Source organism: Eleginops maclovinus, chromosome 13 (assembly GCF_036324505.1).
Source record: "Eleginops maclovinus isolate JMC-PN-2008 ecotype Puerto Natales chromosome 13, JC_Emac_rtc_rv5, whole genome shotgun sequence".
Classification (NCBI taxonomy): domain Eukaryota; kingdom Metazoa; phylum Chordata; class Actinopteri; order Perciformes; family Eleginopidae; genus Eleginops; species Eleginops maclovinus.
The window spans coordinates 12,477,534-12,621,712 of record NC_086361.1 but is presented as its reverse complement, the minus strand read 5'-3'; the positions used below and the strand labels follow the sequence as shown (position 1 = coordinate 12,621,712).

The window sequence follows — 144,179 nt, the reverse complement described above, 5'->3', positions numbered from 1 at the left end:
GGTCAGGCTGTTTTTCCAGGCAGAATGCTCTAAGTTTGTTGAAAAGGTATTAATTGGCCTCATTCCAAAACATTGTCAGATTTTCAACTGTGAATAGAAAAGTAGAAGAATGGTCTTGTTCTTACCCACATGAATATCTTTGGCACAGGATTTCACTTAAACCTGAAATATGTTCCAGAAAGTCTGCCATCGGCATAAGCATAAACTATACAGAGAACATCCTACCACAGATAATCAACATGAGAGTATTTAATAACTCAAACTGTATCTGAATCAGACCTCCATTGTCTCAAATGTGCCTAAAAAATCTTTGCCTGTCAAGGGGTTGTTGCACCACTTTGGTAAAGTACGAAATCACTTAACAAATATTGGATGAATTGCAATGAAATTTGGTACAGACAATCAGGTCCGTCTCAGGATAAATTCCAGCTGTGTAGGTGAACCATTCATTTGTCATCTAGAGGCTTACCTGGTTGAAATAACCCTACACTTAGTGTTTGGTGAGAATGTGTAAGAGTCGCAAGAGTTAGTTCTGTTGAATCACACAAAAAAACTTCTATCATTAAAAACATTGAAAACACTCCATGTTCCTTCAGAAAATATGTAATATCTCTTTGGTCTCTATTCTTCATTTCCTTAGTTGAATATTTCATGCGATAATAAGAAATACGAGTGTGTGTGTGAAGTATTGGAACAATTTGGGAAATAAAATACCAATGATGAAACCCATAAATGTTTTTCATTTGTGTATATTGTCCTCCATAGTAAGATAAAATGTGTGTGGAAAAAAAAAGAATTCTAAATGAGTCCCAATATTCTTGCAGGTATGTCTATGGTTGGTAACAGTCAGGTTTTAAATGTGCAGCCATGGCCCCCCGCTAACTGTCCTCAAAAGCACTTTGGAGTTATCAGTTTCATATTTAAATGTTCATACAGGGTTTCTAAAACGAGCTCGTGTTAGACGGCTAATGCATCAGAAACAGGGAATTTCAGACCTCATTGTCTCTACTGTTTCAAAAAGGCCATTTCACCGGGCTTCTCATGCCCACTGAGCTGTTCAGATATCACAAATCCCTGAAATAATTAATATTCTGATTTAAGTCTTTTTAATTGCTCCAACAGCTCAATTCCTTCTGTTCACAACCCCAAGCCACAGCCAAAACATCAGGGTGTGGTTTCGGGGGCCTTCTGTAGTAATTTATTTCTGGCTTTTAACACTTTCCACATGATCGCATGTGTAATTACCTTGAAACCAGACTGAACATTTCACAAGCATCCTACAAAGGAAAACAGGGATAGAAAGAGCACACTGGGCTGCAGGTCTGACACTTACTAAAGGTAAGCCACGGATATACTATGCGTGTTTTAAGAGTGTGCATGTGTGTGTGACCACATGTGTTAAGGGACTGATTTCTCCGAACTGACCATTAAAAATGTACATTTGGGTCTGGTAGCGTCTAACAGGTAAATCTTGGTGACATATCGGAAAGAGAAGACCAGAGAGAGATAGTGTGTATGTCCTTGTGTGTTATTGCTCCCTGAGATACTTGATATTTAATGAGGGCAGGGAAAAGTGGAAAGAAAAAAAGGCCATCTGGGCCCTGAGTGGTTGTTTTCTCTGTGCATTTTCGAGGTTTGTGTGTAAAATGTATAAGTGGACTGTGAGTTTGTGCTTCAGGGTATATATCTTTAATTATCTCCTATAGTCATGGGGGCTTCGGTATCTAAATACTCAATCCCAGTGTGGGATAAGTGATTTTGGATTGTTACTGCTTTAATATAGGCTGCAATGTCAAAGGACTATACTACAACAAAAAAAGCAGGACACAATTGGTACGCCACAAAAGTATCTTATTGCAGCACCTGCAGCTTGTAGAAAACTAGGCTGACCCTTGCCAGGAGGAACCTTTCACCTTACATTCAATGTTTCCAATGTACTGTCTTGTTACAAAACATAGACCAGGTATCATCAAAGTTAGAACACGCTCCAGAACCGGTCAGTAGGTCTATTCTTTTTGGAAGCAATCTTTTTCATAACAAAGTGTTCCTTTCTTTAGACACTCACGCGTTGCTTATCTAGTTTATACCACAAAAACTGTACTCACAGTAGCCAACCAAAACTGTATTTTACTATGCATTCACTGTTTGCTAAGGAGAACAACAGCCCAAGAGAAATGACAGCATAGAGAATTAAACATCTGACCCTGCAACTTTCTGTCTACAGGCCGCTTCTGAGACAGTTTGTCATGGTCCAACAAAGATAACTCTACAAACCTTGACCATGTTTGGTTTGACTTACATCTGCTAGCTTTCTCCACTATGAACATTTTCAGACACTAAGTACTGCTCACGGCTCACCAATAAGAACCTTAACAACTCAACTCTATTCAAGCCAAGATTCAAACTACTGGCAGAGCTGTCGCAGGCCAAGGAAAGGAATACGATTGCTGAATTACATGATGGGGACGGATCATGATGTTGTAGCAACACGATGTGTCCCCATTATGTTACACCAACAATTAATAAGCTACACACCACCCTGTTCTGCTCATGAGTCTGCTCTTTACATCTCAATACGATGTGTGGATTCCTTTCCTGTGTGTGACATCTTTGACTGGTCAATAAACAGGTTCAGCATGTTCTTTGTAAGAAAGAAACATGGGTCCCAACACATTAACTCCATGACAGCTAGGGGACTGCCTCTGCTGCAGCTTTTGTCTGCCTTTACTCATTCAGGCCATCCTTGCACAAAAATCACCTGTGCATTTTATGTTGTTTAGGAAATATTTCCCTAGAGAAATGTCTTAAAACAACATGTCCCTATATGTGAATTTTAATAAAAGTTGAAATGGTATTGCATATATGACAAATACCCTTTACATCATCCATACACAAATGCGAGTGTACTGACCTATATAGCTCTCCACCGGTGTGCTGTAAATCCACCGAGTTGGAATCTTTGAAGTCAACTGTGCTCGGCTCACCCTGCATCCAGCTGTCATTCGGGATCTCTCACACACACACACACACACACACACACACACACACACACACACACACACACACACACACACACACACACACACACACACACACACACACACACACACACACACACACACACACACACACACACACACACACACACACACACACACACACACACACACACACACACACACACACACACACACACACACACACACACACACACACACACACACACACACACACACACACACACACACACACACACACACACACACACACACACACACACACACACACACACACACACACACACACACACACACACACACACACACACACACACACACTCCGGTAGTAGAAACTAAAAGAGAAACTTGAATGTCTCTGTGAGAGGAGACTAATAGTACCGGCAGAAGATTGAGTATTCATCCATTCTACTGTATATGCTTTTTGTATGAAAAACAAACACTCACACACTAAGGCATCTCCTTCTACTGTGTTTGTTTTACTGTTGCACACAGTACATGTCCAAGTGTCAAAAACCTGTAGATTAGTGAAACTGCGTAGCCTAAGAAGTAGGAAGGACCTTGGATCGTGTCATCATGTTTGTGAAACACACACACTATTAAATATATATAAACATAGAGATCCAAAGATATCATTTGGCAAGATAATCTGTTTACAAAATATTAAACAGAAATCAATGTGAAAAATCTGTCTACAAAGAAAGCTTAAGTTTAAGAGGTCAAACTTGCTAATTATGCTTGAGAATGCATTATGCAGTACAGTGTATGTCTTATCAAATGAAACAAAACCATAATTCCTTGCACATAATTCTCAGTTTTAACAAGGTCATAAGGGGTACAGAAGAAAAATGTTTCCTAGATCAAAAGATATACAATTATTCAAAGATAAAAGAGACTGAATAAAATAATATGTGTTTCTTAGGATCAGCTAACTTCAGTCGTTATAGAAATGAACGCTAAAATTCATTCAAATACCTTGCTATAATTTCAACTTGGTTTGCCCAAACATAATTTTAAAACCATTTCAAGAGACAACATAAAATTTGAGTAACTAAGGAATATTAAACATTAAGCAATTCTAATCTAAATTGAAAACTACAAAGAAAAAAAAGACTCCACTTTTCAGGGCTTTTCAGCCTATTGATCATACTTTCTGGCACTAGAAGAGCTACAAACGCAGATTACTGACCCACTGGACCTATTCTCAATCACGTAGAATGGGAACAGTTGTTTTGAATTCTGTACAGAATAAAGCAAGCAAAATCTGAGTTATAATAGAAATCATATTGGTATACAATATTGATCAAAACATAGTCCCACATCAAACTGCATCTCAAACAGGGGTTGAAATAGGCAGGGTGAAAAGACTGCAGCCGTTCTGGGCTCTTGTTATTCCCACTACTAGCATTTCAATTCAGCCTGAAAGACCTTAAGGACCCTGTTTTCGAGCAAACGATATTGTTTGGTCAGCACCACTAACCCTGGTGTGGTGCTTGTATGACAGTATACAGGTGACCCTTGGTTGGGTCACAAATATCTCGGCAAGGCTCCGGGACTGTCACCTCCTATTTGTTACCCAGAATTAGATGGCCATCACAAACGACCACCTAGTGCTCTTGCTGTACAAGTTCAACCCTGCTTGTAGGCCCTGGAATGTTGAATTACCTTCTCGATTGGATGATTTTTCTTCTGTGCTTAATCTAGAGCCCTAGGCCCGTTGATACAGCTTGGGCGATAGTGGGAAACTCTGTCACTTGTATATCTAGAATAATTTAGAATCTCTCCTTCATGGCCAATTGTCACTTCTTGTTTAATTAACTTTTTTCAATCACCCAATCAGACCTTGACCTTGTATTTTGTCCATCTGAGAATGTGTGAAATCAGACTGCATGATTGCAGGGACATCCGTCAGTGTAATACTTCTTGCTAGGTCATGGTGAGATGAGAGATGTTGTGGCTACAGAGATTGGTGACCTCAACACGTAAAAACTAACTTTTACCACTTATACCCATTCATTTGAATATAATTACCACAATCATTTGATTGGTGAAGTATGACATGCCAATTAACCTGGTTGACAAATAGCATACTAGTTGACCATTTGAGGTAGAGAGCAGGTAGAAAAAGAATTTCAAAGTCAAATAATTGTTTCCCCAAAGAAACCTGGATAACATTTGCCACTACAGTTAAGATATTTACTATGTTCATAGCTTCCTCTACCACCGGTCTCAGGAAATAAATGTTTTCCTGCGTCACTATGTTGTATAGCCGTGCAATTAGTTTGAGTGTCAACAACCTAAATGTTAGCTAAAAGGCAATACGCCATAGCAGGGGTTGACGCTACCAATTAAGAAAGCATGACAAAAATACATTATTTAGAATTAGATCCTTTATGTTGAATAGTTTTTAAAAAAGGAGTTAAGATTGCCCTTCCAGCATTATCTGGTAACTATTAACATTGGGTTGCTAATGGTCAACTCTACTTTAGTATTGTGAGGAGAGAAATCCTACATAAAAACAAACGGTATGATACCAGCAGCAAGCCTAGTATGGGAGCAGTGTCAGTGCCATCTACAGAAGCATAGGGGCAGGAAGCAATTTCTCCTTCAAAGTGGTTTATTTTAAGCAAATTAGGAGGAAACCTAAAGGAATGTAGATTGTATGACATGAATGCGTCTTTGAACTCGACCACATATTCCTTTTCACAGTAATCAGATGTGAGAAAAACAGGTTTCCTTTTTTCAACTTAGGTTTTATATCAGACAACTGCTTGTTAAATTGCCAGTTTCATTGGCATGTCTAATGTTGCACGGTAATGTTGTCTGTGCAAAGCAAATACTTCAATACATTTTGGCAAAGTGGTATATAATATCCATTTTTGTATTTTTATATATTTAAATGGAAGGGCATAGGTGCGCTCTTGTTGACATGTATTGATGCACCTTTTACCTGGACATGTAAAACCCAATGCTACAGCTGACACTAAAAGTCCTGACTCCACAGGCAACGTCCAGAGGTCAGTGTGTTTGACGGCTAAACATGACTGACATGTTTCCAAAGCAAGATATCAAGTGATTTTCTATTCAATGTGTAAAATGTTTCCCCCCCCCCCATTTATGGCAACCCCAATTGATGGAAATGTGGTAAAGCCTGATAAGAACAGTTTTAATCCAGTGTGAAAACATGTCTGCCCACCTATCTTTGGCTATTCATGCATTTTACCTTTGTTACTGCACTTGTTTATAAATCATCAGTTTCCTAGCTTGACAAAATACTCTTGCTACAACATAGCATTGTAATTGAAAAGGACATTCTAAAAGGATATGGCAGCCAGCCTGTCTAAATATGTGTGGAGTAGAGTGCATCATCACATCTTCCATGGGTCACCAGTCAAATCACAGAACAACAGAGATTGACATAGATCGTCTCACTTCCATGCCAAAGGGCAATTTGGAGTTCACTTAACTTGTTTTTGAATATTTCCACAACAACGCTGGAGATCACGTTAACTGTACATAGAGAGGACTGGGGATCAACCAGTTCTTGTTGAAAGGCAACGATGCTACACACCGAAACATGTTGCCCTGTATGGCGAATTTGATATCCAGCTGTTTAAAAAAAAAAATTGCACATGTCAAAAGTTATTTTCTTCAGTTGTACATTTTTTCACACCTGACAAGAAGACAGGTATGGGTGTCACTTCTGTCACCTATAAATAGATGTATTGGTATTAGGATGGCAACGTTACACGTCAGTCAATCTCAACTTGTCATGCCTTGCCATATCTAATCCTTCAAAATAAAATGTATGGTATGTGATCCAGAAACATCATGGGACTACGAATAAAATAAAATGTACATTGTAATGCTTGCTCTATCGTTAAAAAATATTGTTGCATTTTACTACAGCAGCCCAGATTAGCGGGTTGGTGGGGTAATCCGGGTATTTACAGGATCGTAAAAACAAAAATGACTTGGATTAGTGCACCTGTGGTATGCATTATAATCCTGGGGTCCATTTCTTTCTTTTGTTCCCCCAACTTTAAAATGGTGTGTTCATGTATTATTTAATGGGTGTTACAATTCCATTCATGACAAGCAAAAGCTACCCTAAAACTTGGCTTATAATAAACTAAATACACACTCAAAACAGAAGGGAAGGGAGAACTGCTTCCTTAACAGAAAAAAAAGAAAAAAGCTTTAATGTGGCTGAGAGGATTACTTCATCAGAGTGTGTGTGTGTGTGTGTGTGTGTGTGTGTGTGTGTGTGTGTGTGTGTGTGTGTGTGTGTGTGTGTGTGTGTGTGTGTGTGTGTGTGTGTGAAACATTCATTATGTAACAACCGGAGGTAGAAGCATAATCAGGACCTCTGATGCCATGCTATAAATCTTAGGCAGAAAGACAAGAATACAAATGTATATGCGTGCACACGACTGCACACACAGACAAATTACAGTAGCTGCTGGCTCTTGCCATGAAAATCTAATGTATTTAAGACATCGGCCAAAGCAATGGAAATGAATTTTTAGATGTGTGATGCAAGTGAAATAAGGACTTAATTAAATATTCCACTCAAATTTACTCAAATAACCCACAAAATGTGTGAGCCATTGAAACTAATGATTTATATTACAAAACACAGTATCAATATCAACTAGTCAATGAACAGCAATATTACAAGCTACAGTGGGTATAAGCACAGACACAACCTAGTTACTTCCCCATCAACCGTGAGGGTTTCACCAGAATATACAATTATATTCATTCAAACTTTCCACTTAAAGCTAAATTAAAACCATATACCAATATGCTTTATCATTAACCTCAGTATAAAATATGGTTAAACATACCCAGATGTACCTGCACCTAGTTACTCTGATCTACTTTGATTTAAATTTTAACTACAGTCCCTTTGACTGTATGTTTTTGTCTGTTATACAAAATACTTTATTCTACTTTGTGGTTTGTGAATGATGCTGTCAGTCCATCAGTTATCATATCTATTCACATTCCAAAGCTATTCCTTCTCTTTTATCATTTCCATTTTTTTTCCGAGGCGGCTGACAGCAGCAACATGTGTAGAGCCAACCCAGTCTCACACAAACACCTGAAATAACTATGATGACACACGGACAGAAGCATCAAAAGGTGTTTGGATGGGTCTGCATGGTAAATCAGCTAGGCTCGTGTAGCCAGTCTTCTTTCCCCTTAATTTCCAAAGAGGTCTGCTGTCAGTCGTTTATTTTCCCTTAGCTTACTTTTGTTTCAAAAAACATTTGAGCTTTTTTTTTTTCTTTTTAAATGCACATTTGTCTTATCGGAAGTGAATTATTTAAACAATGATGTAAAGATTACTCAACCCAAACATAAACTACCTCTAAAGGTCTCTTATACTATCATGCTAAATGTGTGTCCACTCCTGTGCTGTGACAACAGTGCTTTATCTTTGTTGCTTTATTAAAATGTCTTCTGTGAAATTTCTAAATCTTTATTTTTCAGAGTAAAAAGCCAGTTTCCAGGGAGAATAAGCCCTCGATTTTGGGTTAATGTGTGTGTGCGGTTTTTTGTTAATGTATGTGCGGATGTTAATGCGCAAACTCAGCAGAAAGGAACAAAAGAAAAGGAAAATGAAAATGAAAGGTAGGGATTGGCTTAAGGCAATGTATATAGCCAGTGATCTCCAGCAGCAGCACTCTGTGCACGTGTGTGTATGCAGAGTGTTTTCAGCACCCTGCAGGGTCTAAATGTCCTTGCAAGAACAAAACAAAGAGGGAAAAAAATCTTGTGTTTATAATTGCTTTCCCATCATAAGTCCAACATACAGTGGGGCAAAAAAGTATTTAGTCAGCCACCAATTGTGCAAGTTCTCCCATTTAAAAAGATGAGAGATGCCTGTAATTTTCATCATAGGTACACTTCAACTATGAGAGACAAAATGGGGGAAACAATCCAGGAAATCACATTGTAGGATTTTTAATGAATTAATTGGTAAATTCCTCGGTAAAATAAGTATTTGGTCACCTACAAACAAGCAAGATTTCTGGCTCTCACAGACCTGTAACTTCTTCTTTAAGAGGCTCCTCTGTCCTCCACTCGTTACCTGTATTAATGGCACCTTTTTGAACTCGTTATCAGTATAAAAGACACCTGTCCACAACCTCAAACAGTCATACTCCAAACTCCACTATGGCCAAGACCAAAGAGCTGTCAAAGGAGACCAGAGACAAAATTGTAGACCTGCACCAGGCTGGGAAAACTGAATCTGCAATAGGTAAGCAGCTTGGTGTGAAGAAATCAACTGTGGGAGCAATTATTAGAAAATGGAAGACATACAAGACCACTGCTAATCTCCCTCGATCTGGGGCTCCACGCAAGATCTCACCCCGTGGGGTCAAAATGATCACAAGAACGGTGAGCAAAAATCCAAGAACCACACGGGGGGACCTAGTACATGTCCAGGCCCGTCTGAAGTTTGCTAGAGGGCATTTGGATGATCCAGAAGAGGATTGGGAGAATGTCATATGGTCAGATGAAACCAAAATAGAACTTTTTGGTAAAAACTCAACTCGTCGTGTTTGGAGGAGAAAGAATGCAGAGTTGCATCCAAAGAACACCATACCTACTGTGAAGCATGGGGATGGAAACATCATGCTTTGGGGCTGTTTTTCTGCAAAGGGACCAGGACGACTGATCCGTGTAAAGGAAAGAATGAATGGGGCCATGTATCGTGAGATTTTGAGTGAAAACCTCCTTCCATCAGCAAGGGCACTGAAGATGAAGCGTGGCTGGGTCTTTCAGCATGACAATGATCCCAAACACACCGCCAGGGCAACGAAGGAGTGGCTTCGTAAGAAGCATTTCAAGGTCCTGGAGTGGCCTAGCCAGTCTCCAGATCTCAACCCCATAGAAAATCTTTGGAGGGAGTTGAAAGTCCGTGTTGCCCAGCGACAGCCCCAAAACATCACTGCTTTAGAGGAGATCTGCATGGAGGAATGGGCCAAAATACCAGCAACAGTGTGTGAAAACCTTGTGAAGACTTACAGAAAACGTTTGACCTCTGTCATTGCCAACAAAGGGTAAATAACAAAGTATTGAGATGAACTTTTGTTATTGACCAAATACTTATTTTCCACAATCATTTGAAAATAAATTCATTAAAAATCCTACAATGTGATTTCCTGGATTTCTTTTTCTCATTCTGTCTCTCACAGTTGAGGTATACCTATGATAAAAATTACAGGCCTCTCTCATCTTTTTAAATGGGAGAACTTGCACAATTGGTGGCTGACTAAATACTTTTTTGCCCCACTGTATGAATACATATCAGTGGGAAACAGCCAAATTGCTGTTTGCATGGCTTGTCAAGTACAAAGCATTTTCTGTCCTGATGTTTTCTTTAGAAATGTAAACAGCTTTAACTGTAAAATGTTCATCTGGCATGAACAACAATGAGCACATGTTTTACATTTACTGGGTTACAACAGCACCTTATTTCAATAAAGTTTTTTCTATATATTATCTGTAGGTAGAACTTGCTGACTTATTATCCTTTCATCTATGCATCCTCTACTCCGAAGATGCTAGCATGTTGACTCTGCAAGCACTAGAATAATCTGGAATAGAAATACTGAGATGTGCATCACTGTAAGCTTTTATTTTCATCACACACTTTTGTACCTACAAAAACAGACAACTTTGGAGGACTTATGAAATGCTTTGTATGCTCGTCATCTATTGTGTAGAAGAAACACCACTGAGGAAGAAAGACTTCTTTAGTTTAAAAAAAGAAGCCAGACGTTGTCCTTTCATCACTGCATTTCTGTCCAGATGCTGCTGCTTTACCTTTAAAAAATTGCAATTGGCATCAAGTCAGTGAAAAGAACTCGAGTCAATTTGTGTTGGACTGAAAGTCCCAAGCAAAATAACTAAGTACCACTGATGTGTTACAACTGGTGTGCATTAAGAGTAAGCTGTACTTGGCAGGAAACTCAAAAGGGTTCAAAAATCATATTGCAAGAAATGATTATACTGCACACCGACTGCTTACTTATCTTTATTATTTCTCTTTAAACTGTTTTCTCTCACTTTCGGTGTTGAAATCACTATTCTTGAACACCGCAAGTGAGAAATAACAGTGACTTTATACTACAAAAGTAATTGAAATGCATTGAGAAACTCCATCTCAGTTTGAAGAATGTTACACTAGTGCACTTTTACAAAAAAAAAAGGTGTCCAGCGAGCTTTAAAATTAAAGTCATGAAGGGCATTTTGTGTATGTCATTCAGATTTCACCAGCGCTTGTCAAAACGTCAACCATCTCATACGAGGTTTGTGCGAGATTCAGGTGAGATACTGAATGCCTCAGTGACAAACCCCGGCAGACAGCAGAGCGATTATTCCAAACACGCCTTGCCTGTAATCAATGGCAGAAGGTCATGCGCACACCACAAACACACACATTCTCGACAGAGTGACACACACCACACAATCCCCCGTACACATGTAGACCAACTGCCTGGCACAATCTGTCACAGACATTTACATTATAATGCAAACCAGATACCAAACATACACACACAGCCCTGGATCAATACATTAGGTCATAACCCCAGTGATGAACCATATGGAACATCAATAGGCTCATCAATCACACAATCACAAAAACTGGCAGGGTCACCCGGGGTGTGTGTGTGTGTGTGACGAAGTGAGTCTACTCTTGATGTATAGCATGTCAGCTCATATTTAAAGGTTATGAATACATTTCCTAGATCAACAGAATGTTCGGTTTGTTCCCGCTGAAACTAAGTGTGATTTTGCTAGCCGTGTGTGTGTATAGGAGTGTGTGTTTTGTACTCTGATCTATAGTCATTGATTACAGGAATGCAGTGTGTGTGTGTGTGTGTGTGTGTGTGTGTGTGTGTGTGAGACAATGTGTCTCCCTGTGTCCCTGTGTGAGGAGCCTATTCTGCTAATATTTAAAGGTTATGAATACGTGTCATTTATTGACTGTGTGTCTACGTTAGGGTTCTTGTATGCATCACGGGCTACTTGCAGAGTGTGTGGGTGTATGTGTGTGGGTGTGTGTGTGTGTATACACTTAAGAGTCAATATGGACAACCTGCCCACTAAACATCTGAGAGCTGTAAACTAGTACTTTATACATAAAGATTATAATTAACTCTTTGGCACTCCATTATCATTTTGCCCCCGTCGCCTGAAGTGAATGACCTTTCCATTAAAGGGACATTGGCCCTAATCAAAGTTACTCAGCTCTGCAATTACAAATGAAGATGACTGGTAGCATTTCATTGTGATAGGTAATTGTGCTTATGAGAGGTCATTGGTGAAGAAAATGAGGAACTGTTGAAGAGCAAAATGTCAGCTTATTAAAAAAATACTCTTAATTTCCAGTGGGAAGCAAACGTGGTGATGAATCATCTCCATGCCAGGCAACTACATTTCTGACTTTCTTCTAGATCTACAGTACATTCACCACTTTTTAAAGCATTCTTAACTAGGATGCTTCACGGCAGCAGTGCTTAAGTTGGAGAGTTTATTTTTGAGCCACACAAGATAACTTGCACGTCTTAAGACACATTGGCAGTTAATGAAGAACAGTACCTTAATACACTGCTTTAAGACTTCTTGCCTCCTCTTGTGTGTTCTACTTTGCCTGTCTTCTAGCCTTTCTGACCTGTACTATCTGCTGTCTTGTGAATCTAAATATCCTTTCAAATACAAGAAACCAAAAAACCCGGCTTCCCTACTCCAATTCCTCCAATTAACATCACCTTCCTTATTTGCAGCCAACTGCGCTTTCGAACAACTAATCTATAACAACGGGCAATGTAAGAGGGGGTTCGATCTATAATCCTTGTTCTTGCCCAACTTTAGCTGCCTAAAATAAAGAAAGCTAGTTTATTGTGGGGAGATTTTTATACAGCAGTGATGCTAAGCGTTTAGCAGCGGCATGTGCTCTAGCAACAATGCTTTCTCCCGGACAGCTTAGGGCCCATTGAATCTCTAATGACAGCATTGTGCTTTAATGAGTGTAAGCTCCAGAGCAACACTCAGGGTAGTAATAGTGTCTTACCAAACAAGCTCCTGATAACCTTTCAAAATGTGAGTTCTTTCCTTGCTTGATTTTTTCCCTGTTACCATCAATCTTGCTTTATATGGGTCTCTTAAGAAGTCCCATTTTAGATACAGGCAGGGTCACTCACACACAACTTCATGACTACACTGGTGCAAAACAAAAAAGTCTAAACACAGTTCAGAGCCACATAAGCACACGCACAGCTTGGAGGCAATGTCCCTGTCTGAAGACGACTATCTGTTGTTTCTCACACCAGAATTATGTCTTTCACATGGTATCACTTTCTATGTTTCAGTCCGTCCGTGCTTGTTTCTGTTCTCAATCCTTTTTTTATATCACAGACACATCTGACAGAAGCTCAACCATATCACACGCGCCCTTGATGTGACAGACAAACACTCATCGATATCTCCTCCAAGCAAACAATCACACGCACTTAGTGATCATCCATTTCCCATCGAGCCCCTTGGCCGAGCTACAGTGTGCGTTGCCATGGTAACTAAATACTCTTCAAATGATGAGTTGGCTGATAACACCTCTTCTCGGGTGAAACGATTCATTGAATGTTTGTGTCCTGATTATGAGCACAGGTACATTGAAGGGATGTGTGCACGCTACCCCTCGTCTATGCTCCTCACAGAAATAATGCCCCCACCCCCGGTGCCCCCTCTGTCAAAGCACTCAAACTAGCTGAGGACACCACATTGGCATTGATGCGAGATGGGTCGGCCGGCTGTCATCGTCGAGTGCAGACAAACAAATTGGAGCTTAATGTGCAGAAAACAATAGAGATGCAGGTCTCACACTCTCACAGACACCCGCCTACTCATCCCCTCCTGGATATAACAGGCAGCAGGTGGCTCAGTTATTAGAGACACATCACTCAAACAGGGGCCGTGTTGTTCGGCCCCGTGCTCTGACCTGAATGTAGGTGAGGGGCACAGGGACCTTATGCTGATCAATAAAGCGTCACATTATTATAAAATAATAGGCACAGCAGTGAGCAGGGGAGGGTTGTTAAAGTTCCCAAGCATCATTATCTCCAACACACTGAGCATTCTGCCCACCATCCACCAACCGAAAAGCACAACTGAGGTGTTTTTTGTCCTGCTGAAGCTGAAAAAGCTTACTAATCCAGGTGCACAGAACTGTTTTAACAAGCATCAGCACAACGTCAGTCACTGTCTGGTTTGCTCCCGCCTTCTACTACCCCTCAGAAATATCTGCAGTGTCATCTTTGCCCGCTGTTTGCCTCGCTCTATCATAGACCAGAAAAGTGCCAGAAGAGTGTAGTAGAGATTCCCATGACCTTTCCTCACCCAGACGAAGACCTGCTTAAGAAAGCACTCTTTGAGAGAAGGTATTTGTTCTCAACTACTGCTACTAGAGAAGCTTATTCCTAAGAACAGACCAGCTACTTAAAAGCTGCCTTAAGACTGTGCACCATCTCAGCTTTTGCAATCTGTCTCTGAAACCACTCCATCAGCTGATTTTGTCATTCTCTTAGTGGTTGCAACAGAAATTGCAAAACAAGCATATTTTTTACCCGGTTGTTTTTTTTCTCACCAGGACATCAGAGCGTGGTTTCTCTCATTTAGGACTCCTGGATAAACAGTTTCTAGTAGCAAATGGTAGCATGGGTCGCTTCACTGATTATTGATTCTCTGTCTGCAGTATCCACACAACACAGATCATTTTAATCCGTTGTGGGACAAAAGACATGTGTTCCTTGTGTGTGGAGACGACACATTCGAGCACTTTGGGTTCAAAAAGCAAAGCTATTGTACAGCGCTAACAGTCTGGACTCATTCCTGTCATCCCCGGTTATCAGTCAGTGATGCCTCCAAGGTCACAGCCATTAATAAAGACTCCACTGCTTGCGTTTCAGGTTTTAATACTAGAGTAAAACACCTATAAACACCAACAACATTTCTCCGTGTTGAAATTCAACAGACACTGTAATGAAATGACATATGCCATATGTGTAGAGATTGAGATTTAAAAAAAATGGGTGGTGTCTTTATTTTCAGAGATGTATATAAGAACCATGTCCTTTCAGTTACTATTTATCCAAGTAATTGATTAATTCAGCTTCTGCACTTAAGGAAATGAATTCCTAGTTATTTCTTTTTATGTAGTGTTATTTCAAACCACAGTCCACTGCATATCACAGGGATGTACTATGCAAATGCAAAATTCATATTATCATCATGAAATGTGACCCTCTTATTGGTTTGCCACCCGTAATGACAACTTTTGATGCTTGAATACATGTTCCTTCACACTAACTTGTATTTTCTTTTACGTGTAATGACGTGTTTTTACATCATGGTCCCTTCACCGACACATACAACACGACCATTGTGGTTTCATCAAATCATTAGCAATGCCGAGAGACCATTTTAAACCATACCATAAACTTATTACTGATAACATACTGTGATTTTAGGTCGGTGCTTTGTCACCTTTGCTGCTTGTCACAGCTTCATAATAAAATAACAACTTTTTAAACACGTCATAAATGCAGTTTTAAGTCACGCAGTCATAAAGCCTTTGGGTTTATAGACTTATGAGGCCCTTTGCTGTGAAAAAGGAAATTCTTCCTTCTCAAGTTTTGATGTTTAATGACTCAACACCAAGTCACCCCATTAAAGATTCATTGCTGCAGTTTATGTCAAAGAAACATGCTTGTCATTGTGTATTTGGTGCCTGTGTGTTTGTGATTTGCAGCCGCTGTGTGAGCAATTATTTAAACAGCTGGTTTTTACGCTCGGGCTAAATTGTCCTCCGAGACACACGCACATATAGACACTAAAACTAAAATATATTCAATTATCCTATTTATTCCATGTCCATTTGGTTGAAAGTGTCACAGGGTAACAAAGAAAAACACAGCAGTGAGGGTTTGAGAGAGCTCACAATAATTAAACACCTTAGCAGACTTTTGCAACTACGACCACAAACAACAACTAAAATCAAGTGTGTGTGTGTGAGTATGATAAAAGCCCTCTCATGGAAAAGAAGGGATAAGAGCCCACACAGCTTCCTGGGCTGTTTGTTTTGTGCTGTGGTTACAGGGAGAAAATTGCAGCGCATTCTGCAAATAATAATGACGATGAAAGTTATTCAGTGGAACAGACCAGCAGGGACTGACTCGGTGTGTCGAGATGAGGTAGGAAATGAGTATCATTCCGGCAGCAAAGAACATTTGCAGAGAGGGAGAGAAGGGGGAAGCACAACAGAGATGGGGTGAGGTGGTATATAGAGCTAAATTGTACAGTACCCACCTTTCTACCTATCCCTCAGTGGTCTTGCTCTTAAATGTTGATTAGTCTGATCTTTGTCTTTCTTCAATCTACCTCTTCTCACTCTCGCTCACTGGTTGTCTCTATTTGTCTCTTTAAAGCACACCCACATTCACACACAATGCACTCACACATCCAGAAAACACTGCTCACAGCCTTAAAGATGCACTGACACACAATGTACACCACACATTACCAGAGACACAAAAGGTGTGTGCATCCCACGCTCGTGCACACGCCCGGACACAAGCATACAGGTACTCACAGTTTGAGTGAGCTGCAGGTGGAACTAATTGTCTCAGCGCGAGTACAAGTCTCCCCTCGTTCACCCTAGTTTTTCCCCCTCTCCTCCCCTCAGCTCCTCTTTTCCTCTCCTCCTCTTCGCGCTTCACCACTCCTGAATTCCTCCCGTCATCTTTTTCTCTCCTCTCTACCGTCTAATTTTCTTCTCCCCTTTATTCTTTCATCCTTTCTGTCAGTTCATCGACAACATAGCCTGACCTGGCTGAGGACACACACAAACACTTTGGATTAGAGTGGCACAGGATAGACTACAACCTCAATGTCCTTCATACTTAATAAGAGATTATGCTGGAATGGTGCTGGGACAGGCCACGACGCAGCAAGAGCTGAAATAATAGTCAGTTAAACAGTTTTCAACATCCTGTGCAACAGATTGTCGCTGCAGAGGTTTCCAATAACAGTAACAAAGTCATCATGGAACTTTTAAAACTAATTTGGTGAATTGGATGGTCAATGTTGTTTCCTCCAGTGCATTCAACAACATTAAAATCAACAAAAAACGTACAGTGTAGAGCAGCGGTGTCCAAACTACGGCCTGAGGGCCAAATGCGGCCCGCAGGCCGTTTTGAATCGGCCCTCTGCAAATTCTAAAAGTATAATGGAATATGGCCCACAAATTAAACTTTTGCTGGTCTTATATTGTACTTCTCAAATATATGTTCAAATGCATTAATGAGCGCAATTTTCAAATAATTTCAGTCATTTAAAAACGAAAACATTTTCTAACAAATCGTAGTAGCAATCTGAGGCTTCTGTTTTAAAGAATGAGCTGCTAACAAAATAAATGAAACCCTAAAGAGAGACTGAGATGTAGGCTGTTTTTTTCCGCGTTTTCAAGTATCGCGCATTATTCACCTACATTTCATTAGCTAACTTACTACTTAACTTATTAGGCAATATTCACCTCTACAAGTGACCCAGCTCTCCGTATTTGTTTCTGTATGTGGCCCTCAGTGAAAAAAGTTTGGACACCCCTGGTGTAGAGTCTGTTTTGTCCTCTGAAATCACACTAGATGTGAATGAAGCACCACAAGTGTATTAAAAAAGATCCCTCAAAACAAGGTTTCAAATGGTCTGAATATCTTAAAATTGCCATTCATTTTTCCTTATATATAATAACTGATTTATTTTTGTTATAAAAAGCACGTTAACGTTGAGAAAAAAATAATAAGAAAAATAATTTGGCAGACCAAATGTTTATAGACTATAAATGATGATTGATTACAGTAAATTAAAGATTAGAACTGGTACTTTCTACCACTCTAGGTAGACGACACTTTAGGTAGACGACACACCTAGATGCTTTACCAGGTCTTCTCTCACTTTGATGAGCAAAGTAGTGATGTGAGGATAATGTGCTTTGATTTTTCTAAGAGCATTTAAGAAGCCCCCTTAATTATTTTGTGTTTATCACATCTACCAACCACTTTAGAGCATCCACCAATTCACTCACACACTTCTATACTGCCATGCAAGGTTATCAATGTGGATCAATGCTCATCGTTCGCATCAAAAGAAGCCAGCAAAGGTTTTTTCCAGCTTTGGACATGAGATCACGATGTCTCCTGGGCATCTTCCTTCGGAGGTTTTCCGAGCATGTCAAACTAGTAGGAGATCACCAGGAAGACCCTGAACATGCTGGAGAGATTATACAGTAAATGTCTCCGAAGATCCCACAGGGGTTGGAAATTGTTGCAGGGGAGAGACATTACTGAAATACTGCTGCCACCACGAACCAGCCTCGGATAAGCAGCTGAATATTGATGGTGTTATAAAAAGGTCCTTGACCAAGAGTAATGTTGTTCAGAGTGTTGGAAAGTGTTGGAAATGGAATAAATGCAGAGTATTATAGTTTTTCTGAACTCCATTTAAAATAGTATACAGACAAACTTAATTTGCTGCCTTGATGGTTTCATTTAAAGGCGAGCACTTTGTACTATGTATTAATAAAGTCAGCCAAACTGTCACTGCCTCATTGATGTTACACTTGGTTTTATTTGGCCTTCAGCGGTTAAAGTGGTGAAGTCATATTATAGGCCAATTCTCCCAATACCTTAGTCATAAAATCTCAATCATTTATGTTGTATTTTTCTTTCACTCCTCATTATACAGCTGGCAGAAAGAGGCTCAAAGTGATTGCAAACCTATATTTAAATTGATTTTCCATTGAGTTCTCTCAAAAGGTTAACAGCTCATTTTGATGTCGTAAATGTCTGGTGGTCTGTTTTTGGTTGAAATGAAACATGAAGTGCAGTTAAAAATTAAAATTTAAAAAAATCAGCAGGAAACAAGAATAGGATACAAGGAAAAACAAACGCTGTGAAAACGTTTTACACAGAAAAGCGTCCTGTTATTTTTGGGTAAGATTCGAGATATTGCAGGGTTAACTTGCATGCTTTTACAAATTATTTACACAATAATGTTCCTCATAAATGGTCAGCAATAGTATGGAATTATTAACTATGTGAAAAAAGAAACAAAATAGAACATCTATTACAATCCGGCAAGTTGAGAACACACAAGCAGCAAGTTAAAGTATTTTCTTGAGCGAGTTTAGAAAAACACTACACACGGTTTACTGTCAAGTGAAAAGTAGATCTACATGTCTTCTATAACATTTTTCAATACTGCATGACTTCCTGCAATAACACAAACAGACTCGCTGCTCAAGGTAATGTCATTTAAGGTTTTTTTTTCCTTTACTTAAATTACTTTAATGTAATTTCTACAAACTGGACATTATTTTTCATAGACAGGACATTTTACTGGCTAAATTGCCAGGAAACTAACATATACAAATGGAAAAGAAAACATATGAACATAATAGGTAATAGAAAAAGGAGAAATGAGTTAAGTGCAGGCGCAAAAAAAGGGTCTGTACGGCAGGGAAAAAAGCCGTTGACTGATGGGTTTGCAGTGAGTGACAAAGTATTAGAAAATGAGAGAAGAGAGACGGTGAGAGAAAGACCTCCACCTTTCTATCTCCGTTGTCATCTTGTCTTCACCATTCATTTCCCGTTTTCCTCTGACTCTTCCCTCATCCGTCATTCACTTTATCTCCACCTTGCTCCTTGCTAATGCTCTCCCCCTTAACTCCACAAGGATCATTATCATTTCCTGCTTTCTCTTGCTGCTTCATTTATTCACTCTGTAACTCCCTCCGATGCATTTGCTCCCCATTTCTCTTACCCTGCCTCTTTCTCCCCATCTCTCTCTGTCTCATTCACTCATTCTCTCTTTCCCCCTTCCCCTTTAAGTTCACTCCCATCATCAGTTCTCTCACTCACTTTAAAACGTTAAAAAATGCCTTTAGTGCTGGAGAGATAATATGGTCAGTACTTTTTTTTTTTTCGAAGTGGGGGCTTTCATTTTCTTCAAAATTTGCGTCTCGCTTCATAATTTATGTTCTTCCTTTGTCTTCCTCTGTCTCACTTCTTCATTTTCTGGATTTTCCTGTTTTTTCATACTGGGTTTTCTATTCTTCTCTTTTTTTAGCGCACTCACTCAAGTACCCCATTTAAATTGCTCATTCATTCTACAATAGCTGCCTCTCCAGTGTACCTCTCCTTACAAAACCTCTTCCACTGTCTCAGTGTGTTTAATCCACACTGCTTTTATCTTAAATTAATTATTGAAATATTTCATCACACAGTGCGTATTCTCTGAATCATAATTCAATTATTCAATCTTCCTCTTCCAGGGTTTTTGATTAAAGTGTTCTCTCTCCTGGTATAAGTGTTGTATAATCTAAAATCACATAACACAAATGTAATTTCCTTTTATCATGACTGACCCCAATGTCTGTATCATGTAAATTATTGTCAAATAAAATCCTAAATGTTATTGATACCTACATGGGCTACCTTTATCACGGTTGTAGTACTGTACACACCTTGTTGGAAAGTCTTCATGTAAAAATATCAAACATAACAGCAAGTTACTACTGAATAAGGACACACAATGGTTATTGGGCATATCGCCCATGGATCAAAACACATTCATTTGCAGAAATAAACTAGCTGTACAAGCCTGCAATTACCACAGAGATCTTCAAGATTGTACCTTTACCTGTTAACTAATTTACTTCAGATCACAAAGGCTGAGACAACCTCTTTACATGACACCAAATAAGCTCATATTTGGCAAGATAACCAAAGAAAAAAGAACAAAAACAGTTTAAGGATATTTTTGGAGCAAAACCACGATTAATAGCTGTCAATATAATCATTTATAGTGATAAAAAGTACACCAGCCGATTGTGTACAAATTGAACTAAACACTAAACTTGCCTTAATAATAACATAAAAAAGGGACATCTCGTTTGTTAGTTTTAGCCAATAATTCAAGAATAGTGACGGTAATCACGGATGTACAAATCCAAGGAGTGGGAGGGCATTTATATTTGATGCTAATCAGTTGAAGCAGAAGAGTAATAGAAACTACTTCAAGGCACAAACAACATTAGCACCTCCCTGAAGTTACCATGGAAATACGGGATCATGGCACTGTGTTAAGATATCTGAGGAATCAAACTGCAAAAAAAACAAAACTGTAGACCTGTACCTGATCCAGATAAGCTCTTAACAACATAAACTGGAATATACTACAAAGCAGCGAGTGGGAGTTGTTGGCAAACAACCAACAGTGTATGAACACACCTGAAATATCACCTAGCATCAATTGTTTTGAACATAACGCCGTTCATTTGCGCTTTCATTTTAGCAATGCCAGCAGCCTTTCACAAACACAAGCCCAAACACTACAGAGAAATATAGGCAACATTAGTGCTGTCAACGTTTCAAACATTTTGGGAAGCTCACTTGTTTCTGCTGAGGTTGCCCAGCCGTGTATTAGTATGAGGTTGTTTAGTATCTCCTGTAATCCAGCGCTGCTGATGACACTTCCAAACTCTGGAAAATGTTCCTTTGAGAGTTGGTGACTAAAAGGCCAAGAAATCATGCGGCGTCTTCCTGCTGTAGTCCTTGCAGTGTTACACACCACTCATCGAGACAGACGCCATTCTCCAAACGTCAACATGCGTTAGCTAAAGACTACACCGTGTCAGCGACTCATCAAAGGTACAGCTGGTGACGACACAGCTGCCATCCACTTGGGGCATTTAATGTCTGTGATGTCTACATCAAGAAGCGGTTTCGAAAAACGAGCTTCAACTCCAAAACGAGGTTGGCAAACAGGAAGTACAAAAATAAAGATTTAAAGAAAGAGTCGTTAATTAAACAAGTCAAAAGTTGGAGATACTAGTGACAGTTATTAAATTAGTTAAGGGTTTGGTATTCTCTGTATCTACACTGACTTATAAGATCTACACCTGCCTGCTGCCATGTGTGTTGGTGCTCAATTAAGCAGTGTTAAAGGCTTTACATGCTGTAATGTGAGACAGGACGTGACAGCAAAAGTTACTATTTTACTCCATAAAAGTGGAACACTTGGTTGCTTGTTTCTATAAAGGAATAAGTGATGCAATGTGACATGCAAACATCATAAATTATCACTTCACTAGGTAAAGAAAAACCACTTCATTAAATAGCCACCACAGATGACAGGATGTATGAAATGTTGCTTTACGTTAAGTATTAATTACACCAATTCAGGCCTGACAGGCAACTTTAATTATGTTGTAGAAGATATAATAACCCAACATCTAAAAACACACTTTCAATTAAAGAAACAAATAGAGGCTGTTGTGAGGAGGCGTGTGGTACTAGTGTCACACAGACATAAATATATACAACGGTTGTTTCAATACTTTATTCAGAATTTACAAATTAAATGACTGCTTATGAATACAAGCGGGCACTTTTAATTTGTATATGTCCCTCCAGTTATTTTTCTGTGCTTATGCCTCAAGTGTAAACTGTTGCTATCCTTCCTGCATGTAAACATAACGAGAGAAAAAGAAAAAGACAAAAGAGAAAGTGACAAAAAACGTTTCTTTACTACAAGTTACTTCTGCCTGTCAGAAACGTATGTGCATATGCCTATAATTAAATCCTAAAAAAAGAAATACATAAACACAAATTTGACATTTCACAGCAAGGTCTCTCATCCCTCAGGTCATTGCTGGGGAATATGAAAGGGTGACAGAGAGATGGAAAGAGGAGACACAGTATGGTGGAGAAGGGAGGGATGTCAAGAAGCAGCTGAGAGTTTGACCTGGAGGTATTCTGAATAATGGATGGATGAAGTGGAGGATGGAGAGGAGAGGGGAGATGGCAGCCCCTATCACCCTCATTCTCCTCTTCTGTCTTTCTTTGTCCACACTCTTTGTATATACTCTCTTATTTATTTTTCTAAATTCATATCCTCCTCCTTCGATGACACTACATAAAGCAGTTGTGTACTCACAGTTGGATCATTTGCATGCATTTTAATTATTATAATGCACTGAATACACTCTGATTATTGATTCAATTACAGGGGTAAGGTCAACATCCTGGAAAGTAGATACAAAAATAACACATTTCCCCCCACAATTCCATTAATTAGGAAGTGGAATCCCTTCAGCTTTCTCAAACAGACAGAGGTTAGGAGTACACTTTGACCTATATGTTGTATTTAAGCAAATCACTAGAGTACACTGCAGTGAAGTGATGAGCAGTATGCCAGTGATCAAATGAATAAATGAGTTAGTTGCTGGATTAATTGTGCTACTTTGACCCATATAAACACTATAATCCCACATATTGCCTGAAGCTGATAACTCCTTGTAACGGAAGTATACTGTAGCTAAATATACGCAATGAGTGGAACACATGAATAAGCCTGAACTCCTGGATTGCCAGGATTACAAGCAGGCACCACTGGGAGAGCAAATGTCAGGGCAACAGTTCTCTAGCAGGAAAAGATAGAGACGTAAGCGGTTCTTGTAAGGAAGCCACTTGCAATATGTTTAAAACCTTTTTCTGTTTTGTGCATCTTCTTGTGACTGAGTCAATCAAGGGAAGTCAAAAGGATTATGCTGCCATTGGGAGTGGAAATATATATCTCACACAGAAAAAAAGAGATGTCCAAGGATTTAAGCTGTCTGAGCTTCTCTGAGCATATCACGGCCAGTGTTGGTCCAATAGCAACTGATTTTGGCTCATATTATCGGTAGTAGGAACCACTATCTATACATACTGGGGATACTGGGTACTTTTTAAACCAAATGATAGAGTAATAAGACTTCAAAGAGCAGGTACAGTCTGTTGATCAAGTGTGCTGGTTTTTAGATTTCAGTCTCTAACACTGTGGGCTATTCTTGAATGCATCTTTTGGAAGCCAAAATGTCCAGTATATGCAGGTCTCCCCTTGAGCAAAGCTGTGGTTGAGTAAATCAAAGATCGGGCTACACTTAAAGGGTGTGGGCATTTGGCCAGATAAGGGTTATGGTTTCCAACATGAGAGTGAAGATGTCAGCTGTTTTGGAAATATTACTTAAACTCCATTTAAACCAAGATTCGGAAAACTCAAGCAGGATTTTACGCAAGCGTCTGATGGCCTGGAGCCGGCTGACCCCTTCACAGCCTTATTTATAAGCACCATCACCTCTGTAAGTTTTTTCAAGTAATATTGCCTCAGGAGGAATATATTAATGTGCAGGGATCATTAGTTATCAATAAGAGATTCAGTATCCTAGAGGACCTTGGTATTTCCACACTTGAATATACATACAGTATAAAAAGTCCTTGCACTATTAGTGGTTTTTAATGTGAAATGTCAGTAGCCTAAAGCTGAGTTAAGACATATACATAATATTAGTATCATCATTCTTTTCTGTCAGTGCAATTAGACATTAGATGAGGACGAATATAATATTAAATCACCCAATAAGTCAGTCATTACTGTTTTTAGGGGGGGTTCTGACAGCGCTGTAAAATAAATGAATGCTAGGCTGTTGCACTTTGAGGAGAGTTAGTTTCTTATTTATTTATTTTTTGTAAACAACTTTTTTGCAACAAACTACTAGGTACTAAATTAAACAGTCCATCACATTTTCGTCATTAATGTGAAACCAGGCTGAGCCTTAGGTTTTATCTTTGCAGTTTAAGCTAAAACTCACTGGTGGTGGTGGCGAAGTCCATAGGGTCTTGGCATGGGAAGTGGAAGGTCACCAGTTCAGGTCCCCGAAAGACTACCCTAGACTAGGTGTCCCTGAGCAAGGTACCGGTCCCTACACTGGTCCCAGGTACACTAGTTATATAATGCTCCTAACACCAGGATGGGTCAAATGCAGAATGTAAATGTCCCCTAGGTGGGCCGATTAAGGGTCTATTCTGTTAAAAAGACTTTAGTGTGTATAAAGATGCTTACTGGTGTTTCATCTATAATTTGCATTTGCCTCCGAAGACACTCTCATTTTTTGATTTTATAATGCTGTACTTTAGTTTTTGTGTGCTGCTAGCTCTATTTATAATATATTCATGTTTTAGGGCACCTGCATGTTACTTTCACTCATATTTATTTAACTATAATGCCTCGGAACTGATTAACTGCTTGCCTTTGCAGGGTTAAAAAGTGTTAATTGTGTTGAAGCAACATTTTAGTTTAGCTCATTTTGTTGAATGTGTAAAAAAATAAATGCGAATTAAGTTGGAAAAACTGCTCTTATTTCTTGTTTCTGTTTTAAGTGTATAGAATACTCCATGTAGACCTTTGTTATTGCAAATTTGAGTTCCAAAGTTGCACAGATTCTTCCTTGTAAAAGATGCAGTGTGACCACAGATGGGGTCTGGAAAGTATCACGATAGGCATCAGCACCATGTTCTCGCAGTTACAAGATGCCTCCTGTGTTCATGTGTTTATAGCACTACTTTGGCTAATCATTTCAATTTCGAGGATGCCAGAATGCAATGGTGGGACACATCAGTCTCCCATATTTGATCAAATTCCAATTGTTGGGGAGACATTGCACGATGAGAAGACTAATGATTGGACAGGCAGAGACTGCAGGAGACAATAAAGCAGAAAGGAACAGAAGCAAAGACGCAGCGTGAGCATACATCAGAGCGCCGAGTGCTTGAGGACAAAGATACTGGGGAGACGTTAACAGGGAGGTGTTTCTTTCAAACTGCTGAGGAAAAGATAGTTTTTCTTATAAATAAACAAACAGATGAAAAAAGCTCTCACATGCAAAATAACAACATCAAATTAACAAATAAATGATATCAACCTGAAATAATCATTTCCAATTGTCGACAATACAGTGTGCTCAGAATTGTTTGATGTTTACTTGCTGCTAAATACTGTTTCTGATGATAGATGAAGAGAAGTAACTACTATTTTAAACTGCATGTACCAAACCTGTACACACACACACACACACACACACACACACACACACACACACACACAGACAGACACACACACACACACACACACACACACACACACACACACACACACACACACACACACACACACACACACACACACACACACACACTAAGAATCCTCAAAAAAGTATACTTTATAACACAGAACCACAGTGTACAAATGTGACTGTGTGTGTATACAATAGGTATTGCCTGTGTCTTGGCAATAAGAAATAATACATCTGCAAGCAGCAGCGTAACACATACTGACATAGACAAAAATTAAATGCAACAAGGGTAGAGACAACAACTGGTAAAGACATATTTCAAAAATCTAGAAAAGGTTTTCCATTGTGAGCTGTTCTTCTCCTCCTGATGATCTCCTCCCCTCTTATGTGCTCTGGAGAGAATTAAAATGCATTTCATTAGAAAAATGGAGTGGAAGGTTATACAGCGGAGGAGTGATGGGTTGCAGATGAGAAGGAAACTGAGCAGAAGCTTATCTGAGTCTTCCACAGAAAAAGAAAAATAGTCTTCTGAAGACACACACACACACACACACACACACACACACACACACACACACACACACACACACACACACACACACACACACACACACACAGACACACACACACACACACACACACACACACACACACACACACACACACACACACACACACACACACACACACACACACACACACACTGCAAGTGCATACTATTATCAGTGTTATTGTAAGGAGATATTATTAACTGAATTATTATGAAAGAACTCTCTCGCCCTAATGTGAAGGACGGGGCAAGGAAAAGCTGTTGTTGTGACGCAATGTGTGGGTGTGTGTGTGTGTGTGTGTGTGTGTGTGTGTGTGTGTGTGTGTGTGTGTGTGTGTGTGTGTGTGTGTGTGGAATATATATATATATATACAGTATATATATGCATGAGTTTCTGCAATTTCCCACAAGTCTGCTCCTGCATTAAAACACTTTGCATTTGCATAATGTATGTGTGCAGGCCTGCAAAACCTTTTTTGTGCATATGTGTATGTTTTTCCTTCCTGGGATTTGATCACAATCCGAATAATACAGAATAAAGCAAGACTTATAGCATTGTATATTATTCCTTTTCCTCTCCGTTCTCTCATGTCACATTACATTTGAGTGCAGGGGCTGTACAATTTGCAATCAGAACTTCTTTGTTCCAGAAAGTGAGCCTTCCTTTCATGCCAATGAAGTGTTGCTGAATTTAAGGGGAAGAAGTGGAGAGGAGAGCAAAGTTTAAAAAGGAAATAAGAGGAAAGAAGTTTACACATCAAATCCCTCTGCAGTGGACCTCACTGTGAAGCTGATGATAAACAGCGGACATACTGAAGCAATGTAGAGCTCTAATTATGCTTTCAGCAGGGACTGGGATTGGTTATAGGCAGCGTTATAGGCAACCCATTTGGTGAGAAATGATTGATTTGATTAATGTCAACCACATCTATCTATCTATCTATCTATCTATCTATCTATCTATCTATCTATCTATCTATCTATCTATCTATCTATCTATCTATCTATCTATCTATCTATCTATCTATAGTGAGAGTTTAATAGCTTAAAATTAATATGGAATCAGCTCACAGACCCCACACCAGTCACTGTTGGAAACATTCAATATTCAATATGCCCGGAAGCTAAATCATATCTCTCCTTATTTTATTGTCTTTCTGCATGATTTACTCTCATAATTTCCTATACTCTTTTCCTCTGTGCACGCTTGTAGACTATCAAATTTCACAGCTTCAAACATGCGGCACTTTCATAATCTACGAATGACGTTGTGTCTGTGTCAGAATATGAAATCTAAGAAAAGCACGTCCCAATCCAAGCTACTGTGAACACAATCTTTAAGGAGAGATATATACAGGCTAGTCTTGCATGGACAGACGGTGCATACAGAAAATATACACAGGCTTGACACAGAGAGATGGGAAGTTTCTGTGTATGCAGGCATACATCTGCCATATGATGTGCTGGTTTATCACACAGTACATGTCCATGAATCTGGCAACTTGTCTTCCCATTCCTGTTCTTTGTTTTTCCATTTATTCATTCTATGTGTTTCTCTCTTTTTGTCTTTAACAGGTTCATAATTATGTGCAGCTGCATGTGTCTGCGTGTTGACCTCTCCAGTAGACACCAGGGTGCTTAGTATTCAAGACTGTCACTGACTCTCGGTGGCCAATCATCGCACACTTGTACAAATACTTGTACACACACACACACACACACACACACACACACACACACACACACACACACACACACACACACACACAAACACACACACACACACACACACACACACACACATACACACACACACATTTAAATGATGCCCCGCTGCCACATAATTTCACTGCCAGCACTAAAACAGACTTTATCAAGTCCAATCAATGTTCATATTATAACCGCAAAGATAAATTGATTATACTGAACAAAAAATAGACCAAAGATAAGAAGCCTTTGTCGTTTGAAAGATAGTGCCGCTGCGCTGATTAAGTTTGTCAAAGTTCCTGACCCAAAGGAGGTTTGTCGGAAAATTAATAATCTGAAATTTCTGTGTAGTGGAACACTGCTATGGAAATTAGATATAAGCCTCTGGTGCTATCTTAAGCCTTGAAATTAACTGGTTTCCCTATCCAAAAAGAAAGGTAAATATGCGGTTGTCTTTATCTTTATTGTTCTAAGGATTAAGCTGTAAGAAAGGGTCAAATAAATCAACCTCATCACAGAAATATTCTTGTTGTCTTTTGTATGAAGTTGACATTTTGACCTGGCACCAACTCAAAAGGGAAGATCAAAGATAGCCCAAAATACTAAATAAAAGTTCAACATTAATATTAAATTTGATCTTTCTTATCTGTAAATTGAAATTTACCTGATGATAGTCTTAAAGGAAAGGTCAGTTTAACCACTGAGGGACTGAGTGTTCACAGTAAATTCCATTGACATGCAAATGATAACACATTAAGTGTTGACCATGGAGAATGTTGACCTTAGCTTGGCGCTAGATGAATGTACACATCTTCACAGAACTCATGTGGAGTTGGGAACCAAACATGTTAAGCAAAATTTCCGCTCACTTTGAGGGTGCCCTTCTGAATCCAAGCCCTGGCCCTTTCCTGCATGCTCTCACTTCTTATGTGTTACTGTGTTATGTTTTAAAATGGAAAATCTCAGAAAAAATAGATCTGTTACTCTGGACCAGTGTACAGACAGATGGAAAAATAATAGAGCCAGAGAAGGCTAGAGAACACGTTAAATAATCTGTGATAAAAAATTTAAAATACTGATATTTGTATGCGGACAATCAGCACCCCAGTGAAGAGGAAAAATAGGTAGGCAGCAGCGGAGAACAGATGAGTATAGAACATGATGGCTGTGGAGCTCCTGGCTCCGTTCAGATAAACACAGCAGGAAGTATGTATATTCACATTTTCCTATTGCATATCTTTCCTAAAAATAAATTCCTTTGACTTGTTATGATAGATTTATGTGTGAAATAAATCCATATCTGTTCAGCACACATAGCCTACAGTTAGCTTCAGTTAGGACCCCATCTTTGATTCATACTAGCTGAGGATTTATAGAAAATGGGCGTTCTTCTTGTCCGTTTTTCACACAAAATAACATATAAATGAAAGACCAATTATACATTTTCAGTTTGTTTGTTATTACTTTTATTAATTATTATCATCGTCATCATCAACAACATTATTCTTCAAGTTTAGCTGTGTAACAAACTTTTTCTTGGCTGTCAAATATGTTGAAATATACTTTTTGCATGAAATGAAACCTAAAAACAGTAACGTACAGAAAGGTAGCAGAAAAAAATACAACATGAGAAAGTAAATAACCTAAAAAAAAAAGAAAAAAAATCTATGAAAGCAAACTGAATAGACACAATTTTACTAAAATATATTGGTTAAATGCACATAGTTGATGTGTGTGTGTGTGTGTGTCCATGCATGTGTGTGTTTGTGTGTGTGTGTGTCTGACCAATAACAAACTGGCCTTTAGCTCCCTTGTCTCCCATGGTTAATAATGTACACTCAATTCGTACCAGTGCTGGTGTGTGTGTGTGTGTGTGTGTGTGTGTGTGTGTGTGTGTGTGTGTGTGTGTGTGTGTGTGTGTGTTGTCCCTTCCTTGGCAATAAGAACATAATAAATGGAGTGCAAGCAACAGCAAAATTCCTATAACACATTCTGACATAGACAAAAATGAAAACACTTGTTTTTAACAATGTAAACGCTGATGTAAAATGCCATCAAACCTAAAACAGACACTCGTTTTTGAAATAAAACATGCCATGTGTGACCTGATGGTCCAATTCATTTCAAATGTCTTGCCTATTTTAAACCACAAATGACAGCTAAAATGTTCTCCCAATATTCCTATTAATATCTTTTTGAGTATTAGATATACAGTATCCTTACATGACTCATGAGAGACATTAATGTTAATCTGGCAAGTACATAAAAACATATTTGGATAGGAAACAGTTTCACAGAGCATATACACTATGGAAATTGTGCAAGACGTTTTTATTATCAGCTATTTTATTTTTACTTCCAACTCACTAAGTTCTGGGAAACTATTTTCTTTTCCAAAGTTAATAAACTATTGAAATATTTTGGCATTTTAATTTGTCTCCAGCCTACTAGGAAATAGTTGTGTTAAAACACAAGAAAACTAGTTCATCCAGTTTCTTTTTTTCGTCTGTGTTCTTCTGTTTCCTAGAAATCCCATGAAAATCACAACCAAAGGACTTTCAATAATTTAATAGATGAAAATGTGTGTCAATATGAGTCCCTTTGGTAAATGAATGAAACTAAATCCGAGAAATAACACACTTTGCTTCAAGCAAGTATCTGGTGATTTACTGCTGGTGACAATTTCTTTAAGGGCTACTCAAGTAGCAGGGAAATGCAACCTTAACAACATGAGCAGAAACCTTGTCAGTTTTGGGGTAACTGAGCTGATGTCGGGGCACAACACGGTATAACACATTAATTGAACTCCCCTTGACCTTTCTACCAGTTGAGAACATGTTTATAAGCACCTAATAAAAGAAAGGCTGCAGGAGAGTGGAGGAATAGGTACAGGGATGAGAAGAAAGACAGAGATGCTTGTCAAATAAAACAAAAGATGAGAAAGATGCAGTTGATGGAGCAAAAGCGACAACAGATGAGAAAATGAATGCATACATTAAACTATATCAACCACTACAAGCGTCATTTGATCCCATTCTGCCTATATGCATCAATATATACTTCAAAGGCACCCATTTATCCATCTTAGCATCTTTCAATCCTTCCTTTTGTTCTGTTTCTTTTAAGAAAACACTGCTTGATTGCTTTTGATTTATGTTTTGCTACATTTGCAAATGTAAACAGTTTCCTTTAAGAGACACCAATAGCTTAAAAAAACACATTACGCTTTTGAAGTTGTTCCATCAGTGTGATATAGAAAGTGGAGCGTTTCATCGTGAAAGTGTGCAAACTCTTGTGTGTAGCATCTTTAATGGTTAAACGGATTGCTTTGCATTGAAACTGCAGCAGAAAAAGTATTTTAATTTTAGTTTGACTGCCAGTCCTGTGTACAGTGCTCGTTTCAGGTTTTCTGAAGGCATTGGTGTCTTAAAATGTAAGAAATATAATCGTACTGCTGGTTTAACAAAGATGATTGATCTAAATAATGATCTCCTCTGTAGAATAACAACACCTATGGATGTGTTTAATCTTAACCATGATATGGACACTCGGGGGATTCTACACAATGTGGCTACCAATCCAAACAAATCCCACACACCACAGAACATCTTCGTGTCATTACGTCTCTGTACAAATGTTATCAAGGCAAATGTCTTTATCTTTCTGCAAAGATGGTTAATTAATGATTAAGAGTCAGCATAGCAACCAAATTCATTCTGTTAAAGCACATGTAGGTAGTTCTCATTGGCTGAAAAGGCAAAGAGGGAACAGGTATCTGACCTATCAGACACAAGCATTATAATGGATGACATTTAACTTGGTGCACAGGAAATAAATATAGAAGTGTGTTTGCCCAACTCCTGCCTAACATGACTTACATAGCTTTTCGACACAGACAGAGGCTTTTTAAAAAAAACTGTACAAGTTACCAGGCACTAGTGAGAATATCTTTATCCATGTCTTTTGGATAAGCATAGAAAAATATGTTATTCTCATTCTTTCTTCTCTCATGCTTTTATTGACTTTAGGCTTTTATTACTTCCAAAGGAGTCCCTTGGTGATTTTTAGTTTTGTATTCTAGCAACTAAGGCAGCAAGGCAGGGGAAGTGATTCTGGTCTTATAAAAAAGATGGCCACTGTGTTTCTCATTTCTGAAGAATAGGGGGATTCCTAATGACCTGCATGTCACTATTCTCAATGTATTAGTTTTGTGACGAACATTTGGTTTTAGACGGGTCTTTCCTTTAACTTATAAGACTGATTTAGAACCAAAATGTGGGTAATGAATGACAGAAAAGTGGAAGTAGTAAGCTGGAGTTTGAAGCAACATGGTTATGGTAATTCATTTTCAGTATTATTTAGGTATAAGGTGAAACAGTTCCCATCCATAGAAAATGCAACGTATTTTGCAGATTTTATAAGACGCTAACATGCTACATAGAGGCAACCTACCATACTCTCAGAAATATGACATAGGCTGAATAAAACACTGTAGGCAATACGCTCTGTAAACTCAATACAGAGCAGAAGTTTATACAGTTGACCCATATAATTAATCCTTATGATAACGTTTAGGGTCGATCTCCCTAATCTCCTAAGGTCTCTCTATAAAACCATACCTAACAACATATGATAGACAAACAGAAAAACAGTTACATAGTAAGACCATTTTGACCTATTAACACACAAAGAACATGATAAGAATACATATAAGACAACGTAATGTAACATGCCAAAACCATTAGACCTTTTAAAAATGATGTGTCACATGCTACGAGACAGGTGGGTTGGTGTGCAACACGTGTGACCCCTGAGGACTGAAATACGGAGCGCAAGCCTTCATTATGTTTACATCATCATTTGGGGACGGAAGCATCCTTTGATCCTTACACACAATTACACAAATGCACACATACACACAACCCCCTCTCTTGCTGTACCATTTCTGTGAGACGGCTGTTATCCATGTAACAAGTCTCCCCAAGAAGATAAACAACAAATAACTCAAAAAGAAAAAAAAGACTCAAATACACTAATTCTGATAGTACCATTTCCTGCAAAAAAGCATTATTTGCCTTTACAAAATAACATTTCATATAGGAAAGTGTAGCAAATTGCATGTTTTGTACTATAACATCATAATTATTATTATTACCATTATTAATATAAATGTTAAGCAGGTTAATAGATGGTTGTTCTATTAGGCAGGCAGCCAGGCACGTAGCTAGTATCATGGCACGGAGGAAGGTAGAAAATAATGTCACTTGGTTTGATCAAAATGGATCAAGAGAACACTTCGGTCTGGAATTACTCCAGTCTTACCAGTTCAAACTGGTTTCAAGCAGTTCAAAAAGTCAAATAAAACCAAACCAGTCTCCCAGTTAGGGCAGTTTTTTGCAGCGCTGGCAATTTTGCCAGTTGTTTTTTCTCTTTGCCAGTTTCAGAAACAAAAGGACAGGAGCTAAAAAAGCCAACTGATCCTTTTTCTTGACCAAGGTAACCAAACTGCAGCCCAGAACCAACTGGGTTAACTCCACCAGTTCAAGGAGTCCAGATAAGTTTTGGTGTGGATCCATTAGCACAGCGGTGTGACAGTCAAAAACATGCTTTGGATCAGACCAAAATACTTCTGACCAGATAACATCTGGTAGTACCTAGATAAAACGATCTGAATGATGCATCAGACTAGTTAGGACCAGCGGGGTTCAGTTCCACCCGGTGCATAACAGTCCAGTTAAAGTGTTTTGCTTCTAGCATTTTTTTTTTTTTGCTCTGCTGTGTCGTGGCTGTGCAAGTGCTGAGCTCCTCAAACTCATCCTAAATGAGACCAGTCTAACTTTCTGTTGAGCTTCCAATCCTCTTATTTGGAAAGCACATGAAGTGGCTGTTTATTAAAGGTGATTTCAGCTGCATGCCCGGACTCCGTCATTGAATACTTGCCACAGAGCTGTCAACTGGCCGTCACTCAACACAAGATTCAGGCTATTTCTCCAAACTGTCCCTGCAGCAGTTCAGCGGGATCCTACGATGATTTTGGCCATTTGACAGCCGAGTGCTTCCAGCATAAGGATGTGTTCCATTTAGTGCCCAGGAAAGGCCCATTTTGACATGAGCAAGCCTCCAGGAACGTGGAGGCAGACAGCTTATTCATTCAATAAAAAGCGTTCTTTAAAGGTGTGTTTGAGTCAAAGGCATCGGATTAATTACTCTCTGTGTTCTCATCTACGTTTTCAGATTCGGTAACAGTCATGACCTCTGTGGGTTTTGTGGTGTCATCATTACTATCCGACACCACTTCATCTCCCAACTCCTGGTTTGTTACGTCTGACTGCTGACCCTCTTCTCTTACTTCCATTTCAGCTTCCGTTTCATTGTCAGTGGCATCAGTGCCTGTCTTTTCTTTTGCTTGGTTGTCGTGACCATCTTCTATGACATCATTGCTTTCGTCTGCGCTCTCACTGTGAGCGGTTTCATCTTTTTCCTCTGGTGTCACATTTCGACACCCGTGCTCCGGCGTCACTGTGACGTTCTGATTGTGGTCCTCTTGCGTGTGACCCCTCTTTTGTGACGTTTTGTCTGTGTACCTGTGTAGGCCCCTCTGTATGTGTGTGGTGAAATCGTAGCGATCAACACACAAGTGAAGGCAAAAGCTGCATTGGTATGGTCCCTGGTCGCCGTGGCAACTCATGTGCAGTGCATACATGACCTCGTCAAGGAAGTAGATCCCGCAGTGGACGCATCGATTGGTCAGGTCATCCTGCGTGGACACTTCCACCATTACGCGATTCGATGGGGCAGTTGACCGACTTTTTGATAGAGGATCCCTTTCTTCCTTTTCTATCTCCTCCCTCTGGTTCCCGCCTTCATCCATCCTCTCCTCCTCCTCTTTCTCTGCTTTCCAATTCTCTCTTGACCTCTCAGCCAGTGGCGACTCTTGCCTTCTCCTCTCTGCACCGTTTGTTGACACGTATGAATTCCCAGCACCGGTATCTCTTTGTCTTATTGCAAGATCCAAAGGAGCGTCATTTTCTAATGATGGCGATGAGGTTTGGGAATGAAGGGGAGGAGGAGGAGGATAGTGAGGAGGAGCTGGAGGAGGGGGAAGAGGAGAGTAGGGAGAGGCACAGTAAGGCACTGTGTAGCTTTGCTGATGATGCTGTACTGGAGCCACCATTGCACCAAGGTAAAGAGAGTTGTTCCCAACGCTACCAGGACTGCTGAGATTACTGATGGTACCGGGAACCCCAGAGGCGGCTGCCATCTTATACTTGGTCCAAAATCTGAGCCAATCCGATTCAGGCGTCAGATCAGGTGAGAGGGTTAAAGGCAGGGGTAAAGAGAAAAGAGGGTACTGATACTTTTCAATGGGTGAACCAGGAGGCGAATAACTAGACGGTTTGGATGGACGCATGTACTTTTCAATTGGACTTCCTCTTTCTGATCCACCTCCTCCTTTACCTCCCTCTACTTTTGTCATTATCCCTCCCTCTGTGAGGCCTCCGTTGCCCTCAGCTACCAATGAGGAGGGGGTATGTGAAGGAAGGAGCAGAGGAGGCATTCGTCGGTGGATCTCCAATGTTTGATTGGCTAGGAAGGCTTGAGTGGATCGGGGTGAGCGCGAGCGAGGGGAAGGCTGCTGGTTTTTGATGGATGAAAAACATTTGTCTGACTCCTCCCCATTGACACGTTCCTCGCTGGTGATGCGCTGTTGTTTCGGGGCGGGGGTCTCAGATGACAGTGAATCAGGGTTGATGCGTTTCCTTGTACGGCGACGGATTATTTGTTCACCGTTGTTCTGCTTTATGATGTTCAGAGGTCTTGGTGTCTATGAGATAAAGGAAACAAAAAAGGGAAACGTGAAAAAAGGACAAGTATTAAAACACGAGTAGTATTGCATCTATTGACAATTTATATTCTTGTCTGAACATTTTCCAATGAATTATCCATTATCCAATTATCCTATCTGGCATGACTAATAATATGAAACATATAAAGCCTTTGACTTTGATTATATTACATTGTGTTTACTGAACAAAAGGATGAGCTTATGACAGATAAACTGCCTATATAAAAATAAAGTAATTTAATGAAATAAACTAACACATCAATGATAAGGAAGTAGCAATAGAGCTGAGTGAAGACTACTGCAGTTACTGTTTGTAAGAATAAATGCAAAGTAAGGTTTACAAAATGCTCAGATGTACCAATGGTATATCAACATTTTAGAACTTGGTAAATTAATTTACACTTTACTGTAGTATAATGAACTGTGACATGATAAAGAAAAGACCTCAACTTGTCCAGCAAGGCTAAGGACTGTGGTTTTTACCCTTACCACAAGGGGGAGCACTTACATCTGATGTAAATGGTGTTCCCTTAAAGCTGAACTTTTACAGACAGATCCCTCACTAACTCCAGACAGAGATCTGATTTCCAAAGAATAAAATATGGCGTGGGACATCCACAACACAATATCTGAATCACTTATTCAATTTCCTACTGTAATTAATGAAGTACTTCTAAAGATGAATGGAAGACGTTGAAACGTATTGATGTTACATTCCTTACACATGCCAAAAACAACTATAACAGTCCAAAGCATTTCCAGACAAATTAGTGAAAGATTTCCTTTCATTGGTGTAAAAATAATTGGACCAGTTTAGTGTCTATTAAAGTGTCTACACTCCAACTCAAAAGTAATGACTTGCTATCAATTAATTATGCGACAACTGACTGCCCTGATCCCTTCTCTCCTATACACATGATACATAGTTAACTTAACACAGCTTTATTCAAAACAAAGTCAAATTGAACTGGCACAACGAGAGGATTTTTTGAAACATAAATAAACCTTTAAGTTGAGTTTAGTGAAATGTTGACTGAAATGCAGGGTGACTTTATTCCACTTTCCAACTAAACATTTTGGGAATAGCAGAAAGCCTTGTTATTATATGTGCCTATATGTAACTCTTTAATGTGTCCAACTGATGTAAGACTCATATAGACGCGTATAGAAGCATCAACCAAGAAGGACAATACCTAGACGAATGAAGGTGTTCAAGTGGATGAAAAGCAAGAGCGTGGGATGGAACTTCTATTTGAAGAAAATAAAATAAAAACCTTGCTATGTCTCCACTAGTAATGCTTTAACCCAATGTGAATAAAAAGCAAGAGCGTGGGTAAGGACTTTAATATGTACCTATGTCTACGACTAAGCATGTGCGTCTCATGTGTGTATAAAAGTGAGTGTGAAGTCATCATCAGTCTTTGTAGAGCTGCTGCTGAAACTATTTAAGGAGAGATGAGTCACGTATAGCAGCATTAATCCAGGGATGTTCTGCTGCACTTGTAAGAAATGATGTGAACACATTCATCTTGACATTCAAAAGTGTTAGCTCATGCCCAAACTTGCTCCAAAAACCGTCCTTACATACAAGACTGTTTCAATTTATACACATACACATATGAGGGGCCTGCTCTCAGAAGCAAAGCTTGTAGTGGTCTTTGTTGTTATTCAAAGAGCTGTCCTATTCATATTTTTGACACCTTTTAAATATCATTGATTATTCTTTTGACTTGACACAATTATGTCAGTCAAAATCATTGACATTTTTCTTTGTGGTCCTCAGGTGATGTGTTTCTAGCTACAGAAAAAAGACAGGAGTGGAAGGGTAGAGAGAAATGAAAGGGGTGAGATTAATGAGAAGGGGGAATTAGTGATATATGGTTAACAGGACAGGATGAGGTAGAGGGAGGGGACATGAAGGAAAGAGGAAAAGAACGAGGGAGGGAGTAAATACAGCAGGAGCAATGAAGTCAAAAAGCACCCCCTTTGGTGGAAACATCCAAAGATGTGTCTTTATTCCAGAATACATACTAAAACTAAGCAGGATGTATTTACACTATATATGTCAAAGTGAAAGTGATCATTGATTCCTGGGACACAACCAATTGATACACCTTTTTTTACTTCATGAATGATTAATGATTATACAATCATTAAATGCTTTCAGTATATTTTGCATATAGAGCAGCCTAATCAATGGGTATGTACATAGTTCAGTCTCTCCTTAAATACCTCTTCTGAATGTTCTCCTAATCCCTCTATCCCCCTCCATCTCCTACTCTTTACACATCCCCTCCCCTTTCATTATCCCTGTCTTCACACTTTAACTTAATCTTCTCCTCTCTCTTTGTCTTTTTACTTTTTCCTACTCCTTGTTTGTCTTCCTTCTTTCCTCTCCTCTCCTCTCCCTCCCTCCCTAAAAGTCTACCTTTTTATGCATAACTCTTGTTCCCCCCTTTCTCACTCTGAAGTGTTTTACTAGCTGCTATCCTCTCTCATAATGTGTGTAGAGCATATAAAACTTTTATTATAGGATATAAAATACGGCTGTCGTGAAAATTGTCAAGAGAAGAGTGAGCCGGGACGTGATTGGAGCAGCATATGAGATGAACAGGTTGACCGAGGGACATCGGCAGGGGCAGGAAGGAGTAAACAGCGATAACTTGTCATCCTCTGAAGGGTCTTTAAAGCTCCATTCAATAATTTCTGTATAGTGCTTCGGGTTGTAACACGGTCAACCCACTGATGCGTTCACTAACACTGATTTATTACACTGAAACATTTTTGTTCACTTTGAAATTTTACAAGCTGAGCCTAAAAGGCCAATGTGTGAACAAAAATCTGGAGTATATATATATATATGTTGAAGCTCTGAAGGCTTGTCTCCAATGATTGTTTTTGAGCGTGAGTTGGTTTATTTAGGTGGGAAATCAGCTTTAACTCTTTAAAGACATAAGAGGTGAGAAGCTCAATATTCTCAAGTCAACTTAATTCCAGGCTGGGTCTTTATCTCATCTGTAATTCATGCAGTCTAATTAAATTTGGAATTTCCATTGACTTTCCCCGGGCTTGGATGGTAAACTTGATATATTCAATCATATTTCTCACTCCATGGAGCTGGCTCAGAGTGCCTGCTGAAATGGTCTGTAACTCCCAGCTCCGACCAAATCAAATATACTTTTTCCACAATATTACGTTTCACAGCGGGATTCACAGAATGTATGCAGGAATTTAACTGCAGTATGTACAGTTTAATTTGAGCAATGTGCTAATGGGCTAGCCAGGTGGAGTGATAATTAGTGGTCAAAACCTACCCCGTGGATGTATCAAAAGATATGGTAGAGTCTATAAAATAGTCAAAACTACTTGGGTTTTTGATCTAGTACAGTTTTTATGAGTATATGAAGGTTTCATTCACAGGGGTAAGAGTTCATTACTGCAAATTAACTTCTGTCTAATAATACACCTGAGTTTCTGACTATATTTTTGGAAATGTATCACTCCCTCTTTGTTTCTCTTCTATTGGTTTGTAAGAACATTTGAATAAAAGGGACCACAAATATATCCCACAGTTTTTAATGTACTTTATCAATCTCAAAGATCTAAAGTGTGTTTAGTATATCATTTAACCATCTGTTTGCATGCACGTGATTGTGTATGACGTACCGAATGAAGTTTTTGGTATAAACCACATGCGTTGCAGACGTAGCCTCCATTGGAGTTCTTCCTCCACAATGACGTCTTGGTAGTCAGACAGTTTGCACAGAAGACTCCACTGCCTCTGCGTCGCTACGGAAGGGAAAGGAAACAGAAAAGATTACAATGTGAAGCAAATATATATATTGATTTAGTTTCATGGATAAGGAAGCTACACAGTCACAGAAAGAAAAGAAAGAGGGGGGAAAACTGAAAACGCTGATTTGAGATCTTTTTCACCCCGCTCAAAAAGGGTTAGGACAGAAAGAGAACATCTTATTAACTATTGTGAATGTTGTTCTACGTTGCAATCATATCCTCTATTAGGACAAGTTTGATGAAAACAACTAGATAGTTCTAAGAGAATAAACTGATATAGTTGAGCTGAAACCTTGTGTGTGTTTTAAATATGTTGGTACTCAAGTCACAGATGTGGAAAGATATGTTTTCACCTTGCAACATAAAGTGTTTAAGTGTTTATCCAAACTGCCGGAGGTACTTTAGAGGTAAGTGTTTGACTTTTACTGTTTCAGCGTATACACACACACACACACACACACAGACACACACACCTCTGCAGTTCATGAAGCAGCGGTGCATAAAAAAGTAGTGTGTGCAAGAAAGGGTGGGGGCGGGTTGGGTTTAAAAGGCCAATTGTCGTGGCAACGTGCTCCATCACAGTAATGAGCCAATCACAACGTTTCTCCATCCCATTAAGTCTCTGGCCCCATTCACCACCTTTATGACCCTGAGAAGACAGCATACCTCATCTTTCTCCTCCATGAATATGTCTGTTTCTCTCTCTATTTGCCTGTCCGTCCAACCATTTTTTCCTCTGCTTTAATTTGGATTAGTGGTGTTGCTTATTCAATATTTATTTTATCCTCTCTTGTTTTTTGTTCCCTCATGTGTTCCACTGACTAGATATTATCAACAAATGGCCTGCATGTAATTCCTTTTCTTCACAGACCTTTAAATGATGTTCACTGGTCTCGCTGTTTGTGATGTACTCTCTGATTATGTCAGTATGGCTGTGCTTGTATGAATTATAGTTTGTGTTCCTGTGAGTACAGCTCACTAAAATCTACCTTCTGTGGATCTGCCATATTACTACCTTCTCTGCTCTCGCTTGGATTCACATAGTTATCCCAATTCACTCTCACTCCATCATGGACTTTGCATCCACTGGGACCTTCTCCTTTCACTGCTGGTTTCTTGTTGTCTTATGTTTATGACAGTGCTGAGAGTTTAGCATTTTTTTTTCCCAGGCTCAGAGCACCCAGTGCTAGAAGTAAAAAATATTTCAACTTTTCACAAAAGAGTGCTGCACTTCAATCAGACTTTCTGTAGTCTCAGAGCTACAGATGGAGCCACTACCAGCACTTCCACCAAGCATCTGTTTTGTGCTGCCAGTTAAAAGCCGGAGAGCCCAGTGGGCACAACACTGTTCAGTTTATTTATGCAATCTGATGTACTGCAAGCAATCCTGCACTTCACATTTTTTTGTGGGAACACGCAACATTCAGAAATACACATACATGTATACCTATGGCCTGAGCTACATACATGAAGAACATAATTTACAGTTCTGGTTAGAAAAAAGGATTTTGGCAACTATAAAAAGATGCTAATATTAATACTAGATGCTAATTTTACATCATGCTGTAGAGGAATCACTCAATTGTTAAATGTAGCAGAAAAATGTTATATTCAATATTTGGAGGACACCTTAAAGAGGACATCAAACAGCGACGAGTCAGGAACTGATTAAACATCTGCACTACACATAATTGTCAACATCAAATACCAGCAGCAATGAAAAGTGGTTTAATAGATTTTTTTGTTTCCTTGCTATCAGTTTAGCTCATAAACACACGTTAACGATAATATCCTTCCTGCTGTGTGAAAATTAAACTTTTAGATTGTTCGGATTGAACACGAAGGAACCCCACAGATGTGTTTATTTGTACTTGAAAAATGTTGTATCTCAGTCTCAATTTGTCTATAATAAAACCTGTTTCCCATATTGTTGTATGTAATAAACACCTGAGCTAATGTTAGAGTCTTTATACACATATCTGTACATGTGTTTTTGTCCATCTAACATCAGAGAGCAGAGCCGTTACATGACCGAATCCTCTGCTCTGCGTGTGTGTGTGTGTAAGCGTTTGTCGGCCTAAGTGTATATGTTGCGCACACCATACGGTCACCACATGTACAGAGACAGAGCCAGGTGATTGATTGATGTACGCTTCCTGTGTGTCTGTGTGTGTGTCTGTGTGTGTGTGTCTAGTGTTGCAAGCCAAACAGTGCATCTGTCATCAGAATTCAGTTTCCCTCCAAGTGCCCAAATCACTCACATATGGCCCCACAGCTGCCCCTCATTGCAAGGCACACACACACACACACACACACACACACACACACACACACACACACACACACACACACACACACACACACACACACACACACACACACACACACACACACACACACACACACACACACACACACACACACACACACACACACACACACACACACACACACACACACACACCTGAAAAAATGTGCTTCCACTGGCTAATGAAAGCATGCAAGATTTCCATGAGAGGCCACTATCCAGTAACAGAGTGTGTGTTGGGTGTATCTTGGCTTCATCAAGACCACAATCCAAGGATAGCCCAGTGTGTGGGTGTGTGTGTCTGTGTCGGTGTGTGTGTGTGTTTCTCTATAAGAGAGAGGTTCAAATGTCAATTACACAGGAAAGTACAGAAATAGCTCCCACCACCTTCCAAAATGCACACATGCACTCAACAAAATGTGACTCCTGATCTTTAACTTCCTCTTCAATCATCAGCTGGTTGGCTTAAGGTGTGGAAATGTGTAAGTTCACATCATGCAGACAAGCAAACACACATATGAACACCGTTTAACATGCGTTTAAAAGGGAGTACATCTCGTGGATTTGAAACTCTTGTTTTCTTGCTGTGTGTATCGCTATGTATCTACCCAATGCGTGTGTGACGGTGCATGTTTCCCTGATTGATTACTGGTACCTGGCCTCCCCCACTCACCTCAGCCTACAGAGGAGGGCTGCAGGTAATTAGAGCGCAGTGTCTTAATGAAATCTATTTATCTGCGGCCTATGATACGGTTCAATTAAAACCACCAACAACGCCCTCTGACACGCACACAAGCAAAAATGCATTCATTAGTCAGGAAATTAAAGTCTTTCGGAACTTCCTCCAAATCAAGCCAACAAATAAACTTTATACTCGATGTTCGGTTACAGAGTTAAGTATCTAAAGTAGGAATTGGACTTGAGTAACCAATTTAAACACGGCTCTCTTATCCCTTTATTGTAAGGGTTGTACAGTGGACGAATTTAATTCCTCTTAATAAAAATACACTCATGTTGAATGCTCTTATATATAAAATGAAATATTAATAATCTAAGAAATGTACATCCAAATATAATATTGTTACAATTTCATTATATTTTCAGATTTAGTTAGTCTGATCATACTCATGAAAAAGCTGCAGAAATTAAGAAAACAATCTACTCAGTGTAAGGCTGCACATAAAACAACATTTATTGGTTTAGTAACAGCACAGTCAGGTTCTAGGTTGTAATGCAAACAGCTGTAACAGAGAGCCTTTTTTTTATTGTTGCTTTATATTTTTTAATGCAAGAATGCATAAGAACCTACACGACCAGGCTGATGTTTTTTTAGGTAAAAATGCACTCTAAAAAATGAATATGTTCCTCCCCTCTGTGTCTGAAAACAACTCTAAGAATCCAACTTTAATTTAGTTTTAGACTTTTATGGGTTTGCTCTGCCAACTGCCAACTTTCCACAAAATGGGTTAAAACGATTCCTATCCTTTCATTCAAACAGAAGTTACAAGCTGTTTCTCAGTGACCTTTTCATGACTGTTCTCATAAAAAGTAGTAATAAATTATAACCTCATTCTGGAGAATCAGATTTTTATTTAACATCAAAACAGATGGTGTAACCACGCGGTGGCTGAACCCTTCAGCTGTGGCTTTGAGTCCACTCAGAGAGTCTCCTGAAGCCATACATTTACAGATGTTATACAAACTGTTTACACTGCCTGGTCTTTTAGATCTTAAGGGAAGAGCTGGCGGCAATAGATAAGCATCCACTGGTTTAGGTTCTGTAGAAAGTGCCCCAAATATAGTTTTGCTTCCATCTGTAACCAATGTGTTGTGGTATCTTTAAACTGTTAGCTTCGACTGGTGGTCTACACTACTTTACATCCATTTAAAAAACTCAAATTAAGATAATTTTGACTTATTCTAATTGGTTGTTGTCAAGGACTTCCAAATTAGTTTAATAGTATTTATTTTCCAACTCTAGTGAAAGGACAATGTTTGCTTTGAATGCACTTTCTACAAGTAGGGTCACATTTTTCTAATAATTTGAAACGAAAAATACAGATAAAAACTTTGCACACTGAGTAAAATAGACTGACACAAAGACATTTCAAATATGAGATTGCTGCTATCCTTGAATTCAAAATGTCCATTAGAGAGAAATACAAAGAGAAGAAACTGGGGTGAAATAAAAAGTGAGAAAGAGAATAGAAAAAAGAGATCGAGGCACCCTGCAGTCCAAAATATATTCAAAAAGCAGGCTTTCTAAATACATTATTTTAAAATGAAATTACATTTAATTCACTTAAAGAGTCGGCTGTAGTTTTAACGCACACACACACACACACACACACACACACACAGAGACACAGACTTACATTGATACACAAACTGACTTGCATTAAATTAGCGATTATTTAATCAAGCTAGAAGACTAGCTGGAGGAATTAACTAAATTCCATACTGCCAAATCCAATATCCTATACACTGGATCAGTCTCTGGCTCTCTCTAATGCACACACAGACCTGTGCACTGAGATAGTTTAAGAAACAGATTCCCCAAATTAATCCTGCCAACACACACTCAGACTTACCGAGAAGCATCTGGAACAAATCTAACAAAGACCCCCCCCTATAGGTGCTACCAACCATCAACTATTGTGTGTATGTGTGTTTGTGTAGGTCCGTGTACGTGTTGCGCATACGGCTACAGAAGTCCATGTGTGTGGTTTACTCCTAGACTACTGTGTGCATTTAAATTGTTTCTCCTAATAGGATAATTGGGTTCAAGTTGAATGAATTTAAGCTGAATGGACTCTGAATTTATTCTGCTAGTTTATTTCGTATTCAACAAGGACAAACAAAAAAAACCCCACTTAGGACAACAACCTTTGTGTAACACCGTTTGAGAAGCAGATGTACAAATGGCACTGAAATAGTTACACAGGCAAGCTTAAGATTGTTAAAATCAGCAGGGAAGAGAATGATTAATTACAAAAACAGGTTATTTAGAGGAAATTAAGAACTTATCCCCTGCTTATTTTAAGCAAACAGCTTTGTTGTTAAATTGCTGGAATGGATGCTTTCCAATTGTGATGTGCAATGCAGGCTGATTATCTACTAAGACAACATTATCAGTGATGCGGGGAGAAACCAGTTCAGCAGCAAACTTCCAACAAAAAAAATGTTCTATGGTTACCCCCTGAACGAGTGCAACCAAACGACTAATTATTCCTTCAGGAATCAACAGAGAATTACAAAGGATAATGAAAGCATACTGTAGCAAAACAATATCAGCTGTAGTAAAACTGTATCTACTGTATTAGTAGCTAAGAGTGCAACAAAGTCTTGAAGAAGTAAAGAGAAAATGTGTTTTCATTCAAATTAATCTTGATCCCACAAACACAAACTTATAGGTTAGCAAAAGCAATCACACCATCTGTCGTCAAACATGGCATTCAGAGTCTCAAGAATTCTCAACATAGTTAAACTCACCATAAGCAACAAGTTCTGAAGGTGATGAAAACACTAAATCATAATGTCAAATGTAATTTTGCTATCAATAAGGTTCTTTACTCCATGTAAGCAAATGAAAGAAGCTTAAAGAAACTCGACAGGGGCTGATCTGTTACTTGACAAGAAATTCCAGTCTGTGTTGTTCCTACACAGCACCTACTGCCCGATCACACTGAGCATGACCTTCAGCTCGATGTGCGCCTGCTCCCAGCTCCCCTCCACACACAGCCTGCAGCTCTCCTCTCTCCGGCCGCCCTAACACTCCCAGCACAACAGTGTAAGCGCTGCACCTTCGGCAGTATCTCCCCTCTTTGGAGGCCACTGTGACAGAACCTCAAGAAAATCTAATTTTAGGACAAAAAAAATAAACCTCAGTGATGATATGACACTGTAAGAAACACGGCTGGTTTGGGAGCAATAACTAGCGAGGCTCACTAAATAAAATCTGCCCTTAGACATTAGCTGCACAGAGTGAGCAGCAGCAGAGCAGCTGGGAGATTCTTTAAGATGCTGTATTTGTAATCTTCTGCTTAAAAAAAAAACAGGTGAGAACCTTACTGTGCATAAACGCAACACATATACAATGATGATGCAATAGTGTTTAGGGCAACACCCAGAACTGACCTTTTCTTTAAACAACTATAGTATCTTGAGTACAATACCAAATAGGTCAAACTAAATGATCATTCTTAGTAACAGCTGTCACCTCCTTGTATGAAAACCATAATACCTCATAAATCACCCAGTGAGGCAGGCCATAGAAGCCACATCACAAGAGTTAGTTTATCTTCTGCCAACATAATCAGGTGTAATGTCTGCTTCATCCCTCCTGCTTTAGGCCTCAACGTGATGGTATAAGCAGGAAGAAAGTGATGATCGCTCGTCAATGATTTGCTGTTGATAGCCGAGGAGAGAGTGATAATGATGACCATGGTAATTTGTCTCATGCTGCTGGCCTGAAACTCTGACTAGCACCATATATTTGTGGCTGTCAGTAGGTACGCCTCTTAGTCTTCACTTTTATTCAAGTTTCTTTAAACAGCTGCAAAGCCTATTTCCAACTTGGATAAAATAAAGTTGAAACGGGATAAGTTTGCTATGTGCTGGGTTGTGATAACAGCAAACAGAATATTGTAAATAAACAGATGCAACTGCTTCATAAATATATATATTACACAATAAATAGTTATAGTCTCTGCACAGCAGAGGGGCTGGATAAGGTAGAGGAAGACAGAACAACCTAGATCCTTCTTAATAAATCCACAAAACACACACACTCAGCTGTGTGAATTAGAAGGTGTGAGTTTTCAGCCTTTCATAACCGCCTTGCTAGACTGTGTGCTACCCTATGCCTGCGAGCGTGCGTGCGTGCGTGTGTGTGTGTCTGTGTGTGCAGGAGAGTGATGAAAGAGTCAGCTGAGAGTCCAAAGAAAAGCAGCAGAAAACACCGGAACAAGATGACATCACTGTGACACACACAAATGTCTGCATGGCACAAATAAAGAGTGAGGTCAATGCCTGTTTCTCCTCTCTCTCTCTTTTGCACACACACAGATGTGGGCCACACACTGTGCTCTTTTCCGGCCCTTTTTCCTCTTTCGGCCACGGTCTTTTCATTCCTTCTGTTGTCAGTTCATACAGTAGTTGCTACCTTTTGTTTCTGACAATAAAAGCCTCAGTTTTCTGTGCAGAAAAAAAGTGCTCGAATCACAACAAAAAACAGACTGAAACACATTTAAGTAAAATCCTATTTTTTTGTATTGATTTAATTTGGATAAACGATTGTGGTTGGATCGATTTCACAGTGTTCTGGAAAAAGGCAGATAAGCAGTGAACTGAGAGAGAGAAACACAGAGAGAGAAGCACATTAGCAAACGGAGAAAAAAGGAAATCGTTCCACGTTGATCTAATTTTGATAAACAGCCTCAATGCATGCAGACTTGGAATCCATGGACCTAGAGACCTCGGTTGTGTATTTACTGGTGTGTGTGTGTGTGTGTGTGTGTATGTGCAGTAATGTGTATTTATGAGTCTCTTTGTAGTGCCTATCTGAATACTGATATCTAGTTACAGGGGTTTCTGTTTATCAAGCAACTGATTCTATAAAACATACCATTTTGATAAGATAGCACAAGATACATAGTCTATTTCCTTGTAATAGAAGTCTTACTGATAAATAGCGATAGATCTCATAATACACTGAGGGGAAGGGAAACAGAGGAAGATGCCTCAGAACTCTTTGAGTTTCTTTCTAAGTACATATAATGAATTAACCAAAAAACAGAAACAGATTATGTGGGAAGGACAAAAAACTGACAGTGTTGAGAATTGCTGATATAACGCAGTGGATCCCAGGCCTGGAAGAATGGACCCCAGAAGGGAAGAAATTTCTCTCTTTGGTGCTTTTTTTCTCCTGAATAACACTGTGGTGTCACATGGACAGGCGCCTGGAAACCATTTTCTTTTATTGCAGAAAACTCTCGCAAACTCAGGTCATAACCGGTGATAAGGGCTCACGAGAAGACAGTGCTTCATTGCTTTGTTATCTATTGTGTGATATTCAACATAGAAATACAGTAATAAGTATCATTTTCCATCATACATGAAAACAACATTCTGCTTTAATGCTATAACAGATCAATTGTTTGTGTATCTATCTTTATCTAGTTCTGTGGAACACATTTTTTGATCTTAATCCTAAATCGTCCCAGAGGGGAAATGTTCATTCTGCATTTGACCCATCCTAGTGTTAGGAGGGGTGGGCTGCCACCTGTAAGGCGCCCGGGGAGCAGTGTAGGTAACGATGCCTTGCTCAGTGATACCTCGATAGCACTTGGTCTTTCAGGGGAAGTTCTCGCCACCAGCGGCCATCTAACAAATCCATGAATTTTCCCTTTACATGTAGTTAGAATTGACCACTGACCAGTAAAGAAGTGAATGTGTGTGTTTGTTTGTGGGATAAGGGTGTGTTTGTGAGTGCACACTCGCACATGATCTGGTGTTGAAACCAGGACAATGAAATCTTATTTCTCCCCACTGAGAGACAGGGAGAGAGAGAGAGTAGGGAGAGAGAGAGAGCATACATAAGAGTAAGAGGAGGAAGAGTTATTATAATGTGCATCCTTAATACCTGAAGTCTTATCCACTGGTATTAAGTGTCTTATTAACTGCCTTAGACTCTTTTTATTGTTTATCTGAGAATAGTTCAGTGGGCTGATTCCCACACAAGACAGGCCCGCGTGCGTGACCTATTCAGGTATTGAATGCTAAATGGACCTGCTAACCTTAAACACTAAACTGTGCCATTTAATTCCGGGAAACAGATGCCATTTAAAGGGGGATCCATGAGAGGTTGAAGACTGTGTCATTGTGTTTTTCTAACTAAGCAGGGATATCTATGTATTGTCTTATCTAAACCCAATCTGAACTGATGCATTTACATATCCAGCAGATAACATATCCAGATACAAGTTTCATATTATTGTAAATCGTTCAAGTGACTGCCCAACATTGAATTATACATTTAGTGCTGGAAAGGTGGCTAAATTTGAGCACTTACAATTCTGATAATCGCTATTAATTGCATGTTTAATTAAAGGTCAAAATGATTTTTTTACCTTTTGCTCTTATAACTTCTGTATTGGATGAAAGCATGTTTTGTTATAGTGGTTGTTCCACAGCGACGAGGATGGATAGCTTAAAGCAATTTTAGTCATTCATAATGGAAATCCCCCTCCCACTTGCATTACTGTAATAGCAAGATAATGACTGTGAGTTCTATGTGAATCGCGTGGATAATGGCCTGAAGACTAATGATGCAGCAGGGTTTCTTATCGGAGAAAGCTATAGTTACACTGTGTATATATATAATATATTGTAGTAATTAGAAACATTCCTCTCACTGTAACATCCTTTTTTAATAACACAGAGTATTATTTGGGGAACTTGCTGATGACGAAGTTGCTCCGCTGTGCATGCAGTGGTGATCACTGATGTTGAATGAGAATAATAATCATTGAGACCCTCTCCTTTATTTCCTCTTGGAAATTGTTCTGGGAAACAGCTGTGATTTGGTAATTAATGTAGATGAACTACTGTCCTCTAATTGGTAAGTTATAACCACCAGGGTCATTTGGGGAAAGTACTGTATGCTAAAGGTACAGACGTAATCCTGCACATATATGAATAAGAATATAAAAATCACATGCTGTCCGGACATAAACGTGCACAAACACATTTGTCTTTGTAAACACTGACAATAAACTCAATGTTTTATTATTCTCTAAATTTAAATGTTGGATTAACCGTTAACAGCTGTGTAACTAAAGGTTTGATTTTCATTTGATTCAAACAAGGTAAGTTCGTACACAACGACACACACTATGGCAATCCATCTTAAACAATGTTGCCAAACAACCTTGGACAGGAAAGATTTCCCTATTGGCGGAGAGAGAGATGAAGGAAAGGAGGGAGAAAGAATGATGTAAGGAAGTAAAAAGAAGCAAAACGCCAGAGAACGAGTGTAATTCCAAGCTGCATAATGGATGGCACTTTAGAGAATTACACCTCTAAATGACCTCATACACACACCACACTGCACACACACACACTGCCTTGCCAAATGACTTGATCTCCCCAATTAGCCCTAGTCGGGGAAGAGTAAGTAGGGAAGGGGAAGAACAGGAGGCAGGGTTGGAAAATAACTAGGGAAAAAATGGTGAATCAACTAGTGAAGAATATCATTTTTAGACAACGAACATTGCCAATAGTAAAAATAAAATTCCAAAGAGGTTCTAAAGAAGCTTTTCTTGATACCTTTTAATTTATGCCCCTACAAGCAAGAGTGAATTGTCGTCTGTACATTTAAATTCACAAATCACTTTGTCTGCCTGTCACCCGGTTCAGCCGTTAGTCCACCTATTCACCCCGCCCGGTGACCTGTCTGTCGTTTCTCTGTGTGCTATCAATTCATTTATTGACAAGTGAAGTAAACACACAATTTGTTTCGTGTTTATGAAAAAAAAAAAGAGAAAGTCAGAGGTATTGACAGAGGCGGAGAGAGAGACAGTGAGAGAGCTGACGAAATTGAGCATTTAATTCGTGACCCTGAGTCAGATGGTATACTGTGAATTCTTCCTGTTGTACAGTATGTGTGTGTGAGTTACTGTCAGAAGTCATGGTGGTGGGAAATGAGCAACACTGAGTGGGCACAGAGGTCATGGTGAACACTGAGCAGACACAGGGAAACATGTACTGCTGAAACACACACACACACACACAATGTTGGACAGTTAAAAAGGTACACAGCTTACCGCACAGGTCTTCACATAAACACACTAAATTAAAATATCATTGTAAATATCTTTGCAGACTCCCTAATGTTCCAAATAAGTCTATAAACTACCTGATGTCTTCATAAAAGCAGCTACAATAATACCACTTTGAATGCTAGGGGAAGTGGAAGTTGTGTAAAACAGAGGGAAATACCACCAGAAAATTCATAGAAAATGGTGACACTTTATGTTCCAAAGCCAAGTGAGCAGTTCAGCAACGTCGAATTGAAGCCAAAAGGACAAATGATAAGGGCAACCAGCTCATTATGGCCCACTCCTCCAAATGAAGAGGCCATATTGGACGATTTAACAATACTTCCACAGCATAATGAGAGCAGAAACCCTCCTTTTCTTTAACGAGAGTGTATAAAAATAAATCTTAGAAGTAGATGACGAATGAAAACATTACATTTCTTCAGGAGGGGTTAAGGCAATATTTTGACTTTGAGATTGATAGGGGCATGGGGAAAAAACAACTAATTCTTAAAACTGTCAGTTCAGATATCTTCCTCACCCCCGCTGTCTGTCTGCTAATGGCTTCATCTCCATACACCAACCCAGTTTTTCCACCATATCCACTCAGTAGTGGAATCAATTCACATGAAGAGCACTACTGCCAGTTATAAAGGGTGCCTGAAATTAATGCAATACATTGACCTTTAACCACCATTACCGAGGAACTGACAGTGCTGCAGCATTTCGTTATGCAAGCCTCAATCTGACTGCACCCAACCGTCAGCAACGCTTCAGAATATTACAGAGTGCTGTTGACTGTGCGCTGACATTGCCCCTGAGCAGTGTCAATGATGAGAAAAATCAGTTTGTGGAGAAGGTGCTGCTTTGTATGACCCCCCCAGGTTTCGTTGTGTGTGTGTGTGTGTGTGTGTGTGTGTGTGTGTGTGTGTGTGTGTGTGTGTGTGTGTGTGTGTGTGTGTGTGTGTGTGTGTTCATACACGAGTGAGTATATTGTGACTTAGAGATCTGTGTATGCCGCGCTCAGGGTAGGGCTATTATTATTTATGGGGAGGGAGTTGGTGACACTTGTTACTGAGACTGAGACGGTCAGACTCTGGAAATGTTCACAACATTGCTGTATGTTTTTGACACAAGATGAAAAACTATACCGCATGTCTAAGTAATTTTGCTCCCACACAAGCGGGTTATTCAAACTGGGCAGGATATTCTCAAATAAAATGCTGCCCCTAGATTACTTATTGGTGTGAATTACGCCAGCTCTTTAACGTCGGGATTAAAGCATAAATCAATAGCCAAGTCATGATTTTAAACCTGACTGTTTGAATAGGGCTTCAACTAACAATTATTTTCACTTATTATTGGTAAAGCTATGAGAGCTGAAAGACTATATTCTTTCCAAGTAATCATTTATTATATCACATGGCATCTGTACATCTTTGTGTGTGTATTTTTAAATATCTGTGCATATTTAAATGTAGAACTGACAGTAATTATTTGTCGCTTTGTGTGTGGGGATCACCAAGGATACGTTTTTCGACCAGCGCAAGGCCCATTTGACATTTTCCACCTTGACAGGCCCTTAGGGGTGAGTTAGAGCCCTAACACATCAATACCTCAAATTCTCTAGCCCCTTTTCAGTCATTCTTCCTTCATCCCTCTCTTTTTCTCTAAGTCCTTTGGCTGCAGTGGGGCACTCACACACACACACCCACAAACACAAACACAAACACACACACACACACAAACACACACACACACACACACACACACACACACACACACACACACACACACACACACACACACACACACACACACACACACACACACACTTGGGGTGTGGATGGCCATGCTCCAGCTGTCAAGAGGAACCGAACAGATCAGCTACCCTCCAAGGAGTGTGTGTGTCACCGTGTGTGCATGTGTGCAATCAATGTTTCATCTTTGTTCCATTTACTCCAGACAGCACCATGTATGATAACCCTCATGTTATCAGAGAGAGGAATGGTTGCTTAGGGAATATCAGCTGACGTCCTATTTGTAGGGGGTTTTCATATTGTACTTCACACAGCACTCCATCCACTGAGCGAACACGATAAACACAAAAAGGTGTCCTATCTCACTTCAATAACTGTCTGTCACTTTATCTGAGACCTTAATTGGGCCTCAAAAAAACGTGTCTTATCACACATGGCACAGGGCCCCTGCCAGACAGTAAGATCTATCAACAGGTTTCAAACTTGGCCTAAAATCAGACACTGCTCTGACATCTCCACAGGCAGCGTGCTAAAGCCACAGCCAGGGCCAAATCTGGAGGCCTGAGCAAAATTAAGACCAGTTGCACTCATTGTACGTCAGCAATCTGCAGATTGTGTTGATGACTTAATTGTTACTGAACCCAAAGCTCCACAGGCTTTTACATTTTCAGGTGATAATTTAACTCTTAAATGTCATCAATGAAATACATTTAGTACATGTGGCTTAATATGTGATATAAGATTACTGCAACGATAACTATACATTGTTCTATTATATAAATGTAAGTATAAAAACAAGTAAGTCTTTATAGGAAATCGGTCATAACTGTAGGGCCCAACAACTTAAAATACAAAACATTTATCACTTAAGAAACACAGTGTTCTATTATAATGTGATTCATATCTTTGCTAGTCTGTTAGTGGTAAGTATGTAAATTGATATCCAGGATTTATCTCAAGTGTCAAGAAACCCTTGGACTTTTGGAAAGAGGTAAAAAGAAAAAAGTGAGCAAAATGTATTCAATTCAGAGAACCAATAACAAAAAACCCTTGTAATAGAAACAGTGGTTGAAGCACTACAAAGAACTTTTTCATTTTCTGTGAGAAATGGAACTGGGTCACTCAAGGACAAGGAATCTCAATTTTTCTCTCCGTCTATCTCTTCTTCTCTACCACCCTGCAGAAAGCAATCTGTTTTAGAAAGAACCAAGCACGAGAGAACAAGAAGAAAACTGGGGGAAAGAAAGAGAAAAGGAGTGAACAAATTACTGCTATTGAATACGATTTTATACTAACAGCTTGAAATTACACACACACACACACACACACACACACACACACACACACACACACACACACACACACTGCCTGAGGACTGACTCAAACAGCGACAGCGACACACTCTCATAATGAGACACACACAGGCTTGTTCACCCTCTAAAGACACCTACAGCCGGCAAATACCAAGACCTTTAAAGTGATAGTTAGCACCCAGTCATCACTGAGGAAAAGCGAGAGAGGGATGGAATGAGGCAGAGGGTGATTGAGGAAGACAGTAGTAAGAGAGAGAGGGGGAGGCATTAAAGACAAAAGATAAACACTCAGAGGAAAGACACAAAGACAAAGGCAATGGGAGATGCTTGTGGTCGGAGTTCACAGCTCAGATTTTACTTTCCCATTCTCCTTTCATTACTTTATCTCCTGCTATATTATTTCTCTCATCTCTTCACAGCGAGAAAACAAATAAAAACAATAGAGACGCTACAGGTTTGAGAGGAGAAAACAGAAGGGAGTGGAGTAGAGATACTGATCATTTCCAACAGGAGCGGTGGCTCACAAATACAACAACAGACGGGGTAATATTAAAGGTAGCAACACCCCAAAATGTGTTTTCACTGCAGCTGAAATACAAAGCAGTTGGGCAGCTGGACTGTTTGACCAATGCTTGACGTATCATAAGTAAAGTTTGCTGAACAGGAAAGAACTGCATCAGGAAAAAGGCGGAAAATAAAAAGGTTTGTATCATTCACATATAGCACATGCACTATTGTAAACATGACATATTAGTTTTATGTTTTTCTAAAGGATGCCACAGCTCGTTGCTCCCTCTAGTGCAGGGATTCCCAAAGTGTGGGAATCACCAGGGGTGCGCGAGCTGCCACCAGGGGGTGCGCGAGATGAAAAATGTAATGGTGGTCTGGTGTAAAAACATTACACAGTGTTGTTTTTTAAGTGGGATTTTTCCATAGGCTACAATAAAAAAACAGGAACAATAAACATTTCCTTGGTAATCCTTTTATTTTAAATCAAAAAACTATAATTTATCAGTTTTTGATAGAAACGTAGAAGAAGACAGCCGCTGGGAAAACTAGTCTAGTGGATCAAATTTCATTTGGAGATGCACTGTCATTGATGAAGATCCCCCTACTCCCCTCGCAGTTACACAGAGTGGTGAAGGGCAATTTTCTCAGTCTGACAAAGTCCCAGAATTTCGTTGACCATAAATATGTACTGAAAAAATGTTTTAATTTTCTAGCCTTCAAAAGGTACAAATGCAAATGTATAGACCCCAGCGGATCTGGAGTTTGGGAGGCAACATCTTTTGAGGGATTCCTTTCTACCAGAGACTTTCGTATTCTGTTGTAGGTGATTGAGAGCAAACAGATTCAGATTCAGCAGATACTGAAACAAAACCACATAACATATTCTATGTATGGCATCCAAAGCATTATGGTATAGCAGTTAGCAAACGTTTATTACTTAAATGTATAGTAGGGTAATGTTTTACGAGCAGGGCATTGAATCACTCTCGCTGTGTGTATTTTGTAATACGAGCTTAGCTTTGCCTCGTTTACCTTGTGGTCTAAACACGTGACCATTATTGTGAGTGTAATGGCTAGCTTGGTTGCCATTAGGGGCTGCACTCTTATGAAAAAGAGAAAAATGAACGTCTAAGTAAACTTACTTACTGATCAACATAGAAACTGAGCAAACGTTTAAATTATATAGCATTATTTTTATTGTTAACAACAGTTTAGTGTGTCATGTATGCTTACAACTGGTAACAAGTTGCATCGGACAAGGGTTTTGATATCGGACTCACCACATAAATGAGCTGATCAATACTGTTGTTGATAGCTGTGCTTTGTAGTTGCTCAACCTAACGTTAGCTTCACAATACGACAGGACTAGCTGCTACACCGCTCTGAATCCTGGAGGTCTCAGATATTTATAAGGCGATAAACTTGAAACTATAATAAAAAATCCTAAAAAGTTTAACGAGGCGATTCTGACTTCCCTGTACAACATCTGTCATTTACGGTTGACTCAACGTCTGAGCTACGCGCTAGCTCCAGGTCTATAAACGACACGAGAACACCTCGCTTGTTTATGTACAAAATGACTCAGCACTCTGTGGGATTAGATGAACAGCAGAAAGACACAGCACAGTCCTTATTGTTTCAAAACTCAAAGATGATCCTCTGTGGTGCAGAGAGTGAGCATATAAACAATATAATGGTGAATACAACAGCTGCAGAACAAGCATATGGTTACATATAAAGTTATACATATCCTACAGAAGCTATAGTTGGCAGTCAATGAAACTTGCAATTTTGATATAAAAATGGCTAACCGTATTGGAGCACACAGTGTCTCCCCTCTCTGACAGAGCTGTTATACAAAGAACATGGGCAAGTGATTGAAAATCCCTGACAGTTATTTTAAATCTACCAACACAGATGAGCAAATAGACCCTGAGCTAAGCATCCGGCACACAGATGGAGTAAAGAGCTTGTAAATAAATAATGAATCAAATTACACTTCAGAAAACTGACTTGTTGTGTTTGATCATACAGTGTGTGTTAGTGTGTTAGCTTGGGTGTATTTGAAAGAGTGTGTGTCCATGTGTTGGCACTTTATCAGATAGGTAATAAAGCGTTCGGACAAAGACAGGAAGCAACACACACCACTAACCAACCCATCCTCACACACGCACATGCAAGCATTCACGCACACACACACAATGAGCAACAATGTTATGACAATAACTCTGAGTTTTACAGCCCACTGTGGCTGCACATCTGGATAACATCAGGATACACAGGCACAGATAAAAAAACACACACACAAGCAGGGACGCACAAGCAGAGTAAGTGAGAAGTGCAGAGATGATGTCGAAGAAGAGAGACGGCCAAAATAGAGAGCACCCGCTCCCTGAATGCCAAGAAAAAAGGCAAAAATCTTGTTCTTCTTCCCCCCTCTCGTCTTCCTCCCTTCTCTCTGTTTTATCCCTGTTTCTATCTATTTCCTCCTCGCTCTTCCTCTCTCTCCTTCCTTCTGTTCGCTCTGTCTCTACTCTAATCCTATACGACAGAGACACAGAACACAAATCTCCCTGTTGGCAGAGGAAGAACTGCATGTTTCTACTGAGAGAGCGCAAAGGAGAGAGAGAGGGGGGAAAGAGACAGAGATTGACTGTTGAACACCAGTTGAAGTGATTTATGAGGTTGGAATCTGTGCTGGAACATATGTAGACACTCCTTGTCTTTGGTTCGTTTTTTTTTGCACACACACACACACACACACACACACACACACACACACACAAACAGTTGGTGTTCAGTAGACAGCTAAACATTGTGAAGTCACACGCTACATCCTCTGTAAGCTACAGTTATTACATAGGAACTGTCCAGAATACACACACACACACACACACACACACACACACACACACACACACACACACACACACACACACACACACACACACACACACACACACACACACACACACACACACACACACACACACACACACACACACACACACACACACACACACACACACACACACACACACACACACACACACACACACTCTATACTGGCAGGCTAAGGCAGTTACATTTAGCTTTCAGCTCCTCTGGGGAGCCACATTTCTAAATAATTTGAGTTATGATCCAAAAAACTTAACTGGAAAAGCATCCAACTTGCAGTGGTCTTAAAACTCAAACAAGATAAAACAATACCACAGCTATTTTTTAATAATCACAAAAGAAAAATCTAATGACCGTATTCTTTGGAGGTTAATTGTCTCCGTGCTTTGATCACCACTGTGTTTTTGTGATGGTAAAAGGACCAAATGGACTTACACTGACCAAGTATTAATACGCATTTTTTTGTTATTAATTACGTACAGATTTCAGACTAAAATGTTCAGTGCTAGTCATGCATCACTCTTGTCTAAACAAAATATAAATGTATATATCTGAATTAAAACCTAAAGATGACTTTACATTTTTCAATCCTTAGCCCGACTCCTACTCGGGAGAAAGGTCCATAAAAAATCTCAGTACTCCCAACCTGGAATTAATGTACACCAAATATTTATGAACTGGCAAGAATGGGCAGTGACCTTTGCAGGATGCACCATAAAGCACAAGAACATCCCTAAATATTAAATTAGAAAGGCCAAACAAATGTCTTTCAGCAAGACATGCACCTGTCACCTGGACTTGAATTGATTTAATTTGATAGGGACGATCAAATTTAAAATAGTTCCAATACAGAACATAAAACCCATGGTCTGCGCTGAGATTTTATTGCTCTTGCAAATGTTCAACTCTTGTTGTTCACTTGGGCTTTTACGTGGAGAGTGTAGTTAAAATATACGGCTTTGCAGCCATCGTAAAACCACAAAATACGATAAATATGGAAATACAATAAAGTACAGTTGCATATTTTGTCTTTATTTTATCATTGAAGGTTTAATATCAGTGAATGTCAAGCTTTTGGTTGTAGAGCTGCCACAGTTATTCTATTGGCTGAAATATCTTCAACTGTTGTGATAATCTAGTAATTGTTTTAGTACTTGTTAAAATAGAAATAACACATATTTGATGGTCCAAGGGTCTCAAATGTATCTATTTTCTTTCTATCTTGGTTGTACATAAAAGCAAATGGAATATTTTTGGTGAATTAAACCAACAAATTGGAGAAGTCACCTTGGGCTGTGGAAATGTCTAATAATGTTTGTAGACAAAGCTAACAACCCATGATATGAAATGAGGGTCTTTGTCATGCATGTGGTCCATTTTCAACTAAATAAGACACAGCTCATATGAAATGGTATTAACAGAAAATATCTAGAGGCAATATTGTAAAAGTCTTTTTGTAAAACTAACAGCTGTAATTAATGGCTTTATTAAAGATGCACTGATGCAGAGAAAGATATTGGCAGGAATTAGAGGAGATAACAGGGGAAGGGGGGGATAAGAGGGAAGTAGAAAAAATAGGAAAGACAAACATCTATCTCACAAATGAATAAATACAGACTGTAATACCACAGACAAAAAGGAGAAATTGAAAGGGATCAACAAACAGGACCCATACTTTGGGTGGTGTATGCATTAGTAGATTCTGTAATCTAACTTTGTCTCGTTTCCTTCCCTTTCTCTCTCTCCCTTTCAGTCTTTCTCCCTCGTTCCCATAGTAATCATTCAAACCTGATTGCTCTGATCCCTCTATTCTATTTGTCATTAAATACAAGGCACACACCATACACACACACATTACCACGCATGGACACACATACACACCAAGAGACAGAAACAAATGCCATTTAATCAAAGAGTATAAATAAATAAAAGGTTTTTATTTCCCATACGTCCATCTGGTCGCCTGCTTCTCATCACACACACACACAACCTTCATCTGCTGGTCAATAAACCTCTCACACTCACACACACATTTTAAATGAAAGGCATGGATGACCACACACATTGGACGGTGAATCTAAATGTAGATGAGTTCAGTCTGCTAGAACGACTGGCGGCAAAAAGAAACCTTTATCAAGCAAATCTATTTGTTTTCTGTTATTTCACACACCGTCCCATCAATCGGTTTAACAAAATGTTATCGACGTGTGTTTCGTTGCTTTATTTCCAAAGCACTGTGCTATTTAGTTTAAATGTGACTACAGTTGTGATCCAGTTTCAGAGACAAACTATTTTCAAATTGCAGAGAATAAAAATAGAGCTAAACTAAAAGCAGTTTATAAATACAAGCCAGACAGAAAGTACTTCATATGTTTATTTGCCAATTCTTCTTTGATGGATTATACCTTTCAGAGAGGTATCCGTCTGTTATTTCTTTCTTTTTTAATGCTGTTAGGAACAAAATGGGATAATTTGAGGTTTAATGCTACCCAGAGCAGAGAAAGAAAAATATGTGTACATGTTGAACTCACCTGTATTTTATTCTGTCTACCAGACTCAATCCACGTTGGTGGTTAACCGAAAGCAGACATTACGTCGGGGCTGCTGTTTTTTTTCAGATATATTACACCTTCTTAAGTTAGGCGAAATAAGTCTGATTGCAGCCCATTTGGTCTGACTGGTTCCAGATACAAAAGAGCCAAAGGAACTAAAACTCAAGATCTACACACACTACAAGTCCTTTTATTGCAATCTTGTTTGCATTTTCATTTCATTAGAAGAACTGTGAAGATCGGGAAAATCATTAATCTACTGATGCGTTATAACAGAAAAGAAAGCTGAAAATCTGAAAAGATGCTGATTTTGTTATTTGGGAGGTAAACAAACACTGATAACGATAGATTGGACCTTGAGTTACTTATTTTAACATTACCACATGCCATAAGTTACTCTGTTACAAGTCCCTTACATTATTTGTCTTTTTTTTAAATAGTGAACAAGGCGAATACTTGGCCTTCCTATTAGATGCATACTTATTAGTGCTCTCTAGTGGACAACCTATGTAGCAAATAAACTATTTCCAAAGACCTTAATTTACTACACGTACCCTAGGACCCAATGTCATCCACCATTAACAAAAGGTAACAAAAAGCAGGTATCATATTCAAACAACACTGTGGATTTTAGGGATAATCCATAGCCTGAATATCAGCGTGTTTGACATTCCAAAGGTTTGATTAACACTGAAGGAAGAATTGGAGAAATTCTGTCAATCACTGTGTCTGAAACACACAATCTACACACACAGACACTCACACACTCCTCCCCCCTCCACTCCACCCCCTCTTCTCTCTCTCTCTTCTCTCTCTGAATGAATCGTTCCTTGTCTCTGAACTGATGGAGCGATAAAGTTGGTTTAAACAGCCGTAGACACACCGGCACACACTGCTGAGACAGGAACATGTGTTTTACATCAGGAGCTCCCAGCTATACAAGAGCTAATGTTACCATCTGTATGCATATGTGTGTATGTGTATGTGTATATATGTGTGTGTGTGTGTGTGTGTGTGTGTGTGTGTGTGTGTGTGTGTGTGTGTGTGTGTCAGAACAGGAGTACAACATGTCTTTGCAATCTCTTATCAGCTTTTAATCTCCCTTCAGCAGAGAAAGGGAGACAGAGAGAGAGACAGAAAAAGAGAAAGAGGGAGAGAATAGGCACTCAGCGAGAGAAAGTGATAACCACTCAGTGAGAGAGGGGGGGGGACACAAAATCCCCTATCTGTCCATCCTCCCACTATTCATTTAGTTCTGCAAAGCTTCTCTGCTTCTTTGCCTACTCTAGGGGGAGAAGGACGGAGCGAGGAGTTGTCTGCTTTGGTTTATGTGTGTGTGTCTGTGTGTGTCTATGCGAGTGTGTGATTCAACGTTTATCTTCTGAATACTTTGGGAGATGACGATTTTAATCATGGTTTCTTAGGTTACTTAGGAGCGAGAGAGCATTGTCAACATTCATCCCTCACTAAGGGTTTGCTAGGGACTGAACAGCTATTACTTAACGTTCAAAGTTTGTTTAGACCTTCCACAGTGTTGTTGCTGTCCAATTTGCAATGCTGCAGCTTCTGTGATGTTCATGTTTGTTTATGTTCGTCTATACAAGTTGTGTGTCCAAGAAAATAGAGATGTGGATGCTAGAACAACATGATATTAAGTCTTGTTTGTCAAAAATTCTCAGCAATTCACCAGGGAAAAATAAGAGTCATCTAATGGTGGCAAACTCACAGACAGTATGGGACATCAACAAAAAGACCTAAAATGTCATCCACTGGCTTATCTGTATATTCCTTTGAACACAAGGGGCTAAAAGTGTGACTAAAACTGGCAAATCATAACATTAAATGGTTTTAAAGAGATGTGCATCTCTAACAACAGTGTATCACAATTATGTTTTCTCTTGCATTCGGCCTCTAGATCACTACTTTGCTGAGACGGGATAACGCGATTTGTATCTGATTATGGAGCAGGTACAGCGTGGGTTTCAAACTTGGTATAACAGGTGTAAAATGCTGCTGGGGCTTAATACTGCTTAAACAGATTGGAAGTACTAAAGAGGGGATTTGGAAAATTCGGTAACAGATGCACATTCCTCTCGCTCAAGCCTGCAGTTCTGGGGCAGTTCAGACATTTGAGTAGATGCAAAATAGAAATGGTCATCCCAGGCTATATGCAAAATAGTTTTTACAAAAGTCAAATTAAATGTGTATAAAGCTACTGCACCTTAACCAAGGTCATCTGGCAAAGGTTTACTGCTTAAAAGCAATCCAGATGATGTCAAGTAAGCTGTTAACACTGCATGACGCTGTCTCTTAAATTCTTTGCAGTGAGTCAGTGTTGACACAAATGGTGCAACCTTCTCTTAAGATCTGAGACCTTAATAGGTCAAGAGAAACAACAGAAATCTTACTCATAAAAACGTTTTGATGTAGAATACGTAAGCTGGGAATGGCAAAGAGGAATTAGCAGTATTAGTTGTTGTCAAACTAAACCATTGCCTTCTACAAATAAGGGGACATTTAGTCTCTTAATAATCTAATAACCATCAGTCATCATTTTATTATCTATCCATACAATTACTATATGATGAAGTGCAGATAGGAACTTTTTTGTTCAGATAACAAATATGTTTTACTGGGTTTACAAAACACATATTCTAGACCAGGGGTGTCCAAACTACGGCCCGGGCGCCAAATGCCAATATTTTTCTGTATTTGGCCCTCGGTAAAAAAAGTTTGGACACCACTGTTCTAGATTTTAGAGAAACCAAGTACATGAAAAAGACAATGGACCACACACTACTACTAACAGCGAGATTGTAATCTCTAGGTGTGATGTAGCTAGGTTGATAGCAAGCTAAGATACAAAAGATAGATAAGATGCTGTTTACATTGCAACACAACCTGTAAACGCCAATGCATGACATACAATCTAAAAACATTCACAACCGTTTTCACTCTCAAATGTTGCATATGCGGATGCCACATTTCAAGTGACGCAGGATAAAAACTTTCTGGCAGTAGTTGATTGTGAAGGACTTACAGCTAGAGACGCCTAATTTCTTAAGTTAATTTCATTTAAAAGCTGCTGAAAGAAACATATGAGCAAATCTCTGTTAAACACACGATTTAAATGTTGGTATTGCTTGATTCCTTGTGGTGAAAATGAAATCTGCAAATTAAATCCACTAATTGCATAAAATTCATGTGAGTTTTTTCATTCAGAATTTCTTTAGTAAAGGACAGACCTGCTGCATTTTCTACTGAATGTTTTTCATTTAGTCAGAACAGCAACATTGAAAAAAGAAGCAAAGAGAAGCATGATGCACAACAGTGTTCAGATATGGAGGCAGATGTGAGTTACTGCTTACTGTTGCTTACTGCAGAAACACTGATTTTGAAAACTGGCCAAGTAATGTGTGTGTGTGTGTGTGTGTGTGTGTGTGTGTGTGTGTGTGTGTGTGTGTGTGTGTGTGTGTACACTTTCAGACCTTATTAGGTTGTACTTGTGGTGATGCTTAACCCCACTCAGAGCTTGGCAGCTGCTCCCCTTCCTTCCTCTCTCTCTATGTCAGACTCTGTGTATCCTCTCTCATCTCCCAGTCTTTCTCATCTCGTTTTGCTTTTTTCTCTCTAGTACTTTTGTCTCTTTGGAGATATATTTTCTCTTTCTCTGTATCTTCTGTCTCCTGCTTGCTCTGTCGGTGGTCTTGAAGTAATGTAACACTTGTTTCCTGCTTGATCTGCAAATAGGGGGCTTTAAATAATGGTGATCCTTTACATATGTTCATCTGTTTGCAAGGTGTGCGTCATACGTACATTTACACATACGTGGTTGTGTCTTACCTTTAACTGTATACACATAAAACATGTTAATACAACTAGATCAAACGCTTTACTACATGGCATTGACATTTCGGAGGTGCATTTCAAACTAACCCAAACCCACCACAATGTAAGGGCAATCGCTACACAAGGACTTGTGCTTTTATGAATGGGTTGTTTTGTTTACACCCTGCAGTGTATTTTGCTTAACTGATCAACAGTTAGTGGCTGTAATGTGCCAACACTGCGCCATCAAAGGAAGTGAAGAACACGACTGCTGGGAAGTAAAAATTGATGTTAAAAATAAACAAATGTAAATATTTAAAAGACGCCTTTTGAATGATTTAACAGGAAGGATCGCAGGAAATTACTTAGTCAGCTGGAATAGTGTTATTATTATTATTACTGAAAGAAAACTACTCATATAAGATCCAATTGCAAATTAAATCAGTAGACTTAAGACAGACTGACATTTCACTTCTATTGTTTTATCAGTCTCCTATTTATTTGACTCACTGTTTTATTTCAGCATAGTTCAAAGGTCTCTAGGTAGCATCACACTTGCAAATCCGCGACAATCAGATATGTTACTTTAAAAGAGAGACAGAGTTGTTCTTAATCAGTGAGCTGTGTTACATCAAAGGAATAACATGGATCCAGTTTCAGAGAGGATTTTCTCTCTGAAATGGGTTTATCTTGGTGACCTGAACCAAAAATGCAGGAATGAATATAGGACTGAAATTGGATTCTAAGGGACTTGGCTTAAATACCCAAAGAATGATGTTTCAGTTCGAAAGATTGATCATGGTTACAGCTTTTCTGAGGGGGAGAGATAAAACTGTGTTTTAATCATGCTTATCTGGTGTAAATGGACGAATGAGGTTATGTTTTTCTCTGATTGGAAACACATAGACTACAGATACAGCTAGATTCAATTGGCACAGTGTGTGTGTGTGTGTGTGTGTGTGTGTGTGTGTGTGTGTGTGTGTGTGTGTGTGTGTGTGTGTGTGTGTGTGTGTGTGTGTGTGTGTGATTTCAATGTTGATGCTTTTGCAGTCAAATCATAAAGAAAACTTGGGAAATGTTCAAGGACTTGTGATGACAGCAGTAGCTCAGAGTGTGACACACACACACACACACACACACACACACACACACACACACACACACACACACACACACACACACACACACACACACACCCCCATTGTCTATCTGCACCTGGTCTATTATGGAACAGGATAGATGGGACTCGGGGACCTGCATGTATGTATGTGTGCAAACTCAAACGCCAAACATCTGCAACAGTGACGCACTTCAAGTAACAGCACACACAAAATCCTGCAAGAAAGTATGAATTACGTAATTAGTAAACTGATATTTAACAGAACTGAGTTCGCTCACAACAATAAAATCTGATTTCTTTACAAACATGAGCGGTAATTAAATTGGTTTTAATTGACTATTTTTAGTAAAATCATAATTCATTATATGTTATGTTTATTTCGTTATTTCTGCTGTCTTGTATCTGTTGACATTCTTCTCACCTGTTCATCATTGCGTAACACTGACACCTCTATTTGGTCCACTTGTTTGATTTATGTGGTTTTCCTTATTGTCTGTTTCTACAGATCATTAACTAGTGACCTATCCCAGGACGAGATTTCACATTTGACAATATATAATTTGTCTCCAAAACACATCGGTCACAGATTGTAAAGAATTGTGAACAGAATGTGTTGTGAGTCCTGCTTTTAATACATGCAGTTTTATTATGTTGGAGCGAGAAACTAAGGACAGAGGATGGTATATGCTGTGCTGATTGTAAAATGTGAAATATTGGGCTTTATAAATAAATTAGACTTGACTTGAAATCCCAACTTTCGCACAAAAAATTAAATGTAACGAGGGACTTCTTATGTAAGCATTATCATTATTAAATGGCTTGAATATTACCTTAAGCAACAAAAAACAAGCTTTTGAAAATTAGCTAGCTCAGGCACACAGACATCTTGGACATGTTGTTATGGCAACACAAAATCACATCACCTAGTGCATGTCCCACCATGATGTTCAGTATGTGTCACTAATGAGTTAAAATCAAGGGTAAAGCTCCATATGGAACTTTAAATGTCCTGTAACATCTGTGTCACCATGGGTTATTATGGGTTAAACTTTAAAAACCTGCATCTTCCCCACATTTCTGTTCACACTGGTCAGAAAAGAAAACTCATCCAAATCTTATTCTGAATAACTTATTGTAATTTTGACTGGAGAAGCAGGGGTAAGGAGCATCAAAATGCAACTTGAGCAAACCACGTCTTCAAATGGCTCTTATCAACAAAAATCTGAGCAGCAAAGACAGAACAAAGACACGGCTCTCGCAGCACAACCCGACTATAATGTCTTTGGCTTTGGATCGCTCCACTGAGCTACACAGGCCCACTGAAACACAATAAATGTCGATATATAGTCTGGGAGTATACAAGTAGTTGAACGGTTGAAGCTGTGCTGAGCTGTGTCGGTTCCTGTTGTGTAGCACAGCCAGATAGAGAAGAGAAAAAAGAAGAGAAAGAGAACACAAGAGAAATGGTCTTAAGGGAAATCGGGTGTACAAGATGCATCATGCCAGTGGAGCAGAATTCATGAAAATCCACACACAGAAACACATGCACACACACCAGTGAAGAATTCCTAATGAGTGAAGAGCTCACAGGGGACAGATAGGGGGAGACAGACAGAGAGAAAGGGAGGAGTTAAGGGAGAGACAGACAGAAGTTGAGAGAGAAAACTGATGTATCCTTCATTCTTTCACCCCATATCAAGTATGCACAGCACTGTGAGAGTATTATCAGTTTGAGGGTGGGGTGTGCATTTCCACAGAGAGGAGTTAAAAGTGAAAATCTCTACTTAACATTCACCTCACACATGCCAAACACACACACAGAGACACACACACACACACACACACATATTGGGATGGCAAAGTCTGCTGCTCGTGCACGTGCCCAGAGTCATCTTACTATATTGCCAAGAGCGCCTTGGACCGCCAAGGTTGCCATGGCATTGCTCGCTCACAAACGCACACACAAACACTTTCTCACCGTCTTTCTTTCGGTCTCTTTCTCTAACACACACACACACACACACACACACACACACACACACACACACACACACACACACACACACACACACACACACACACACACACACACACACACACACACACACACACACACACACACACACACACACACACACACACACACACACACACACACACACACACACACACACACACACACACACATACACACACACTAAAGCAAGGTGTGACTAGATGTCCATAGGTGAAGTGGATTAAGTGTGAAAATGACTAGTAGAACTGGTGTGTGTGCTTATTCTGTTCATGTTTGAGTGTGTGTGTGCTTATGTGATACAAATCTGAACATTGGTACTGCACCTTTAGCTTCTTGACTCATTTTTTTTCCTTACTGCAACAAGTTGTGCTGATGTGATGATGATATCAATAAATCCTACTAAAACTTCGCCAAAATAAAGGAAAGGAGCGATGAGTGGCAGCCGACAGCAAATGAAATGCAGGTGGGAAAGCAGATTAAGGTAAATGGTTGTGGTTTGGCAAGTTATCTCCCTATAAGTAAAATAACTGGCCATTGTTTTGCCTTGCATGCTGAAACCCAATTTCACAGCTTTGTGTTAGCATTCCCTCCCCCACTTTAAAGCTACAAGATGCATCCTTCCACTGAAAGGCAAGATCAAAAGTGTTTCTCCTAAACGCATATCAGCAAAGAGAATAATAACAGAAGAAGTAAAGGTATTAAAGATGACTTTCAAATGATATGTTTAACAGATTGTTCTTCATTAGGTGTTTCTGCTAAGCAGGACATAAACTAGCCTGGATACTCTGATGGATATGAACTGGAAAAAAGTAATTTGTAGTCATTTATCAATTTGCTTGCAGTCATTTACTGGAAGCCGCTTATTTTCTCCAGCCCCTTTTCACCCGTTTGTCAAATTACATCAGCCACTATTATCAAATCAAAAGGCCTGATTGTGTGAAGGAACCTCAGATTAAAAGAAAAGATGAGGGAAGGAAGGGGGAGCCAGGAGAGCCAGGAGAAAGAGGAAAGGGGAAGGCAAGCCGCATTTTCAAATTAACTACTGGTCAGGGGTCAGATGGACATTTAATCTAACCAATCAGCTTCCTAATTACACAAGTGCTGCCAGAAAGATGTACCCATTGCATTTGTGTGTGTGTGTGTGTGTGTGTGTGTGGTTGGCAATCATTGCGTGTAGAGGTCTTGTTGTAGCAAAATGATCATCTGGCCTCAATATTAGTTCCATGTGTGAACACACATGCATATGCTTTACATGCACGCATATGCACACATATGCACGCACACACACACATATGCACACACACACATATGCACACACACACATATGCACACACACACATATGCACACACACACACACACACACACACACACACACACACACACACACACACACACACACACACACACACACACACACACACACACACACACACACACACAGCCAGTAGTGAATTGCTCCCAAATTACACAGACGGAGAGAGAGAGAGAGAGAGAAACATACAAGCACCGAGGGACTGGGTGTGCAAGCCATGGCAGAAAAACACTGAGAAATATAAAAGGAACACACAAGCGGACGCGCACACACACACAACTCCAGTAGTATGTATGGAGGTGTGTAGGTGCATGTGTAGGTATGTGTGTGTGTGTGTGTGTGTGTGTGTGTGTGTGTGTGTGTGTGTGTGTGTGTGTGTGTGTGTGATGATTGTAACAGTAATTGATGTAAACGTCTAAATTACAGCTAGGAGCTAAAATAACCACTGTGTTTTACCGTTGCCATGTCGACATGATGAAAAACACCTGGTTGGTTCACTGGCGGGAAGGATGGAACATCTGTGTCACGGCGGACCAGTTTAACCAATCAAAAGTGTGTGTGTGTAAGCGACATGTGTCTGAACCAATGAAGTACTCAGTGGGAAGAGAAGACATCTGAATAGATGGCATGTTAGGCTCAAGTCAAACTAATCATAACACATTATGAGATATAAACCACTGTAAATGCATTTCAGCTCAAGATGCTTGTATAATCACAACCAATATAAGACTAGTGCAAGAACTATCCGAATACTTTTAATGCTTTTTCCTTCTTTGGTGCCAGATTGGTGCAGTTTGTCAGAAATGGGGCAATTTACTGAGTGCCAGTAAACGTTAGGCAATCACAGGAAAGTCTCCTCTAATACTGCACGGATCCAAGAAAGGAGAATTCCTCATCTTCCACAGGAAGGTCAATGTGCTAGGTCAGCTACACAGCATAAGTCCTGGAGAAAATAACGTTTCAATGTTTTGCTCAAGGACACTTCAGGAGAGGAGCTACATCAAGCGGATTGAGCCTGAGCTGAAAAACCACACTGACAAATCCTGGGTTTTTTAAGTCAATGTAGACTACTTTTTATATGACTGATGACGGAATTTACGCTTATGGAAGTAGTGTGATTTGGTTAAAAAAAAGTAATGTTTCCCAAGCAGGTTGGGAAGGAACACTTGACTGTTTATGCTCTTTCAAACCCATGTCGGAATCAGTCAATCATACATTTCAAAGCCCCCTAAATAGGAGGATTAACATCCAAACATGAGCCAAGATATAGTCAAGCAAATACGCTATTTCTTGATTGGTGTAAGCCAAAAACGCCAAGCTGTCACCTTCCCAGTACACACATTGTCAGATGCAATATATGTGGGAAAAAGCGTGGCATGTGGGGAATAGCCAAAATGGGTCCAAATGTGGTAAAAATGGTGTAATTTGCTTTTCAAGCCAAGTGTAATGTTCCTTGCAGACAATGAGACTGCTGTGGACTGTCACATTGCGTAAAGCCACATACGGGTCATAACTGTGACACACACACGTTCCTTTTCAAGCAGACACACACGCACAGGCCTGTCCAGTAGTATTTCCACAGACCGACAGACAAACAAACACACAGGTCAAAATTACGGAAATTAGGTTGTCTGATTATGTTTCTGTTACACTAAAGCCAGTATTTTATACACTAAGCACACTGTCACACACATGCCGCCACACACACACACTAACACATTGTTTTTTTTCCTTCCAGCAAGGCTGTGTTTATTTGAGTCTGTGTCCTGATGGGAAATGTGACTGCTACACAAACAAACTGAGAGCAGCGAATATCAGTACATCTTCCCCTTTTCCGACAGACACACATACACACACCAAAAATAAAGACAACCATTTTCACCTTTTCCATAAGGGACTATGTTTAGGAGAATACCAGGCTTCAGAAGAGCATCCTCACCTAACAGCTTCAGTTATAGTGTTGTCTGCAGGTCTTTGAGTTCAGACTACTCATACTGCTGTATTTATTTTAAAGGCTGTTGAAGCAGTCAATAGCCTTCAGAGGCATTTACCTTGCCTGTAGTGTCGTCTATCTAACCCACATCTTCAACATCAGCAAATAAAGAAGTGAAGTGACCAAGGCCAAACAGGACCCTCACGACACTCATCAATAGATAGCACTCAAACTGTAGGCATTATAGAATCATCTGAAGGTCAAATAGACACATAACAAATTCACACACACACACACACACACACACACACACACACACACACACACACACACACACACACACACACACACACACACACACACACACACACACACACACACACACACACACACACACACACACACACACACACACACACACACACAGATCTAAGCATAAGCTCCATAATTTCCTGTAGCGGATATAAAGTGATGTTGAATTAAAAGCACGGAAAATACGTTCAAGCCATGCTTTAATTTCCTTACAAAACACACACACACACACACACACACACACACACACACACACACACACACACACACACACACACACACACACACACACACACACACACACACACACACACACACACACACACACACACACACACACACACACACACACACACCACACACACACACACACACACACACACACACACACACACACACACACACACACACACACACAGAACATCGCACATAATTAGGTACACGAGAAGTGGAAAAGCGCACACACAGCAGTGCAGATGCACATGTACACTGACACTCATCAATTTACAGAAAGAGGGAAGAAGGGGAAATAGAACGCAAAGTAATGAGAACTTTATGGAAATAAAGCCGCGTGTGTGATTGTGTGTGTGTTGTGTGTGTCTTTTAAACATAATTAGCTCCGTCGGGCAGAAATGTAAACGAGAAAACTTTACTGAAACTCTTCTCTGATCTGCTGAAAGCACACATTCCCGTTTATCTCTCTCAGTTTGTAACTCTATTTTCTCGGCCTGTCTCTCCACTCAAATGGAATTAAATGTCACGCATGGGACTTCTAAAACCCCCAAAAGGTTCACATTTCAGTATTGCATTATTACCACATAAGATGAACACAATTAGATTGTGTTTGTAAGGTCGCATGCTCATCTCATCCCCCTGCTCGGGTCCATTTATCTACTCTTCTTTGCTGTCCTTGAGCTGGAATTCCCTTTGAAAACGCAGTCTGGAATGTATTAGATGATCTAAGTTTTGGGTCAATTCACATATGTTTGGATATCTTCACATGCGTTCACATATGTTTGGCTCACAGGCAGACCTTTCTCAGCCCTACTTAACTCGAAAAACCACCATTACTCAAAGTCTGCCTCATTCCATTTATAAACTGAAATGTTAACCAAGCTTTTACTTTTATATCATCTCCAACCCTAAAACGCTTTCCATCCTTGCCTCATACAGCCAGTCAAAACATCAAACTTTGTTCTTCAATAAATCACTACGAATACAAAGCCTATAGCACAGCAATGTCTCATCAAGGTAACACTGTGCAGGAATTATAGATCAGGCCTTTCAAAAGAAAATATTCTCTCCTCTCTACAAAGCAAAAAGCCTCCCATACCAGAATACTAACAATTCAGATTGTATGTGCGTGTGTGTGTGTGTGTGTGTGTGTGTGTGGGTATGTGTGTGTGTGTGTGTGTGTGTGTGTGTGTGTGTGTGTGTGTGTGTGTGTGTGTGTGTGTGTGTGCGTGCGTGTGTGTGTGTGTGTGTGTGTGTGTGCCTGAAAGCTTGTGTGTGTGCAAGACGTGTGAGCCGTGCATCGACCACTGTGTATCAGGTGAGTTGTCCTTTGAGAAAAAAAGAATGAATAGAACAAAAAGGGAGAGACGGGTCGATGCCGAGGAGAAAAGAAAAAAAACAAGTGGGGATTCGGATACAAACAAGTGCAAAACCACACACACAAGCACATAAGAAAAACACACACACTCACAACCTAAGTGTTTGGATGAAATATCACTTGGGCTGTTTTGTTTCCGCTTTTGTCCCCTTTTAATCCTTCGCTCCATCCCTACTAACCCATTCCCTGCATCCCTCCATCATTGCTCTTCCTTCAGACCCCTCTCCTGCGCCCTCACTGCTTCTCACTTGCCATTTACAAAGAGTCAATTTGTATTTTGGGCGGATTTACCTTCTGTAATTCAGACTCGGCCCTGTTGCGTCAAAGACTGCATTTGAATTGGACCAAAAGTCTGTGTGTGTGCTTTGTGTGTTCGTAGGTGTGTTGATTGTGTGTACTAAGCTGTTTTGGATGATCCTTTGCATCAGTGCCCCTCCCTTACCCTTCCCAGCGATGATTCAACTTCAGCCTGTGTGCGTGTGCGTGCGTGGGGTTTTATACATGTGTTAAACGTGTCAGCTCATGCCATGGAAACTGAGAATAAATATTGTCTAGTGAGGGGAGAGAGCGAGGGGGAGAAATACAGCGGTAAAGGCAATATATAATGAGGCTATTTAAGTAATAATTCATGTTTAGCTTTCTATAATGAATTATTAAATAGTTTTTCTTTCCTCCCTGTCTCTCTTTATTCTTCTTACCTTCAAACACTCACCACCTGTCTCACTAAACACATTACATACTTAAAGGTCTGAAGCTCCACAAAAGTCAGTAGCTAGATGTCTTCACTGCATTTGAGACATACAGTCTACATGGACCCTGGCGAACATGGGTCTACCATTACACACTCAATATGCAGCCATACATTGTTGCAGCTGACATAAATTTACTTTTAATTTCAGAGGCCACTCTAGATTTTCTAGAGATAGCAAATACTGCTATCTCAATTCAGGGGAAAAGTTAACATTCCCTAGTAATTGCAAAAAACATGTTGGTTCGGCTATTTTCCTCTGTGTAAACATCATATAGTTTCAACGAAGAGTTTGGAAAGAGCTGGTACAGAAGAATAAATGCACAGTTGGATGGTGAAATATATGACTTGACTTTGTTTCCCACAGGTAGATGAGAGGATCCATGTAAATATAATGTGTATGGAGCTATAAAAAAAAGATATTGTTGATATGAACAAAAAACCCCTTTAAAGCTTGCTAATTCTCGTGGTATAACTTGTTTGCGACGGAGAACAAAATGGAAAGCTGTATGTTAGGGGTTGACTTTTAACTCCATCTTACTTTCCATATACGAGCTGTGCCGAGTAGATTCAAGCTTCTATTCGTGACAAACACAGTATTTTTTGTGGTGATTATGTCATAAAGTATGGCATTTGAAACTTTATTTGATAACCTCAATCAAATCCTCAATTCTGTTGAGTCCTACTTCAAATCTTCCTCTCACTTTTCCTCCCCTTTCTCTCTCACGCATGCACTCTCTCCCTCCGTCTCACTCTCTCTCGCTCTGACAGACACACACTGCCCCACCCATGATAATGAGTAAACCTCTTGCTGCCCCACCCAGTCCAGTCTGCCAAGTTACTGCCAACACCTAACACACACACACACACACGCACGCGACCAACCCACAACTTGTACAAAGAAGTCATACACTCCTTACACTGACATATACACACACTGCTCTTCCACTCAATACCACCACTCACCCATCGCGCACACACACACACACACACACACACACACACACACACACACACACACACACACACACACACACACACACACACACACACACACACACACACACACACACACACACACACACACACACACACACACACACACACACACACACACACACACACACACACACCAGTCTATTTTGATCTCATGTGATCATAGTCAATAAACTCTGTGGCGCTGGCAAACCACAGTCTGTTCCTACCAGTCCATGACATCACTGAAGAGAAAAGCATTGTGGGCTGTTAAGTAGGATGAGGAAACTGACTGACAGGTGGTAACCATGGGAACTGTCAGTTGGCCTCCCCGTTGCTGTAGCAACAGGCAAGTTTCTCTATGTTGTGAGTTCAAAATCTAATTTAAAAAAGTTGGATACAACTTACGGGAAAGGAAATTTAGTCATGGAATCGTACGCACATGGACAAAAGCTCAGAGATATGGACACGCGCAAGAATTTGGGGACGCTCGTACAATGATCTGCATAAGTGCTTTAAATATGAGGGAAGAATTAGAGATCTCATTGTAGCTGTTCCCTGCATGAGGTCTAATCCTCACATCGGATTCAAAGGAAACGAAGATGAAGGCCTATTAATAGAAGCACTTTGATGGCTAATGCTCTCAGCAGGTAGGATCTGGCTTTAGAGATCTAGCTACAAAGGTCCTCATTCAGGGAGTCAGAGCTCAAAGCTTAAATCAGGGTGTAAATGAGATAAAGGAGAAAGATTTGGCTGAAGGAGAGAAGAGTTGAATGTGAAACAGAGGGATGTTAAGAATGAGAGAAGTAGAGGGTGGGCGCTTTTTCTGACTTACCCGTAGAAGGGATTGGGACTCCTCTTTAGCGGCTCCTCCCTTCTCCTGTCCTCCTCCACCTCCACTCCCTCCTCCTCCTCCCCCTGTGAACTGTGGATGCATCCGGCTCTGTTTCTCCCCTCCACCCCCACCTGCAGTGGCTCCTCCTGGCCTTCCTCCTCCATACAGCCTGGCATCTCCCAAAAGTGACTTGTTATCTCCCAAAAATGACTTGGTGTCTCCCAGGTAAACCATGCTGGGCGAAGTCACGCCTCTTTTCTGCTGCGACGCTTCATGATTGGCAGAAACAAACGGCAGTGAGTGGGGGGAGGAGAAAATAGAGGGGCTCCCACCTCCTGCTCCTCTGTCAGGTCCCATTCGCTCCTTAGGCACCCAGAGTAAACCGTGGGCCTGCTCACCTCCTCTTTCTCCCAGTCCTCTCGTCTCCCCGAGCACCCAGCCTTTCTCTCGCTCTCTGTCTTTCTCCTCACCTCCCTCACTTTTTACCACCCCTCCTGCCTCGTCTCGGCCTCCTTCGGCCAATCGTCCCTCAGGTGGTGCAAGGGAGTAAAGGAGGCGAAGATCCCCCTTGCTTTCCTCTTTAATGGCTAAGGTAGAGGGAGCTGAGCAGCCATTGGCTAGGAGTGTTAACGAAGGCGTGAGTGAGGTGGGTAAGGAAGTCAATGACGAAGGAGAGGAGTCATGGCAGTGGGCCGAGTTAAAATGGTCGAGGAGGGCTGCCGAATCAGGAGCCGTGAAATCACAGCGTCGACAACGGCAACACGCGTGGACACGCCTGCAGAGAGAGAAAAAAGCTGAGTCAATGATCAACAAATAATGCAAATAAATACAACTTCAATTTGCTTAAGCATAATTTTACACTGATACAAGCAAACTTTAAAAAAGGGTGTTTTCCTAGGTTTTTCAAACGGTTAACAGGACCTCTAAAATATTGATTTTGTTATCAGGAGTTATCTTTAATCCAACAGTAAGTGAGAAGTCATCACAGTAACACTATTCACAAATGAATTAACACTGAAGTACGTGCTTTTGTTTGACCTTTCTATCGATTATAATTGCAAAAAGCATTCTAATAGCTTTTAATGGGCTGTATATGAAAGACATTCCAAAAATGTTTGCAATCGATCACGTTTGGATGAAAATCCACTCCCTAAAATGGCTAAATTGTATTTAAAGTGCATTTGTCACTGCCTGATTTCCTCCAACCACTCAGGTAGAGTTTCACAGAGTCGCGGCCAAAAAGTGACTCAGTGTTCCACTAGATCACTATGAGTTAGGACAAAACTGCGATGAATGTAAATGAAACTGAATGACAAGAAATGAATCACCAATCAACAAACCACCATCATTTCCTGTTGGCAAGGCTCTTACTGAGAAGCTATACACATGATGCACAACATCAGGGTTTTTCCTGGCTGACAAAAACATTTTGATCCTGTGCAGGCCAAGGGAATAATCAATGGACCGTCGATAACAAGAACTTGGACTCCTGTATGCGGCGGCTGTTGGTGGGCAAATTATGGCCAGCTTCTATATTATCAGGGCTTATAGAAAAAGTAAAACTTGTCTAATATAGATATACATTTGTGAGTATGTACACACACATATATACTAATAGTACAATAAAACTGTATATTTTGTGTCTTTGGGTCTAATATAACCAAATGTATTTACTGTTGAATTGATAAATGATGTTAAAAGTACACTTTGAAAAAAACAACAACAATTCCAACATGCCCTTTCTATTTGTATCATGCAGAAGTAGGAGTGCATTTGGAGCATTGTTTTGCAAATAATTCACGTGTGTATGTTTGACTCAACGTAAGATGATAATTTCTCCACCCATTTCACTCACATCTCATCCAAAGCAGCAATTTGCTCGACACTACTGTTTTGTGTTCGCTTGAGATTTCCTGAACAGTGACTTCTCATTACAGACATTCTGCTATTGGAGTGTTTTAGAACAGTGGAATATAATCATTCAAAAGATTTCATTGCAAACATCTAAGGACTATGAAATTGTAATTTTTCTGTTCCAGCCCTTCTCATGCATATGGATTCGTCACGAGAATCTGCCAAAACAGTTCTCCATGCAGGCAAACACATAAATGAAACTTTAAAAGGACCAGTGTGCAGAATTAGGGGGGAATGTATCTGAAAAAAAATAGAAAATTGTAGTTAAATTGTAATGTAGGTTCAATCAATGAAATGTATAAGTTTAAACTAAATGCAGTGCCGATTTGTGCCCTTTTCACTTATTCTGTATACATGTTTTACTCCTATTCTGTCCTTTATTCAGTGCTGATGAAAACAAACCTCCTAGGTAATGACAGATTCAAGTTGAAGCTTTAAAAACATCTTGATGAGATCAAACTAGTCAAGTTATTTGTAGAAATTTGTGTGTGAGTAAAGTACACCTTGTACCTAATAGACTTAAATGTGTCCAGATGCTGAACAAAGACAGTGGACTCTCTGTTTGTCATCACCACACACATACACGCACACACGCACATGGGCTGGTGCCCTCCTTTACTTGCTCTTTCGCTGGTATGCCCTCTCATACACACACAAACATAAACATGATAAATATAGATATATAAACAAGTAATGGTCCAATCCAACTGAGCAGAACCTATGTGTTTCTTCAAATATTGAATTAAATATGCCCTATGAAAATATGAAAGAGGACATGATTCTCTCCAAAATCTCTGTTTGCGTTAGTGGACTATGTAGTTCATGGAAGGACACACTTCACTTGTTAAAGTAGTTAAAAACATAGTTTGTCATTTGCTTCCTTTAGGCTTTTAATGTGCCATCAAAAGCTAACCAACAGTCATTTAATGTGATAGCAACCCTGCACATACCACACATGTTTTGCTTAGGTACTGTATGTGCACCTTAAGTCGACAATCTAATAGTTCGGCATCAACTAAATTTCTCAAATAACAAGTGTGTGTTCAGGGTCACAACCCCTGCCGTCTCTGAGGTCAACACACACCTGCATCTGACACACACACATAAACAAACGCAGCGCTAATTATTACAGTCAGAGCAAGGCAGTATTTCTTTGATACCAAAAGGTGTTAAATAAGTTCCCTTCATTTGTTTAGAAAGTGTAATAAAATGTTTGCACTTTGATCCCAAACATTCTCAATGTCACAACAAAGGCATGAGTATTTGTTGGTTTTTTATCTATCCCTTACAAATGTCACTGCCTCAGTAAGGGTGTTTGTGTGTGGAAGTTGAAAGGGAGATTGATTAGTTTGTTTCACATGGTAACTTCTCTCCCCCGACACCTCAGGCCTTTGTTCTGAGCACCCTATAATTAAATCCTGAATTTGTTTTTCTGAAACTTGCTCTTAAAATCCTTTAATGTTTGGGTGATTTTACTGGTGGTGAGAAACTTTCTGGCTTTATTTCAGTTTTATTTGATTTTAACCCAGAGGTTCAGAGCTAAGATTTTGTTAAGGACGTGAGTGGACTGTTAAATACCCTTCACACTCTCCCATTCTGCCTTTTCGCTTTGTCACCCTCTCTCCGTCTTCTTCCCACTTTCCCTCTGCCTTTCTCTCACTTTCACTCTGGCTTTTTTGTCTTTCTTTCTCCTTGGCTCAAACAATATATCGTCTTTCTTTTTTTTTACTTCCCTGTCTGTCTGTACCTCTAATCCTTTGCTCTCCATCTTCTTCTTTTCTCTGCTATCACCCTGAAATGAATCAAACACTTACATCTTTCATTGATTTGCGGCAGAAAACTGTATTAGATGGCTGTCAGACTGTAACTTTTTGTGTGTGCCAGAAAGCAAGAAAACCAACTTGTGTATGTGACTCTGTTTACAAGCATATATCAAGAAGCAATTCAGATCTACAAACTAAATCAATACTTATTCAAAAAGATTTCACACAATCCTGAGGTCCCTTTCAGCCTCACAGTATGTATCCTGTCCCAAGTTTCCCACACCACCCCTCTCTCTTTTTCCCACCCCAACTCATTGCCTTCTCTATCATTTGCTTGCTATGACACTGTAAAATCATGTGTGTGTGAGTGTTTGTGTGGGCAACAAATTGGCTCTTGAGTCTATTTTGACCTTTTCAGGCTTTGAAAAGTCTGTGAAACTGAGCTTATGACTTATTTAGTAGGTTTAGCATACACATACAGTACTCAGACTGTGAAGTCAAAAGACAGTTTTACTGCTGAGCATCATATGAAAAATAAAACAGGTTCAACCCATCTTTAGGTCTTTGGTTGCATACCGACAGGATGATCCTCTTTAGACAAAGCTGCTCCAGGAAGGATAGTCAGTGTAAATACAACGTGGAGTCATAAATATAAGATAACACCAATTTTACAAATCAAAGTCTGTTTACAAGTCTTGGGGAGTACTATTGCAGAAGTAAAACAAGTTGTACAAAGCCTTTTGCGGCTCAAGAGGGAGCTGCATGCAATTTAATTGCATCACTTGGGGAAAACTCAGACTAAAAAATTGAAAATGAAAAATATATCTGGCCTCTGTACCTGCTCTTCTTCTGTGCTTCAGGCTAGCTGCTCTGGGCTACATTTTCCTGCAGCTATTATAACCTATCCTAATCTCTGTCTGAAATATAGCCGTCAAGTTGCATTGTGCGTAACGTAGGTGGCAGGTTCTGAAGAGAAAAAACGTGTGGAATAAAAGAAGAAATCCTTGGTTCTGCTGCATCAACTTTGATGCTTAAAAAAATATATGTCCATATCCAGACTGGTGTTTATACAGGAGTGCAATGCTTAATCGGTATTGATGGATTTTCACAGTTTCGTGTCTCAGAGTTGTTTCCAAGATTAGATTAAGCCATAGATAACTCAGCAGGTAAAGGAATCTGGTGCTGATATAGTGAAAAGAAAGTGAAAGGCTCATTTTCAATTTTGAAATGTACACAATTCTAGCCCTGACAAAAGGCAATGTCATAAATCACAGAATGAAATGGGCCAAAAAATGTTTTTGATGATATCCAGAGGCTGAAAAACTGAAAACAGAAACAAAACTATCATAGATCCGGAGAGGGGAAATAATCTCAAAACGTTGTTGAATTTCTGAATTGGTATCTCATCTCAGTATAGATATAGTAAAATATTGAAGAAACAACAGATCTGTGAATATCTACGAGTAAAACCTGGGGGAAAATGACATCATTTGGAATTATATATAATATCAATAATATTATTAAATGTCTGTTTTTTCTAATCCCATTCTCTGTCTCCTACCTGTAGTGTCTGAAAATCTCTTCTTCCACTTCTGTGATGAAGTGACACTTTGTACAAGAGTACTCCTTCTCTTCCCCTCTCGCCCCTTCCTTTTCGGCCCCGAGCTCTTCTTCAGCCTTGACATGTGGGGATGCCCCCTTCAGGTTGATCAGGGAATGGCAGCTTTCGTAGTGCTGGAGCAGCACGTCGATGTCGGTGGTGGCAAATGCACACTGGTCGCACAAGTGGGTGACACCTGGATAAAATAAAAACAGGACCCATGAGAAACAAGAGACGAAAAGGATCAGGTTTAATGTATTGACAGGCAAAAAATGCCTGATAATGTATGAATACCTTGTGTAACGACAGGATGGGAAGGGTTTGACGGGTGAGAAGTTGATCCTGAAATCACACCAGAGTCACCTCGAGGATAAGGAGGGGTCATGCTGGGTGAGGTGGAGGTGGCTGGTTTCGATCCCATGCTGTCTTGCTGCTTGGTGGACGCAGGGAACTTCGTACAGCATTTAGGGCAGTTTGGCTTCCGACAGGCAAATGGGTGAGACACCTATTGATTGGACAATGTTAAGAGTAGCATGTTTTAGTCTCTGATAAAACTTTGTACATGATATGAATTTCGACTTTGTTTACATCTGTTGTGAAGGGATTGTGTTTTTGTATGGACAGGTGATCTCCGAGGGGACTAGTATGAACGTGCATCGTTAACTGAATGATGCCACCCCAAACGTTGGCTGATAACCATCCTCTTTGTTTTTTTAACAGCTGCAGCAGCCCCGTTTGGCAGCTGGCGCAAAGGAGGGTGAGGAGTGTGTGTGTAGGTGGATTGGGGGAATTTTAACTAGTCTGGAGATTGGAACAATTAACTTTTACACTTGTTCATATATCACATTTTATTTTCTTGTGCTTACAGAACAGCTCCTTTCTAATTGCCAAGCAAACGGCAACACACCAAGCAAATAAAAATGTTGAATATTTTAATAATCTCACCTCCCCTAGGTGCTTCTGCGGCTGGCAGAGGCCCTGTGGACAATACATGCAGTGCTGAATGCAGCAGCGGTGGATGGAGTGATTGTGCTGGTAGTGCAGTAGTAACGGTGCTACTACGATCACATCAGCACTGTGGGCCATCGAGTACCGGAAATCACACAACTGACAGTTATAACTGGTCACGACTGCCTCTGAATCACTGCTGTTTGGGTCTCCTAGGAGCAGAAAAGGGAGCAAAGGCCTGTTAAATAAAACGGTGTTTGGGTAGAAAAACAAGAGTCAGGAAACAAGGAGAGGCAAGTTGTGTCAAGTACTATAATCAATAAAAAGTAAGGGTTAAGCGTTATTGTAGTGCTTCTAACAGCAAATACTGTAACTACAGTCTCTAGGAAGAGCATCATAAAAGTAACAATCATCAGACTGCTATTTAACATTCTTACACATGATCATTAATCTTATTCTCCATTAATGTAGCCACCTTCTACTGAAAAGCACGTGAAGCAATTTACAACCACATTTCACTTTCTCATGTTTCATTACCTTGGCTCGTGCCGGAAGGGTTGGATGATAGATCTTTGCGGCTTTTGGAGGACACATGGCCTCTCTCTCCTCCTTCCCTTCTCCCTCCTCTGTCCCTCTCTCGCTCCATCCCCCCAGGGTTAGAGTTGCTGGGGCTCATCGTCCCTCCCGTGCTCATTCTGTGTCTTTGTTCATAGTGCTCTAACAACTTCTCCGAGCCTCCTGACCACTCACAACTCCAGCTACAGAATTTACACCAATAATACGTCTGCAAAGCATCGTGACCCGGCTCCCCTGTCCAGCTTGACGACTCTGAACACGCCCTGACCGGGATGTAGTACCCAGCCAAGGAATCGTCTTCCGTTCTCACTGCCACTCGCTCTGCTCCGTCCAAGATTTGACTCTTCCCCTTCCCCTGGTTGTCGTGTGATGCCAGGTTATTGGAGGCCAGCAGGGGCGTGCTTGGCGGGGTTTTAACTTTGTTTGGATGCGAGGACACAAAGTGTTGTTCAAGTTCTAAGGAATTGCTGCCCATGTAGGTGAAGTTGCAGAACTTGCAGCGAAAGTACTTTGTGTTCCCCTGGCAGTCAGAGGTCTTTCGGCCAATCCCAATTAGCGTGCCACCTAGCGTCACCTGTTGACAGGCAGAAAAGAAAGAAAAGAACAAAGAAAATTGTAACATCTGGATACAAAAATGAATCTCTGTATATCATACACACGTACTATTTGAATTTGAAAAATATATTGGTGAAGTAAAAGAAACATGACTTGGCAACACCAACATTACCACCAAATAACACATTCATCAATGTCATTTTTAATTCTAGGCAGTATATGTTTGAGGGACATGTGAAATGAGCTCAAAACAAAGGTAATCCATCATTTTCTACATGTCACTGTAGATAATTAAAGGCTGCTCAGACCAACTGACCAATAACAAATCTATCAGGCTCTACTGTAGTATCCGAAGTATCAGACCAAGATTTTGCATTACTGAGCGAGCAACCTGACACTCGTCTGTTTTTTATTAGGTTAGCCCGTTGACTTTAGGAGATTATAGTGTGCTGCTGACTGTACTGGTGAGCAGGCATGCTGGCAAGTCCAACACTGACATTAGACGTAACACTTTAGTATATGGATTTGTTTCTTTACAGATCTTTGATTTAATGCTGAGTATTGGCAGTCTTGTAATGGAGGTTTGGCAAGGACAAAATGCAACCGGTAAGCTTCATTTTAGGTCAGTGAGGACATATGGTTATATCAGTTTTTTCATTAAGCTTGATACTTCAAGTGCAAATGTCGTTATGGTTATTATTACAATTACTAAATTATTGCGTACATTTTCTTTTCATCCTCTTCATAATGAACTCTGAATCATTAATGTACTTTCAAAATGAATCTTTTATTATTCATTTGTTCTTGTCATCCAGGTCATCATTTGTACTCTGTTGAAAAATAAGACTCTGAAAATTATGCTTTCTCCCTTTTCGCATTTAAAACTTCATTAAAACTAAAGGACCATGAGCCGGAAATAAGCACTGACAGCTATTGCCTGTGCTCGTATACAGTAATTAAAGCACGTAGATTACAAAAATGGCATTAAAGACGCAGAGTGAGATGGCGAGAAAAATAACCATTTAAACATGCTACAAAAAGACCAAAATAAATATTGCTTAATATATTGGTTAATTTCAGCTTTGTTAAAGAGAATAAATTCAGAAGGCTAAATGAGAGCTATTACTGTGTGTGATCTCATAAAAGCAATCATCCAATCATCACGTCCCACATACCCTGCCCAGGCAATTAGAGAACAGCCACACATCAAGTAATTATAGCAGGCGAGACTGGACAGAAAGACACAAAGGGGAACAGGAGAGGGAGAGGGAATGATATAGAGAGAAATGAGGACAAGTTGAAAGAAAAGTGCTCGAGTCAAGGAACAGAGAGGTGGAGTCAGGTGAAGTAAGCAAAGAAAAAAGGCAGAGCTGGGGAGAAGGTGTAGGAAAGACAAAGACAAATGATGAGAGACACTACTGGAGAACAGAGATAGAAAAAGAAAGTTAAATGTGTCTGACAGCTGTTTCATTACACTGCCTTACAGTCGATTATAAGTACCGGTTTCAAAGCCTTTCTGTCTGTCTCTTCCACTCTCTTTTAACCTTTCCTCCTCCATCTCTCTTTCCTTCTCTCCCATATCCCTCTCCTCCCAGCGTCTCGCTTCCTGCAATGTCATTGGTTGACGGGGCTTCTCGCCTTAGCAAATGACAACATGGAATTTTCCAAACGTGGGCGGGAGAGAGAAAAAGCAAGCGAGGGATGTAGAGAATAGAGACCCCTTTCATTCGTGTTTTTTTTAATACTTTCACTTTTTCTTCATAATGACGACTTAAGCCCACTGGATTTTCTATTTCTGAATATGTGCGCGCGTGTGTGTGCTTGACTGCTATGTGTATCTGCGTCCATTACGTGACTTACTGCCATTACAGACTCCTTTAAATAAAATGAAACCCTAAGACTATTCCTCATATACACGCACACATATAAACACATATGGATGTAAGTTAGATCCTCCTGTTTAAGTTCTTCAGACAAAATCTTACTGTTCACGCATATTTAACGCTCTTACCCTTGACGCAATTGCTACGAAACTGCACTAGTCCGAGGGAAATTACATTTTAAGGTTATTTTGGAAGTTATATGTTAAATGGCATATTAGCTGATGAGAAATAGGATGTTATAACCTCTAAAACCGTGGGAAAAAAATGATTAGGCTGCAAAATATTTACAGAACGTATTGCATTGGTCATAAAACTTGAAATCAACTCAGTAAGTAAATGCATTCATTAAATTCGATGACGCCAAAAATACTTTGTGTATTTTACAATTTCTGATGGTGGATTAATTTTCCTGCTACATTAAAGCAACTCAATGTCTCATACTGACCATCTCATTTACGCATGATGACCCGAAGAAGACCTGTCTCCCAGACACTTCCAGTTATTATAGCAATTGAAAATTCATTTCAAAGAGCAAACCGCCCATTTTGCAGTCTTTCAGAACAATTACATTATAACTACTGTCATAAAAGTATCAGTTAACATTAGACAATAATTCATTTGTGTACATGTAAAGCCAGTTTCAGAGAATATAAATACATAAAGTTGAATCGTACTATGTCTGAGGCTGTACTGACTACAATAACAACTGTTGATTTCACTGTTTAGAAAACCTAAAAGACTATCCTCACATTGGTTGTCCAATCTGTTTTGTCCAGACTGCAGCTGCGAATTTCCTCTGACTTTTTAATGTGCTCTGATGGAGTATTATATAACAATGTGAAATTAAATCATCTTTTAATATATGAAGGACATTTATCTGGAAGGAAGGTTGAAATGCACCTGACGGTTTGGAGAATTCCTGTCATTATCCTGCTAAGTAGCTCCCAAAGGATACCGGTCCTTGTTAAAATTCTTTACAAATTGAGTCATGAATATGAGGGATTAGCGCAGGATATGCATTTATTAGCCATAATGTAAAACACTATGATGAATACAGTGCTTGTGTATGTACATATGCATTGCCTCTAAGTGATTTGAGAAGCAGACTGTAAACCTGTGTGTATTTGTGTGTGTGTGTGCCAGAGCACGGATGTACATGTCTGAGCAGCCCGTTGCCAGGTGCGCTATTTCCCTACCTTTCTGTGTCTGTCTATCCATCTGTCAGTCCATAAAACTTTATAACGTGCACCACAATGCCTCTCTGTCCAAATCACACACACTCTACGTACAAATCGGTTGCAGATTGTTCGACCCAATAAATTACCCAGTTCAGTTATGGGCCCAAATTCACAGATTTATTACAAGAAATGCTTATAGTGAATTGTTAACTAAATCAATGTGTCAACTGTTTTGGATTAAAGTGTCTAACCCATTCTGAGTTCTTTAAAGTTTTCTAATACAGTATGTCAAACTGTATCATGCCGCAATGTGAGTGTTATTGCAACCTTTGTCTTTTAAAAGTTGGGTATTGTTCAAAAACAAGTAGAAACAGTCCCAGTAACTTTGATATCAACGAGAGGAAAGCTACATATTCTGAATTTTTCTGTCACAGAACGGAAGGCCTTTTTTTGTAGTTAATAAAAAGCAGATGCAAAGATGTTAAACAGATGCATTAGTACTGCACTGTATCGAAACATGTAGATCATTGCGTGCTTTTCAAAGCTGGTCACTATCACTGTTTGATATCTTTATGGACCCATCTGTGTTGCTATGAGACTGCGGTTTTTTTAACATCAGTGTGGCATCTTATCTTTATTAATTGAATGTCCTTTTGGTATGCATGGACAGGGAACTCTAATGAAATAACCACACATTGTTTGCAGCCATTGTAAGCATATGCAGATGTGGGGCCCTCAAAAATGTTGGCCATATTGATGGACACTGGAATGTTAATTGACATGGAAACTGTATGTTTTTGCTATGAGCACTGTAGTATTTTGTGTATTCGATCATTTGTAATGTTCTGATATATGTGTCAATCTGCAATAGCATCTATAATATTTTAGTAGGTCAAGTTACGGTTACAATGAGTAAGGCTCATACAGGCACTTAGGGCAGCTTAAGGGTCCTTTTAGGTGAAGACGTAGGAGGGGCACAGGCGTCACTCATTAGACCTAGCCGACAGTATGCAGCCGCATTGCAGTGATGTGCTTGTGTTTCTGTATTTCCATAGGTGAGCAAAAGTAGTAAAAAGATGCATTAAGGTAGTGGCAGAGATATAAAACGAATGTGTAAGAGTAACATACCGCTACTGTACATAATGGGATTTATATCCGAGTCTAGAAGTAAATGAGTAAAAAGAGTGTGTCGTGTGAAACAGTGCTTCACCTGGTCGCTAATATGGGAATCAGTAGTGTAACCTCTTGTAGCTTGCTAGATTAAAAATTGAGTATTTGTGCAGAATAATGTCAGACTGAATGTGTGTTTCGCTGGTTGTTAATGCAAGCACACATGTGATATTTTATGTTTTATTCAAGTTTAAGAGTGTGGGTGAATGTTGATAATGTCCGTCACTCGTTAGACCTAGCAAACAGTATGCAGCTGCATTGCAGTGATGTGCTTGTGTTTCTGTATTTCCACATAACGAACAGAAGTACAGAACTATTTTAAACTCATGCACGCCTGGAAGTCCCTTTTGTGTCCAAGTGTGCAACACAGATATAGAGAAGAACATATATATATTAAACTACATTAATGTACAGGAAGGGCCCCAACTGTTCACTTTTCTAATAAAACAGGCTTTTTATTGGACTGAGGAGTGAAGGCTTTACTCAAGACAGCAAGTCGGTGTCCCAGCCTTCTTTCCAATTAATTCAATGCCGTCACACAACAAGAACAGTTGAGACAATTTTATGAAGTAATTTCTTCTATGGTTTTTGTGTTTTCACTTCTCTTTTTACTTATATTTTACTTGTTACTTATTGTGGAGGTGGCTCCATTTCTGCTTGCTTTGTTTAGACAGGTGTTGTGGTACATTTCTTTAATGGTACACATGCGCTTTAGTGTGAGTGGGTGAAAACAAAGTTGTGCACATACACATTTTAAATCTATGTATCTGTATTTATGACGGTTTCAAGTGTTTACCTGTACGTCATATGTGCCATTCATCATGACGGCCCTGTGCGGTTGAATGTGAATATCTGGTCTCGTCTTCCCCAACTCTTTGGCTTGGATCCTCTGGCCCTGTCCTGCCTGTATATCTGGGAGCAGAAACACATGCAGGGGTCAGACGTGTAGAATCAGATAAACACAGAGCGGTCAGACTGCCAGAGACACAAAAATATCAGTATATGTCTGGGAAGAAGGGGAGCTTTTAGATCAACAATCAACAAGTTGTTGTAGCAGGAAACTGATGCAATCGGAGCATACAGAAAAACAATTTTACAAAATCATAATAAATGAAATCTAGCCTTACAATTTAAGAACACTTGAAAGTGTATCCATGCTGTTTATACATTTGCAGTTATGTTAAAATAGCTGTAAATGTAAAATACCACGGATAAATAAGCATTAAAACAAGTGAAGACGTAAAGCTGGAGTTACCTAGAGGTGTGTGTTGGGGGGCCATGTTGTGGAGGGCCAGGATGTGTGTGTCGAGGGCAGCATCCTGCCGTGTGCGGTTGTGCAGACCCAGGTGATACTTCCTAAAGTGCTTCACCAGGTCAGCGGGGTCGTTGCCATAGTAACCGTAACCGCACACGTTGCACTTGAAGTCCTGGAGTTTTGGAGAGGGGCTGGAGGAAAGTGGAGGGGTGTCGGTTGTCGACTCCTCCCCTCCTTCCTGTCTGGGGAGGAGGTGGGGAGCAGAGAGATGATCTGCCTCCCCTCTGTCTCTGTCGCTCCTCTCCCCTTCCTCTACCCCCTTCTCCCCATCCTCAGCCTCCGACTGGCTCTCGGGTCTGTCAGTCAACGCCGCTCCCACCTGTCTGGCTCTCCCCCCTCCTCTTCTCCTACTCCCTCCTCTCTCCTCATTGCTGTAGCGCTCGCCAACGGATGAAGGAGAGACAGACGAGGACACGCACTCGCTCTCTCCCTCTTCCTCTTCCTGCTCCTCATCTCCTCTGATCCGGTCGGAGGATTCTGGTTCGGAGGGTCGGTTTATTCGTTCGGCCTCCGCTCCTACTCTCCCCTCCTCCTCTCCTTCCTCTTCCTCTTCTCCTGCTGGCCTCCTCCCCTCTTCTTCCTCCTCCTCCTCCTCACCTCCCACACTCCGGATAGGGGGATTCTTCTTCCTCACCATCTCTGAAAAATTAAGAGAGAGAAAAAGTGATTTTTTATGTTTTGTTGTTCGGTTGATATGTTGGCCTTGACTAAAACATAAAGGCCATACATTGTTTATGAATACAAGATCTGCTTGAGATGAAAATATCGAGCAGATTTTCATAATCCCTTTAAATCAAGACACTAAGAGATCCAAGGTGTCTGCACAACTCAAAAACAATGCTCTGGATTACAGACACAAACGCATGCAAATACAGTTTCTGACAATGATGTATGTGTACAGCATAGCTTTGATTCAATTTACCGACTTCTTTGAACGCTTAAATCTGCGACAATCCTCAACCACAAACCTCGTCAAAGAAAAACAGTCCCAGCAAATCAGAAACATCTCAGCTGTGAGACATTTTTCCAGGGGTGTGTGTGGCGATGTTTCTCGCATCCTTGCAAGTGCAACTTTTTTTGCCTTTTTATCCCTCGCTTAAACCAGGGAGTGAATCTTTTTATCGTTATGGAAACCATCCGTGAGAATCTTCAACGCATGACCACATCAAAACGCAAACCATATCAGAGGGACGGAGAGGGAGGGGTGGTGGAGAGAGGGTGAGGCAGAAATGGGGGAGACAGGGAGATGAGAGCGAGACAGGGAGAGAGGCCAACAGACAACCACATCAAAACCACACACCCAATATCAGCAAGATGGATGAACGAGGCGGCAGACTGCAATTCATCCCCTCAAGCACTCCAAATGTCTCTTTCTTTCCTGCATCTCTGCCTTTCATTCATTTTCTGGCTCCCAAAATTCTCATTTTCTCAACTCTCCTGCGTCACCTCCTGTCCTTCATTTTCCCTCCTCTTCTTTATTCTCCTTTTAAATCCCATTATTCAGATTTTTCTCTACATCAACCCCTCTCCACCATTATAATCAGTGTAAAATGCCCTTTCAAGCTAAAAGAAGCACTTACTAATGCATGTACCTTACGTTTCAGTCCGTTATTTAAAATTCTCTATTGACCCTCTTTCGCATTTCAGAATAATTGCGACAATAATTTCAGTAATTCCGTCATTAAAATCTTTCTTTCTGTTGCTGCCATCTCCCCCCTCTGTTGTCCCTCTTCCCCTACCGTCCCTCCCCTCCCCTCCTTCCCTTATAATCACTATACAAAGCCATCAAATATCTTACCATGTGTTTTATGTTAAACCATAATGTTCCTTTTGTTTGAAAAGAGAACAATTGTGGTCGTTCTGTTCACAACAGTCATGACAGAGAGATACTGTGTGTGTGTGTGTGTGTGTGTGTGTGTGTGTGTGTGTGTGTGTGTGTGTGTGTGTGTGTGTGTGTGTGTGTGTGTGTGTGTGTGTGTGAGCAAGCATGTTTATTTGTGGTCATTCAGTTCATATTCAGTGGTAGTCCCAGTCAACCCATTGACCCATAGGCTGCTACTTTGTATGTATATGTTTGTGTGTGTGTGTGTGTGTGTGTGTGTGTGTGTGTGTGTGTGTGTGTGTGTGTGTGTGTGTGTGTGTGTGTGTGTGTGTGTGTGTGTGTGTGTGTGTGTGTGTGTGTGTGTGTGGTAATAAACACAGTGAAACCCAACAGACGCCTGATGGACGCCAACAACTGATCACTTTTAGATCAATACAATATGAGGGGGAAACACACTGAATGTGTGTGTGTGTGTATGTATGTATGTATGTATGTGTGTATGTGTGTGTGTGTGTGTCTGTGTCTGTGTGTGTCTGTGTGAGTAATGCATGTTTGATGATGTGTGTGGAGATAGCATGCGTGCGACCCTGTGACTGACTGTGTGTTAGTGTGAGAGATAAATGCTTGTTGTCCTTTACTGATAGCAGACTGCAAACACTCACACGCTTCTAAAGGAAGAGAAGGACAAGGGAATGTAGTTGAGAACAGATAATCACAAAACCCCAAACAAACACATGTGGATGGACATACAAATATTTTAATGACCCTGTTTTAACAACCCTGTAATGTAATCCAGTGAATTAAGAAGAAAAAGAGAAGATAAAATACACACAGAGAAAAAGAGCAGTACTCTCTTTGTTGAATCCAATTTTCTCTATATAGCCTTTATAGTATTTTACCATTTTTTCTCTTTCCTTCTTTCTCTACCATACAACTATTAAAATAAAGCAATTTATGTCTGAAAGGGCCCACGCCTAGACCAGCCCTGGCACTCACTGTGTGTGTGTGTGTGAGAGCAGGGAGCAGAGGAAAATCTCATCTGATGTTCACCACACCCAGTCAGAATTCATCATTCACACACACACACACACACACACACACACACACACACACACACACACACACACACACACACACACACACACACACACACACACACACACACACACACACACACACACACACACACACACACACACACACACACACACACACACACACACACACACACACACACACACACACACACACACACACACACACACACACACACACACACACACACACACACACACACACACACACACACACACACACAGTGGAAAACTACAGATCGTTGTGGTAAAGCAATGAAGCTGAGATCCCGACATAAGAAGCCCTGACTGACCTAACTGTGTTTCCATCTGCCCCCTATGATTTCAGCGATGACTCAAAAAGTTTCATCGAAAAGCTAATGAGAAAATTATGAAGAGTTTTAGTGAAGAGAACAGGAAGGGAATTAGTAAGAGTGACATTGCCTTCTCTCATTTATTGACATTGGCATCGCTGGTTAATTTGCATATGGCTGCTGCGCTCCAGGATGTCGGCAAGAGGAAGAGGTGTGTGTTAAAAGACTGTGCCATATGTGCCTGTTTCTGGATGTGTGTGTGTGTCGCAGTACTGCCTTTGTCTGCTTCAGGCTGTATACACAGACTGGAACCATTACTATCAACTACAATTAGGTACAACCCACCACAACATACCACATAACAACTACTGCTACTAGCTACAATTAGACCCTATATACCACAATGGCCTCAACACCACAGAGAGGATAAATGTGACAGTTAATCATTTCCATCAAGTACAATTAGTCCCGATGCAAGTGAGGCTTTTATCTTAAATTGCCAACAATCACCTCAAGACATCCACTGGAGGAGTCACTGAGGGGGTTGGGATGTTTCTGTCAGTCAGATATCTGAACAAGGTAAGGGTAAATCGATTGTGTCATCTGTTAAAAGGTTATTTATCGCTGTTTGGTTATTTGATCACAGTTGCCCCGCTATTAATCCCTCCAACAAGATTTGATTTCACCCAACTTGCTTGTTTTTTTACAACCAAAGTTAAAATAAAAACCTCTATGGTACTCAATTCCCATAACTTCAAAAGAAATCAGGGAAAAAAAAGTTAATATTAAAAATCTGTTTCAAAATAATTTTGGGACATAATTGTATGATAAATCAATCCAAAAAATAAGATAAAATAAATAAATGGTGGGCTTCAATTCTCCATCCAATGATTTCAGCACCATAAATGAAAATGGATGGTAAATCTCTACCATCAAATCAAAAGGGTCTTGGTGTTTCATGTAACGTTGGAGTTGTGCGAATGTTATGCAACGCCGATACAACCACATAATGTGTTCAGGATTATCACAGAGCACCAGAAGAAGACTAAAATTAATGTAGCTCATGAGAAATCAAAGAAAGTCTTTTTCATTCAGAGCCAAATTTAGATCCCACTAATGGAAGAAATAGATTACCAGTAAATTTCAACTGTCATAATCCAGTGACTCCAAGCTGATTCTCTAAATGCATATTATGAAGTCAGCGTAATGGATGGGTTTGATAGGGTATCTTCACACAGTCACATATTTCTGCTGCCTTCAGATAGCTCTGTTCTTCCCTTTCCCGTGGGACAGCTGTAGTTGGCATCTCAATCTTTCATAAACAAAGGATTAATGTGCAACATATGAAGAAATAACGCTAAAGGCAAGGTCTTGTTACACTGAGTGATCCCTCTCAAGCTTTCCTTTCTTTTTCTCAATCTGCGTCATTCTGTCTCTTCTTATTATCGTCTCACATCTTTGTGCCTACATTTCCTCCGTCCTAACGTGATCTTGTACTGCCATCTCTGTCCATGTGATTCCATGTTAGTTGATGAAAAGGTAGATATGTGAGTTACAAGTGAGGGTACACTGAGGAGAGAAATACCAGAGGATAGAAGGGGCAAAGGGGAGGAAAAAGGTAAGGACTTTTAATTAAAATAAAAGCAAAGATAGGAAGTGGAAGGAGGACAGGAGCTTCAAGAGGCGGAGACAGTAAAGAGAATATTTTTTCTTAATTTAAAAAGAAAAAAGAGAGATTGTCTGGGGAAATGGACGGATAGAAACTGGAGCAAAGGATATAAAAAAGGCAGGAAGCAAAAAGCAGATGAGCTCGACATACTAATAAGCATCCCCAAAAGGTGGATCACTATTATAATATCTACTTTAAAACTTCCCCTAATCTCCAAAGTGAGTATGCATTACGGCACAATGCTTTTGAAGTTACTCCAGCAAAAATGATATCCTTTTACAAAAACCTTTGAACAGATTTTGGGAGTATTTTGTCTGAGATATCAAGATGGATTTGTGTGTCAGGTCATCTGATTGCACCATAATGCTTCTGAAACCCACTGTGAAGCTTCCTGGGTCAGTTTAACTAATAAAATAGTGGTCATGTTCTTAATTCATTTTGTTTAAGGTGATAGAAAGCTTGAAGAAAGAAAGGCGGTGAGTAAGTATGTGTGGACATGTGGGGATGAGCTGTCCTGGCCAAATGGCACACTGAATAAATTACACAGATTCACTAGGAGTGAAAAATAATCAAATTAGCTGGATTAATCTGAGAGCAAACTGAATTCATAACATATCCGTACTTCCTCCTTTCCATCCACTAAAGATATGGTTGGATATGTGAGCAGAAAGGTAATGTTCAGAGAATAATTTAAAAACTGCAAAACTAAAAGAAAATGTCCTTCACAATTAATGACACCTTAAAATTGTTTTGTTTGCTAACACCCAAGACAGAAAAAAGCATAATTTCTCATAATTGAGGAAATAGAAACATCAGATGTTTTGGGTTATTGCATTGTAATGCTACGGAATAATTTTCTTAACATATTAGATGAACTAACAAATAATTTTACCAATAATATCCAATAATTTGAAACAACAAAATAAAAGGACATTTCAGAATATCAAGAAATACACTATATAGGTAAATTAAGTTTTTTGTTCGCTGACCATGCTTGAATATTGTTTCTCTACCTCGAATAGATACCACTAGTGTCAAATTTCTAAAACATAACACTTCCTGAATAAAGGGATTTCCCTGGAGGGACCAGCTGTTGTTGTTATTGTTGCAAATGTTTAAGCCTTCATGACTGTGTTGCATCCCTCCGCCGTCATATATTCACATGAAAACGTCACAGATTATTACCTGCAGGACAGCCACTGAAGCACAACATGGCAGTCACGCTGAAGTGGCTTGTAGCTTTAGGATACGCCTCAGTGAAAGCAGCTGAAGAACTTATTAATGAAAGCTCGACATGACCGTTTCAGTAGCCACACAGACACAACAGATCAGACCGTGAAACCGAGCCTATTTAGAGCGGTGGGATAATAATAGAAATTGTCCACAAGTGTACAACGCTTTGCTGTGATTAGTTCAAGCTTTGGATTAGAGAATGAGTGAAAAACAGGGATGTGAGGTGGGGTAGAGTCAGAATTTCAGTTTTTGAGGAACAAGTAATAGCTTGGAATTGATTTTGCAGAGGCAGAAGTCTAATTGGAGTTAGAGAGGGGGGTTAAGAGAGAAACAGAAGGAGGGAGAGAGTGGAGGACATCATAAAATCAGTGCGAGACAGAGTCCACCTGCCATTTTAAGACTAAAAGCTTTCAGTTGCCTGCAAGGCCCCTAATCAATGCCAGAAGTCTCACACACACACACACACACACACACACACACACACACACACACACACACACACACACACACACACACACACACACACACACACACACACACACACACACACACACACACACACACTTCATCTGTTGGGTAGCTGAGGCCGTATTCAGCCCTGCCAAGGATCAAGCAAATCACTCACACTCACACACACACACACCCCCCCCCCCCCCCGATGTGTAGGACTCATTTGTAATGGGGTAACAGCATGCAAAATATGTCATCTTAAATGTCAAACTTAATCAGAGGTTCACATTTCAATACCTCCCTCTGTTTCTTCTCCTCCTCCGCCTTCTCTTTGCTTACTTCTCTATGTAGTGGTCTCCTCCACACATACAAAAAAACACACACACACACTAATCGATGTTTTGAACACACCTCCCTCTCTCTGCTCCTCTCCCTATCTGTCCATCTTTCATCTCACTCTCTCAATTAATCTCTCGCTCCCGCCCACTCCTGTACGTTTCCCCCTCCCTCCTCTGTGCTGCGGTCTCTTAATCTCCATTTCTCTACTCCACTCCGGGCTATCCTTACACAAACCTCCATGTGTGTGTAGGAATGTGTGTGTGTGTGTGAGTGTGTGTGTGTGTGTGTGTGTGTGTGTGTGTGTGTGTGTGTGTGTGTGTGTGTGTGTGTGTGTGTGTGTGTGTGTGTGTGTGTGTGTGAGTGTGTGTGTGTGCAAACTTGTAAATGTTGATAGCAGGGCTTTAGTTCTGTGTTGTTTGTTTTTTAAATATGGAAGTGATTTAATGTTTATGCATCCTGCTACTTGTTTTCATTATGAGTTCAAATAGACATCATTCAAATAAGAATACTATGTTTCTTAAAGCTAGATGTCATGCTATCTAGCTTCTATCTGAATATCTTCAGTTTGAGATGGAGGAACAACTTTCAAAATCATTATTTTAATACCAGGTCTTGTAGTAACTACGTCTAGTAATACGTATTTTAATATATTCAGTATAAACAACAATGAGCACAATCATACCTGCGATTCTCATACCAACAAAGTAACAAAAACTACTATTTATGCAGTTTTATCTGATGTGTTTGAATTTATTTTGATCTTAGCTTTCACAAATCCTTTTCTCTTTGCTTCGTGTTAAGCAATGTTGATTGAGACACATATTTCTAAGACTGGAGAAGAAACAAAATTTGCCTTTTAGCGAAAGATCTTAAATGATCCGTGTTGATCTGCAGATCTTGATTGCTTATGATCTCTTTTTTTCTTTTTCTTTTATTATACAATAAAAGAAAAATGATTAAAACAAATAAGTAATCAATATTGTGCTCAATTACCTGCTGTAAAAGTGCTCACAGCTACACAGCAGAAAACACAGATCCAAAAACAAATAGTGGAAGTTACCCCCCCCCTAAAAAAAACCTCACAGACCCCTTGGGGAAGACCGCATGAATTCTTTATGAAGAGAAATACACACTCACGGTCTACCCCCCCAAAACCCTACTGAACAAACTTTATTAAAAGTCTATTAGAGGAGTCTGACCTCGAATTTTGGACATTGGATTTCTGCACCACACAGGGTCTGGGAAGCAGAGTACTGTATCGTGTGTGTGTGTGTGTGTGTGTGTGTGTGTGTGTGTATGTGTATGTGTATGTGTATGTGTATGTGTATGTGTGTGTGTGTGTGTGTGTGTGTGTGTGTGTGTGTGTGTGTGTGTGCTTGGGTGTGTCTGTAATACTCTGTAGGGGGTCTGTTTAGCCCTTTGGGAAGTTAAAGGCAGCACTGGTTAACTCTAGTTTCACACACACATGGACACATAACTGGAGCTGTGCAGAATAACCATTGTCTTTCGGCTACTGAGAATCTTTGGTATTAGAACGCTGCTGTAGTGAAGTGCACTTCTCAAACTACTGTGAAAGGGTGTTCCCCACCTCCCTCATGGGAGATTCTCTTCACTGGCCTACAATTTGAAACAGCTACATTTCTGCATGCTTCTAAGCTCAATTAACTCTTTTACTTTACAACACAGAAAAGAAAGAGAAATGTTACAAGTGACAGAAACCGACTTTTCCCACTGTGACTTACTCAGCATGAAACAAACTAGCTGTTTTCATCTGCAAAGGCAAATGTCTAAGTGCTTTGCAAACACCATGGGACGCACGCTCTGTAAAACTTAATTTTGAAGTGTGTGCTGAGGCCCACAGGTGGGTCAAGGGAGCATTAAAACAGGTTGCTCAGCTTCTCTGACGGAACCTTTTGGAACCTATTAGGCTGTCCAAGCTTTCCTATTCAAATCACGAGAGGGAAGCACGTTAAAACAAGGTATTTTTTTTAGCTTAGCTTATACAATTCACTCTCTGTGTGTTTGTGAGAATATTTCAATGAAATAGCTGCCACGAGGTTGGTGGTTCAGTTCCCAATGGGGCTATAAATGATGCTGAAATAAATCAGTATTACATCACACACACATATGAAGGCCACTAGTACAGAAATGATATGCATGTGCAGGTGTATGGCCATCTATGTGTATGTGTGTGTGTTTCTGAATCTGCTCAGCAATCTGTAAGTAATACAGTGAAACAGAAGACACACAGAGGCGCAGACTATATATCTCTTCTGCTATTTCAATAATCTGTGACCTGAGAGTTTATAAGACTCAATAGTCTGGCCTCTGGAATGACTGTCTGGATTCTGACTTCACTCACACTCTCACACACACTTCGTGCACACACACACACACACACACACACACACACACACACACACACACACACACACACACACACACACACACACACACACACACACACACACACACACACACACACACACACACACACACACACACACACACACACACACACACACACACACACACACACACACACACACACACACACACACACACACACACACAGAGCTCCCCTGCTATGGTCCTTATAGCATAATCTGTCTGTGTGTGAATGTGTCTGTGGAGCATACCATGTGTGTGTGGTCACGTCTAAGAAAGCTACTTTAAAAATGGATCCCCCTTCGTCTCTTTCTCTCTACACCACCGTGATGCCACCTTTACTATTTTAACTGTGCTAAACAAATTGTCGTCAACAGTTAAATGTGTTTGTGTATGTAGTGTGTGAAATCAGCTCAGCGATACTTCTTAAAACTTTCTTGGGGATGCAGAGTTACACACATGTTGGAACATTGAAACCACAAACTGCCAGAGGTGTTTATAATAATGATTGCTCGACGTGCTGTCAAAAAATGGAGATTGACGAGGAGAAAAGAAACTTCTGGAGCATACAAAAATCTAATTTCTTTTAAGTTTATCTACCCAGATAAGTGCCGGACTTCAAAATGTATTAACAAATCCTTCAATACAAACTCACACAACAAGTACACACACACTCACACACTTCTGCAGCAACCTCAATTGAATTCATAGTCATAGTCGTAATTAATGATTAAAACCACTTTAATATGGCCACATTAAAAGATTAGTTCCACCATTTGCATCTCATCATTGACATTATTTAAAAATAATCCAACTTCATTAAATCCTCATTTAGCTCCTTCCTGAACATTAACTTAGCACCACACGCACCCACACACACACACCCACACCCACACACACACTCTGTATCTGCTTCACGACATGTTTGAACTGACAATATATAGATACACAATATAAACACAAAAGAAAAACATATCAATTACATCATTACTTAAATTGACAAAACAGAGGTTTGTAAGAGTCCGTCTCAGGATATTGATTTAATGTTAAACTATCACAAACAGTTGTGCTGCACACTGCGGTGGAAACTCACACCTAACAAACGGTCAGAAAGCCAGTAACAGTTTGGCATCACACAAACACCGCATGCTGTGTAGCAGCTGCATGGAAAGGCTGCATATTTTTTGAAGGTTTTCCATACATAATTCAGGTTATTTTGGGTTTGATTATTTTGTCGGGGGAATTAAGTTATAGTTTCCTGGTCCTGGTTTCTGTCTTGCAAATTAAACCTGTTAAAATTCAATTAGAAACCTAGACTTAAAGGGATTTATTTTCAAAAGGAAAAAAAATAATTATAGTAAGAAATCAGGCTTCCAACTGCTGTCAACACATACAGAGGTGTGCGTGTGCTTGTGTGTGTGTGTATGTGTGTGTGTGTGTGTGTGTGTGTGTGTGTGTCTACAGTGAGCTAATCACATATTTTACACATTTGCTCCTACTTGACAGTTGTTTCCTGATGAACCTGTGCCGTTCGTACACACACAGTACAGTACAGAATATCTTCTCTGGTTTGTACCCAAGCTGGCAAGATTGATTGGTTCCTGTATCTGGTCTGGAAGTGACCCTGTATTAAACAACACCACGATTGGCTATCATCAGGTAGTTGATCAAATAGAATTAATAGGACATTTGCATTTTGTCTAGCTTTTCTTTCCATTTCCCCCTGTAGTGCACCTTTTACATCCATGCAGCTCCACCTGGGCCCGCCTGCAGCACCGGGTCTCATTAACCCTTTAGCTACAAGTTTGTTGGTGTGATCAGCCTCTTACTTTTCTAATAAAAGGCAGATGCTTCAGAGTGAAAGACTGAAGGACATATAAAAGATGAAGAAGGGGGAAACTTTCACACTTGGCAAAGAAAGAGAGGAGCACATGAAAGAAGACTTTCACACCTTCCCCTTCTCTGTTGCTTCTCTTCACTGTTTTATTCACTCTTTGCTACCGTTTCTCCTGCTAGCGCAAGTGTGTGTGTAGGTGTGTTCATATATATATGTATAGCGGAGACTTGACAACTTCCTCTCAACTTCCTGTGATCAGAGCTCGGGGGTTGCTGGGGGACAACCAGGAATACACACACACGCAAACGCACACACACACACACACACACACACACACACAAACGCACGCACGCACGCACGCACACCAAGTGGGTTGTAGAAATGTGAGTAGACTAAACCACAAACTTGCATTTTAAGTTAGTGAATAACAATCCATTCAAGAAAAAAAACATATACGTTTGTATATTTCTGTAAAATACATATTTCCTTGAAATCTCATTAAATTACAGTACAAAAAAGTATGCAACAATTTCACACTGTATCAACAATGTAGGCTAGTTCACAATTTGACATAATACATACACTTTCGTGCACAAAACTGACATACACACATTTTCATTCACACTCACACACACCAAAAAAGAGGAAGGAGGTGGCCGACTGCCTCATATTTCACAAGAAATGCTGAGATTCAATCACTTAAAACACATGTGCATTTGAGTGTGTCTACATATAATAAAGAAAGATGGAGACAGATTGTGGTCTTTACAAATTTTTGAGGCACACTTCTTTTTTTTTTTAATGGCAGAAGATATCCTCAGCCCAAGACACACACAGCAACATGCACACACACACACACACACACACACACACACATGTGAATGGGCACTGAGACAGTTTAGAAAGCCTTGAGGCTCAGTCTGAGCTTTCATTTCCTCTATCCCGCATAACAACCAACGTATACACACACGCACATGAGTACACACACACACACACACACACACACACACACACGGCGGATGGCTATGAGACTGTTGGCCTGCTCAGAGGAACTACAGATAGACAACTAGCTCTGAGAGAATTAATACAAAACCCATTCTGAATTCAAACCAGCCAGACAAATTTAAAAATTCGGAAAAGTATAGAAATAACAACTATTTCACATTACCGACAGGGCTGCACAATTATGTGTATAAGGATAATCCCAGCAATGGAATCATAATCATGGATCACAGCCAATGGCAATGCAGGATCCCAATGCGTTCATTTTACAGCATTAAACTAGAAAGGCAACAGTATAAGCATTCACTTTGAATTTACATAATGTGTATAAGAAACAGAGAACAACAATGCAGTTAAATTATCGGGTCGAGTCTCATTGAATTTAAGTGTTTTCAAAAAGGGTGAAGTTTTTGTTTTGAATTTCATCACTCTCTTACAAGAGCAGATTTTTTTGAGGAAGCTCAAGGTAAATCATCTTATTTCTATTATATCTATCTTAATTAATGTACTACTTTGTGGCCCCGGTGTTAGTGATGTAGAAGCTCACATCCATCTCTGCAGATTAGCCACCACACAAACAGGCTTTTCTCACTCTTTTTCATCTTTCCTCTTCTCACACACTCGCAGTCAGACAGTGAGCTTTCCTGTGCTAGGGGAAGTTGCAGGTCGTTGTGACATCAATGTTTGAGATAACAGCTCCTTCACACACACACACACACACACACACACACACACACACACACACACACACACACACACACACACACACACACACACACACACACACACACACACACACACACACACACACACACACACACACACACACACACACACACACACACACACACACACACACACACACACACACACACACGATTCAGTTAAAGACTTATTTGTTATGTTTATTGTGATAGACAGTATTAGTATTTTGTAAACTAATTTTGTGTTGCATTGCAAATTCACAGTATATGGATTATGCTATAGTAGTGAAATTACACTTGCCTGACATTTATATGAAATGCAACACCAAATAGAATACTAAACAGTAGATTGACCTCTTTCATATGGCTTTTATGGTTAAAAAGTGTGACTGTTTGAAAGCATACCCCAAAAGAAAGTCTGTTTAGTTTGATTTATCTTGTTGTTGTTTTTTAATGTTATCTGGCATAAAAGCTGCCAACCAAACACAGTTCAACTGAAATGACTGTGTTACTGCAGCTTACACATCAAACTGCACAGCTGCTTACTCCCAGAAAGAAGGCGACAGAATGCACCTTGACCTGATTTGACATAATTCTGCATTCTCAACACGATAAAGTGAAATCGATCCCTCTTGATTATCCGTCTCATGGCGCTCTGGATGATTTTACAGAGGACAGAGGAGCTGAGGCTTTGTAAGCGAGATTAAGGTGGCGATTATTCAGGGAATGTTGTCTTGACACGGGTCCTCCGACTGAAATATCGACAGTTTTTATCGACCCTTAATCGTGGATTGTGGAGCAGACACTGGCCTCCCCTTTGCAATACACTTTAGATAATAACTTGAAAAAAAAGAGCAAACAGCGGTATTTGAAGAGCGCTCCCTGTAAACACCTGCTGTGGAAATTGACTTTGACATCAGTCTGGTTTCTACTACCTTCTGACCTGAGGGCAGACACATCAATAGACCTAACTTGTCTAATACAGAAAGCCTGCACATTTCATCATGTAGGATGAGTAGCACCACATTCGGATATCTGTGCTGTGATAAGCTGTGAGCCTTTTTAAATACATGATCAAACCAGCTATTGGTGTGGCTGTTGCTTACTTAAATAGTCTCTGCCATCAACTTAATCTGTCAAATGTAAAAGTTAAGGAAGGTGACTATAAAAACAGGAACATAACATTACAATGATATAGAAAATTGTGCAATATTTGATTTCCAAAGACATTTGCAGAATTCCTGGGGTAACGTTTTTTATTTTATTATCGCGAATGCATTGTCTATCAGCTTGCCCGGCCTCACAATAATGACGATGTCACACACGAAAAAGACAATGCTTAACACTCCCTAGCTGGCCTGTTTGATCAGAATGTATCTTATTTTAAGGGAGTGCTGAAGTCATGTGACCTTTAATAGATCAGAACACCTTAAGTAGGTCAAAGATTCACAAGAGCTTCAGGTGTGGATCAGCAATAAGAGCAAAGGCATGTCATATTTAGTTCTCACACCCATGTAAGTGCTGATACACCCTTAAGAATCCACACGCATACGTACGTATTCAAGCATGGGCGCGCACAAACCCATGGAGTTTAAGGCTTAAACTTATCTAGCTGTTACTACACCCTAAATCCTTTCATCTCTTATTTTATACCCGGCCCCGCCTTCTTTCTTCCCCTTCTTTTCATCTCTTTTTATTCTTCTCTCTAATCTCTCTGATCTATGACGCTGATGAATGACAACAAAAAAACTGCATACTCTCTGTGTGCTGCTGAGACCGTTTAATTTTTACCCTGTTCAATGTTGACTGTAATTGACAGCTGAAATGTTTTCTGCATGTTAGAAAAAAGATTTGATAGCCCCGGGGGCCGAACCACAGAAAGCATATTGTTAAATGTCAAAAATAGATAAGCATCAACAGGGAAATTAGCCAGAGGTACAATCGGCTTTCCCCCTCCATCTTCCTTTCGGCATTATTACTTGCCATCAATCATTGCCTATTGTTTCTTTGTGTTATTGTAGGCACTGTATGCATTTGAGCCATAGCCCTGAAAGTATGCATTAGATAAACAAATAAACAACCATTCTAGCTTGTTTATCCTTTGGGGTTAATTGACACAGAAATGATCAAGGCTTTTTACAATAAACCTCTCACATCTGAGGTTTAATCTATTGCGGGGGAAAAGCCGACCACAAAATTACAACCCAACCTGTCCAAAGTGCCACATACTGTATATTATTAAATGACAGAGAAATGGAAGAGATTATAAACTCCTCCTCTCATTGTTGGCCAAGTAGTTATAGGTTGATCTTTCAACCTGTCAAACCTGCAACTCTGCATGTTTCTGGCTGCGTACACAGGCATAATCCCTACAAAGAACTGTGGCTGTGGGAAAGAAAGAAGGGACACACTGATAAACAGACAGACAGATAATAAGAATGGACTCAGTTAAAAAACAAGACATATTTACTAATGTTTGTGTTATACTTCAGTTAATATTTTACAGTAAAGTGAACATCTATAAGTCACATGTTGTAGTTGCAGCTTCTGTCTCTCCAATTAAAATTGACAATGAAAGTGAGATTTGAGCAGGAGAGAGAGAGAGAGAGACAGAGAGAAAAAGAAAGAGAGAGATTTAAAAAGACAACCCAAAAGGGAAGAGACAGGGAGACAGAAACAGAACGAGATGAGAATTCATTGCCTTAAAAGCAGCTCTGAGTCAAACACTGTGATAAGAATCAGACGGCACATGCACGCAGGCACACACGATCCACCAATCCTTGCTTTGAACCTCTTTGGACAGATAAGCAGACAAGAGGTGTTCAATTACCGTTCACTTATGGTGTGTGTGTGTGTGTGTGTGTGTGTGTGTGTGTGTGTGTGTGTGTGTGTGTGTGTGTGTGTGTGTGTGTGTGTGTGTGTGTGTGTGTGTGTGTGTGTGTGTGTGTAAACGGTGAAGAGTGCAAATCAGAGATCGGGAAACAGTAAGCCAGTGTGGGACAGGAGCAGGAATGAGATTCTTTCCACCTATGTGTCATTTCCTCTCTCTCTCTCTCTCTCTCTCTCTCTCTCTCTCTGTTAATGCATTACCCCTCTCTACTCTCGCTATAATTGCACTGTAACAAGGCTTTCTATCAATATCTCTCCTTCTCCATGCGCATACCTTGCTGCCATTGGCACATCTCCCTGAAGTGATAAATGAAACCTTCCCCAATAAAAGAAAACTGATTAGTTCTGTCAAACGGAGTTAAGAATAAACACATTTTCTTATGTTTCTTGCCATCTGGTAACATGTCACTCGCTGATCAGATGAAAAGTAGTCTGATTTGAAACTCTACTCCAAATGGAGCCAGTAGGGACTCAGTGACCTTCTCCAAGTCACATTAGAAGCTGACGACTATACTGAACCTGTTGCTTTTTTTAAGGGCAACCACTTCTGTATTCATAGTGTACAAGTGTGGATTTCTTTTTCCTGTCCTGTCCTACAGAGTAAGATGTTGGAGCCATTGGTCCCAGAGGCTTTTTCCCCCACTGGAAATAGTGTCAAGAGTTGATCAAGATAAAGTAACTTTCAAGCACATAAGCCAAGGGTAGCAGGGCAGGCTGGCAAAGGGACTAAAGAACCAGGAGGCCAAGTTATCTCCCCTGTGATTGTCAGAATCCCCACTGCTATCGTCCTCGAGCAAGACATCAAATCCCCAGCAGTCCCAGGGGTGCTGCTCTGTGGTGGATGAAGCCATCTCAGAGAAATTTCACTACAAAGAATCACAAAAGGAACTGTGAGCAAAAGTCACCAATGCTCCACACCTCACCTCACCACCAAACACTGTGGTGGCAAATGATCTCCCTCCCCCTCCTTTTGTCCATGTGGCACTCTTTTCTCTTACAGCCTTCCTCTTCCTCTCTCCTCCAGTCCTATTATGGACATAGCAACAGTCGGGCTGTCAGGACGACTAAAGGTTTGATTCACCGTCCGTCCCTGTCTGAATGCGGTTGTGTGTGTTAGATAGCAGATAAGGGCCATGTATAAACAGCACTTGAAAGCAGAAATGTAAATGTTTAAAAGTCACGGCAGAACACAGACCATATCAAGATACCAGAGAGAGCAGGAGAGAGAGAAAGTGAGATTAAAGCAGAGTTCACGCTAGGAGAACAGGCAGGAGACTGCAGTGAGGTCTCAAGTCCGACTCGAGTTATCAATAAAGCCTAGAGGAATTTAAGCCACCTCACAGCTATATGTCTCAAAAACTTTAATCTCTTGCTGGATGTAAGGGAAGTTTGACCAGTTTGATGCAGTAGACACCTGTGTTACTCCAGAGCATCCTCTTAAGAGTATAGCAGTAATGGCTTTCATTCATGTGATACTCAAAATGCTTCCAGTATTTCAAGTGGTCATACACCAGCAAAATGGCATCAACTTCGTTTTAAATATAGCCAAGGTTTTTCGCTGTGTAACAGTAAGTATTTCATCATGTAGAGATTGAAAACGGTTTTGCAACATGTCATTTAAAACTGCTGAAAATACAACATGATAACGGTCTATTGTATTATGCTGACAGCTTTCATTTAATAAAGTAAAGTAGGTTTTATGAGGGAGTTAATGTACTGGTTGTAAATAGGAACTTAAAAGTGGTTTGAAACTCAAAGAACTAGCTCTCTCTTCCTTTTTTCTCAACCAATAGGCCCTCTATCCATGGTTGAAAATTAATTGGAGCTCATACATTCCCCAAGACAGCAACATTTTTCTTTCTAACTTGATTATGTGGCCAAAGGTATTTCAGAATGAAGGTGTAGATGTTTTCTGCATATTAGAGAAAAAGCCGGCACATAAACGTTATTTATTAAAATGTCACACTGGGGTTTAATTGGGGTTTTTTTCCATGCAAATGCCCCTTAACTTCAGTTCCAACGCTCAAAGTGAAGCTGTAAGCAAGCTTAATGAATCACATTTGACAGGTTTCTTGCGATAATGTCAATGCTTGCAGATTTTATAAGGCCATCTTAACTGTGTGTACAAGTGTGTTTGCGTGCATGCCTTTCAGTGTGTGTACATCCTTACATGACTGTGTTTGTTTGCAGGTGTATGCTTACATCTGTGTACATTGTATATACATGTTAAATTGAGAATGCATGTGATTGCGTGCATGCATGAGTGTGCGTGCGTGCGTGCGTGCGTGTCTGTTAGTGAGTGATTGTTAGCAGAAGCTCGTTAACCTCAGAAGTCATTACCACAGCCCTGAGGTTTACGCCAATTAGACAAAATAAACGACAAGCGAAAAACATAACAGACAAATGAAAAACAAGAGAAAACAAAGTGATTACTGGGGGAAAATAAAGTGATCGCTTTCACCCATTTCAGAACAATTCAAAAAGAGCGAATTAAAACACAAGAGAAGTGGTGAAAAACAACTGCTGAAAAGAAAGTAATTATTGAAGTAAAATGTCAAAGTGATCATTGGATTGACTTGCCAATTAAACACACAAGCAATTAGCAAAGAGAAAAATAAAAGAAACACACCCTTATCAGAACCAAACTGTAACACTGTCCATATGTCCTTGACATCACTATTTCAATGTAGTCTCTTTTCACTCCTTTTTTCTCAGACTTTTTTTTGTTTTTACAGCTTCACCCAGAGCAGACCAGACCACTGTACATACACACGAACACACTCACACACATACATATTCCCATACACACAGAACCCTAAAGGGGCCTTTTTCCACATTGGGCCATATGGTGCAGACAGGCGCACGGAAACAATTCTCTAAAAACAACACACACTCTGCACTTAGAAACCTGCCTCACTGCCCTACACACACATACATGGAATCTCTCTCCTTCTCTCTCTCATACACACACACACACAACACATAGTTAAACCTGCTGAATGAATTGCCGCCTTGTTCAGTGGGGCACTAATGGCAAAGAACCTGCCATAGAGATTACCACACACACACACACACACACACACACACACACACACACACACACACACACACACACACACACACACACACACACACACACACACACACACACACACACACACACACACACACACACACACACACACACACACACACACACACACACACACACACACACACACACACACACACACACACACACACACACACACACACACACACACACACACACACACACACACACACACACACATCCATTAAAGAGGTTAGTTATTTTCCCCAGCCTAAAAGTTGGTATTCAACTTAATATTCCATCAGAGGTGGTTGTAAATCTGCTCCGTTAAGCAGATGTCTGCATAAAGTTGGAAGTCTTCAGGACCAGAGATTGGAGCGACCAAGTATGCTGGCTAATATGACTGCTAATATTTCACTTTTTTGGCCTCAGACATGGGTGCTATCAAAAGAACCCAATGAAAATAAAGTTAAATGGCATGTCTATCAACACCTGCTTTACTTCGGTAGAGTAAAATATATGTGCCGAGGATACATCACAGTCAGCAGAAGATATGTTTTAGACCAGAAGTGATTGGCTATGGCTACTGATATGACATTTACCAATAATAAAACTACTGTACAATTGACTGAGAAAGTATTGCTGCCGGGGCCAAAAAAACATAAATAAATAAAGAGCATACATTGCAGTTTTACCCTGGTCTGCCATCATCCGAAAATGCTAACCTTTAACCAACGATACAATATAAACATATGCATCGAAGCAAATTCATATGATGACAATGGCAGCGGTTGTTAAGCAGATTGCATGCCGAACTTAGGTGAATCTTAACTAAACAAAACACAGATACTTCCTTATTAAATCTGCCTTGAGATCATTATAACATAAACCTGATAGCGATTGATTATTGTATCTCTCTCTGTCTCCTTCTCCAATACAGTGCTGTGTTACTTAGTATTTGGATCAATATGTCCCTGCCAATGCTTTTGTAAATACTGAAAAGTAATATTTGCCTTGAGAGAAAATTATTGTCTAATCTTTCAGTGGTAACTTTATTTATTTTCTGTGAAAGTAATTAGATCTTCTCTGCCAATCTCCCAACATCCCTTTTTCCTCTTATAGTCAAACATACAGCTGGTCCTCCAAAAGACATAGCAGTATGGAACAATTCAGGTTTCATTACTGACAATTGGCTTTGAAAGGATTCAAAAGTGTTTGTTATTGCAGTCAAACATATCAGAGGGAATCAAAGCAGCAGCTGGAGCTACGAACTTCCGATTTACCAGGTCGACTTACTCAGCTCTGATTCACTAAGACCCAATACATGACTTGTGAAAGACATTATGCAGAGGAAGAGAGCAACATAGAGTCATCTCACATCCTTTCCTAAGAGGAGACAGTAAAATGTAAAGGTTACAGCCAAAAGGTCGTTTTTTCACAAACTGTGTACTTTTGGGATGTCGGCAAAAGCATCCAATTCATATTAATCAGCTTTACCTAAATGTTAAAGCCAGAGCAAAGTGTAGAAAGATAGATATTTAAGTACAGCATTTTCTTTTCGGATAGCTTACTGCATAGGTTATAAACTTTTTTTTTAATATCAATATGTGCAGTATGTTGTGTAATGGAAGCTTCTGGAGCAATGGAATCGAAACACAATGAGAACACAGGAGAGCTGGGACTCCAGATAAACCCACAGGGGCATCGCACAAACACTGAAGGTTTATTATGAAGTTACGGCTGGAGAATTGACAAGACGTGTGCCACAGCCATGAGGGGACACAGCGGTTGCCCGACCAGTTCTTGAAAACTCTTCCGTAGTCGTAGGTTTGAACCAGTTCAGAGTGTATAATCATTATTCATTAACAAGACGAAACAAACAGGGCACTACATCTAACTCAAACTGTTGTCCGTCATCAAAAAATGTACGCCAGTGGGTCCTACATCAGATAAGAAGGACTCCAAGAGGACCACAAACAAACTAAAATATGAACTGGTAACAACAAAGAGCTTGAGCTGCTTCTCCTTAAGAGAGATAGCAACAATATCCCAAGGCCGTAGACCTATGCCTGTGGTGTGCTTCAAAGGTTAGATACCCAAGCAAAATATTCCCCAACATGTTGTATGAAGTTGAGGTAAAACAACAAAGGGAGTAGTTAACACAACCTCATATTTTTGATCACCTCATTCAACACCTCTCTTGTTCCTTTTGGCAATGCCCGTTTCCTCCTGCTTAGTTTCAAGGACGGTTTTGTGCCCACATTGTTCCACACACCAGCCTTCCCTCTGCGCTGGCATTGGCAGCAGAGTGAAACACATGCAGCGGTGTATTGTGAAACTCACTGCAGCATGGTGATAGCCTAGCTTGCATTTGGATTTGGTGGGCTCCTGGATCTAAAAAAAACAACCATTTGGAACTATCTGTAAGCCCCCTGCTCCTCTGTTTGTGTTGTTCTGGCAGGTTGTGTGGTTCTGGCTGCTTTAGCTTGTTGTGCTGGCTGCTAGCTGCTAGCCACTAGCATGTCAGCTCCCAGCAGCTCCGTCTTTATCGTCTCGGGTAGGTGAACTGGTGCTGCCGATCTGGCGAACAACTGTCAGCAGCAGCCTCTGCATGTCTTTGTTTCCTTTCCTCAGCAGTGGATTCTGGCAGGCTAAAATCTTCATAGATTCTGACAACATATGACGTAGCCCATAACAGCAACTGTGCAGGTATAATTGGAAGCTGGCTGATCCGAGTCAAACTGTTGAAGTCATGAATTGTAAGTGAATAGTGTTATTTTCTAAAGTGATTAAGATAACATTTGCAAGTACTGATGGTAAAGGCATGTCATCCCTACGACTAATATAGACCATTTTAAATATCAGCAAAGTGCTCTTTTGCAAAAAAAGATCACAGTATGAGTTTTTGTCAAACTAAGCAGCCACATTCGAGCCGACTTGGCAATAATCTCTGCACCTCAGACGAGGCTGTGTCTGCAGAGTGATTTTTCCTTCCAGACATACCAGGAGCAGCACACAGCTGTATAGCTCACCAGCATATGGATTAAATAAATACAGTCTGCACAAAGCTTGTTAACACTTGTTCACTTGGCTATAACAGTGTGTTGTAGCCAAACTGAACAAAAAACACACACCCACATTTACGCACACCCACAGAGACACACGCAAGCTGCATACACACAAACGCAGAAAATGGAGCCTCACACACAAGCAGACATCCTTGAAGAGTAAATCTGGAGGTGAATGGGTGTAGCACAGTTTGTGGGAGCAAGTAGTGACACATACGCAGGTTTAATGGCCCGGGAAGCGCTTACAAAAATGCAGACAGACAAATGTATAGGGAGTACAAGTATTAATAAGTGAGTGTCAGTCATTTACAAAAAAGGAATCCTTAACTTGTCATAAGCAAAGATGTGTGTCATTACGAATGTGTGTCATTACGAATGTGGCACTACATTTTTCCATCAGCAAAACATAACTGTATTGGAGTCACTTCTATAGATCCACATACGTCACAAAGACTCCTCTACCTCACACACAAGGAGACACACACACACACACACACGGAACAGGCTTGCAGCATCATTCTGTGGTACATTTACTGGGCTCTGTCCTCCCGTTTGCTATGTGGTCAGTTGTTAACATAATGTGATTAATGGCTTTTAACCCAACAGAAACTGACATAATTTAAGAGGTTCAGAAAAACTAGATTGGGTCCATTGCCAATGATTTGCCCTGTTACCTTTGTTGATCAGATTAATGGATTTTTTGTCGCAATGCTGGACAAAGAAGCATCCCTAAAACCAGTGGTGGAAAATGAGTGGCCAACAAATGCCAATTAGTTTTGGCTTTTTAAAGTTGTCCCCATGTTCAAACTGAACAGGTAAGTAAGAGGAGAGAGTGAATTCCAGAGGTGTTTAAGAGAGCACGTTCAATAAAATTTCTGCTGCTGTGAGAGCTGGGTTAAAGGGACGCAGTGCTCAGGCTCAAAGGTTTCCCACAGTTTGCTTACAGCCATAGCAACTTCTCAATACACTTCTTTATACAAAAAAGGATAATGTTAAGTTTTAAATAGAAATATAACCACTAGTTATTAACACCTATTTTTCTTTTTCATTCACTATGGGTCAGGAAAGAAATTGTGTGGTATATACCATTGTCCTTCATTAGAGTGGTGCCTTTAATAAATCTGGCTATACTGTATGACAGCTGGAGGCTAATATTGGCTAACAAGCCCCTGCAACATTATACACACTGAATATAAATCACTGAGCAAATCATAAGCCAAGTTTGGTGGACTTCGCTGAGTGTCTGCGCATAGAGTCCAACACTTAGTTGACTGTTCCATCCAAATATGAAGCAGGCCTGGTCCATATACGGTTGCCAGGTTTGACAAAGTTTGCGGCTGTAAACTTGAAGAATGAGCTCCAATTAGTATTACTGTAGAAAGCTTTGGGACATCGGCGCCCCATGGACGTGGATCAAGGTAAAGTCATTCAACATGAATTTGGCATGATTCTGCTGAGGTAAAGACGTTGTTGGGTGGGGCAAATTTTACTACTACAATAAACTCCTCAGCATAGATTGACAAGTTAATTAGGGATTTGTTCTACTCTGCACAGGTACTAACATGCAACACACTGTCCAAAAAACCCAGAAACCCAACTGAGCCAAACCCACAAAAACCTCTGCAAATGACGGGTTACAGTGCATCTCACATATAGTTGCAATGTCGCTGGTTTGATTTTAGCCAATTGACCTTTTTTGCACAACATTTGAACTGTTCTAAGTCTGACGCTTCACTTCCATCCGTCTAATAAATATGAGCACCAAAATTACATAAAGTGATGAACATGCCTCACTGCTGTTTGTTGTTAAAGGTCAACAACTGTTTCTTCAGTTGCTGAAAGCATGACAACTCTGTTTGGTGTAAACCAAGCGGAGGATTTGGAAGGTGGTTCTTTATATACCTGGTGGAGAAAACTAAAAGGGTATCTACACAACAAAGTCTGCTGTCTCAATTTCACACTTTTATTTGTCTGTTTACAATTTCTGTAAACAGACAAATAGATCTCACAGAAACCCATACAGAGCCACAAACACACACACACACACACACACACACACACACACACACACACACACACACACACACACACACACACACACACACACACACACACACACACACACACACACACACACACACACACACACACACACACACACACACACACACACACACACACACACACACACACACACACACACACACACACACACACACACACACACACACACACACACACACACACACACACACACACACACACACACCTGTCACTTTGATCTTTGATTGATTCTATGCCCTTTAAACAAGTGGATCATTAACAAACCAGCAAATTAAGTCATTAATTGCCATGACAGCTGGTGACACCTCGTTTATTAATCTTTGTCGGCATAATTAATAAGCCTTAATTGGAATTATTTATAATACATTGTTGTTTGGGATTTGGGGGACAAACAGAGAAAAACCTGCTGTGTTTGTGCACCTGTGTGTGTGTGTGTGTGTGTGTGTGTGTGTGTGTGTGTGTGTGTGTGTGTGTGTGTGTGTGTGTGTGTGTGTGTGTGTTAATAGAGGTACATCCTGCTGTAAATTTGTAAGAAAGATGAGCTCATTAGCCACACAATGATACCCATTTGCACACAATTGGTCAACAGGTTGTTCATGTATACTCTTACATACACTACAGAAAATGGCATTTTCCACTGAACCATTTGGAACTGTGTCCTAATTGTGTGTAAGGAAGATCCAGTTCGACATTGAGAAGAATAAAGTAGAAAAAACAACATTTACCAACAGGAAAGAAAAAAGAACGCATATGGATTCACTTTCTCAGAGGAGCTAAACTCAATTGTGGGGCACTAGATCACATCACATATAAACTCCTGATTGTTTGAGTAGCGTGTGTGTAAGTGTGTTTGTGTTGTGTAGCATGCGAGTCAAACTTGCTTGTGTGCCTGACTGAATTGTCTCTACTCAAAATTCCTCAGTTTTCAAAAACGCTGACATTTTTTTTAACAAATCTGACTTGTTCGAGAACCTCAAAGACTACAGAACCACAACACACACATGTACAAACAAGCGTGCATTCAAGCACATGTGTGTATACACAGCTGAAGGCATGCAAACATGGGATACACATGCATAGACACAGTTGGACCCACACACAAACAGACCACAGCTAAGAGCATCAAGCAGCTCAAAGCAATCCGCCCTGCTGAACAGCATCACCAAGCACAGCCACCGCACCACATAATGAAAAACATACATAAACACACACACACACACACACACACACACACACATACACATATATATGTTCCCGCGCTCATATTCACAACAGACCCTGGACCATATACTCAAGCTTGCAATAATTTGTATAGAGAAAAAACAGCCTTAGAATGCTAAAATAAAGGCAGCTTTGAAGAAACAAACTGAGAGTGATCATGATGAGTAAGAACACAAAGTAAACCCAATTAAGCTTCTTGCTATTACTCTTAAAGGGTTTGTTCAATTGACAAAAAAAAAGTCCCATGTATTCCTAATAACCTTAAAGTTAGTTTTACACAGAACATAGATAATAATAAATATCCTCTTCTGTCCCCATCCCAAAATATATTAGATTAAATGTATTTGTCAAACTAAACAGCATCTCCTTCAAGAAACAATACCCCAGTTATTTTGCATTATATCCATTTTTATTTTTGTTAAGTGGACATTTCCACGATTTATTTTTCGGCAGAAACATGAAAAGTGCAGAGGCAGCAAGAAAAAAAAAAGAGCATGAGTGTGTGTGTGTGTGTGTGTGTGTGTGTGGGAGAAAAAGAAAGGAAACAGACAGAGCGCTTCAGTGTGTGTGGTGACACAGGTGTGTACAACTGATGACGGAGGGAAACAAAAGTGAATCAGTCACAAACAAATTGTGTGTATGTGTGGGTGGATGCGTGTGGCTGCAATGCACAACTTAACTGTATATATACCTTATCTAGCAAGTTATGGTGTGGTTAAAGTACATCATGCGACACATCACTAGAGTGAACTTTACAAACTCAAGCTCTGTCTCTCTCTCTCTCCCCCCCCACACACACACACACACACACACACACACACACAAAACACACATACATATCATCCAGCACTCACTCACAACATACACACTCACAAGTAAAGAGTAAACATTATTCAGTATACAGGATATAGCGCATACAAATATAGCAGACAGTCTGAAATATGAAGTTTTTCTACAGGCCCATTGAATATTCACACAGCTATAGTTATAACATACTATACACCACAAACCACAGCAGCTTTGTGCACACTCTTACATAATAACCTCAATTGTATGTATATGCATTTCCTGCACTGTAGAAGCTGGTTTGAATGCATGAATGCACGCAGCAGCAGAGACGCTGGGCTGTTCAATTCAAGCATTTAAGTTGTCGTGAAACGATTGATTTCTTTTCACTGTTAAAATAAAGCTCTACTTTTAATTGCCGGCCACAATATGCTTCTAGTTTATCGTCACCATGCTGTGATTGCAGGCCCAAAATCACCATTTCCAATCAGATAAGTTCACTACCTCTGGACATGTATCTACATGACTACCCCTGCAGGTGAAGTTGGAAAAAATCCACACAGTTTTGTCAGTGAGGTTTTCTTAACAACACACGGCTGCTAACAATTACTTACATATTTTGCTTTATGTACATGTGATCCTACCCTGCCAATTAAAACAGCTGACCAAGTTGCAAGCACTAAACTTTACAGAGTGTAGGGATCTAATGAGCTCTGTCCCTAATGAGGTTTACTGAACCGGGTGCAGCGATTTAAGCACGATGGACGAGCAGGTAATGTTTGGCTCAGAGTCAATTGCTCCATAATGTCAAAGTCATTCTTCACTGGATAATAATCATGCAAACAGTTTTCCACCCTCACGAGTGCAGCAGCTAACACACAGTCACTTCCTCCGAGAGTGATGACTAAGAGCAGTTTTTCATAATGTTTGTCACAGAACCGTTGCTCTGCATAAACGCCATTATATCAGCAGTTGTTTACTCTCAGTAAATTACCCCCTGTACCCGCTAAAGGAAATAACGCCGCTCTACCGAGCAACACGAGACGATAAAGTTCTGAAGGGAAGAGATGTTTATCAAAGCTTTTATCTCTCAGCTCAACAATTGAGGCATCTTGTTTTATGTTTATTTGTTGTTTTTTCACTAAAACTTAGATGACTATAAACAAACAACAAACAGAACTATATTGTGTAAGACAACGGATAGAAGGTTAAGTTGTAAGATATTCTACAGAAATCAGAGAAAAATGCTAAAATTAACTTAGATGTCTAGGATTAATAATTTGATTGATTTTACAAAAATAATAATAATAATTACTCTAAGACCTTGTTCATAAAAGAACACCTGAAACTAATGACCAAAGATAAAGAATATTTTCAATACAAAAAAAGGGATATGATCCCACCTGTAACGACTGAATTTTACTAAAGCATAAACCTGGTATTTAAAAATGATATGATGTTGAGTTACACATCATTTTGTATTTCATACACAGTAAAGGCATTAATAATTATTTTAATTATAACTTTCTATAAATGATTTATGATGTATAATCCTTCTGGTGGATACCATATCATTGAGAATAAATATGTATGACTATTACATTCATTAAGCTTATTATTAAGGGATTCACAAAAAAGAAAACTGGACTTAAATCTTTTTGTCTTACCTCTGCTGATCATCAGGTTATAAAAACATCATGGCTGACTCCTGGCCTTGGCATCAGCTCTGTGGAAGCGGCTCGTTTAGACCCAGCGCCGTGCCGGTCCGTCCAGCAGCAGCAAACAGTCCGCCTACTGGCCCTCTGTACTCCACACGGTAATAAGAAGCAGAAACCAGACGGCAGGCCCAAACTAATAACCCTCCATTTCTCTATTAGGTCCACCCAACTCCACACAGGTCCGTCAACATCAGAGCAAAAAAGTTTCAACTTCTTTGACTTTTGTTTAAGAAGGTCTTACACTCCACGTAGCAACGGCTACCTTTGCTGCGGGGCTGTGGCTCCTCTTATGCTTAACAGCTGGGCAACGCAGCTTTGAGTTATCGAGTAGATCCGTTTAGGGAGAACTGTGCAGGTTGCCTTTTTATCTGCCCGGTTTTTTTTTTCTTTCTTTTTCTTATGGATCTGGTTTAAGCCCTCAGTCACGGTTGTCAGAGTCCACAATCACCTTTAGAACCTGGAAAATGACAGAAAGACCAAAAGTTAGAAACAAGCACATCGGCGACATTTACAGCAATATACCTGAGCCAGGCTTCACACATTTCGTCATGTTTTACGTGGGCGGGAAACAATTTTGTCCACAGTTTAGACATCCAAATTGACTGACAGATCAAAGGTGCACAATGCACAGAAAACTATGTAGTGCCCTGTTGAGACCCCAGCCAGGCAAAGTCTCTAATTGTACCAATTTTGCTTTATCACCATAGCTGACAGCTGACAACGCCCTTCACATGTGAAGCTTGTTTTAAGGCCCCAGGAGAAACTAAGCCACTGATTATGTATTGTAAGACAAACAACATTTGTGAGTCATTGACAAGGGAAAGCACAACCGTCCTTTTTCAAATTAGGAAACCTTATTTTCCTAAAATCTGCAATTAAGAGAAGGAATGTGTTTGAAAGCTGCAAACCATCTGTCTATTTTTAAAAGCATGAGAGCAAGGCCACACTCAAGGAAGTTCAATTAATATCAAATGCCTCTTTGTAACAAGCCTGTGTCTGCATGTTAAAGGGTGGGAACATTATAGACTTTGGTTCATTCTAAGAGCAAGTATCTATAAAACACATACTGTGGTAGTAGAAACAATCTAGGTCAGCTAAAAATACTTCAAATTTTGTGTTAAGTACAGTTTTGTTGACAATAATAATAGCACAAGCAGTTAATTCACACGATTAAGAGTCTGTAGTTACAACCTGTTGCACCAGCATTCATTTTCTATCTTTCTCTGCATTTGTATAATAATTACTCATTGTATTTCAATATGGATTGCCTTATGGATCAGAACAAAGCAGCCATCAATGAGAATTATTTAAGTATTGTTGAAAAAATTATAATTCGGATATCAAATACCCAGAGGCTGTGACCGTCGACAATCTGACTTTCTTTATTTGGTAATTGTAGTGTTAAATGTTAGACTCTCCAGTTCTCAGTTCCCCCTTTTGTTGCCCCAACCACAAAAATCACCCCACCCTCTCTGCCTGTACCACTCCTCTCTCTCTCTCTCTCTTTCTGTGTGCCACCCCTTCTTCTTCTTTCCATCCATCTTGCTTCTTTCTCCCTCTCACCGCAAATCTAAATCTGAGTCTGTACTTACACAAGCCGTTTCCTCGGGTCAGTCTCACTAGTGTGTGCGCGCATGTAGGTGTGTGACAGACAGAAATCTATACGCACACACACACACACACACACACACACACACACACACACACACACACACACACACACACACACACACACACACACACACACACACACACACACACACACACACACACACACACACACACACACACACACACACACACACACACACACACACACACACACACACACACACACACACACACACACACACACACACACACACACACACACACACACACACCAGAGCCGTCTATATTTGGAACTGGTTTCTTCCTTGCTAATAAAGACACTGTTTTGTCTTCTTGTTTTTCCGAGGCTGCACATTTTATATTGTCTATTTAAAGTAGCCCTATCACTTATTGACTTCACATATAAAAGAAAACAAGCAATTGAAAGAGCTGACATAAAGCCAAATTAATGGCTGTTATTCTTAATATCCCAGGATACCTGTTAAGTGGTTTACCTGCTCCAGTGTCGCCCTCCACATGCAGTTCTAGTTGGGACTATGGATAGAAAATGAACATACCAGCCATTGGACTGTGTGTCATTATTTTATTATGTGCTATTTTAAAGGAAAAGACAAAAACAAGATTACTGGCTATACAAGTAAGGCAAATTATGAGTCATTTGTAGAATTATGAGTCATTTAAAGAAGTTCCTCCCATCTTGAAACAGTATGTTAAAACAGTGTTTTCGAGACTATGATCATGAGAGATCTGGTATTTCACTGCTTCAAAGTTCATAGATGAATGTTCACACACTGCATGCAAACACAGAAATGCACACATACAAACTCCTTCATTTTGATGTTTTGCTACTGATCACATAACACAGGCTTCCGGTTATTACAGGATTGAACCACATAATAGCATTAGCTGCTGCGCATTAGCAGCAGAGAGAAAGGAGCAAAGCTTTCTTCAATAACCAAAGAAAGAAAAAAGAACAACTGGAGGGAGACTTACTCATTAGCAGTACTCACAACAGGAATAAAAAAAGGGAGAGAAGTTTTCTTTTTCTTAAAGAGCGAGTGTGACTGAATATTTTCCCTGTGGAGCTCTGACTCAGTGGAGCTGCTGCTTACTCATTTACTCAATCACTCTTTCCCTGCCCCTCTGTTTTTCTCCTTATCCTCTTTTTCTTTATTTTCTGCACAATGACTTCTCTTTTTTTTCATTCCCCGTCTCTCACTGTTACAACCCTCATTTCCACATCGCACGTCCATCAACTTTTAACTCTGCGTCTCATTTTTCCTCTCTTCCATCTTTCCCATGCATCCATCACTGAGCTCCCTGTCATTTTCTTATGCTTCTTCTGTCTGTTTTGCCAACTGTCATTATGGCTGAGAACCCCCCCCTGCAGCTCTCCCCATCACCACAACCACCGCCTCCCCCTGCGCTCAGACCCCCCTCCACGAATGTGTGTGGTCCGGTCCGACTATAGACCGTTACATTGTCCCAGACAGGTTGGACTGCGCCACTAGCCGGTAGACGAGGGGGGTGGAGTTTATGGAGTGTGGGGGTTCCTAGGGAATGTTTGTTTTTCTGTTTCCAATTTGGTCCAGCCCGAGGAACTCCACACTCCGCTCTGTCTCAAACACACCATTCATGACGGCCTGACGTACATGATTACACACAAATACCCACTCACTAACTCTCCCTCGCTCACACACACACACACACAGACATGTTTGCATGCATCCAAAACACACATCACACATAAAGTGCATCCACACTGACAACCTTAAAATTCATTATCAATCATTTTGACCATGAAAAGCAAGCCCTTTAATTTATCTTTATACTGATCTTTTATTGTTTTCTGATTCGTTATTGCTAATGCCGTTTCAAATGACATGGTGGTCAAACTAATTATACATGTTTCTTTTCTCATCTTTCAGTTATTTTTCCCCTCTGTGCACGGGGAAATTGTTGTCTTTGTAAGACCTTTTTGATCGCACTGCGTTTTAAATGTGATGTCGACAGAGTTTAACTCCATGTTCCACCAATTAAAGCACAAAGAGCACATTGTTTCATATTCAACTCAACCCTTCCATCTGAAATAGATTATTTTAGTCAGTTTTGCTGTTTGGATTCCAAATACACAAAATGGGTCTTCCCATGTGCTAATTAAACTTTATCTTTTATCGATACAAAAGACAGATCAGCAAACAGAAACGGCAGATAAAAGAGACTTTTCTCTGATGCTTGTTGGTTTGTTTTTAGATGTCAGTTAAGATCCACATTCCATCCATTACTCATTGGACAGACAGGAAACCACACTGTTTGTTCAAACGCTGCATATGAAAATAATAGGTTTATTCAGTTGTTTTCATTGTTTGCACATTAAAGATCTGGAGCGTAATGCTCAACAGTTTTAAGAAACATTCAAGACGGAGAGAAAATCAGATATCACAAGTAGACAGACAGAATTTGAGAGTAGATTGTTTATCAGATTTCTAAAATGATCTAATTTAGCTTAGAGCAATTGAACACAGAAATAAAATATTGAAAGCAAAGCTGTATCTGAAAGCAACAAGATTACAATAGTTCATTTCTGTATCTGAAAGTGATCGTTGCTTTGAGTTTGCTTGAGAATGGAAAATGTACATTAGCAAATATTAAACATATTAAAGATGTTCTAAAAACTATTAATTGTTTTTTGTTTTATGTTGAGTGGTAAACAAAACAGGAAGACTAAATTGAAGTTAAACTTTGGGGAGGTCTCTTTTTTTAACATCAAACCCTGAAGAAGAGACAAGAGAGCAGGCGAACAGGAAAAGAAGATACATCTGTTATTCATTGTTCCTTTGAGTATGCTAAGAAAAAACCAGGAGCCTTTACAATGTTCACAAATTTAGCTTGAAATTTACATCATGAGGTTAAAATTAAAGATAAGGGAGGAAAGAATCTTGGTCTTGTATTGTTTCACCAAAAAAAGGGCTTTATCCGGATGTGAAAATCGTCTATTCTCTTTAAAAAGACATTCCTATATCTTGGTAACCCCAAAGGTGCGACCAATATTCAGTCAGTGACAGCTCCTATGTTATGACAGCTTTCTGTTATGTGGACTGATGGGAAAGAAAAACATTTTAACAATACAGTTTTTATACCTTGGCTAGAAAATACTAACGTGATAGCTCCCAGCGGAGGACATGTCAGAAAGCCGAGCGCACTGTAAGCAGCTGATACTAACTGCTGATGTCCGCATCAAACGGCTGTACTGATGACTGTCTATGTCACACAGAATATTTCAAAACAAATTCCTTTTGACTGATGACTCAAATTCCCAGTTGAATTCATTTTTAGCTAAATAAATAGTCAATTAATCAATTTACCCATCAGAGAATTCCGTAATGTTTGTCCATTTTTAAACAAATAGGCTTTTACTCCTTAGTTCCAGCTCATCCTGTGTGAGAATTTCCTAAAAACAACAATAGACAGAAGCAGAAACTCCTCCATTAGGTTTGTTGTCATAACAGTAAAACAACATTAATCGGAAACCTTGAATAATCAGATCTTTCTAGCGCTGTTTTAAGATAAGGGAGTGGTCTTTCTTTTTATTACTGTAAGAGACGCCCAGAGCTTTCAAATTCTATGACACAGACGCACGTGCAAGCTACTGACACTGTCACTTCCCTGTTAAAAAAAACATGTTCCTCTTTGCGCACATGACACAATCAAAGGAATGAGCACACTTCTTCCTGTGGAGTGTGAACTGAGGCTTACTATTGGAAATTGGCTACTAGATCTGAAGGCATCTTTCCCAATACTCAAATATGTTTTCGCTTAGTCCATTAGTCAACTAATTGGTAGTACTGATGCTGAATGACTTATTTCTGAGATAATTATGAACACATCTCTGCTTTTTTTAAAGAAACTAAGACTTACAGACCTGTACATTTTTAGATTTAGATTTAATCAACATTTTGGTTTGGTGACACAATCCTGTAATAGTCTATTTAGTCTCTAAAAAATATGTCAACAAGGCAGCCACCAAGAATTCTTACTCATTTTGGGTTATTTCTATGACAAATTAGACCCTTAAACAACAAAATCTAAAATAACAGCTTAAATTGGCCCCTTTTTGCCATTTTCAATCTATAGCTAAAGTTGAATTAAAGCTATATTTAAAAAAGTGCACATCTGAAGAGGCTCTGACATTTTTCAGTTAAGAAAACAGTATAAAAGTTTGGCAATGAAACAAAACAAATCACTGAATATGTATCAAAGCTGTTAGGATTAGGAGTAAACATGAATAGAAAATGTTCCTTCAGATGTGGGAGGTAGAAGAAAATGTTTGCCACCACAGTCACGACAGTATTCACATTTGCCTGCATGAACGGTGTGAACATCCCGCCATGATGTACGATAGTAGCAGGAAACCAGGAGCTGCATAAATCAACACGGGACCGTTGATTTTGACCTTGCTCTCCGTGGCTAAGACTCTAATACATCAACAAAAAAAAATAATGGAGAACAAACTTTGCTTCAGTGGTAGTTGTAGGCGTAATGGAAGGAACTAGTAGCCGCATAAATCAACACGTTGATTGTTGACGCTTGCTAGCTGTCTTTCCCCCCAAAAGACGGAAAACAAACTACAGCTATGCCAGAAACACACACTTCCAAACATACAGCTCACAAGTTTGCCAAGCACATCTGATTATTTTAAACACAAACACGTACACACACCGCATTGTACGTGTGTGTGTGTGTGTGTGTGTCACGGTTCGGTGTGTCTCTGTCGGGGTAAGCTCACACATTACGTCAGTCACACACACACACATCTGCAGACATGCTGATACACTGTGCACATACTGTCACACACCCGCAAGACAACTCTCGCTCTCCTATTTACACACATACACACACACACACTTTCCACTCCTGGAGAATCGGACATTTCCTGCAAGCAGCCGACCCGACGGGAAAAATGTCTGGACAAACTTAAGACGTGCGCGCACACGCACACACACACACACACACACACACACACACACACACACACACACACACACACACACACACACACACACACACACACACACACACACACACACACACACACACACACACACACACAGGAACATTTCCAACCCACAATGTTGACTTTATATTCCTTTCCAGAGTCCTTCTATCTGCAGGCTGGCCAAGTGAAGCAGCTATCCCTGTTGATCACAAGCGGGAAGCGAGACTGGGAGGTATTAAGGCCTCAGTGATGTCAACGCAGGGCTGGACTCCACTCAAAATCAAAATACTAAGCCAAATATGATCATAGCAAGTCAGTGTTTTCTATTTGCTAATGCAGAAATATCACAGCAGGACATTTATTCTTCATGTGTCTCAATTCAAGATACAAGGTGTCAAGTTTTACTCTGATATGGCTCTTCTCGTAAGCTACCAATCTGATACCCAAAGTGACTGAATGACAAAGCTGCAGTCAAAGGAATTTTTCCAAAGTTGGATTGCTTATTTGCAAAGAAATATAAATCCTGAATAAATGCCTACTCAGCATATTGTCAGGTTCATTATTCAGATTCCACCAATTTTACATCATTCTCCAATTGCATGCATTTATAAAGGGTTTTCTTGAGATGTAAGAGGTACAGTGACCTTAAAATGACTATAATGCACACCATTCTGCCAAGTTTTAGGTTTTTAACTGATTACATGTGGTAGCAGACTTTCACTTTCTTTTAACCGCTGCTGTCGCTCTGCTATGATCTGTTATTTTTCACCCCATTTGCCGTTTTTCTTTACTCATTTCTTTCCATCTTTCCCCTCTCGTCGTCTTTCATCTGGTAGAATTGAACGCTGTCAAAACTGCCTCACTCTTCAGTATTCCTCGGGAGAGAGACTTTTCACCTCCTTGTAACTTCATAACCCCACATGTATAGCCACAGTGAAGTGGGCCTGTGGTGCAATATTACTGGAATACATCCTGAAAAACAAAACAAGAAGCACTTGTTTTATCTCATCCTTCAAGACATGACTCCAATTTTGAAGCTGCTTTAAGCACATGGCAAGATAAAGCCAGAGCTTTTTCTTACTTCACACCTTGCCAAACTAATCCTGAATGGATTTTTATTATTTGAAAAACAAAAACATGAGAAGCGCTTGTTTTGTCTTATCTCACAACAGACACGTCCCCTGAGGTTTCATTTAAATCTGTTAAAGACGCATAAAGTGCACCTCAAGTATTGGAGAGCACACATTTGATGTTTTACAGGGGTATGAACGTTGAAGATGTCCAAATGACAGAGAACAAAAGACAGCAGAGGGAGTGGCTGACTAAAGAGATCACAAAAGCTACAGTGGATCTGTCAAGGCACGTCATCTGCCCTGCTTTCCTGAACCTCCTCCCAACACATGCTCTTCAGACACTAAACTGACATTTTTATAATCTAATCATTTAACTCACTGACTCGACTAAGAGAGCGAGGGAGAGAAAAGCTCTGAAAGAGTCAGTGAAAGAGACAGATTCTCACAGCTAGGTGAAATAGGCCCCTGAAGAAAAGAGAGAGGACAACTTGAGTGTGAAGCACTAAAAAGCCCAAAAGCCATGTTGCAGAACAAACGCCATGCCCCCCGCTGGGCTTTACCACCCACCCCAACACACACGCACTCACACACACAGGCCTGGAGTAAATTTAACTGTCAGCCGTAAAGTTTTCGACTATAGCTAGTGATCTTTTGCCCCCTTTTTCTCTCTCTCCCCTTTTCCTCCTTCCACCCACTGCTGTGTCTATGCAAATGAGCTCCTCATCTATCCTTCCGTTCACCCTTCTTTATTTCCTTTTTTACTCCATTTCCACCTAATTGTTCTAAGCATTACTCTTCCTATCACGGCCTTGTTTATTCTAACTTTCCTTCCTACTGTGTCACTTCCTTTTCCCCTCCCTCCATCCATCCATTAATCTATCAATCCATCTGTCTCACACTGACCAAAGACACTTCTCTCTCCCCCTTATCTCCTGCCTCCTACCTCCCCACAAATGAGAAACTACCCTTTCCCTCTTCCCACTTAAACATCTATTCTACTTTAACCCCCAACCCCCTACCGCTTCACCCCTCACCCCCCCAAACACACACACACACACACACTTCTGACTGTGGGCCTCTGACACCCACTTTCTCCTCTCCCCCCTACAAAAGTCTCAAAGACCCCCAGATGTGCACCCCCTTAATTTCCATTTCAAAAAAGAACCACCTCCCTCCCTCCATCATCCATCTATCCATGCATCCACTTGATCACACACACAGCAGACACTTCAACACACACACACACACACACACACACACACACACACACACACACACACACACACACACACACACACACACACACACACACACACACACACACACACACACACACACACACACACACACACACACACACACACACACACACACACACACCTTTTTTTTTCACTTTCTCTTGAGAGGCCAACAAAAACATGCTGACCGTGAAAGAAATATATAACTTATCAGATCAGTTAAAAGGAGTGCTGACAATTGAACAGTCTGTTGTCACCACCAACAGAAGACTTCCTCTTTCAGAGAGATTTCCGGAAAAAACATGCTGACCATCAAGTTATTATTGATCCACAAAACAGAACATACTGATGGTAACACATTTCATTTATCTTAGCAGTCCCTAAATTGTAGTAGGAAACCAACAGATGAGGTTAACAATTGACCATAGTTAGCATCTAAAAAGGCCAAATACTTTTTACAAAGCCAAAATCATGACTCTCTTAAAGAAAACAGGCCTTTTATAAGAATTGATCTCCATTTGAAACCAGTCAGTACTGTTGCAAAGCCAACAAAAGAGCCCTATCATGGCTTCACACTGACGATAAAGGGGGAGAACAAAATATACCTGACCGAAAGTCTACCATTTCAGTTCAATTTAATTAGATATGATCAAAAAAGATTGTGTACCAAGAAGAAAAGATGCTCCACTTTTAAAAATGTTGATGGAGCAATGTTAAATACTGTAAGAGAAGATGCGTCCCTGCCGGTCTCACAGTTTATGTGGTTGGAAGCAAAGCTCTGCAGGCATCAGCTCAAACTGTCGGAACGGCTGTACCCTCTAAAGCCCAGAGCTGCTACTGCGAGATTATTCCACAGGATTAAAAAACCGAGCCCCGCTCCATCCTGCGGAGAACAGGTGAGACACTCTGCTGAATCTAACCGCATTTCACTGGTTCTTTCAGATTAAGGTTGAAATGTCAAGCTGTACCAGGCCTGTTAAGGGTGTCATGTCTCCCTTTGCTTTATTCCCGCCGTCTCTCTGTCATGGAGCGTCCAGCCTGGGTTACATTACAATTACAGGCCAGACGGGGCCTTCAGAAATTACAGGTACAAGATCCATGCCTAATGTTTTTTTTCCTACAGTCCACACAGCCAGAAGCACGCGCAACAAGTCTGCAGAGGCCGGTGTGGCTATTATGTTTTTATATTTTTTTAAAAAAGAGCGTACATGTTAGTTGTTTAAATCATAGTTTTAATTTGACGGGACGCCATAAAAAGTATGCCCCTTATTACATAGACACACACACACACGACTGCTCGCACTGACAGACACATGTATGCCTGCACAAAGAGCGAGGACAAAGACCACTTTGAAAAGTTACTCAGCCACCAGATGTTTTACCCAGATCCCAGACTACAATACTAATGGGGCTGTATGTGTGTGTGTGTGTGTGTGTGTGTGTGTGTGTGTGTGTGTGTGTGTGTGTGTGTGTGTGTGTGTGTGTGTGTGTGTGTGTGTGCCCAGGAGAGAGCAGCGGGGAGAGAGAGAGATTGAATGTTTTAGGTAAAAACAAGTCCCCTTCAACAGCAGGTACGTAGTTATACCAAGGCCACATGTAACATTTCAGAAATGAAACTAATCGCTTCACATTTCACACACACAGATACACACATACAAGTATTGTTAACACAGTCATAATTGTGTTTACAATATACATTGGAGCAGATATTTGGGCATATCAGGACAGGGGAAAAGGCATGTCCTGCCATAGAAAAAAACTGCCATCAAATCTTGGGTTGAATATTGTTGTAATTGAAAAAGATATTTAAACTTCCCACGCATCTTAATTGTATTCTTTGAGAAAGTTCATCACGTCTTTTGACAATGGTAATGGTATGATGAAGCACAAGTGACACTCGCGTGCTCCTTTTCTGGCATTACAGTAAGAATAAGAGACACAGAGATTTAGAGAGAAAGCAACACATTTGCAAAGAAATCCGACTGTATGTGTTTGTGTGCAGAGTCTTGGTTTGACTGTTAATAGAAAAGACAGTTAACCCCCAGTACAGAACAAAACAAGCAGTGAGTCAATTCAACCCTAACCCAGCAGTGAATAAAACAGATTTTACCTCAAGGGAAGGAGATAAGTGCTGTTACCCTAACTGATAGGTATCTATCAGCAATGCTGAGATGAATGCTCTCCGCCACAGCAGGACAAACATGAGAAAGTAGGCATCGGTGATTCATTTCTGATATGCAGCAGGAAGGAAGGCATGCCCTGATAATGTCATTTAATGAACAGAGGCTTGAAATGAAAATACTGCTTCAATCAAATGGCAGAAAACTCAGATAAGAACTGATAGCAACTCAAAGAAAAGTGATGTGAAATACTGTACCCCTGTCCTTCATCTCTCATTCATTTTATAACATGTTGATAAATTACAAATCTGTCGTTTGCCCTAAAAAGCAACAGGTGGATTTGTCATTTTAACCGTAACAAGTTTTCCTACGTGTATACAATCAAATGACATTATTTCACACAGAATCAATCTACTGTGTGCATTCACTTTTTCATCGTGACAACTTTTACCCGAGTGGCTTCCGCGATAAAAAAGCCCAAACACTTTCTACTTGAGAAAAGTCTCGCTGAATTAGGCATACAGTACTTGAGGAAAATGGTTCGGTACTCTCCCCATCTGTGTGTTGCACAGGCTTTCCAGCTTCAACACAAAGGCGCTTACAACATAAATCACATTGAAATTCATGCCAATGTCACATTTTCCGCAGATCATTTTCGCTGTGTGTCTGTTGGGTGAAAACTGGAAGAATTTACAGATGGAGTCGGGTTCACAGGAACACTTGAGCAAAGTGCACAAATGTACTCATAACACCTCAGTTTAAATGCATTTTCACAGCCTTTAGAGCATGTCACAATCTCTGTCTGTAGAATCTCTTGTTTATCACCTCGTTGTACTGTTCTATAAACCACAGAAACACAGTCAGTATAATTGCGCGTCTATACTTGAATTGAATGCATATTTACAATGTTTGCCATTATCCAAACCCATCCTTTATGTTCTGACCTCTTATAAAAGAAAACCAAAGTTACTTTAAAATATTGTTTATTTATGTATTTTTGCATGCTAAATGTATTTTTACGTACTTTTGATTTTTATTTGCAAATTTGCAAAACTGCTAACCTCCTAAATATAAAGTAAGTGATAAAGATTTTAAGAATGGGATAATACTTTGACATAGAGAGACTTTTAGATTTTCCTGTTGGTGTCCCTGTAGTTATAGACAACAGGCAAAGCTTTACATAATCAGATAAAGACTGGCATAAAGACATAAAGCTAAAGAATAATCTCTTGCAAAACCAGTTTCAAGCTGCATGTTTACCGTGATGGATGATCTTTTCAAGTCGAGTTTCTAAACGTAGCAATAAAACTTGAATATTCCAACACCACTGAATTATTGCAGAAGAGAGGAGAAACCAAAGCAAATAACAGTAAGAATAATTGTGGCTACGCTTATATACTGATGTAGGAGTATAAATGATACAAAACAATAACAAATGTCAAAAAAATGTAATCATAAATGAACCTACGCGGTCCTGCTTAGACAGCTGCAAGTACATTTGGAACACTCCACAAACCACAAACTCATTAAATACAGTTGCAATGAGGAATAGCTGTATTGGATCTCATTCAGATTAATTATGCAAGGATTAAAAATTCAAAAAGGGCAATTCCACAATAATTCACGTTAATTGTGAAATTGATTCCTCTTTAATGATTTTTGCTGCAGGTTTTGGCTCAATATGTATGCTCACAAGTTATTGTAATTCGACATAACCTTTTAACGTGGCGCTCCATTTTCAAATATTAAACTATTAAGACGAAGGTTTTATTGACCACTACCACAACAAGAGCTACAATGCCGGTCGACAGCATAAATTCAACTTGCTTTTAAGGTTTAATGCAGCCTCTGTGTATAAATAGGCTGACGTACTATATTTACAAAGTCTCGATACAAAAAAAAATCACCATCGTCTTTTAATGCAGAGCTAATACAAATAACTCGGGGCCTCCAAGCGTTTCTTATTAAGATCTCTGTGACATCAATATTTAAAACACATGCAGGTCTGTTTTATTCACATACAATCTGATCAGACTTCCAGAAGCAAACAAAGTCCGTCTAATCTGTTTTAATACAGTCAGTGTTTATAGGAATGCTACATTTTTTTTCTTAATGCCATTACCATCTGAGTTCATTTTTTACTCTTTTTCTTTTCCAAACCCCGCCAACAATGTAGCTTTGAGAAAGGTGGACAATGAAGGCGTGCCGAAACGAACTTGTGGAAAATGTGTAACTTATGGCTTTATGATTAAAGCACAAATCTGTCCAACATATGGATCACAGAGAGAAAGATTCGAAAGAAGAAAGATAGAAAGACTCTCTTTAGTAAATGTGAAAAATACATTTCCACACAAGAACATATTACTTCTTGGAAACTGCAGTTGATTTGCTCCAGTTGAGCAAATGAGCTTTGATTCATTTTCAATTAAATCTTGAGTGATTTAAAAGTTAATTGAACACAGCCTTGAAACAAATCACCCACTGTGTTTTACATCAGGTCAAAACTCACATGAACAGTGATTGATAAATGAACATTTGGGTGTACAGGAAGCATGAGTGTGTCGAGTACACTGCTGAGTCAAAGCAGTCAGAACTCACATAAAAAGCCAGCAGGTTTACTAAATGTGCTTGAACCACAAAATGAATTCAACTGATACTCCGAGAGTAAGTTACAATGTGCAAGCAGGAGTTCTGTGGTTTGAACATACAACCTTTTGGTAACATAGTCTCATCACCTTCTACTCTTGCCTTAATCTGCTAAACCACCACTTTATCAGCCTCCACTGTATCGTGACAGAAGGATTATTTACTCTCTTGGATCAAAGGATGAAAAATTGTCCCACATTTAGGATTTGTCTGTTTAAAAAAAAAACTATAAAACAGGGGGGGAATCATTTCACCCTAAACGAAGACCATGTGCTCGTTATCTGAAGCAGGCCGTCTAAAAGACAGACTTAAAAGTCTAAAATAAGACCAAAGACATTAGAGACTAACTCAAGCCTAAACAAGGCTGCACTAACCACAGACAGAGAGTGGGGATGACATTTTGGGCATTTAGCAGACAGTCTTTTTTCCAGAGTGACTTCCAGTAACAGCAACAAGAGAATAAGCTTAAATCCCTGCATGGCCCACGTTACAAGCATCTAGAATAAGGCAATAAAAGAAGCAGAACAATGTGCCCAGACAATAAAATAAGTTGAAAATAAGTGTGTCCTTGAGATACGAGTAAAAGAAAAAAAATGATAAGTGCGAGCTGCTGAGCAATGAGCCAGAAGCTTTGCAAAAAGGGTTTTTTTTTCTTTAAATAAACTATCCGTGACAAATGGATGTGTTCCTTTATCTGAACTGCAGGCAGGGTTGAGATGAATAATGGCTGATTGCTCTAATAGATGCTATCTTTTTTTTGCTTATTGGAAACAGTGAGTTTGGACAGTCCATGTTCATAAATAAATGGGAGCAGAAATTAGAAATAGGAAGGGAGGTATGAGTGCACAAAATGAAAATTACTTTAAAAACGTGTGATAAAAAACATCACACAGGATCTGCTTTATTGTGAAGAGCACGGATTTTATAATCACATGCTTTTTATTGTGAGGTATGGAGATGTTAGGCGATGTCAGCTGGGAACACTTGTGCTATATCATCTCAGCAAAGCTTTTTATACAATCTTCTGACAAATCATAATACACAAAAGGAAAAAGCCAGAGGTAAAAACTTAAATAAAACGGTAAAGTCAAAGTTTTAAACAATTCCTCCTGGCGCCACTTCAGTCACAGCTAACAGTTAACTTCTAGAGTTCCTAAATATTTACCTACTTTTAATTTCTGGTATCTCAAGCCAGAGAGACAGCCACTTTTTTACTTTCACATACTCAAATGGTGGGGTTGTTCTGCTAAAGAGATCACTTGCCAGCATGATAATAGGCCATCACAGTTTACAGAATCAGCAATAGTAAGCCACGAGTTACTGAAATCTGCCCTCTGTTCTTCACGTTGAGTATTAGAACAAGCTGAAGCAGGACACAGCGTTTTAAGTCAGGACACGCATCTGTCCAAACCTAAAAGGAGACAGCAGCGACCGAGGGACGGAGGATTAGCAGGAATTCATTCTCCTTAAATTACTACTAAAACACATTTGAGCAAGCTAATAAAATACCTATCTTCACCAAACACTCTTACAGTATCATGTAGAAGACGCACCATAAAAGTTGAAGACATTTTTATCAGAACTGTTAACTTTTGGATGAAAAATTGGCATGTATGTAGAGTTAGTGAGGTTATCGAGTAATATTCAGTCCTTTCAGGTTTCTATAACTTCTGAAAAGTGAAACAGTATTAACGATAGTTTGTCTGACTTCCTTTCTTTACATAAAAACACTCTGGCTCCCATGTTTATGATTTCATTGCTTATATATTTTTTCAAAGAGATACAAATTTAGCATCTTTCCAAAAGGTATAAAACAAAAAATCCAGATCTGGTTTGAATGAAACAAACAAACTTGTCTTTTAGTTTCCAAACTCCTTTATGACCACGATCCTTTGAAGCAGTAAAATCAGTCTCTTGTCCACCAATGAAATCCCTTCAATGCTCCCCAGAAAAACTGCTTGGACTAAGTTAAAATGTATTTTTACACTCTCAAACCAACTTTTTTCGCATGTAACACAGTACTGCTGTGAAGCGACCAAAGACAAATGCATGGCAGCCCACAAAATCACTACAGTTGTTCCTCATGTCTTACAGAACATCAAACCATCAATAAAACGCAGGAGATACATTCCAGCTAGTTGAACAGGACATTTCTGACTTCCCTCGCTCCATGTGTTCTCCCTCTCTCAAAACTTTCTCTCTTCCCAGTTCCACCGCAGAGACTTCACATATTGCAGCCATATGAGTAAGCCATGGCTGTCTCCACGGCACATACAGACACACACACACACACACACACACATACACACACAGACAGGAAAAAGTGCTGCGCTCTCTCACACTCGGTCTCACACACACACACACATACGGGAAAGAGTTTTACAAGCAGAGGTTCTCTTTAGGAAGTCGTCAACTGTTTTGACGTTTAATAGCAGCTACGAACAAGCCTGTATGCTACAATAATATCCAGTGTCTGGAAAGAGTAAAAAAAAACTTTAAAGTAATAGAGCTCGATTGATACATTGCTAGATCAGATTTTTACTTAGTACAAACGTGTTAAATGTTTATAAAGTTTAACAATGGATATGATTATACCTGCAGATAAAAGTAAAAATGAACTGGACATGCGACTTGTCAATGTTAAGAGCAACCGTACAAGAGAATCGTTTATCCAAGGGAAAAATATAAACGGGCAAGATAGACAAGACAGGACAGCAAAGCAAAGTCTGAAAAATAGTCTCAAATATATTAAAAGTTAATGTCTGTCAAAGCCCTTGATCCTGATTTACTTTCAGTTGCCATGGCCAACAACTAAATCAAATCCATGTCAATTACAAAAGTAAAAGGCTTAAAGAAAAACGTTATTACATTTGTAGGAATGTGTTTTAAAAGGTTACGCAAATTAAACATGGAGCTGTATGAAATGAAATGACATTTACTGAACTTTAGGTAAGACAGTATATTTATAGCTAAAACTTTGAAAACAATTCTATGACTTTTGTTTTCTAAAAAGTAATTTAAAAGACACGTTTTTCAGAATACTAAATGTTAAAAAGGCGTTTGGCTCAAACTGCTGAATGTACTTCATGTAAAAGTGAAAAGGTATGAACAATTACTCAGCGTTTATAGCCTCAGACTTTGATTTGAGTTAGTATGCTGCTTGTGAAATTGCTAAACAAAAATACTAAAAAGTAAATGAATTACTTTTGTTCATTAGAATTTTTTCTCAAGTGAACTCTACAGTATTAGAAGCTCATGTCTCAACTTTTTCTGTAGCCGAGAACAAATATAATAGACAATATTGCATGCCAAAACTTATTTAAGAGTATTTAAGAGCATGAAAGTAAAACGCAGCCTTTACTTTTTAAAGTGCTTTTAAAAAGTCAGTGTAGAATATCAACTAAACATCTGCTTGACATTGAAATGCCGTGAAGGTGAAGATGAAGATACATCTTGTTTAAAAAGTACTATAGGAAAAAAGCCAGCAATAGTTTTGCAACTTTACACGTTTATCCAGTGAACACATGAAATAATTAAATCACTTGATACTATACAAACGTTCAGCTTCTCAAACAAAAGTAAAACAAGTTTGGGGTCAGAGTAAAGTCCCACATGCCTGCTCTGTTTTTAAAAAATTACTAAGGTTATCTGTTGAATAAAAGTCGGTCCACACACAAGCAGTTCTTTAGGGGCCAGAATTGGAGAACTGTGAAGGACTATGTAAAAAGCTTCCTTGCAGTGTGTGCCTCATTGTACTGGCTTCACATACTCTGCTCTCCCCACAGAGTTGTCATGCCTACCCAGCTCCCTTATCTCAAAGGAACATCACAGTTTCTTACGACAGGGGGGGGGGGGACTTTTTCAAAGTTGAGTGGAAATGCAACTCAGGCTTCCCGGCATCACTCGTGAAAAGTTAGACAACAAACAAATAAAAGCGCGATAGATCAGCTAATAAGTACTAAAGTTGATAAGAGAGGATGTTTGGGGATGTTTTACGACAATCCACATCCACCATGCGCTCTCGGGCTTCCTAACAATGAAAGAGGTGCAAAAACAGCGCCATACCGGCTGTAAACCACTTGACAAACATAATGTCTTTGATCTAGTGTCACAACGTTTCCACTTTTAACCCAGTTAACTAAAACTCGTTCAACTTCAGCATAAACCTCTTTCCTCTTTCTCTACGATGTGCGTCACTCGGAGGACCAAGAAATCTGAACTTGAGTATCAAGTTTGCAGGCAGAATAGTAATGACAAAGTTATCAATGAAAACAACAAAAAGTAAGACACAGAAGTTACAAGAGAGCTACTTTGTCGGGACAAAATCACTGCAAGTTACCTACCGGCTTGTATCAACTCAACTCGGGATGCCACTTAGCGTAAATAAATGTCAAAAACAAGAAACAAAACTTAGAAAAAACACAAACCTACTTGAGGCGACTAAGTCACTCCACGTCTCCTTGCTGTTGGCTTCAAACTCAAAGCAGTAGCCGTCCCCAGTAGCACCCCAATTTGTATTTGTGTAGCGTTTGGGTGTCCTAACCTAAATGTAAATTGCCATGTGAATTCAAAGCGGTGCTGCTCTTTTCCTCTCTCTCATTCAGCAGATCCCTCTTTCCTTACCGACGCTGCTCAGGCCGTTAGTTACATAAGACGCAAACCGACTGCTGTCCGTCGTAAAACTACTAACGACCCACAGAGCAATATTTTGTCTCCTAAACGCACCATTGATTTCCCGGCTCCTTTTAAGACGAACACATTTCATCTTCCCACTTGTCCGAGAGCATGCATTTCGCCATCTACAACTCCTACCGTGCATCGCCGATGCATTTTTTTTGTTGCCGTTTACAATGCCACTGCACCAACTAGTAGAGAGGGCTGTGTGCATGGTGTGCATTTGTGTTCGTAGTGTTTCTTTTGGTGCTGCTTACCTGTTGATCAAAATAAGCATTAGCCTCTTTTCTCTCAGTGTGTGTCTCTTTCAGCAGCCTGTTAAGATGGTGGCTGGCTGGCTGCTTTGCTGGCTGCTTCGTCTCTTTGTGGGCTTTTTGTTTGTTGATGATGTCGGACGGGGTGACAGTGTCTTGGCTCTCTCTTTTTTCTTTGGTCTGAGAGGGAAAGAGAGATAGTTAAGGCTTCACGGCAACACATTAAACTAAGCTGATACCGACTGATTAGAAGTGAGGTTGGCTCTGGTAGTGCAATATTCCGATGTTAAAGTATGTTATTTAGCCGCGCAGAGCCCGGATTTGCTGGCCACAGCACACCAAAGCAGAGCAGCTCGTTATCTGTTATTTTTTGTTCAGACTAGTGTTATCGCTTTGCTGTGACAGGACCTCTCTGCCTGTCTCTCTGTACGCTGTGAGCATTACGTCAGAGGAGGAAGACACAGCAGCTCTATTAATATCAAGAAGCCACCCGAAGACTGACTCTTAAAGTGACACACACTGTTATCTCACTTATTTACACATTTCATTCTAAGCCAAATCAACTTACGCTAAAAGCTCAAACGCAGACACACTGTTATGTTGTTTTAAATAGTTAATACAAAAAAATAGGCCAATCAATTACTCACTAAATTCAGGAACACTCACTTAAAGTTACATACTCTGTATTACTTCTTTAAAATGTATTAAACCAAATCAATGACTCATCCAAAATCAAGAACGCTGACTCACTTTACTCACATTTTATTTACAGCTAAAAATACCAAAACATATCCATTACTCACTAACTTCAAGAACCCTTAATCTGAAAGTGATATGTATTGCATTACTTAAAGTATGTAAAATAAAAATCACCTAAATCATATTGTTTCTTGAAGAGACACACACACACACACACACACACACACACACACACACACACACACACACACACACACACACACACACACACACACACACACACACACACACACACACACACACACACACACACACACACACACACACCATATTCTCACTTATTTACACATACTAAACCAAGTCAACTACTCAACTAAGATTAGGATGACAGATCAAAAATAGCACACACCACAGTGTCACACATTTACACAGCTTGTCTAAAACACATTTAACTTCTTCACTAAAATCAACTCACCATTAAGTGACACACTGTAATATTTTCTTTATGCAGTTAAAACTAAACCAAATCAACTCAACTTCAATCAACTGTATTTCTAGTACAGTTGGCATGAGCAAAATAGCAATAATAAAACAAATAGTAATAACAATAATATGAATAAACTTAATTAAAACATGATACAGAAGTTTATCAGAATCAGAAATCTTTTAAGTCCCACAGCAGGGAAATGTACAGTGGTAAAGCAGGTAAACAAAGAAAAGGCATGCAATAATAAAGACAAAGCTAACTTCTTGAATGTAGAGAATAAAAAAGCAAAAAGTTATATTAGATAACAATAAAGACAAATAAGTACGTAAGTACACATCCATCGCTGAAAATAGTAAGCAGCAACTTAAGAACTTAAGAAGTGACATAAGTAATGAATTAAATACACATTTAATTGAGCATTGACCGTTTTGTACACCTTATTGTACATTTCCAATAAACTCTTTGATAGTTGTACTGGTATAATTTGATTTAGTTTATAAAGCCTTATAAAGAAACCATTCATAAATATCTAACTATAGCGTCTATAAACATAACAAATGTAAATCAATCTTTCACTGTGTCAAAATACATTCAAACTCCAGCTACATCTCATAGTAGGACCACATATAGAACTTACATGAAAAACTCAGACAATCTGATTTGTTTAAATGTGTAACCACAAATTGGAGGTGTTATTTCCTCTACAGGGTCAGAAGTGCAAACATACTAGTACTTTGTATATGTTACTACCAAATACATTTTAACTTTTACTTTACTAATTAACATTATTCCAGATGTTATATCAGTCTTGTTCAGAAACTAGGGGCTAGTGGGTAGATCCAATGATGATGTTTGTGTTTAAGTTCTGCAAAGAGACATTACTACATTATTAATATTAAATAAAATGTTCATATATAAACTGTGTGCAATTATTTAAGTAGTATGTCAAGTTTCATCACAAAAACTGCATAGTAAGGGTCATATATAGAACAAAATAAGGATGCTGACTTCAGGTGTGGTGACAAAAATAATGAAAATGCCCTGTTAAATGTTAGCCTGGCTGTTTGGTGAGTCTCAAAACCTATCCTTCTCCCATTGCCCCACAGGAGGAAGAACTATGAACTTTTGAGATTATTTTTCAAACACTGCCCTTCAAAAGCCAAAGGTAAAAAATGTTTGCTAACAAAGGCAATACTGCAGCCTCCAGACATACAAACTGCTGGATCCACCACTTGCTGAGTGGTGCGGGCTTTGGACAGAACACAGAGAGAAAGCCATATCCAAGAAATAATACACCTAACGCAAGTATTGCCGTAAAAACCTCCCATTGATTTATTTTTCAAATGTTCTATTTTCTTGCCTTTTGCTATAATTTTCTTTGTCCCTTTCTTCAAGCAAGAGATTGTTTACCCCTGTCCCATAGTTTCCTCATCCTATTTACAACTAATATTGTCCTGTTGGTAATGAAAATATTAGTCTTTTTTTCCTGCATCCAATAACAGAAGAATATAGCATAATATACAATATAGTGCAGCAATCTTGCCTGTGATGTAACATCTATAGCTGTGATAACACTCACTAAACTTTTGAATTGTCACAGCAATCCGTTTTTTAATTTTTTTGTTGAAATATTATTATGCCAGCCTCTGTCTGTGACTTCACTGTAGTCATAAAGGAGTACTGTTAAGGGTACATTTTAAGTGACTATTAACGAGGGATGCACTGATCAGGCTTCAGGGAAAATACTGACCTTTCTGAATGACTCCCCAAAGGGATTATTTAAATCTACACAATATATTGAATTCCTGGAGATATGTTCTTAATTTGTCTTTTATTAAAAGGGTTTATTCAATTTCAGTAATAAACTGGTTGGAGTCATAATATTGGCTTAGGTCTGAAATAACACACTATTGCAACAGGAATAAAGGTAAATGAGATGAATAATCATACTACACTAGTGATGTAACTAATCCAGGGGTGTAAGGTGAGGATGAACATGTTTAAGCTTGACACTTGATCCCATGAACTAAAGAGACTGAGAAGAAAATTGATACAATCCCTCATTGATGTAGCACAATGATCTTCAGCATTCACAGCAGCCATTAAAAAAATACTCAGAATATTTTGCACATAAAATAAAATCCTTTGACTCCACTTGTTTCTAAAAAAAACAAATGGAGTCCTTTACAGCATAAGATCAGTGCAGTTTTCATCTTTATTACCAAGCATTGGAGGAAGCTGATCTCGATCAGGCAGTACAAAGAGGACTGTGTATATATAACAGCAAAGCATATCCAAGTAATCAGCAATATGCATAATCCCTGTGAGAACAAGAGCTTTTGAGTCAGCAGATACATTATAGAGAATTGCCTTTCATTATTTCGTAAGCAATAAATACTCTATGTTTCTCCAGTTTGTACACAAACCCCCAAACTGAGTAAAGACTTGAAACAAAGTTTATACAAAAACATACAACAGATGTACAAAATACAAGAAGTATGCAAAAGTCTCTGTGGAACTTGGTTGATTGAAGGTTAGTCAATAATCTGAAAAACACACTACTTAAGAAGAACCTTGTGCAGACTCTTTACCTGCAAGCAATTCTGCTTTTGTCTTACCTATACAATCTGTTAGAAGTCTAGACCCCCCAGTCAGTTTCATAGAACATGAAAGACAGTAAAATAAACATACCAAGCCACACCATGTTTTTCTGTCCGAATATGTTCAATAATGATCCTGTCCACAGAAGACCAGTAAAACTCAAATAAAACTACAGTGACACTGTAATAGACTTCAAGTTTGTTCCCTGATGTTTAATGACCCAGTGTGACCGTCCTTTGAAATGTAATGCTTAATGTTCCTTTATATCTTTCCTTTGATTCTCCATAATTTAAATGGAGGGCATAGACACATAGTTTGCGTGGCTAACAGACAGACTGAAACTGTTAATAATGGGGGTTTAATGACCTGGTATGACCTTCTATATTTTAAATAATAAACACCTCTCAAGCATTTAATACATTTAATATGTAATAAATTAGGTTTTTTGGTTTTAGTGCTTCAGTGTTTGTTATCAGTATTTCTGACTGTCTCTCTTTCTGTCTGTCTCTTTGTCTATCATGCTGTGTTTAGTTTCTAACATTTGCTAACTTTTTTTCTCTTTCCACACCGTTTGTCTGGAGGCAGCTTGCTGATTTTTTCCAGTTGGTCAGTGTGGCTCGCTGGCAGACGCCTGTCTTGTAGACGGGCACTTACCTAAACAAAGAGGTTCCTTCAACTACTTTTTTTATGCCTGTGTTTTTGTCTAAACATCTTCTTTCATTTTTGTTTTAACTATGATTGGGCATATTGATTTTATTAGTCACGTTGAGTTATCTAGCGTCAAGAAGACTGAAAAGTAGTCATTTTTGGGTCAAATTTGGACATTGACTTCATGAGTTCAGTACCTTTGCCCACTTAGACTACTTAATCCACATTAAATGTATTTTTTGTTTAATCATATAATGGACATACTTATGCTAGCCAAGATAAATGTATTAATATTTTTCTCACTCACTATGAACCTAACTCAATGACTTAAAATCCACTTTAACTTCAAGAATGCAATATTTTATTCTAACAATGATATGAATATTTAACTTAAGCAACAGAAAAACTACCAGGATAATGATGGGACAACATTTAGTAGACGTTGGAGGAATACACCAATGGGATTTACCATTGAATACCTCTATTTCATTCAGAGCAATAGTTCAATTGCTGTCTGCTGGGATGGCAGCTGATAAGGCTGTACTGTCTGCGTTTAGAAGACCAAGGTCAAAGGAGATGACTGCACTGTCTCACGCAAAGGGACCCCGGGGTCACACTGTAAGCAGAAGTGCAGTGATTTTAGGAGGACCGCTGCCAGGGTCCTTTTGTTGCCCATTTCTGGTCTATTTTCTACATGTGCTGAAAGCAAGAAAGGCCAGACAACACACAATATATGATAATATATATTGACAAAGTATATATGATTGAAATGATCTGATAGTTGTTATGGTGTGAACAGCCAGACAGAAAGTTCTCTCGATGATCACCATAGCATGACACTTCCCTGTCCAGTGTGAAGCCCACTTTAGCGTTAATGCAAGAACAGAGAGGGAGCAATGGACACGGATAGGATGGCCTATTGTTCAGTGTATATGAAGCACATGGAGTGAATTGGATAATCCATTTTAGCATTACCCGGCGATAGCTTCTAATTTTGTGATTCAGAATCAGAATACCTTTATGCAAACTAACAGGGGGGAATTTACATCGCTACAGAAGAAGTATTGAAGCATTGATAAATCATTTTACACAGTGACAATATTCCTTGATTAAATAAATGGCATAATCATTACAATATAAATCAACACAATTATTAAGTGAATCATTGCATTCATCAGAAACTATTTCATTGCTGAGAGAAATAAAGGGATTAGAAAAGCCAGCTAAATAACTATCACCCAGACTGCAACTTTTTACCAAGCCTTCCCGGGGCAAGTTTCAGTTTCATGTTCAATTCTTGCCAAGTGCTTTATCTGCAAGCTGAGTTGGACACACAAGTCAAAGAGTTTAGGCTGAGAAAAGGATGACTATTCCCTGTGGTGATGCAGCTAAGAGATTGTTGCCAGTATCATGACCACAACCATCACGATCAATGGAAGGAATGAGCCAAACACCCATGGTTACAATTTCTATGTAATTGTGCCTTATCACCACAGAAAATGGAGGCATTATGTGTCTAAGGTCTTTCTCTTGGTTTGTTGTGTGCCCCTGCAGGGTAGAAATAAGCCAGTTTGACAGATGAAAACATGTGAAGGATAAAGCTTTGGCATTGCAGCTGAATTTGCAATACAGTCAGCAAGATAAAGAGGATAAAAACTAAGGGGACTTACAAATCTCATATATCTGATATGTTTGACCTTCTATGGAAGATGCAAGATCTCTATCTTGATTTGAACTGACCTTAAGTGAAGGGAGATTCTTCTGATGAGATGATATAATCGGTGAACACAGAGCCTGAGCTACAGACAAGTCTTTACTAAAAGTGGTTGGCTGTAGCTGTCTCTAAAGAACATTCAGAGGAGTTCTTCCCTAATCCCTGAAGTCACTGTATCGTGTCCATTTTTGTTAACAAAGCTCCAGTTAGAAGTTTAGAGGGTCTAGTGGAGATAACTAATACTCTATTAGAAACACACCCTGAGGTGGATGGAGCCAATGATTAGACAGGAGGATGTGGATATTCTCAATGAGTTTGAGAAAGACAGCAGGATTTCATTCATTTCAGTATTAGCCCATCAATTATCAATGTAATGCATGTAATACATTTTTATTGGAAAATCATGCAAAGCCCTTTTAACCTTTTAACAAAAGAGATATGACCGCCAATGAGGTGGGGATAAAAGATAAACATTTGAATAAAACAAAACATGTTTTTTGATGCACTACATACTCATCCTCCACCCTTAACTCCACACCCTTTCTTTCCAATTTACCGAACTGTATTTGTTAGCATAAACTTGAATATTCAGTCAATGAAATAAGCAAATACTGTACAACTAAGTCATATGAAAAACATTGGCATTGAATGTTATGTCGGCTACTTGCAAAATTGTCTATTATTAGCTTTCCTTTTGCTTTTAATGATCATGTTACTCATGCATATGTAATGGCACAGGGGGGACTATTTAATTCTCATTATGTACATGCGCAGGAATGTTTAGTAAATCACCAAATAAATGAATTAGCATAGAAACAAACTGACTTAATGTTTGATATTTTATGATGTAATTCAATGTTATAGTGTCTCAAGTGCAGTCATTGTGCTTGAGAATGACACATTTAATGACAATTGTGTTTTACTGTAAGTGTGTTACTTAGCATGTGCAGCCCGGTATCCAGTTTTCAATTCACAAGGCGATTAGCTGTTGTCCTTACAAACAGAACAATTCCTATGTTGAATGCTATCATCCTGATTAGGTGTTCATGCACAAACATACCAATTCGGTACAGATAGAAGCAGGAAGCCTTTACAAAACTCTAAAAGAAGGAGTTAAGTGCAGTTACAATGTGTTATTTTGTACCCTACTATGTGCTTTTAAAGCAGGTGCTGCAAAGAAATATCACCACTTATTGAGAGTGTCTCACAGCATCACAGATCAGCCATCCTCCAGTAGAGAGGAGAGGAGAGGAGATGAGAGGACAGGAGAGGAAAAACATTTGGGTTGCATTCCTGGGGTCAGCATAACACTGGAAATGGAAGTGGCCGAGAGGGCTGATTCGTCTGTGCAGCAAGGGGTCTGGCTGCTACAAAATGATTCAGTTGATGGTGAGACCAATCCCCTGATGGAACTGAGCGTCCTCCCTGAGGTTAGCATGATGAGCCTGCCCACACTCAATACGGCTTCTATCAAGGAACTGTGTGGTATGAGAGGCTGTTAAAGGGGAAATCAGACCCAAGGTACATGAAATGTTACATCTAGTGTTTCTTTACAGGGGCTTTATTCTTAGATACGGTGACCAGATGAGAAATGGTATAATTTGAGACAGGGTATTTTGGGGTTGGTTTATCCTCCAGGAAGTTATAGACGTTAACAAACAGCAGTAACAATAGTAAATTGTAAAATGCTCTGTTTGGATGTGATATGGCAGCAAAGACACATGTATTTCCCTTCCCTTTCATCTGGACCAGCAGTAACATTTGGCTTTTTGGTCTGATTTTCACCAGGTCCTGGGATACAGGGCTTCATGTCAGCGATGGATGGTTTCAATTATAGGTGTAAAGGTTTTAATTCAATAATGTGATGTTGCCGATCGGTACCGTTTTCTCAGTCGCAACCCAGCGTTTACAGGATTTCCTATGGACAAAACAATTCCTGTATGTTTATTCACCAAAATATTAAATCTGAGCTATCACTATTCAATGTTTAATAATGCAGAATTGATCAAATCCAGACAGGATTAAGGACAACAGCTGAACATTAAGAACTGTACCAGATATTTCCCGAGCATCTGGACAGGTGGTGTGTTGTTTTGACAACAGGAAATAAATGATGGACACTAACAATAACTAAAAATGAAATCAAATGGTTCCATCTTTCTCTGTTTTTATTGTATTTTCATTAGACTTACTGCAGTGTATGTTCACACAGTATTTGATGGCATTAGTATCGGCTAAGGATTTTAATTACATCTTTCACATGCAGCAAATTACACAACAAACAAGTCCATTGTTGCCTCGTTACCCTGGAGATGAAAATACGCAATGTGGCTTAGATTATATGCTTGAGTGGATGAGGTGTGTTATCTTTCTCTTGTTTGTTATCACACCCAAAACTACCACTCCATTAAAACATTATCGTGAGCTGACTCATTTTTTGTTCTCTGAGAAAGTGGCCAACTACAATAAAGGAAGGCGTAGTGCAGGAGTGTCCCCTCCAGCATTAACAAGCCCATTAAAGGGATACTCCACCTACAATCTCCTGAGTATTAAACATTCAAACTCATGCAGACATAAAGGTGGCTGTAAAAAGGTTGTTTATTGCTACTTTGAGAGAAGTGGCAGCAATGTTACCGTCTAAAAACTATTAACAACCTTTTACAGTGACCTTTCAAGTCTAAAGGAAATAATGGTGGGGTCTTGGAAGGTGTTTATTTTTTTTCATGTTGTTCATGAAACTACTATCGATATGGTTTTTGGGAAAGACAACATTTTCAAGAAAGCATTATTGCACAATGGGGAGCATCTCATAAAATGGCCCTTGTCATTATGACCACTCGTATAAACGTATGACTTTCATGAGATGGCTCCAGTTCTGTTACAATTCCACCACTACGATTTTCATTGCATCAGATATTTATTTTAAAGCATCTTACCAAAATGTTACCCTAGCTAGTTCATTGTCACAGACAAACACATTGTTGTGGGGTTTATCAGCAATACTTTTGGTTGTTTTATACCTGTACTATTTTTCCTTCACTTTACCTGGCTCTGATTTATGCCATGTATATAAATGCAAATATCAAATTCAAGTACATGCATATTTTACTTGTGTGTCACAAACTAAGCTTCATTAAATTTGATTTAGTTAGTATGTGTGAGTTTGATTGCCAGAAGACCGGTTTGATGAGGGGCTCCCTGTGGACAAGAAAGTCAACTTTATGATATTAAACTTATGACAGAAATAAAATCATTTTAGCTGCACACAGAACTTTGTTATGTTGAGTTGATTTTCTTGCTGTGCCCCAAGGGCAAGTTACCTGCCCAGTTTTCATGCGACATTGTCCTAAACAAAAGTAAATTCAAGATTCAAAGACTTGGAAGATGTAGCAAGCAAACAAGTTTATAGTCTGATGTTCCACCGTCTTAAAGGAGCGGACAAAGAGCTACAGTTAAGTATAAACCTGTGCCAGGCAAAGGCACACCCAAAGGCCTCACCACACACTGTGTACAGTAACTCAAGTTCTGAATTATAGGCCAAATACTTCATGTGCATATTACTTTACTGTAAGAAAATGCAGCTCCTGTTGTGTGGACGCCAATTTCTGAAATGATGATTATAATTGTTATAATATTTAGATCTTGACCTTTATGTACATAGTAAATGTATCTCCTTGGGGAGATTGTGCCAGCTGACAGTACAGTGACTTATACAGTAATATGAATTAATAGTTGGGTCAGTGTAGCCGAAAACAACATGGGTTGAACTTTGCGTAATAATATCTGTAATTGGGTATTTTATGTTGACTTAATTGTCTTTTTACAGTGAAATGTAAAAAGACAATTGTATCACTATGTTACTTATATGGTGAGGACACATTAGTTCAAAAAGTATAAAATGATAATATTCATTTGACGTTTGTCATTACTATACAAACCACAAAACCATTGAAGTGTTTCCTCATTGAACAACACCGTCTTTATGTTTGTTATCGTTTAAATGCGAAAATCTGTCACTTGATGCACATCTAGTTTCATTATTTTGTGGCCAAGACATGAGGTCATGGTTATTTTACATGTTACAGTATGGAGA

At 39.7% G+C, this 144,179-nt stretch overlaps 1 protein-coding gene across 1 annotated transcript; it reads right to left on the bottom strand.

Moving 5' to 3' along the window:
• Positions 1–29,742: 29,742 nt before the first annotated feature.
• trps1 (trichorhinophalangeal syndrome I) lies at positions 29,743–134,294 on the bottom strand. The gene is made up of 11 exons (XM_063899828.1): positions 133,941–134,294; positions 115,275–115,782; positions 87,637–88,335; positions 87,178–87,293; positions 81,557–82,169; positions 81,017–81,231; positions 80,366–80,576; positions 80,033–80,267; positions 74,795–75,569; positions 39,813–39,935; positions 29,743–36,125 (listed from the first exon to the last, which is right to left on the bottom strand). The coding sequence occupies exons 2-11, from the start codon at positions 115,285–115,287 to the stop codon at positions 34,500–34,502; spliced, it is 4,626 nt and encodes a 1,541-aa protein (XP_063755898.1). The 5' UTR covers positions 115,288–115,782; positions 133,941–134,294; the 3' UTR covers positions 29,743–34,499.
• Positions 134,295–144,179: the final 9,885 nt, after the last annotated feature.

Excerpts from the sequence above, each read along its gene's own strand:
- trps1 (XM_063899828.1), bottom strand. Across the intron at positions 82,170-87,177 it reads ATGGCACATATGACGTACAG|GTGACGCTAGGTGGCACGCT; the intron begins GTAAACACTTGA and ends GCCTGTCAACAG. Across the intron at positions 80,577-81,016 it reads CGCAGAAGCACCTAGGGGAG|GTGTCTCACCCATTTGCCTG; the intron begins GTGAGATTATTA and ends TCCAATCAATAG.